The following is a 123,056-nucleotide window of genomic DNA, read 5'->3' as shown; positions in this document are numbered from 1 at the left end:
AATTCTGTCTCACCCTCAAGTTGTTCCAAACCTGTATGAATTTCATTGTTCTGTTGAATACAAAAGAAGATATTCTAAAGAATGTTGGTAATCAAATAAAAAAAATGATAATAAAAAAACTATGGAAGTCAATGGGGACCAGAAATAAAAATGTTTCAAAAAACTTATTCAGGTTTATAACAACATGAGGGTGAGTAAATGATGACAACATTTTCATTTTTGGGTGAACTATCCATTTAAGTGGAAATTTACATGTTATATATTTTTTCTTATAAATGTTTTTGAAAAATATGTGAACATCTCTCTGTTGTTTCTAATTGTCATTATTATTTCTTGTTGACCATGTAGAGGGTATTCTTTTGAAAATACAGTTTTGCTGGGGGGATTAGTTCACTTTCAAAAAAATGTTTGCTGATAATTTACTCACCCCGATGTCATCCAAGATATCCATGTCTTTCTTTCATCGTACCATCGTGTTTTTTGTTGTTGTTTGTTTGTTTGTTTGTTTATTTTTCATCAGGGCATTGTACTGCACTCTAGCGCCTCCTACTGTCTGTGTGATAGATGCATTGTTTAGGTGATGTGTGTGTGAATGCAGAATATATATTTTTAAAATAGTTGACTTAATGTACAAACCTGATAAGACATGTTTCAAAACCACCATGCAGTCTTGGCTCCATATATAATTCATTTCTCCCATTCAGATCCAGCATGTTGTAAACAGAGTGCATCTCTGTATGCATGTGCAATAAGGTAATAACGCAGAGACGATGATTCAGAACATATGGCTATGGAGAAGATGATAGTGCTACATAAAAGAGCAGTCGCTTCAAAAGCAAAGCAAGTGCATGATTTGATTTGCATTCTATTGTAGAGCATAGAGGCGGCCGAGCAGTGAGTGGCCTTATGAAATCTATCCTGAAGCTCTTGAACTCCTGATAATAGTTTTACTGAGTTATGGCGGCATTGTGTCCAGAGAGATGACCTGACCTGGTATACATAATTTAAAATCCTTTGTTCTCGACTCTACTCAAGATTCATGAGCAACACATTATTACGAAGGTCTAAACTTGCATTTTGTTGCAATCTATGCATAGAAGTTCATTTATCCAGTGCTATGGAAATGGGTGAATAATATACATTTTTATTCCAGTGAAATAATTTGGCTGTATATATAATGTTTTAATTCAACGTTTATTTTGCATCATATTCATTTGAAATTGACCCTTGACCTAGTTTCAAACTGTGTATTGGTTCTCAAATCTCGGTTTAACTGCAGTATAAATATAACAGAGTCCCTGAGGCTTTCGTCTTCCCAATTTAAGCTACAAGAAAATAGCCAAATACCATTCACTCTTTTGCATGTCTGAACACATCAGGTTCTTCATTTTGACAATGTAAAATGTAAGAAATGAGAATCGTTGGTTTGCCAGCACACTTGCCAAATCTAGATCCAGATAAATCTCAGAACGTCAAGAAGTCTCAGAAACAAACAACAATATGACAATTAGAGGCCTTTTCTGGCGTTAATTTGTTTTAATTCCTTTGGCACATTGAATCAGTGCTGGTTAGTAACTGATTACATGTAATCTGGATTAGTTAATCAGATTCCAAAGATTAAGTACTTGTAAAAAGATTCTATTACATTTTAAAATATTTGTAATCAGACTACAGTTACTTTTTCATTGATTACATAATTGCATGTTATTCTCCCAATAACAGCAAATTATTCATAATTAATTTATTCTACTTATTTTTTATATTTAAAGTCTACTTTCTATAAAAGTCTACTGCTTATATACGAATGTCAACAATAATAATAAATAATAATAAAATGAAGTTCACAGTTCTCTGTTAATGTCACATGACATGCATGTAAACAAATACTTTTTTAATAAATGTTTTATTTAGATTTTTTTATTTTAATATTATTTATTATTATTATTATTTAATTCTTAATTTTGATGATTTATTTACTAGCAGCTTTTCATTAAACTCACGAACCCCCTGCAGTTCCATCACACACCCCAGTCTGTGAAACCCTGACGTATTATAACGTTTAATGCACTTCATGTTGCTGATAACAAAGAATGGAATACATTTTCTTTCCCTTTTTTATAGCAATGTTACAAGATTATCCTAATCAAATCAATGTGATTAACGAGTTAGGTCAAAAGTAATCTAAAAAGTATTCAAATGTAGTCAGAATCATAGGGTCAGAATACATTACCTAAAATGCAATCTAGATTACAGTAGTAACTACAATTTTTGTCATGCAGTTTGGAATTTGTAAAATGTCTGATTATAATTAACCAGTTTTATTGCGATCCTCTGGAACATTTCCTCGTCGCTCTACTTCTCTTGAGTAAACAACTTTATTGATGCATGCGTTCATTTGGCTGTTGACATCTAACAGGGCATGATCCAATAATTTATTTTTTTTAATTTTTTTTTGCAAGTGTTTGCTGGTTATTTTTCTCAAGATGGCAGCTAAGATAAGACAAATTATGCAACGCAGATGCAAATGAATTCACACCTGGCATACAGACAGAGTGAGGACACTGAAAAACTTCCTGATGGCACAAGAAATACATATTTGCGCTCACATTCTTACTCTCTAAGATAAACTGTGCTGTTTCATTTTAATCTTTAATGTATTCAAATGGGCTGTAAGGTACTTTGCCAGTTCTAGTTTTGCATAATATTTAAAGGCAGCTGTATTGTGGGTTTTGCATACAAAATGTATTTAATGCACAAGATGGCTCAAAATGTTTGAGGATATTTTTGATTTAGGAAGCTCATAACTAAGGTCTCTCTAGCTGAAATAACATATTCAGAAAGGCATGTTATGTTTGAAGGGAGATGGTATGCAGTTGTATACTGTGCAGAGTACTGTATGTGCATGGATTGTCCAATGCGCAGCATACAAACCCACCACGCACTGAATACTGATTCCCACAATGCAATGTGCTCAGCTTGACGTTATATTTCCAGAATGAAAAAAGAACTGTAACTCACCATTACATAATAGCTAGTGAGCACAGTGTCTCCTAAAGAATTCTTCTTATTATTTTTTTCAACAGGGAAGCCTGGAACACAAAATGAAACTGACATCACTAACATCACCTCATGGGGGTGAGGGAACATTTGGCAACAGCTGGAGTGCTCGCCATCGGATTCTGTTTTTTTAACCATATTTTATTTATTATTTAGCACTAAAATGATTGTATTGTTATTGCTACACTTCTTATGCCAATAAATAATGAACATTTTTAATTGAAATTGAAATAGAGAAAAATACACACACACACACACACACACACACACACACACACACACACACACACACACACACACACACACACACACACACACACACACACACACACACACACACACACACACACACACACACACACACACACACACACACAAGGTTCGAAGAATCAAATTGATTTAGTCTCATTTTACATACTTAGCACAATCACCAAAGCCCTTCAAAGCTTCACATCTATCCTTTGATCAGTGTGCTGTATTTGTTTGTGCTTTTGCATGCAGCCCTCAGGAACAAATGAGCAGAAAGAGTGTTACCATTGTAATTTGGTACGTGGTTGTGTTATCCCATCACAATCAATTCAGATTGAAAGCTCACAAATTGGGTAAAGTATTCTTTCACCATGACACTGTAGATTCAAGCAAGGAAATGCTGTCTGAGTAACAATGCACATGCGCGAGAACTGGGAAGGGAGAGAAAGGGATTTCTGCGGAATCATTTTTGTTAACTTTTACAGCTGCCTTATTTTCTGGTCAATAACGAGAGAAGTATTAAAAAAGTATTCTCACAACATTTTATAAAGTAAACTAATCATATTATAGGTCCTTAAAAAAACTAAACAAGGTTCAACTAGCCTACTTTTACAACCCAACCATGTTCATGACTTGTTATTTGATTGGATTTGTTTTTTTTTACAGGATTGGATCCAAAATGCAAAAAAGTCCCATTTATTTAAGGATTGATAACTTGATAGTGCTTACTAAAATAAAAATGCAACAGTGAGGTCATAAGACAACACTATTCTTATATATTGTGCAGTATGCAATATACAGGTACTCTGATGGTAGCTCCTGTCAAAACATTCAAAATTATAGATAATAATACATTTTATACTGCCTATATAGTATATTGCCTACTACACCCATTATGGACTAAGTTGTCATTTGGCTACACTTTCCTTATTGCAACTTGAGGAGTGCCTCAGTACACAAAGAATGCTCACAATGGCGATAGCTCATAAATCTGCAGTGTTTGAACCATATGCTGTATATTAGACTATACTGTATGCTGCCTGCTACACCAAACAAGAGACCCACTGCATTGTGAGAAAGACTATGCTAGCTAATGAACTCTGTATGTTGGGTATTTATGCACATGGAATATTATCAATCCTACTAACATACTAAACATACTATTAACACACCACATGCAAAATTTCTTTCAAATGAAGCAGTGTAAATTTGTGTGTGCATGTTCAACTGGCATTATGTCACTCAGAACTGCCATTAAGATTTTCCTGCAGTCCAGTGGTTATTCTGCCCACAGCCGCTCCATGGCTCCTGCAGTCTGCTGCTTGTTTCACACCCACACACACCTCCCACTGATTGTCCAACACATGCACGCATGGGTGTGTGTGATGTAGTGTGGGTGGGAGGCGGGCGGACATCCTCTTGAATAGTCTCTGTGTGTGAGAAGATCGGGAGGGAGGCACATTGTCAGTTACTCAAGAAATAATAAAGTGAGCATATAAGACTATTGAATGTATTTGTGCGTGTATACGGGTGCTGGGTTTTAATTGTGGCATGTCTTAATGTAATGTGCACCTCTGCAATGTAATGTGTCAGTATGAGTCATCTTCCCATGATGCTTGAGCGTGATCCAGACAGGGACTCCCTGGGGTCTTTGAGGGTGAAGTGATTCAGCTCTTCAGCTTGAAATCAGATCACAGCACCAAGCACACACACACTCACCCACGGAGGAAGTGCAGGTTATTCCTAGGCAGGCTTTTTAAGGTCAAATAAATGCTATACATAACAGTGCAGGTTGTAAAATCACTGCACCAAATAGTATCAAAGCTTTTGCTTAAGCATTGAGGACACAAATTTATAATGTTTAAAGGGGTCATGAGATTTTGGTGGATGGATTTTTTCATTATTTTAATATGTTCCTTGTTTTTAAAATATGAAATACATATATACTCACTATTACACGTACTATAAGTATTTTAAAATGGAACATTATCCAATACCGTCATTTACAGACAAAGCATCATGAAATAATTTACTTGCGGTTTATTATACCTTTATTCTGCTGTCTGATCCAATACAGTTGGCTGCTTCTTGATGTTCCGAACAAACATATAATCGCTGGACGTGATCCGGGACACCACCATCCACTTGTTTCCGATGCTGGGATCCTTCTGAAGTCAGTACAGAGACACAAATGAGCGGTTTAAACAGGCTGTGTCAACGCAAACATTCGTTCACTCTTCTATTTGTCCTGTTGTCGACAGACTCAAGTGCGTGGATTATATCAGAAACTGAACGTGCATCTGTATATTGTATCCAGTGTAGACAGCGTCAGTTATTATAATGGTTTCTATTTGCTTTTGACACAACGCACGCTCACATCCAGTGCAGGCAAATGTCAGCTGTTAAGCCAGTGGGCGAGGGCTATGCAGTGATGATATATAACTATTCGTCGATGTCTAGCTCACAGGTAGTCATATGCAAATGTATTTGTCCATGTGACATAAAAAATCCCACAATATCCAAACAAGCCGTTTTTGGAGCTTGATTAAATAAATGCTTCATTTACAATGAGGAGGATGTTTTGAGGAAGCTATGAAACTTGCAAGATGTTTTAATAGTGCAAGGGACCCCAAGGAAGTGCTAGGGGGTCCGTGGAAATGTTTAAAGAAAAAGTGTTTAAAAAAAGATGAAATAGATTTTTTTTTTATAAAATAAAATCAATGTTTGATTAATATAAATAATTAATTAATATTAGATTAAAATTAATAAACTAATACAACATTTAAAATATTAAAAACAATAAGTAGACGAGTAAATAAATAAAAAAAATTAAAAATAAAATAACAGTTCAGAACTAATGGAGGGAAAAGAAGAATATAACTTAATAGAAACGTAATATTTTCTACCTAACTTAGACAGGATTGACAGTTGGATAAGTATTTATTTATATTTAAAAAGCTGATCTGAATTTCAGATTGCTTTTTGCTTCATAATTGATTTGATACATTCCAGAGCCACAAATGTGATTATTTAAACCATTGGTAATAAAACCAACAATCATCTAGACTAGAGGATTCTGGCTGGCCATGATTTTTTGCAAGGCTTTGCATCAACATCAATTGCAGACCAGACCAAATAAGCTATGCTATACTAAATACCTGCAGTATGTGATAGCCTATATCACCGGCCTCTAGGTGGCATTATTGAGCACTAATCCACTAATACCATTAGTAATAAAAAAAACACAGAGCTATGGAGCTGAAAAACCTTTTGTTCTAAATGTTCAGTGTTCAGACAAAGTCTCTCACATTTCTTCTTATGATTTTTTTTCAATCTGGAAATTTTATGTTTATATAAATGTTATGTAATGTACTACATTTTGTATAAGTGTATTATTAAAAAAATCTGCCTCTGATTCAGCTCTTACTGTCTGTATGCGTCTAGTATTTCAGTAATGCTCAGAATTTATTTCAATCTTTCTTTCCTGCACTTCATTCTGTTTTCAAGGTCAAACAGGCGGATTTTCAAAAGACTTGACGTTGTAAAACGCAGGTAGCCTAACCGCTTTGGTAAGGACCTTGGAATCCCAATAAAACCAAATAAAAAGTACATCCTGCATTACCAATGTCACAGATTAGCCTGACATAGTCCAACATTATCATTAGTGTATTTGAGTGCCATTAAAAACATTTTGTGCTTTGTGCCAACATTTGACTCAATGAAACATGGTCCTCTGCCATGCACACTCCATATCCACCCACTACCATCTCATAAAGACAACCATTCATACTCTGTTTTACTCTGGCAACAGATTCACGGCACGCTGGCAGATGGTCTGTGGTTGCCAGTGGTAACCACTCTCAGCGAGAAGCAACAGTTGCTCTTCTCTGCTCCCTTTGAGAGAATAAAAAGTCAAGAGGTATTGGCATATCACTGCCTTGCCACAAAATGGGCAAGCCTACAAGACAATTATGGGAAAGGAAATTTTGCCAGGGAAATACTTTGTTACATCGATCTCTACTTTTCTTGATTGTATTTTAGTAAAAAATAAATAAATAAAAAAATCTATATGTACTGTGATTATTTGGCAAGTCAAATGCAACTGAATGCACAAACATATAACAGATGTGTTGTGTCTGTGTTGGACAGAAGAGGTTGGTACAGCAAAGTTAGGTGGTAATGCCATTTTTTAAGAAGCAAAACTGTTTTATTGATGGAAAAACTACATTACCATTTCCCAGACATATTTGAAGCAATCAAACTGTCGGCTGTTTTTAGAACCAGCAAAAATCAATTCATTATTAGGCCCGTTAAAAAAGTAGCCTATATTCTACATGTGTGTAGTATGAAAGTTTGTGAAGATTGAGAAAGTATGTAGCCCATTAGATATTTGCAGAATGAAAGGAGAGGAAAAAGAGAAGAAGCAGCAGAAGAAGAAGCCCTGAGTCATCTCAAACTAAACATTGTGTATGCTGTGACTACACAGGAAGGGACTAGGGGAAGTACCTATTTAAATTCTTTTTACTTCTCTTGCAACATTTAATGATGCACTCAGGATAAAATAAACCTTGACAGGTCTTATTAGGTCATCATGTTCCTTGTAAGGCACACGGAATAAGCTAATGAGCAATTTTGGTTTTAACACCTTTAAGACCTTTACAAGAATATCGCAGATCTTGCATTATCTCATGTATGAGAGATGGAAACATATTTTGATAGTACATTACATAATTAATTCTGAAGGAAAATATCCACTCGATCTTACAGAACAGAAGAGACAAAATATCTTACATTTGAAAATGATCAAACATATCAGATATAGTAGAATATATGTAAAAGATAAAAATCTCCACACACATATTTTTTTACCTACGTTATAGTAGGGAAGTATGCATATTTGATTTGAATGCAGCCTAACAGTAATCGAAAGCCCTTGAACTACCAAACGCACAATTGCATTGGATTACCTATACCATGTATTTTGGAAATTAACTAGTATGGTATTCTTTGAAGTATATGTAAATACCATTTTACATGAATATGGTATTCATTAGCTAATCTGTATACTATACTAGGTATTATGATGTGTCAATGTTAATACCATCACTCAATGTAAAGGCTACTTTTTTTGAAAGGTAGAAGACAGGCCTGGTTTCACAGACAGGGCTTAGATTAAAGGAACACTCCACCGTTTTTTGAAATGGGGCTTATTCACGGTCTTTCCTACATTTAGATAGGTGGGCAAATGCATTTTTGTGTCAGTGCATGCATTGTTTTAGTTTGACAGGGTCGGCGCTAGCTTAGCTTAGCACAATGAATGGAATCCTTTGTTGCCAGCTAGCATGTCCTGAGTAAAAGTGATAAAAAAAAACCCCACCTAATTACTTCTTGTGGCCTGCGTATTCACAACGAGTTGCACGCCAATATGTTGACGGAAGTCGTGGGATTTCATGTGTTGCGTGATATCCCTGCGCCCAAGTAGCAGTGCTTCGCCTGTGCTTCCCCCTAATATAGCCCCAAGTCAATATCTGCCTATAGGAAATCGCCTAGTGTTAATCTGCATCGCTATTTGTACTCGTTGTGAATACGCAGGCCACAAGAAGTAATTAAGTGTTTTTTTTTGGATCACTTTTACTCAGGACATGCTAGCTGGCAACAAAGGATTCCATTCATTGTGCTAAGCTAGCGCCGACCCTGTCAAACTAAAACAATGCATGCACTGAGACAAAAATGCATTTTCCCACCTATCTAAATGTGGGAAAGAAAGTGAATAAGCCCTATTTAAAAAAAACAGTGGAGTGTTCCTTTAAGCCAGGATTAGACATTTGATCAATTAAGACATTTAAGTAGCTTTTGAAAATGTAGGCTACCTTTGAAAAAAAAACAAAAAACAAAACATTACTGGTGTCCATTTTGAGACAAAACAATGGCACTGACATATTTTTAAGATATGTCAGACCAAGTTGCTTTCAGTTAAACAGCTAGGACTAGCTTTAGCTTTGTCTGTGAAACCGGGGGAATTGTCATGTATTTGGGTGAAGTAAAGATGGATTTTTCTTTGCACCTTTTCAGTAATAACATTTTGTTGTTGGTATAAAAATAAAAAAAATTACATGAGCTTTAAATGTAGCAAAATACGTTTCACTGACCCTGTGTCAAGATATCCTTGCTGCTGAAAGCTTGTAGTGTCAGTAAGTGTCCAGAGAGGGGCGTCAGTAGAGGAGTAGTAGGAGAAAGGGGCTGGACGAGAACTGTCTTGATCGGCTGAAGCTCGTGCGCTTTTACACTGTGGATCCCGTAAAGAGCGGAACACACTTACAGCATCGGCTCCTCTTTCTGCGTCTGTGTGCACACCGATAGTCAGTGTCAGCAGACACTTTCCACCGCATTGCAAAAACATATTTAATCTCATTTCCTCGGAGGAGACGCGTTCCATCGCTGCAGACGCACAGCGCATGTCCCTCTAAACCCGAGTCCACCTGTGTGTATGTGTGAGGGGGAGAGATTTCATTTCCAGGAACGGGGCTGTGCAAGTCTTCCTCCTCACAGGACCGCGAGGAGAATCCGTCCAAGTCATATACGGGAATAACGGCTTTGGTTTTTCGACGGAGTGATTATTATGCGCGTCCTGTGCGGATTGTAAGAGAGGAACTTAGTCGCACGTTTGTTCCTGATCCAAAGAGACTGGTCTGCTCGTTCCAGCAGGGAATACACGGGTTCAGAAGAAATTCCCGTATTTGAGTAGCCTACTTGGGGAAAGACAGAAGAAGCGCAAAATGCCACTTGCTCAACTGGCAGAACCATGGCCCAAAATGGAGCTGGTGCAGTTGGAGACGGAGGTGAGAGGTGGTGAAATCACAGCACTAAAATTAACTGATTTAATGTGTCCCTAAGGTTCCTCTATCCGTGCCAGAGGTCCACGTGTTTGTCATGTGGAGTCCACGAGAATTATTGCAGTCGTATACAAATTTGAAAGTTTTTAATTAAATGGAAAAAAGAAATCACTAAACACTGGTTCAGACAGAGTTCTGCAGGTATTCGCAGACTTGGCTCAATGTTCTTGTGGAGCGCGAGCATGACGCGCCGCGCTGAAGTAGCGCTGGTGAGATGTTTTGTAACGCTGAAGGGTCATTCCACGAAAAGGTGTCTAGATCAATGTTTTTAACAATAAAAAGCTGTCACTAACTTTTACTATAACTTATAATAGACATTTTTCAATAGACAATCCATTATTTATGGATGCATGTTTTGGCCTGTCCCTAGCACTGTTTCCAACTTCTGCTTGCTTAATGCATAGTACATATGCACATTTTGATTAAAAAAAATACAGTCCCAAAATATAAAATAATATATTAAGAAAATAAAGGCTCTTTTTAGCTTTGACGTAGTTATATGCAGCCAGCCATGTTATCATCATAACTGTCATTAAAATAATGTACAATTTAATTAAAAACGTAATTCTTTCAAGATTCAAGGACAAGTGTCTCTGTATTTTGTTTATCATTTTACTTTAAAATGTTGTTTGATTTGGATGATTTTATGTAATCATCCCTTTTACAATGAGTTTGCACAGTGAACCACATGATATGTACAGAAATATCAACATTAAAGAGATAGTTCACTTAAAAATGAAAATTCTGTCATCATTTACTCACCCTCAAGTTGTTTCAAACCTGTATGAATTTCTGTCTTCTGCTGAACACAAAGGAAGATCTTATGAAGAATGTCAGTAACTAAACAGTTGATGGACCCCATTGACTTCCATAGTATTTTTTTTTCCTACCATGGAAGTCAATGGGGTCCATCAACTGTCTGGTTACCAACATTCTTCAAAATATTTTCCTTTATGTTCAGCAGAAGAAAGACATTCATACAGGTTTGAAACAACTTGAGGGTGTGTAGGCCTACATGATGACAGAATTTTCATTTTTAAGTGAACTATTCCTTTAAATTCTCTTCTAATTACCATCTTGTAGTGTCTTGACCTTGGTCAATAGACTAGAAATGGATAAATGAATTGCAAAATTGTCAAGCCTATCAACCCTGTTATTATAACCCCTGGTTTCACAGACAAGGCTTAAGCCAGTCCCAGACTAAAATGCATGTTTGAGCTGTTTTAACTGAAAGCACCGTGCACTGCAGACATCTTAAAATATATCACGTTTATAAAAAAATTCTTAAGCTTCTTAATTAAACTAAGGCCTAGTCCTGGCTTAATCTAAACCCTGTCTGTGAAACCGGGCCTATGAGACATAGCTTTAAAACACGCATGCATTTTTTAAAGTTAGTCGGAGGTTATATAATGAAATTGATTAACTCTAAAGAATTTTTTTAAATCAGAAAATTACATAAAAATCTTGCTGCCTTTTCAAAATGGAATAGGCTCCAGTTTCATGGAATGACTCTGCAGCTTGTACCTTTAAACTCTAGTGGAAAAACATTGGATTTCTTATGTTCATCTCAGTGAACTGACTGTTTCCCTCTGTTTCTTGCTGTGCCATTTGTGTTCACTGGGGTACATGTGAAATGTCAAAAAATCGAATGTATAATACAGCAGTCTAACATCATTAGAAGCACTAGGAAATAGTCATATTTGAATTATCAAGCACTCTTGAAATTGTGTAGCCAGACTGTTTAATTGTGGCGTATGGGACAAAATTGTTGATTTATTTGCATTTATTTTTTTGCTTTAAAATACATCATAGTGAATCCCAATGACAGTTACATGTTTGTAATAATCCGCTGGTATCTGTAGGATAAGCTGATCTCCTGTTTTGCTTAGCTTTCATACAGTGAGCTGTTTTCATTTCCTTTTCGTTTGCACGTTACATTCAGATACGTTGGTTTGGGGGATCATATCTTTTGATCATAGACCACAGTGTGCTAAAAAACCCTAGTTTATGTCAGTGTTGTACTACAGTACACTTTCAGGCCTTTGCATTGTACAGCACTGGAATTTGCTCCACCAGCTTTGGCTGGAGACCAATCTTATAACCACAGGGCAAGCAGAGACAATATGGTCTGTGAAGTCCATGATTAATGAGAATGGAAGGAAGATTTCGTTTCTTATCTTGCTCTCAGACTAATGCTGATTTCTTTTGAGAATAGCAATATGAGACGTGTTATTTAGTCTTTTGTTCCTGTCATTATAATCTGTGCAATTTAGATCTTAAATTAACTTTCCTTTTTCCTTGCCTTCTGGTCGCTCACCACTGTAATAGGTTCACCAATCAGGCGACAGCCGGTTCACTGCAGAAACATTCTCAATTCTTCTCAGTACTTTGAATGAAACTCTTTCTGCAGATGAAAAAGAGAGGAGAAATAAATCTAAATTTTTGCAGATTAGAATCTTACAGCGTATCAGCAAGTACCACAAGACCTTAAAGTGCTTCCTGATGCAGACTAGACCAAAAAATGCACAGGATGTCAAACTAGTCATTTTCAACGTCATGCTTCATCCTTGACAGTTTTCACTGGCAGTTTTTACATGCTTACAGTGATTAAAGTCAAAAGCCTCCAAACACGCATTGTGTGGTGATACAAGATGCCGGATAAATGTGCAGGCTGAGTCCAAATGTAACTTTTGCACACCTGCCATTAGTGAGTAAATGGGGCTTGATTCTTACCAGCCATGTAAATGTTTTTTTGCATTATTTAAAATGAATAAATAAATAAACTCCAGATAAACAGAAGTTGCATTAGTTGCAAAAGAAGCGTTCTTTAGTATATGACTTATGCACACAGAATCATCAGCAAGTATCAGATGGTTACAGTTCATTTTAAAGGGGGTACTTAACCACTGGAAAAATGGGCTTTCAGTAAAACTTGTTTTGTCTCTTTTTTGAATTCGGTGCTACCTGACTAGAGAAAACTGTCTTCCCTTTTGTTACATATAATATTCTTTCTCAGTCCTGAAACTCAAACCATTTTCCCATGCCACCCCCAGACAGTAGCAGCTATATATATTTAAGTAGCCTAACTGAATTAATATCATAATCATGCGACCAGCTGACTAGTGCTTAAATGAAAAATCTTTTGTTGGGGCTGTCCTAATATTTTGTTGAGGTTTTGCTCAGAGCACCTGCTGTTCACGTCTTTGGTGGCTGTGTGCTCTCTGGGTTTCAGCAGTGATGTGTGTGTGTTTGTAATCATACCTACTGCATAATGAATGGGATTATTATTTCAAAACCCTGCAGCTATGGAACCTGGAGCCTGTTCAACAAGGACTTCCTCCAAAGTTTGGAGGTTAGATGGTGGAGAACAACGGAAAATATTTGAGGCTGTATTCTTCCATTAAAGGACAGGCGTTCTGTGAGCTCCAGGAGTCACGAGTTCTGTTCTCACTCCATCACCGGAAATGTATTCCTGTGAACCCGGTAGCCTCCCAGAGTTGCTGGAAGCTGTTTGACGGTATATCACAGTGTATGAGGCCCTATCTGTCCCACAGGGAGGGTTTATGTTTCACTTGGAAGAGCCAGTTTGACTGTGTTTTACGAGGTTATCTTTGAACTGAGATGGATCCACAACAGAATTCAAACATTCGTACGTTGATCAGATATTCTCTGCTCTAGATGCTCTCACTTTCAGTTCTGAAAGAATATTCTAATAGAATATGAATTAAATTCAGTCGGATTTCTTCCATCTGCTTTCTTGTTCTTGCATCTTCTTTGTAAAGACCACACACACACAACGCTTTCAACATATGTTCCGTCGGGAATATCAGATGTTTAAGTTGTGTGTTTCCGGTCTCGGCTGTCAGTGTGTGCAGCGGTCTGAAACGTGAGAAGGCATAGCAGCGCATGATGGCTGGGAATATGGAGATGATGTGATCCGGAACTTCGAATTTCTTCCTGTCATCTATTTTTTTTTAAATCCCACTCTTCTAAAGTCTCACTCTTTGAAAGTATTGAACGTTTATCTTTAATTCATCAGAGAGCTTTAATGATTAATTTGTGGTTTCATTCAGGATTGGATTCATCTGTCATTTCTTTGTCTTCCTTTCCACTTATCTCTCTCTCTGTCTAACTTTTTTTTTATCCCCATCACTCCTGCTTTCTGTTTCCTTTCTTTTAACCGGGCCACACGCATTCTGTCAGACCTTCATCTTTGTGCCACATCCATTGTCTTTCAGTCTTGTATAACTACTTACAATGCAGTCTTGCACGCCTGTCAGGTTTGACACCGAATTAGACACAAATGTTTTGTGTGTCAAATGCCTAAATCATCTGCATGTTGACAATTCTGACTCAATTTATTTATTTACAGTACTTTATTTTCTTCCTTCCTTTACTTGCCCTATATTACTTGCTTTCACATTTCACAGGTTTTCACATTGGAGCTGTGAGTGTAAATGTTCACGTACAAGTACGAATATTTATTGTACAAGTTCTCAATTTCACATCTACGTGCTCTCGAGTTTTGCTACTTTTTTACCTTCATAGTCAGTGCTCAGTGAGTGAAAATATATCTATGCTAAACTTCTACTTGGCATCTAACACACACACTGGCTAGTAAAATATAAGAATTTATTAGCCAATGGCTAATGATAGACATTATTTAGTTGCCCAGAGTGAAATTCACTTGCATGTGTGAGTGATTTACTCGCATTGTAGAGGGTGGCCTACTCAGGGACTTTAGAAAGATCTAGAAATCTTCAACTCCCACTTTCACCTGTCAGTCACATTTGTGAGGAAGTCAGTCACACGTAAAGACAGTTCTGGCTTTTGATATTGGTTCCTTCAGGGCATGGAGAAATACGATTTGTCTCTTCACTCCAGATGAGTTTTCTTCAGTCTAGGGGTGCTGGAGAGTTGATATTTGACTGGACTATACTATAGTGAAAAATCCAGCATTTCTTGTGCAAATACAGGAAGTATGTGATTTATTCAGGCATTTTCTAGTTAGTGGTTCTGTAAGTAACTTCCCTGTCAGCGTTTACTAAAAGTTGCCAGCCAGCATTTTTGATGATATTCACAAAACTTTGTTTTGATTAAATGTTTGATGATCACATCAGCTTACTTCTGGCGACCCAACTGACAAAGGTAAAAAAAAAAAAAAAAAAATAATAATTTAAATCAAACACTGAAATGCATTAATAGTACCCCGGACCATTAACATGACAGACTGAATAGGAAAATTGCCATTTCTAAAGGTCTCTTTGAAAGCCAGTAATTAACCCACAAAACACATTGTGCTGAACAAAAAACATATTTATCCTTTCAAGGGAACTTGTATTCAAATGTAGTTTTGTTCAGGGTTTTTGGGTCTCAGTGAATTTCCATGTTAGCATTTGTTTGATTTGACTAGCTTCTTCCAAGTGGCTGATGAATTTGCAATAAAATAGTATTAGAGTTTGGTTGGACATTCAATTTTTGATCTCAACAACAAATGGCATTTCCCTTTCCTTTTTTTTATTATTATTATAAATTTTTTTTTGCAACTGTCTGTTCTCTCCTGCCATGCACTTGTTTCATGAATGCCTAGGCACTCGAAATTCAAGCTTTTTAATTCCTTTCACTCTTTCAGACCCTTTTTCCTTTATCACTCACGCACACGCGCACGCGCACACACACACGCACACACACACACACACGTGTTGTGTTTTCATGTTTTATGGAGACATCCCATAGACATAATGATTTTTATACAACAAATTATTTTAATTCTATCCCCTAAACATACCCATCACAGAAAACCTTTGGCATTTTTACATTTTAAAATTTCTTAGGATTTGGGATATTGCCATCTTTGTGGGGACATTTTGTCCCCATAGCATAGGGTATATCAGAAACACACACACACACACACACACACACACACACACACACACACACACACACACACACACACACACACACACACACACACACACACACACACACACACACACACACACACACACACACACACACACACACACACACACACACACACACACACACACACACAAACACTTTCTTCCTCTCACCTCTCCGAGGAACAGTTTGGTCCCAATTACTCACATACTATTTCTGTAACAGGGTCACATTAGGAGAGAGATGATGTTAATTTTTTGCATACAGCTCTTTTATCACTTCCATTTGCATTGTGTTTTCAGGAAAAGAGTTTCAGGGTCATGTGTGATCAGCGGCCCTGATCAAGAGGCTGTTGTGTTTTTACTTTAGTGCATTTTACATACACTCAAACTCCTTGCTCTCTGTGTGTGTGTTTTATTGTTTATTATGTTAATAATAGTTTGTTCTAGAAAACCAGAAGTCGCACTGAAGCTCTATTCCGTTTGTCCTTTTAACCTCATGAGACAATATCCTGAAAGGAAAAACAAAGGCTACTTTAGACATGCTTAGCTGATATTTTATGTTTCCGTTTCGAGATATGAAAGGTCAGAGAGATGGACAAAAAAGTAAAACAAATTGATAAGTAAATTATACGAATTTCTCTTTCATTCTCTTTGTAAATCTATCAAATGTACTTCTTGTATTGTATAAAGATTTCAATAAGCTGGATTGATCAAAATGTTGAATGCGTTAAATGTGTGCATTAATTAAGCACAGCTCATATCATATTCCCTTATCAGTTTTCATTAGTACCTGGTGTTCACAGATCACTTTGACACAGTCCGTCAATGATTTACTAAGCAACATATCAGTTATTGTATGAACCGAGTTATATAAGCACACGTGTTATTTCTGTGCTGCTAGCATAATGAAACAAAATTGCAAAAATAATGGCTGTCTTTAAACCCGTCTTCTATTGTTTGGTAGATAGTCTCGCCCCAAACTCACGCCATTGGTCAAGGTGCTCAGTGTTTTGATAAGGCCACGTTTTTAAACTTTTTCCTGAGTAAGCCTTGGGGACTGATTATTTATATTGTTTTTGCATTTAAGCTCAAGTACTTTAACATAATCTTTAAAGGGATAGCTCACTCAAAAATGAAAATTCTGTCATCATTTACTCACCCTAAAGTTGTTCCAAGCCTTTATGAATTTCTTTCTTCTGTTGGACACAAAAGAAGATATTTTGAAGAATGTTGGTAACCAAACAGTTGATACGCCCATTGACTTCCACAGCATGTACATTTTTTCATACTATGGAAGTCAATAGGGACCATCAACTGTTTGGTTACCCATATTCTTCAAAATATAATATTTTGTGTTCAGTTGAAGAAAGAAATTCCCATTGAATTATATTTATTGTTTTGTTATTTGTTCTTTTTGTCACATTATTGTCACCATAATGACATTGACGGTAAACTGGAGTTTTTCTAAGACGAGTCACCTTAACTTCCAGAGCACTTGAGTGAATCGATCTGAAGTCAGCATAAATAAACTAAGCTCCGACTTTGCATGTGACGACTGCTTGATATTTGTCTGTTTTTTGTTTTTCTCTGAGCAGGCAGAATTGTTTTCTTCCTTCCTCCAATTCTTTTATTTTTGTCTCTTTCATTTCCCTCTCTTCTCGCTCAAGGTTCTGTATTGAATGAAATTGAAAGCAATCGCCTGTGCAGGATGTGATTGTGTTTTTCTGATGGTTCTTGAGAGAATTCAACGTTAGGACTGCTGAAATCAGTTGGCATGCTGGTAATTCTGCAGAAAATGAATAAACATGACACACATTCTCTCTTTGTCTTTACATATATAAATAGTTTGTTTGTGAGGTAGAGACTAAATAAATGAAGAAACTGTTCAAGTTTAGCCGAGATCAACTATAGTCAGGTAAATTCTTCTCCTAGGAGAGAATATGCCCACGAGGAAAGCTTGTCTACATGTTTTACAGTATTTGTATGTATTTTTTGTGTTTGGATTCTTAGTGGGTTGTGGTTTGCTCTCATCTCATCTGAATTTTTATTATTGGGCCTCAATGTTGGTCGTCTAACATTAGATACAGTTCCCAGATTTAGACATGTGCTTAGTCTTTTTACTGGTCCTCTGTAAGCCTTTTTACACTGTTCTTAACTCTGGACCTATTTAAACCCTTGGTTAAAGCCTGTTTTAGTCCTGGCATCAATTGTGCAGTTCAAAATATGCAATGCAATATTTGTAATGCATGTTGTTTATCATCAGTCAACCAATCTGAATAAATGTAAATGTCCTTTATTAATGTTGTACAGTGAAATCTGTGTTATAGAATTACATCTGAAGATTCAGCTTGTGGGCAGAACAGATGCTCAAGCACATTGACTGAAAGAGAGTGTGTTTGGGAGTCTATATAAGCAGCCAAGCCTGTATAAATGCCCCGGGAGCCATTGATTATGTCATCTAGACATAACATGCATTTATGATTTTGACATTACAGCTGTGAGCCTGCAAGTACATGCATGCACACATGCGCACACTCGTGTTTTGATAGCTAGTGCTATTATTCTAATATATGGAAAGTATTAAAAGAAGAGTTAATAAATCTCTTTCTGTTTCTCTTTTAGAATGGACAGAGCACCACTGAGGATGGAGTCACCGCAGATGTTAAGGTAGGACCCAGCTGACCAAGTACACAAATGCAGTTGAACTGGACAGTTATAACACTTATTCTTTTCCTCAAAAACATCTAGAAGAACTTCATGTTCTCCAGCAATTCCAAAATCAGTTTCAGATGCTACTCTTGTTTATCCATCTTTAATTTCTTAACAATAGATACTTTTTTTTTCTTCTGCCAGTCGAGTCGGTAGTTCCGATTTTTACTTGCTCTACCAGCAATATCTTCACCTGCACTAGTACTTTTATCATATTTAACATATTTTAGGTGTGGCATAAAAAAAAAAAAATTGTCCGTCATTAGAACAGCCACATCTGAGGGACTAAGTGCATCGCATTTCATTTTCATCAACTTAACAGGTTATAAAGTTTATACCTATGTGGAAACTATTTGGCCAAAATCTCATGGTACAAAAAATGAAGTGCTACTAAGAGCCTTATTGCCAAGTGTGCTTGCACACACAAGGAATAGACTAGACTAAATGCTAGACTAAAGGCCCCGATATACTTACGACAAAGTTCTTTTTGTTCTTCGTTTAGGGTTGAAAAGATTTTGTGAGAAGTGGTATTCTGTTATCGAACATCCTTATGTTGCCCATGCTGTGATGATTTGATGAATATGTAAATATGTGCTGCGCACTTTCCTTTCAATAACAAAATAAACACAACAAAAATGACAGTGGTGAGAACTTGTATTCACAGTGTCTCTTTCAATTAGAATGACAAAGTTCTACTATAAAGCGACTTTCCAGTGTGTTCATGTTTTTACTTACTAAACAGAAGAAATGAACCAGAGAAAATGTCCATGTTAAAGAAGGCAGAACCTCAGAGCACACTTACCTATTATGTCAATGCCACTAATGGTAATTTGAAGGCGTTTATTGGCAAGCTGTTTCGAACTCCAGAAATGAACACCAGAAATGAACACCAAACGATCTTTGCTTTGGCCTGGTTTTGTTAGAAATGATGTTACACAAGTTAATTTTTTTATTTCACTTGAAGTATATTGGGGCCTTAAGACTCTTCTCCGCTTCTCAAATACATAAAACGTTAGCCTTGTATTTTATAGTGTTTCTTGACCAAAGAAAACACTGTACTTATTCAAACAACCAGTTCTTTATTTACCCTTGCATTGCAAACAAGCAGAGACAGTCCAAAATGTGTGCAGCACTTCATTCGCTATTGAGGCATGGTGGAGTTAGGAGGTTTTACAGACAGTTTGAGGATTCAATGGAGTTACGAGCTTTAGTCACAAGCTTTTTTTAAATGCTTTTCATTGGTTAAATATTTGCAAGACCCACAGACATATGTAAAGCGTAACCAATAGTAATGAGAAAAAAAATTGACATGAAATGAAAATGAGATTCGAGGTTTCTGCCCGACAGTGACAATTTTTATAAAAATCACTTTTTCACAAATCAATTTGTCTCTTGTTCTGATGAAATGAGGACATTTGTAGGTAAAAATAGATTTGATTTGTGATCTCATGTTTCAGCCAATTGTTGATTGCCATGTTTAAGAGACCTCAGAGCCGCTTCTGTCTCACAGGAGAGTCTAGGGTATATTGGCAGCTTTCTGAATCAATCAATGGAACAAGTGCTAAAAGAATTCAGTCTGGAGTTCTGGCTCAGAGACTCAGAGGCCTCTTTGTGTGACTTAAGGGATTGAATTACTCAACCTATCTGTTCCAGGGTTCATCTTGACTTTTTGCAGCCTGTCTGTCTTACTGCATGGGGAAAGCCTCTCTCTCTCCCTCATGAATCCCTGCATTTGTTGTGTTTTTATGTGTAACATGAGCCTGATGTGATGGACAGAGAAGACAGTCTGTCTCCTCCTTCAGAATGTGCTTTTCTCTGGCTTTTCTTCCTTTCTGAATGGTGAGCTCACCTCATAACTGTAGTGAAACCCAGTCGATCTTTCCAAAATGTAATATCACGATCTTATAACGAACAATCACGATCTGAATCGCGGACATAAAAAAATCACAATCTCTACGATTTGCTTGGAAAAGTAGATCGAGGACGTCTTCAAGATCGATCACGATATAAATTGTCAGATCGCCCACCCTTATTTAGCATAAAATGTATACAAATTTTGGACCATTGAGATTTTTTTTACATTTGTTAAATTTTTTCATTTTTTTTTCTAAGCACTGGTAAATTCTTATTACGTGTCCTGGCATTTGCTTTTGAGTATCTATTTAGTAATTCTCATTATTGTGAGTGGTGATTGGCATTAGATTTTCATGACTGTAATACACTGAATTAAAATATCAGTTTTAATAAAAACTGAAATAAAATATTTATAAATATATTAAAAAATTACCATGATGTTTAATCACTGTACAAAGTTAACTATCTGCCACAACTGCAAATGACTGGTGAACTAAATATAAGGATATTTCTTATTTGCCATTTTTTAAAAAGTATTTCATTAAAATATACATATTTTGTTGTTCCATCTTTTATTTGATCATTTTCACATTACAGTAATGAGAATAAGATATTTTTGTTATTATGGTGATGAGAATTTGGGGTTGTCTGTAACTGTCAAGAAAATATTTTCACAGTTTAATGTTCAAAATATGTCTTATTTCTTTTGATTTAGGGGTGACATTTGACCTGGACATGTTTTCAAATGCTGAAACATATGAGCAGAACTAGCGCGGCACATAGCAGACACAGTGATAACAGGCTGAGCCTGTGATTCATGAGGCCATTACTGCTGGCCGATCCACCAGCTCACGATCTGTCACTGGTCCCTTTGATATACATGCTGATTGGTTGTTGTTGTGGGGAACACTTAACATGAATCACACAAGTTTTTATTTTATTTTATGTCAGCAAGGAGTCTTTGGTGAGGGTCGTTTAACTGCTGATGAACTTAGATGTGATCTATGGTCATCATAAATACAGAGAAGTCAATCTGTTTGGAAGGACATAGTTGGCAAAACAATCCAGCTATGGATTGCAGCTAATCTGAAGCAAAACAAGGCCACACACACACAAAAGCAGACATAGTAGGACAGATTTACTGTGAATACTTCAAAGCCCCTTGGCTAATTTCACTTGTCACTGTTTTGCTAAATGTGAGTTGAGATGTGTTGATAAATGGATGGATTTTTGCCTTGACTTTAGTCTCTCTGTGCACTGTGTGCAGATATTTTGAAGCATCCTCTCCATCTTTGTTAAGGGAACATCATGTCTAGGTCTAATAGAATGGTTATTGCGTGGGAACGAGTGTCCCCAGTGCTTTGATATTATTTGGCCTTGATAAACCTGAAGTGTTAAAATACTTTCTCCTCCTTTCCCAGTTTAATATGTGTAGACGTATATCAAACAATAAAAAACGGTTGCTCTGTTTGTTTGAGCTTCCCGACCAGCCTGACACGGCAACAGTGGCTCAACCAATAGTATGCGTTTGGGGACGGGGCTATCTGGAGTGTTTGGAGAAACCCGTTTGGAAACATCATTGTTTTTTTGAGGATGGTAGTGGTGCAAACATAATGCACTTCCGCCTTTAAATGTTAATTTCTCAATGTAAAATTATAAAAAGCAGTTTAATCATTGTAATTTATAATAAATATGTTCAGACAGAGTTTTTCAAGAGGCCCATCTTGACACGGATCTAGACTAGAGCGCTATTTTGTCTTCAGCTGTAGGACCCAGGCTTAAGGATCAATATTGTGCATGAACGCTGCTAATAATACTCCTCCCCGGAGAGAGCAGACAGGAATAAATAGCAGCTTGTCCAGGAATCTCTGTCAGCCTGGGTCTTTAGTTGAGCAGAGTCAAGAAGAGTAACATGTCAGAGCCACAAGAGACAGTCTTAGGTGATAAGAACAGAGAATTTAATGAGACCTTATCATCTCTATTTCATGTAATTTTTCAACTTCTCACTTTCATCCCACTTTCTTGCCTTGTTTAGTTTCTCATCATCTCTTGCTTCCTCTCTTTTTAAATGTCCATCTTTTTGTTCATGTTTTCAAACAGTGTCAGAAATTAAGATGCACATCCTGGCTGATATGGCAGTCATCTCGGACATTTAAAAATGTTGTTAGAAAGATCCTTATTTTTAATACTTTTTTAATGAGAGAAACATTACTTGCACCTGTAACTTTTATTTATTTAGTGGCATCGTTTGGCAGGGCAATATTATTATTTTTTAAATTATTTTATGAGGATATTTTTCCCTAACAATATAAAAACTGAATCAGTTAACTGAAATCATAGTTTTCATTCAGAACAATAATGGCTGTTATCCATAAAATCAAACCAACATCAAATACAAGTAGTTTATATACAATGCACAAGATATAATAAAGTCATAAAAGCTTTTCTGAAATATTTAGATATTTTTCCAATCCCTGTGATAAATTATGCAGTTTTTAGGAACTGTACAACACTCATAATATATCTCCTAATAATATATTTGTATATAATAACTTGAAACATAAATAATAAATAATTTAAAGCTTAGCTTTAAAGAGAGTCGGAGTCTTTAATGCTATAATTTAATGTGTGTATTATTATTTTTATGAATTAAGTTGTCTTTTTTGTTAGCCCAAGTTAATTTCTGTCCCTGGTTTGCCATTTTGTGAAACATACATCAGATATAAAAAACAAATTGGTTAAAGCTCTTTTCCTTTGAACCAAGTTCACATGGATCTTGAAATCTTGCGTCAGTTTCCAGTGTGAGCCTTGGTATAAATTGGCTGTGGTGACTGTCAGATCTCATCTTCACATAAGGTGAGCCTCCTCTGTCCCAAGGATTTTTTTTCTTCATTTTCCCAAGTTAAAGTTAGGCAGTTCCTGAAATTACATCTAACAGAATTTGCAATAGTTTTGAGTTTTACTCAAGCCATTTGATTTAGTCATTTCTATTGCCAAATCTTATTTGTGTAAAAGCAATTTTATTACTCTTAGTATTTCTATTAAATTAATTTTACATTTAAATTAGTAATTTTACTAACAGAATGAAAAGCCTTCACCTAAAGTGTAAAATATCTGATCTGAGAATATATAACAAAATGAAACACTATACGATAAACGGTTTAAAAGATTGATTCAGACTGACAAAAAAAATCTGTCCATGTAAACATAGATGAGTCATTTCAATAAATTATTTAAGGTTATGACACCTGCGTCATTTCCCCAAGCACATGCTGTACATATTGGCTCCATTAAATCGTCATTCTGCAGTAAAGTGGAAGATTATGGTCATCTTCCATTAGTTTGAAAGTGGACAGACAATTAATGGCAATGACTCTGACTGTTGCTGTGTATACAATTGTGATCATTTGAGCAGAAGGTTTATATATAGGATTTTAATCAGCTAATCTGACGAATCTTTAACTCATTTCTTGTAATTAGTGAATTATGCTGGGAGTGCTGAATATTTTCCATTATTTGTGCCCTCGCCCTGTGGTCAAAACATGCTCCAACTTCTGTGATCATTTTGTTTAAGGGTGGTTCCTCGTGCCTGGATTAAGTTGATCATGTCCTCCCCCGTTTCTTCTCTTTTTCTGGCCCAATATAATCATGCTGATGGCACCAAATATCTAGCATGAGCTCCAAAAACTGCTTAGATTCAGATTTCCCAGGATTCGTTTAACAAGGTGCAAAGCAGGGCTTCACAATAAGGACTGCCCAGTGGTCCAGGCCAGCGTGAATGACTCTCAGGCCAGTTGACGGAAATGTCAATTGCCCGATTGTGCCAGTGCTGCATTGTCACAAAAGTTTATCATTTGCACGTTTTTAAGGCTTGCCAGTTAAAATATTCAAGCGTAAGAAGACGTGAAAGAGAACTCAGTTTGGTTCTCGCGCGCTGTATGAGAAGTGAACGCAACACGCATCTGAAACGCGTGCTAAGAAAGCCGCCTCTCAGACAGCACCCAAATGCTGAATTGAGTTCTCTTTCTCGTTGTCTTTACCTTTTAATTGACAAATTAACACAGAATTATGTCAAAATGGCTGTCTTGGCGAGTATCCTACGTTAAGCGAACGTAAACGTTACGAAATAAATCGCATATGTAACTACATTTGGTCATTTTAGTGACCACAGCCTAATATTCCTGCAGCTGTCTGTGTCATAAAGTTAACCTAACACAACAAAGGACAAAGAAAAAATCACTCACTGCTCTCTTCTATATACAATTTAAAGTGAAGACTATGCAGTGTTATTTTACATTTGATTACTTTATTCAATTTCTGCACCTGATAGACCTACCTGAAAATCCCGACCGGGCCTGTCGGAAAAATCTGTAGCGTAGAGCCCTGCAAAGTATCTCATTTTTTCTGTTTTCATCTTCACTTCTCCGGTGATGAAAGTAGACCTCTTCTCAGTCATCACTCCGATTTCTGCTTGTGACTTTGGCCAATTTAAGGAGTCATTTACAAAGCCATTGCAGAGATTGGAACAAAATCAAAGGCTTGTGTGAAAATGAAAGCGAGAAATTGGTCCTGGACGAGACAGTTCAGCTCTAGAGAGCAGCAGAAGTACTAAACTATGAGTCAATTCCATATGATGGATGTATCTGGCCTTGTGGTACAGTTCAGTCCTCTTGGCTCCACTTTCTGTGAGTGTATTTGCTGAAGATCCAAGCTGTTCTGTCTTCTGTTCTGTTTCTCTCAGAGCTGAGGTTTCCAAGTGCAGGAACGCCCCTCTGGGAGAAGTCGAATCATTTCTTCTGTTTATAAAGCACTGTCATAACTTCTGCTCATTCTTTAGAGAGCCAGGAGAAAACTAATATAAACTATGATAAACTAATTATAACACAGATGTGGTTTGACGCATAAAAGCTGGAAATTGGAATATATCCGAAATATAATTTTGAAACAACTTTTTTTCAGATCTGTTCCATCATGATGATCCAATTGTTGTAAAATCTCTTTTCAAGTAATTCAGGAATTAAGTGAGAAATATCACCTGTTGTCTTCATTTTTAATTATGCTTCGATGTAATGCAAAATTTACATCTATTCTTTTGTTGACTAGCCTGCAGGGACTTTAAAATTGAGCTGAGAATGTTATGTATTTATTGGAATTTTTTTGGCCAATTTGTTTAACTATAGTAAAATATGAGTGTTATTATTATTAATAATAATAATAATAATAATAATAATAAAAGATTATGCCAACCTACTTATCAGCCAACAATTTCATTATTTTAATGTGGCTTTTTTCTGTATGATGATGATGATGTCAGGACAGTTGTATCAACCTGGCATTTTTAACTTTATACCCCTAAAAAATATATACAAATTAATTTTAATTTAAAAACAAGCCATTGTTTGTGTAACTGGAATTTTTTTTTTTTTTTTTTTTAAGCACATCATTGGTCCACATAGTAATAGTCTATTTAGACTCTTGTTAATTCCTGCTGAAATTCCTTCACATATAGTCCTACTTTTGCTATTTCACTGGATATTAAAATCCCTCGACACATTCATGCGGTTGTTTGCTTCCTCCATAATTGATGTTCAAATGATGTGTTGTCCTGTTTGTTAGAAAATGTTGTTAAATTGATGAATGTTGCCCCTGTTGTGTTTTTGCTGTGTGCCGCTTTGCTGACTATATTGACCTTGTTGTCATGGTGTTTTATAATCGGCATGGCAACAGCATGAGGTTTCGATGCATTAAAAAGAGATGGAGAGAGAAACAAGCATGATGAAACATTGTGGCTCATTGTCAGTTGTCAGAGTTAGAGTAAAAGGTTTTTAATGAACGCTTGTTCATAAATACTGACTATTGGCACTGAGCAAATGGAGTCTTGCCATATAAAAATGCTGTGAGAGAGAGGTGTTTGTGTTAACGTGAGAGAAGTTGATGGATGTAGAAGCGCTCTGTTATAATAAACATGCACAATGTGCACCATAATATCAACAATCATTTACAGTATAATCGTTTTCAAACTCTTACAATATGTTTGCCAGCTAAAGGCAAAAAATCCAATGTAATGCAATACAGCCTCAGTGAAGTGAAATATGTTTGTTGAAAATATATGTGGTGTGGTTTTTGTTTTTCTACCGAACCTTGCCTAAACTCTGTGCCTGTTTGAAGACTCTTTAATATTTGATAGAAGCTCTTTTGCTTACACAGCAGAAGAGACTTTGGGCTCTTAATTACGCACCACTAACTGTCACCTACACTTACACAAATACTCTAAGCAGATCTTAAGTCACTGTCAATACATTCATTATTTATTTGTCCATGTTTATTTGTGCATAAACTCAAAAGTTTGGTTTTGGTATTACATTTTTGAAAGAAGTCTCCTGCTCACCAATGCTGCATTTCTTTGATAAAAAATTCAGTCAAAACAGTAATATGGTGAAATATTACAAATTAAATTATTCCTGTGATGGTAAAGCTGAATATTCAGGAGCCATTACTCCAGTCCTCAGTGTCACGTGTTCCTTCAGAAATTATTTTAATATGCTCAAGAAACATTTATCAATAATACTAAAAACAGTTCCATTTCGAGAACGGTCACTTCGTATTGCGTAGCTACAGTATACGCAGTGGGGAAACTCCTTTTCCTCGATTTACTGAAGCCTAAAATGTAAAACGTATTTGCAGCTGCACAGCTAGCAGAGTGAGTGTCTGGCTCACTCATTGGCTGTGCTGCGGCAACTGCACATCCAATGGCGCGGGCGCACATCCAATGGTGCGCCATTACATGTCAGAGCCCGCCAATGGGGCGTGGCCTTAGCCTATATTAGTCCCCAAAAACGCCATTTTAGCAGATTTTACTCCTTCAGCGACAACTTCACGTCTCTGAATCCTCTGAAAGCCTTCGGCGTTGTAACAAACGTACAAACCCTTATTAGCCTGAGCGAGCAGCATACAGCAGACTACGCAGAGAAGTCGTTTTCCTCCTGTTGCCGTTCTCCTGTGCTCATCCGGCGTCGACGCATATCCTTTCAATTATTATTGTGATTTATAAAGAGCGCGAGCGTTGTTACAAATGCCTCGCTCCTCTATTGCCACGTGCGGATGCCATCTGCACGAGGCCTACGGGCACACAAAGTGCGTCACATGCCTGGGAATCCCCCATGCTTAAACTGCACTCTATGCCTGAGGCTGCTCTCTCTGTGAGAGTATGCCTGTTCTGTGACTGCGCATGCGGCTAGCTCTCTGCAAGATGGCGACACCGCTTCTCCTGCTGCTCTTGTTTCCGGAGGAAAAAGAAGCGCTGCAGCCCGAAAGAATGGTGGTGAGCGAGCCCACGCCGGCCTAGTCCCCGCGTGTCTCGTTCTCCCCATCTCAGTCTCACTCGCCGGTCCTGTTCACTCAGGCAGACCTGGCCCCCTCCCTTCGAGCGGCGGGTCTCGTCTCACTCGGCGGATCGGCTTATTACATCATGCGCTCGCGGCTAGCTCTCCTTTGGGATGGCAAACCGCCTCTCGCGCTCCCCCCGTTTCTTCCCTCGTCGAGCCTCGACGGAAGAAGCGCGCGGGTAGATGTTCGCGCGGCTAGCTCTCTTTACGACACGAGAGCTACCCCGCCCTCCATTTTGCACGTCACACAGAAGCGTGTTTTCTCTGAAAATGTTCTCTCTCATGCGCTTGCCCGCTTCCTTCCCTCATTGGGCAGGGATGGAAGAAGCACGCGGTCAGATGTGCACGCGGCTATCTCTCTTTACGAGACAAGAGAGCTACCGCTCCCTTACATTCTGTTCATCACGCAGAACCTTCTCCGTGATTCAGACTCAACAGCGTGGTTTTCATGCCTGGAATCAACCACGCTGAAACTGTTCTCTCTCACTGCAAGAGCAAGCCGCAATTCTAAGTACTATAAGAGCTCTTCTCTGTCAATCCCCCCTGTGGCTCAGTGGTGGATTCTAAGACCCTCGCGCCAGAGACTCGCGTTCGTATCTCGGCGCGTGACTCACCCTCTTTGGCAACGTCCGAAAAAGGGGTTGGTCGGGCTCAACGTTTGACCCCGCCCCCCCCATCTAAACCCAGCATGAGTGCAATTGGACGAAGCATGGCCAGCTAGTCATGTTAAATCACGATTCTAACAGAGCTATAGCTGCAGTCTAGGGGCCCGCTGTAAACCGTGCACCGCTGCAAACTATCGCTGTTCTCACAGCAGCTCAAACAGAGTGAGAAATAAATGTTCCCCCACAGCCCCCGCTCACAGGTTGCTGGGAACGTTCTCAAACCAGTCATTAGACCCGTTACAAGTGCGCACCACTCATGCCGCACACTATCACTGCAGTCAGTGCGCCCGCTACGAAGCGTGCGCCGCAACAGATAGTTACTGCTCAAAATCCCATGACACTTCTCACAGCTCCCTGTCTAACTCAGGCGGCTGGAGATTTTATTATTGTAAACAGGCCCGCTGCACTGCCCGCGCCTCTACAAACAAATGCCGTTCTTACGTCGACCCACATAAAGCACAAAAAGAGTATGTTCACAAACACAACACACGGGTTCACGGTCCCCCTTCATTAGGTGGCCCCCTCCCAGTTGTTTCTCTGACTTTTCCCCAGGCGAAAGCCTTTATAGTCAGCCCAACACTCAGTATGTGCACAAATCACAATATAAGGGTATCAGGTCCCCCTGTGTTAGGCGGCCCGTCCCAAAATATGTGTCAAACCCTAGCCACAGGAGCCCTGGCCTGGCAAGCCATTCCCATTGTGTCGAGTTGGGTTATAAACGCAATAAAGCGAGGCTACTCGCTCCAATTCGCTCGCAGACCCCCAAAGTTTCAGGCGGTTGTCGATACTTCGGTGAGAAGCAGCGTGGGTCACGTGCTTCGCTCCGAAATACAGAATCTGTCAGCAAAAGGGGCGATAGAATTAGTCCCCCCCCCCCGCGCCTCTACAAAAGAGTGTTTCACAAACACAACACACGGGTTCACAGTCCCCCTTCATTAGGTGGCCCCCTCCCAGTTGTTTCTCTGACTTTGCCACCAATTCACTCGCAGACCCCCAAAGTTTCAGGCGGTCATCGAGACTTCAGTGAGAAGTAGCATGGGTCACGTGCTTCGCTCCGAAATACAGAATCTATCAGCAAAAGGGGCGATACAATTAGTCCCCCCTGCGCTAAAACACTCAGGGTTTTACAGCCGCTATTTTCTAGTCCAGAAAAAAGACGGCGGTCTCAGACCCATACTAGATTTGAGACATGGCTCTCATGAGACGGCCTTTCAAAATGTTGACTACCAAACATATCCTCGCGCAAGTTTGCCCGGGGGATTGGTTTTTTACGGTGGATCTGAAAGATGCATACTTTCACATTCAGATAACCCCTCGTCACAGGCCACTCTTGAGATTCGCCTTCGAGGGGCAGACTTATCAGTACACCGTTCTGCAGTTTGGTCTGTCCCTAGCACCCCGTACATTACGAAGTGCATCGATGCTGCGCTTTCTCCTCTGAGGCATCAGGGAGTGCACGTGCTAAATTATCTCGACGACTGGCTGGTCCTGGCACAGTCGAGAACCGAACTGCTGACACACAGGGATTTGATTCTCGGCCATTTGAAATGTCTGGGTCTCAAAATCAATGTAACCAAGAGCAAACTGAACCCCAGCCAGAGTGTGATCTTTTTGGGCACAGTTATCGACACTATAACGATGACAGCGCGGCTTACACAAGAGCGCGCACTCTCTGTACAAAAGCTAGTAGCCTCATTCAAGGCAGGTGAGCGCACACCTCTAAAGAAGTTTGAGAAACTTCTCGGTCTCATGGCAACGGCATCGTCAGTACTCCGTATGGATTACTGCGCATGCGCCCGCTGCAGCACTACTCAAACGCCGTGTGCCAACCCATGCATGGCAGTCAGGCAGCCTGTGCATCATGGTGAATCACGGTTGTTTACGGACCCTAATTCCCTGGCGGGCTCAGGACTGGTACCACGAGGGTGTCACCATGGGGGTATTTTCCAGGAGGAAAGTGTTTTTTACAGACGCATCCAACCTAGGTTGGGGAGCCCTGCACGAGGGCAAGCCTGCCTCCGGCCTCTGGTCGAGCATGGAGCAGAGCTTACATATCAACTGTCTGGAAATGAAAGCAGTTTGATTGGCCCTCAAAGCGTTTCTGTCAAACCTCAATGGACATCACGTCTTAGTCCGCACGGACAACACGTCAGTGGTGGCCTACATAAATCGCCAGGGCAGCGTCAGGTAGGGCAACCTGTACGCCATGGCGAGAGACCTCCTCTTGTGGGTACAGACCAATCTGAGCTCTCTGAGGGCAGCACATATCCCTGGCATTCAGAATCTGGGTGCGGATATGCTCTCACGCGGCAACACTCTAGGCGAGTGGTCCCTGAACTCACAGACGGTCAGTCTGATATGGAGTGTGTTCGGCGAGGCCGAAGTCGACCTTTTCGCCTCGAGAACCAACACCAACTGTGCAGTGTTCTTCTCGAAGAACAGGGACCCTGGGTCATCTCTGGCCCAGCCCGCTCCTTTTATGCGTTTCCCCCCGTTTCAATTATCCCCCAGGTCATCAAACGGGTCAGGGAGAGCGGTTTTTCCCTCTGGAAATCCAGGCCGTGGTTTCCAGACCTGGTTCAGTTGATGAACAGAGTCCCCTGGCCTGTTCCGCTGAGGAAATACCTCCTCACACAGGCCAACGGGACGATATGGCATCTGCGACCCGACTCATGGGCCCTCCATGACAATCACTGAGGCTAGGGCCCCGTCTACCAGGCGCCTTATGCTCTGAAGTGGTCAGTGTTCTCCAGCTGGTGCTCGGAAAACTCTTTGAACCAGGGTCATGCGAAGTATCTGTGGTACTCTCCTTCCTACAGGAGTTGTTGTACGTGGGCCGTTCCCCGTCCACGCTCAAAGTTTATGTGGCAGCCATTGCAGCTCATCATGCTCCGGTGGCTGGCCAATCATTAGGAAGAAACGACCTGGTGGTACGGTTTCTAAAAGGAGCCAGGAGGATGAACCCCTCCAGACCTCCGTCTGTGCCGTCTTGGGACCTCTCCACGGTCCTTGGGGCCCTGAAGAGACCACCTTTTGAACCGCTCCAGTTGGTTGATCTTAACCCTCTGAGGTCTGAGCTGTTTTCTGGGCCTGGAGGTGTTCTGACATGCTCTGACATTTGTGTTTTTTTCTGTTACTAGTGACATTTTCATGGCTAAAGTCTAATTACACTGTATTCAGCACAAACTCTGCTACAATAATATATCAGCAGCATGTATGTAAAAGTTTGTAGTTTTGAGATAATGACATTTATGCGTGGTTTGTGAAAATACAAAAAAAAATTGTCACTGAAATAAGGCCATGAAACCCATACTGATTATTTCTTCACAAGACTTTTGAAAATTGTATGACGTAGCCTAGAATATTTGCTCCAAAACTATGTGAAAATCACCCTGACTGCTCATTCAGATAAGACAATATATTGATTTAAAATTTCTAAGACGTGTTTTGTGTGACAAAGCCATATTCGAAGAGGCGTGATCATCTCATGAATATGTAAGCTTTTAACACCTGAGAAAGACAAAGACACCCCCCTAACTGCCCTATTAGGAGCGATCAGGCCCTGTCATTCAGAGCAACCTTGCACAAAGAATGAGGAGATTTAAAAAAGAATGGCTTTTAGATTGTTTGGATATATTTACAACACAACATAATCCAAAAATACACAACAAATGACAAAAGAGCACATTGAAAACAATGATCCAAAGACAGAGACCTTTGTGCCATTCCTAAAAACATTGTACATACCATTTCCAAGGTGTTTGATTTTCACTTTACCATGTTCATATACAGAGACTCATGTGAATGTTGAAGTCAGCAGGACTCAGTTGCATCTGGTCCCTGAAAGAAAAGAAAAAAGTGAACATACTGGTATCAAGAGAAACTAGGCCTGCACGATTTTGGGAATACATTTTAGATTTTTCTGGTTAAAATTGCTTTTTAAAATTCACAGAATACACACACACACACACACACACACACACACACACACACACACACACAAATGTTTCCAACAATATATAATATAAAGAACACCATATTTGTTGTGCCTTGTAGGTATAAGCTATGTGCAGTACTGCATAAAAAAAAATTATTTTACAAAGCAGCCTATAAATCTTCCAAAAGATTTCAGTAACAATGCTAGAGAAAAATATATTGATTATCTTATGTTACTTCAAATGTTTCCATTCGTTATGATGATATGAAATGAGATAATAGTAAAAACATAAAGCCTAATGTTTGGTGCATTTTTCCTTTCAAACGCAATCGCTCCAAAATATGATACATTCAAACCCACAGCGCGCTCCAAAATATGATACATTCAAACCCACAGCGCGCTCCAAAATATGATACATTCAAACGCCATCGCGCTCCAAAATATTAAACATTATGGTTATACATATCTATGCTTGAGCAGATATCCACAAACAGTATTTAACAGTAAACACGGGTCTAAATAGTATAATATTCACCATATATCTAGCAACAGTTCAACTGCAATGTGAAGTTTATGCAACAATACCATAAACTAATAAGTAAGAATTTCTTACCTTACATCTTTCTTGTCTTCAAATCGCGTTCTTCTTCTTCTGATGTAAATCCAATGTAAGCTCAGACGTGTCTTCCAAACTCGACGAAAAGCAGAGACTTGTGAAGTGTTTTGGTGTTTTGTGTTTGAGGTAACGAGGGCGTTCGCGTTCCATGTGGAGATTTGCATGTGAATCTCTTTCGCGCGAGTGGGCGTGGCCGAATTAAAAGTAATTAGCAAGCGTTTGAGATACTGGACATCCTGTTGGTTTTTTACAAATTACTTAAACAGAGAATATTTGTTTTCAGTTTGAATCCGATCATTTAAAAGTACACACTTAAATGTGTATAAAAGTGTATGGCTCATAAATGTGTGAGAAGGATTCGCTGAGTTTTGTTTCAGTTTATAGACGTGCTCAAGAAAAAAAAGTTCACCGCGACGGAGAGGCAGAACGCACACCCTGTTTATTTTCTTTATTTTACAAAAGCACAATGTTTTGATTTGATTGTAAGTGGACACATACAAAAGTAGAAATATCACAGATTCTTTTTTTATATTTCTTTTTTCTGTATAACCATAAATGACGGAGTAATTTAAGTTTATTGTACTACAATGTGAAGAAAATCCAGCAAAACGCGGGGCGCGTTTTCCGACCTCAGAGGGTTAAACCTCTCTCGCTAAAGACTGCTCTCCTGCTGGCATTGGCATCTATCAAGCGAGTGGGGGAACTGCAGGCCCTCTCCGTGAGGCCTTCCTGTTTGGAGTTTGGATTGGATGACTCCAGTACCCACTTTGGCTATGTACCCAAAGTGTTCTCAACGCCGTTTAGAGCACAGTTTATCACATTATTAGCTCTTCCCCCTTCTGCTGAGGATGGGGAGGCTAATCTACTCTGCCCTGTCAGAGCACTGAGAACCTATCTGGAGCGTTCTGCGTCTTTAGACGATCAGAACAGCTCTTTGTCTGCTTTGGTGGCTGATCTAAGGGTTATCCAGTCACGAAGCAAAGACTATCTAGATGGATAGTGGATGCCATATCTATGGCATTTATCTCAGTGGGTCAGGTTTGCCCTATAGGTATTAGAGCTCATTCGACGAGAGGCATGGCTTCGTCTTGGGCTTGGTCCTCTGGTTTTCCTATTCAGGATATTTGTGCGGCGGCCGGTTGGTCCTCGCCTTCCACATTTATGAGTTCTATAACATGGAGGTACCTTCCCTACAGGCGAAGGTACTTTCGGTATGATTAAGGCCCGACGGTGTCTGGTCTTGTCTACAAGTTATGTCACTGTGCACAAACACATATCCATTTTATTATAAAACCCGCCTTTGGCCGGTTATATATTCCCCATACTAACAGACCCGACAGTGTCCGGTCTTATTGGTACATTATGTTGGTTAAAGGTTGTATCAGCGATTTAAGGCCCAAACATAAATTATCACATTCATCTAATCTTTCCTAACGATCCGCTAGCTGCCCGCCCCATAAACAGGCTGTCAAAAAAACGTGTCTCTGTAGGCAGCCTAGGCTCTTTGCGCTCGTGACTCCAACTTTGCGTGCAGCCGTGCATGAGCGCAAAACCACACAAAACCTGTTGGTGATTGGTTGGAACACTATTTATTTTGGTTCTGAGTGGTTGGTGAAACCAATTGTTTTTGTGTGCAGATCTCAGAGCCTAGGCTGCCTACAGAGACGTGGTTTTTTTGACGGCCTGCTTATGGGGCGGGCTGCTAGCGGATCGTTATGAAAGATTAGATGAATGTGATCATTAATGTTTGGGCCTGAAATCGCTGATACAACCTTTAAGTTACTGATATATATATATCTGGTCTGTTCAGTATATATACTTGGGTTCTGGCTTGTTTCTGTGAGCTCAGGGGTCCTGAGCTGCAGTAGACAACCAGTTACTTATAGTGTGGCACTGTGGCGTTTTGCATGGCGTCCCCACTGCGTATAGCTACGCAATACGAAGTGACCGTTCTCGGTTACTATCGTAACCTCGGTTCCCTGAGAGTAGGGAACGAGTATTCGGTTGTGAAGTCGTGACGTAACCACTCTCCGATAATACTCTTTCCGGGTCCAAAGTCCAGGTCCTCTCTACCTACCTACCGCTTTCGCTAGTGTTTTGGTTATTATTGAGTGTTTTTACAATGCCGCAGTGCTGTGTCCCGTGTCCCGAGCTAACTCACTTCAACCTCGTAAATCTTCTTTTTCATTGATGCCTGGACTCTACCCTTAATTATGCCACCTGAGTGATGAGCTACACTAACCACTCTGTTGGTGTTAAAGGAATTTAAACCCTTTTTGACCGCCAAGGGTGCCTCACTAAGAAGGACGTGATCGTAAATAAATGTACAGGTTCCACCATTGTTATTTCTGGACGAGAGGAGCGCTTGGACCCGGAAAAGGCTAAACGTCACGCGTGACGTCAGACTTAACAATCGGATTGCATTGCCGGCCGCACTATGGTAACCTGGCAAGTTGTCGCTTCAGTCGTTTAAACCTGCTAAAATGGTGTTTTCGGGGACTAATATGAACTTCGTATTTTGAGCACTTCTTGCGTTGTTGTTGCTTTTGCCTCTTTATGATGACTCGCTGAATTTTGTCCTAATTTGTAAGTCGCTTTGGACAAAGGCGTCTGCTAAATGACTAAATGTAAATGTAAATGTAAATGTAATATAGGCTAAGGCCACGCCCCCTCTGACGTGTAATGGCAGTTGCCACAGCACAGCCAGTGAGTGAGCCAGACACTCACTGTGCTAGCTGTGCAGCTGCAAATGCGTTTTACATTTTAGGCTTCAGTAAATCGAGGAAAAGGACATCCCCACTGCGTATAGCTACGCAATACTCGTTCCCTACTCTCAGGGAACCGAGGTTACGAAAGTAACCGAGTAGTTGTGCTGCTTAATATTTGTGTGGAAACCATGACCAATATTTTTCAGTTTTTTTTTCTTCTTCAGATTTTAATTAAACGGCTTCATGAAAAGCCTGAATAAATGCAGAGAATAAAATAAATTTTAACTGTGGAGAGGAATATTCTCAATGAATAATGACTTACATTAAATATTTTAATGTAATATTTTGATGTTGCTTGTTCATAATTTTTAGAGATTTACACCCACTGTCTATTTTCTTTGTATTCCATGTAAGCAACTTGGACTTTTCTACCAAACAACCCGTTTTGCATTCAACTGAAGAAAGTCATGTGGGTTTGAGACAACATGAGGTTGAGTAAATGATGCCAGAATATACATTTTTGGGCGAACTATCTCCTAGCGTTGTGAAATTTCTAATGTAGGTGGGATTTAACTTGGGACCTTTTAAATGCAACACTTCTGTGTGAAAAGAGGGGAGGGGGAGGGGGATTTTAGTCTGAAACTGAGTCTGTGTGTGTGTGTGTGTGTGTGTGTGTGTGTTAGTGTATTCCCAACGGAAAAGGGAGGGTTGGGTAATAATGTCTTTTCCATTGGTGTGAATTTGATTAGTATGCACTCTTATGTTAGATAATGGCCTTTTAGGTTCGATCAGCACAGATGGGGTGCCTTACCATATCGTGGGTGTGTATGTGTCTGTGTTTAAGTCTTGCGCACATTGAGTTAGTGTTATAGAAGTCTGTGTGTTTTTGAAAACTGTTTGTGTGTTTAAAGAGAGGTTTTGATATCACTTTCAGCATCTGAGTGAAATCTCTTTGAGGTCATCCTCCCTGAAGAGGAACTCTTGTGCTTGCTCATCAATTTTTCAGCAGTCTCGGCCGCTTTGTGGCGCTCCCCGGCACTGATGTTATCTGATGCCCTTAGCCTGAAGCGTGTTTGAACCCTGGTCTGTGGATGAGAGCGTGTTTCTCGGGATCTGTCTAATTTCTTGCAAATCACAGGCTTAAAGGGTTAGTTCTCCCAAAAATGAAAAATCTGTCATTAATTACTCACCCTCATGTCATTCCAAACCTAAGACCTTCGTTCATCTTCGGAACACAAATGAAGATATTTTTGATGAAATCCTAGAGTTTTCTGAACCAGCCATAGACTGCAACGTTATTACCACTTTCAAGGCCCAGAAAGGTAGTAAAGACATTGTTAAAATAGTCCATGTGACTACTAGTTCAACCTTAATGTTATGAAGCGACAAAAATACTTTTTGTGTGCAAAAAAAACCCAAATAACGACAATTTATTCAAAAAAAAATTTCTCTTCCGTGTCAGTCTCTGATGCGGTTCACATCATAAACACAGTTCAACGCTTCCGGGTTCTACATCAGAACACCGGCTCATTATTGGCCGGCTCCTGCGTCAGCACCACACATGCGTCGTGGTGCTCATGTGAACAGTGTCAGCGACTGACACGGATGAGAAGAAATTGTTGAATAAAGTCGTTATTTTTTTGTCTTTTTTTTGGACACAAAAAATATTCTCATCTAGAGATCAACCAATATTGATTTTATTGAATTATTTTTATGTTTATGTGCCCGATAACCGATATACAGAACCAATATTTATTGTTTTATTTATGTTTTTGACTATTATAACAGTGTTTTATTTGACACTTTTAAAATTCTGTAATTTTTGCAATATCATTCCCTACTTGCATACAAAACAAAACGCACTTCTACATCAATAAATAGAGTCTGAAAGAGTGCAAAATTGTTTTTAAAATATAATGCACTATTTAAAAAGTGTATTTTTTAAAATAAAATATTTGACCAGGTACAGGTAAACAAACAGGTAACAAATATAGCATGTAAAAAAATAATTCTAACAAATGTAAAAAAATTAAATAAAATAAAAACATTCTAAACTGCCTGAATGAAAAAACATTACTACTTTAGTGTATCTTAATAATCCCAGTTGCCTCTTTTTATTTATAACAACAGTATTAATATTAACAACAGACAAAGTCAATTTACAAAATCGAATGTTTTCAAATGGTGTACAGAAATAAATGACCGGGGTCTATCAACTCCCCATAAATATAATAATTTTAAACAACAATTTTAAAAGTTTTAGGCTTATGTGTTGTTTGATAAGCTAAAGACTGAAGAGAATGGAACAAGCTGGAATATTCGTTGGAATACGCAAACGTTGTCAGAAAAATAAACAAAACAATGAATACGTCATCGCAATTACCGAGTCCATCTCATCTGGCATGTTATCATACATTTTTAATCATGTTTTTGTCGGTCTAGATATTGAAATTTTCATAGATATTTCCATAGACCTGCAATTATTTAGATGTTTATTAGCGAAATAAAGGTTATATGGTAGATGAGCGCTTACACAGGTACACACAGGAGCTTTGAAAACTGGCGTCTATCAGTGGATATATTAGGGATCCGCTGCTAGATGTCTGCTTTCAAATGCTCCTGTGTGTATCTGTGCCAGAGTCCTGCACGGGTCAATTTTTGGAGACCCGCCCCCGCCCGTACCCGCAAAGTTCAGCACCAGATCCGACCCGTCACTCGTGATAATATCAAAATTAAATCCGCACCCGCCCAGACTCGTTAATATTTGGCCCGTTACACGACCCGTGCCCGCGATAAACCACACAGGTGACGCGTTCATGTAACATAAGGGTGCGCTGCCAATAATGCACCTAAAAGCTGTCACAAAGAACTGGGAAAAGTAATGATTATTAATAAGCCTGTCAAATATATCAATGAGACATTTCAATTGTTTATTAATAAGCAAGTGTTTTCTGTGTCAAAGATGACGATGCTGACTCGCGATCTTCACAGTAGTGAACACGCCAGAGAGAAATGCACATTTCATACGGATTATAAGCAGAGAACAGTCTGTTTTATTTCGTTTTGAATTGTTTTGTTTAAAAGTACACATTTCATGCTTTCTATTTCTCAGGTCTGTGAGGCAAGTAGCTTATACGATGAGTTTCGGTTCATTTAAGAGACGATCAGTTCACGCGCGGGCGCCTCCGGCCGTGTCCTGATTATATTGCCTGCCTGCTATATTTACTTCTTATTTATTAAATCCATGAATTTGGTAGATGAAACATTGATTAAAATTAAGATACAATTAATACAAAACGAAATTCACTTTAAAGAAAGGCTTAACAAACTTAATGAAGTGGTCAAAATCATGTCTGCCCACTCCATTTGTCTCACGATATTCGGGATCATCTTATCTTATTCATGCTTTTCACTTTTCATATAATCAAAAAAAAAAAGAAAAAAAAAAGAAGTATATTATTTTATTTAAACATGAATATGAAACTAAATCGTTTTTTAATGACTGGGCTACAACACATAGGCCTATTACCCTACAGTACAGAGACATTTAATGTCGCAACTTGGTCGGACTAAAAGGGGAGAAAAAAATAAAATTGGGTCGGTCCTAAATTGACGGTCGGTCGGGTTACGGCAAACAAGAATATTTTTAAGGATGGCCTGACTAAAACACATATTTGCGTATGTGTAATGCTGGTAATTTAGACATACAAAATATTGCACATATTTTTCATCCGCTACCCGCCTCCAAGGAGTTCATTATCCGACCGCGTCCCCGCCCGTGAATTTTAGGAATGTCACAATCCACCCGTTTTAGCCACTTTTATGCGACCCGTTGCAGGACTCTGATCTGTGCAAGCGCTCAGTGAGGACATGTTTTTGAAGCATTGATCATTGTAGCCAATTACATACATATATGTTGAGCGCGTGAACACAATGACCAATCACAGACATATATGTTGAGCGCGTGAACACAATGGCCAATCACAGACATATATGTTGAGCGCGTTCATTCAAACATTCCCTCATTTAACCATACCATAGTACATACCCAAAAAACATTGTTTTACCCTGGTGCATTTAAACCCATATTGGTCAACCACTTATATTGGGAATATTGGGGGTGAAGGTTGTTTTGGCCCCGTGTAAGATATTGCTGTTGTATGTGTTTAGTCTTTTCTTCTATTTGCTGTCGAGATATGCTCTTGCTGTCCTCCTCTCTGGTAATTCTGCATTTATTCAAGCTCTTCTGTTGATTCATGGTGAGGATTACATGGCTTTGCTCTCTGACCTCCTGCCCTCTCCATACAATCCTTCAGTTAACCAAACCTATCACACTCAACATGAGTGTCCATGTTTGAGCGTGTGTGTGTGTTTGGGCTCTTTAACCAGTCTCCTTTCACTTGGAATGACCCTTGTAAAACCCTGCTGGCTTATAGTAGAGCATTAAAGAACAGCATTGGAGGGCTGAGGTCATTGCACTTTATGGGGAAAATGTGCCATGTGTAAAGTTGCCTCTTTGAATTAATTTTTTTATTGTTGTGACATTACTAATACACATAAACTGTAACATGTTTATTTTAAATGTAATTAATTTAAATGTATGTCTCAGGAAAAAGAATGGATTTAATCACCTATAAGTACATTTAATAATTGAGGAATATAAGCTTGAAATGCCACCTAAATGCAAATTGTGTGTTTGACATTCAGTCATTTCTTCTGATTTTCAAAACTAAGACACAGCACAAATTATTCTTGTAAGGTCAGCTTACTTATAATCAACATTTAACCAGCTACTATGGAATACAACTTTGTTCAAATGTTCAGGTGCCAGAGCAATGTCTTCTTCCACGCTGTGTCCTGTGAGTGAAAATAGTCTCTCACACGGCCCATTGAAGCAGGAGTTGCTTCTGTAGATATTTCTGTGCTAGAGATGAAACGGTATGAAAATTTCAGTTGACAAAAAAAGTTGTATAAAATGATAAACCGCTCTCTGACAGTAGGTGGTGCTTATGGAGCTGTTTCCTTGCGCTTACAAACACTACTTTATTAGGCATTACACGGACTTCTTAAAAACAGTCGGTTTCCTTCAGAGATACATTCATATAATTAATTTAATATTTTTTTCTAAACATTTGTTACAAAAGCTCTTCTGACATATGTCAGCTTTCATTTAGGATGTGTCATCATTGCAAAAACAGCAGTTATGCTTGCAGTATCTCTGGTGACGACATCGCGTGGCTTTCTCTGGGTTGAACACTGCGAATGTGCACTGCGCATACACTGAAGTTTTGTTAATAATAGCCTATATGTAATGCACATGTAAACAATTATATGAATTGGCCTGCAACATTTAGGCTTAATGTAGTCAGACCTTATAGAATCTAAAGTCGGTTTGAATTCATTTCGATTGATGGAAATTATAGTGCATGTAAACACTCTACAAGAGCGATAGGTGAACTGACCCATCTTTTGTTTTCTGTTGATACCGTACAAGTAAATGAACACAAGCACCTGTGGTAACTGCCTCCACTTAAAGTTTAGTGAGTGTATTTGTGAGATTACTCTGTGATTTAACGACCCCACATGTCACAGTTCTGTGGATTAAGATGTCTGTATGGCATATTAGGGGGAAAATCTGTTATTTCTTGAACTAAGGTTACTCTATAAACAGAGTGCAGAGTGCGGTTTCCACAAACATGTTAGTCTGAGTAGCAAAGAAACAGAAACACACAGGATTTCAAACATCCATATATAATATGATCTGCATGACCGATGTCCGAGGGCTTTGCCAGGAATTTCAGGTTTCACCCCATCTAACACGATGAGCATTTTGTCTGTCCTGACGGAAAGCAAGTATTAAATGTGATGCAACATCACAGCCAAGTACCTTGAAAGTACTTTCTTTTTAACTTCCTTGGCCCCGTCCACACAAACTCAGGTATTTTTTGGCCGTCCGTCCACACGCAGTATCCGGTCGCTGAAACCAAACTTTTTTGAAAACTCCTGTCAGAGTGAAGGTTTTTAGAAACTGGATGTAGTTGTTGTTGTGTAGAGGATGAAACCGGAGATTTTGGCTTGTGACGTCAGAGTGCGCGCTGTTATCTCCTTTGTTTGACGTCAGACTGTGCGCCGCTATCTCCTTTGTTTACATGAGGCGAGTCTGTGCAGTGTGGCGGACGTAGCCAAAATATAGCTGCTAATAACCATGCTAACAGGGTTATAATAACAGTTCACCCATTATATTGCGGAACAGAGGCGTCAGAATGCAATACTACGCAGATCACTGCTTATGACAACATGTTGTAAGCCTAGTACCAAAACCGGTAATAACCTTTTTTTCAGGCTTCTGATTGGCCAACGTGACTTTACGGTTAGGGTTATATCGACACCTGTTGGTTTGGCATGCTCTTGACAGCGCTTCATAGCGTGTTTTTGCGTTTTCATGTGGACGGACATTTTTTTTAAACTGCGCTTGTGTGGACGTGATTTTTATTTATTTATTTTTCTTAAAATGAAGGAGGAAAAACTGTGTACGTGTGGACTAGGAGGGGGGTTCAAACTGGAGTTCAAGGAGCCCAGGGAGGTATTTGGGGATAATAAAGTTCTCAGAGAACTTAATTTTCACTTTTAACCTAAAGGTTAGGTTCTGCATTATAGGTACAGTAAGCAATTTTTGAAAAATGCGTTTGAAAAGTGGATCAGACCAATTACCAAAACACACAAGGCGCATTCGTTTTGGTGATTTCAAATATCAGCATTTACCAGAAATCGCTTACTGCACATTTAATGTGAAATTTATTTTGTACATGTTTTTTTCTTTTTCATATAAAGGCTATGAAAACAAATATAGTGAATATGTCTATGTAGGCTATGCTATTCAAAAAAAGAGTTAAAATATTCTAAACCAAAAAAGCAACAACAGATTGCTTAGCACTTTAAAGCAGTAGTTAAAATGACTAAACTACTGTAAAGGGACATGACTGGTGGATGGTTTCCATGCACAGCACACAGTTGTGACTAATCGATAATCGATATTCATTGATTATTATTTTTATTGATTGTAATCTATTTTATTGATTAGTTGTTACAGCCCTAGACTTTTTAATGTCATATTTCGTAACATTTGCATTGTTTTATTTTTGTACTGTGGATTGTTTTTCCATCAAATTTTTTTCCTCCTTAGGGGAAAAAGCCCATGGTTATGGTAATCATATAATGTAGCATGGTATATTTTCATGGTATTACAATTTGATACAATCATTTCATTATGGGATAATTCTGTTCTTTCTCAAATACTCAAGAAGCACTGCAGGAACATTACAGAACAATAGACCCTACATATTAGAGTCAAGCTGGTATGTAAGCAGAGCATTTTATGTATTTGTGGTTTGGATCTGACACGATGTATGTATATGTTGTGTAAGCATGGTGATGTGTAACCATGGTGACAAGGCAGGCAAGCCGGGGTTCAGTAGAGTAAGTTAATGCTCTGTGTGTTTGAATGTTCACTGTGAGCACAGGTCATACTCGCTCACTCAGTCTTAGTAATCGCTCCCTTGAAAATGACAAATCGCCTGCCATCCTAACAACAGAGCGTGTGTGTCTGTGTGTGCAAGTGTGTGTGTGTGTGTTCCTGCTGCAATTATGATCCACTTTGAAAGGACCTCCAAGCAGTCTGTGTTCATATCCTGAGCTGTGACTCCAGGACAGTCTGTGTGTGTATGTGATCATGCTCTGTTTAACAGAATCTGAGCGTGTATCCTGCTCGGACTTGCCTTTGGGAGGAGATATTTTACATTCCAGCATCATCAGCTGCCTCCAAGGACAGCGAACACACAGGTCCCACTCCAAAAGACAATTTGAGACAAGGAAAGACATGAACTGAACTGGATTTGGTCTTTAATGGGATTTAAAGATGAAAATAAAGGATTTGATCAGTAGAGAGATGTCATCAGGTACAGATTTCCAGCTTTTAGACAGGGCGGCAACCTCTTAACCAGTCGAGTTTAAGTCGTTTTTTCATGTTTTATTTCTACCTTCTAATCTATAGACAACTAAAATGTAACTGTGTGTCTAATGTCATTTTTACACTGCAAATACAGTGATACAGCACACATATAGCATCAAATTTACTCAGACCTCTTAATGTTGCACGAGGTGGCATACATGCATTTAGATGGTAATTACTGCTATTAATTAACTAGGCTATTATGCAATTATTAATCATTTTTAATGTTTTGAAAGAAGTGTATGTTCACCAAGGCTGCATTTATATTCAAAAATCCAGGCCAATCCCTTCAGAGCGCTTTCCAAAGCCACGCCTCCTTCAAAACACATGAACACACACACAGAAGAGTGTAGAAATGTTTGCTTAAACTTAAAATTGCGCCAAGTACACAGGTCTAAAAGGGACTGTAGTTGAGGAAATACCCATCTAGTATATACTTGCACTAGCTTGTTTTCTTGTCTTGTGCGGCTTGGCTCGGTGTCCATTCATATTGTTGCTGATCCAGGACGCCAGAAGTGCTGTGCTGACACCTGCACATGTGAGTCATTTCAGACATGTTTCAGCACAAGAGACTTCTGTGGTGTTACTCAGCATTGCAAACACAGGGAAAATATGACCTGCTCTTTACTCTTATGTATGTTTTTTTCCTGTTCTTTCTCAGTCTGTCAGGTTATTTGAACCATCCGTGTCTCACTCTTTAGAGTTGGTTCTTTTAATAGACTGGCGTCTTTTCCCCTCTTGTGCACTGCAGCAAATTGCTGCCACATTTTGCCCATGTCGTCAGCGTAGAGCGAGGATTTCTCCCTTTCTCCCAGCAGGATGACATCATCTTGTGTGACATCACGCCAGTGTTCTGTGCTGCGTGAGCTTCAGTTAATGTGTCTGACTGCAGTGCAGAATACTTGAGTGAACTAATACGATGCCTGTTCAAACAGATTTCTTACTCTTGCTATCATTAACACTTTTTTTCTCATTTTAGCACATTTTCTTCGTGTTTTTTAACAGTTGATATGTTGAGAGGGAAGGAGTTGGAGACAGATGGCTGGAGGGAAAAGGAGCTACATCTAGTTTGTGGCATAATATGTTACAGTAATCTGGTTGTTTAGGGTGGTATGTTATTGTGTATGAATGTTTTGTAAAAAAAAAAAAAAAATACAAATAAATAATATATCTATATACTTTCAAAATACACAATTTTTCAAAGGTTTTGGGTTGGTATTTTTATTATTTTTGAAAGAAGTCTCTTATGCTCGCAGAGGCTGCATTTATTTGATCAAAAGTAAACTAAAAACAGCATATAATATTTCCAATTTCCTTTCATATATTTTAAAATGTAGTTTATTCCTGTGATGCAAAGCTGAATTTTCAGCATCATTACTCCAGTCTTCAGTCACATGATCCTTCAGAAATCATTCTAATGTGCTGATTTGCTGATAAGAAACATTTCTTATTATTATAAGAAAGGTTATAACCTGGTGGTTGAGGAGATTCCCCGCTTCCATGTAAAGCGCTTTGAGTACCTAGAAATGCGCTATATAAATGTAACAACTTATTATTAATTATTATTATCAATGTTGAAAACAGTGCTGCTTAATATTTTTGCGGATTTGCTGGGACATTTTTTCCAAGATTCTTTGATGAATATGAATTTCAAACGAACAGCATTTATTTGTAATAAAGGTTTTTGGTAACAATGTAAAGTGTTTAAAAAAAAAAAAACGGTTACTTTTGTTGAATTTGATGCGTTCTTGCCGAATAAAAGTATTCATTTCCTTAAAAATAAATAAATTGGCTGACCCCAAACTTTTGAACAGAAGTTTAAATCACTGTAGATAAAACAGCTGTCTACTGAATACAAAAGAAACCTTGCAGGTGTCTGCTTTTAATGCTTTGAGTACTCATTCTTTAGAAGTTCAACATCACTTGCATGACTCATGAGATCACTAACAGGAAACCTCTAGTGTTCGATGCTTCATTTACCAGCATCTCATAATAAATTATTTTTCTACATTTGAATAAAAATGGGGGTAATTCAATCTCTTTCAAATGTGTGAAGGAGAGAAAAGTGTTTGTGTGTACCTTTTTGCAGTGACTATTGTTCACCATTTGTGGTGATTCACTGTAAAATAAAGAGAATCTTCCAGCTATTGATGTCCACATAGAAAAAGTAAGTCCACCCCCCTCCCCCACCCCGCGCTCTTTCTCCAGTAGCCTAGTTATATATTTTTCCCTCGCACAGCCTCTTGCACTGTTTAAATATTCTCTTTCAGGTTTATTCTGTTATTAGTTTTACATTACTCAATGTCACAGCTGTGGATATATATTCTTGATAAAATATTAATTTGTTTATGCTAAGATTTCTTGTATAAATTTGTCTCCAACTGGACTACTGCAGGGGGAGAAACACTTGCAGCCTCATCAGCTTATGATGGCTCAGCTTGTTGCAGTGGTTTTAAACTAATAGACCTTAAATAGATTTCATGTTGATTATCCATTTAATCTGTCTGATCTGCCATAACTGCTGATGGTCTGGTCAAGTTTGCAGGCCAGGGATTGAAACCATCTGGTCATGATCTATGACTCCCGTTAAAGGAAGTCAGCTTCAGCCAGAAATAATGAAGTAAATACTGTATATGTGCTACTGCTACTGGTTTCAGAGTGAAGCTTGTCATTTACACGTGTATTTTTGAATACAGTATTTCAAGCCGTTCCAGATGCTGTGAGCTGCAGGCGTGTAAGTGAACATACAGTGCCTTCACTCTGATACCGCAGTGCATTTATTTATTTGCCAGCAACCCGTCAAAATAAAAGCTTAATGGGATAGCGTTTGAAAATGAAGATTATGTAAATATTCAGTCGTATCCGAGTCCAACCCTCGCCGACCTAATGGACAAGCATTCTCGATGCTATCCTGTTGAGCACTGCCTCTTTCAACTGTTTAATGTTCATATTGGTATCCATTTTGATGGTGTGGCATCAGTGAGTTATTTGCCATTCCCTTCTTCTGATTCCACTGACCATTCCCAAAATTACTGACTTCTCTAGTGAGTTTCCACACATAACATGGCCAGAATAAGTCAGCTGTAGTCTAGTGATTTCCGTTTCTAGTGACATCCCTGTTTGTATTCGATCCAGTACTTCTCTATTTGTTTTCCTGGCTATATCCATGGTGTTTATAACGGTTTCTGCCAGCACCACATTTCTAATGCATCAATTTTCCTTCTATCTACCTTTCTTAAAGGGATAGTTCACTTTGAAATTAATTTTTGGTATGTTTTAGCTTACCTCAAGGGCATCCAAGATGTAGGTGTCTTTTTTTCCGCAGTAGTTTCAATTTTTATATTTTTAGGTCAAACCGTTCTTGTCTGTCAGTCATATAATGCAGGTCTATGGTCATTATCTCAAAACACAAGCACAGAGTCCAAATTAAAACAATTCCCCATCGTCCAAATTAAACAATTCCCCATCGTAAGTACACATTGATGGCCTAAGACACGAAACGAGCGGTTTGTGTGAGAAAACGAACAGTATTTATATTGTTTTTACCACTTATACGCAGCCATGTCGAAGTGATCTGATCTGACGTGTGCGCAGACTGGTGCATAGATATATACACACTAGATGTCGCCTTGTCTACGGCAGTTCATTGGAACGAATGTCTTTAAGGTGACATCTAGTGTATATATCTATGCACCAGTCTGCGTACACGTCAGATCAGATCACTCGGACATGGCTGCGTATAAGTGGTAAAAACAATATAAATACTGTTCGTTTTCTCACACAAACCGCTCGTTTCGTGTCTTAGGCCATCAATGTGTACTTACGATGGGGAATTGTTTAATTTGGACGATGGGGAATTGTTTTAATTTGGACTCTGTGCTTGTGTTTTGAGATAATGACCATAGACCTGCATTATATGACTGACAGACAAGAACGGTTTGACCTAAAAATATAAAAATTGAAACTACTGCGGAAAAAAAGACACCTACATCTTGGATGCCCTTGAGGTAAGCTAAAACATACCAAAAATGTATTTAAAAGTGAACTATCCCTTTAATGTCTAAAGCAACGTCGTGGGAAATGTGATGGTTCTGACTAATATGCTTTTGGTAGTTGGAGTGATATCTTTGCTCTTCCAGATATTATTCATATTAACCACTGCAGTATGGCCCAATGCGACTCTGCGCTTGATTTCAGCTGTGGATTTTCCATCTCTGTCAATTTTTTATCCAAGGAAGATGAAATCCTGAACTGGTGCAATTTCTTCGCCATTGATTTAAAATTTAACTTCTCCACTACTTGCTGTCGAATGTTCTCTGTTTTTTTTTATACGGTGCAGCCCCATTTTTTTACTTTCTTGATTTTCAAGATTAAATGTATCAGGTCCTCTTCCCTTTCGTCTCAGACTGTTGGTGGTTCTTTCCCCGATCCTCACACCACGACCTTGCCGATCCTGAACCAATCTGTTTCACCATGAAGTGTGCCCGCACTGTTGCTTCCTGATTGGTGTACAGTCAAGTCAAGTCAAGTCAAGTTTATTTGTATAGCGCTTTTCACAATACAGATTGTATCAAAGCAGCTTCACAGTATTAAATTAAAATAATACAACAAAGTTTGTTTCAAGAGGAATTTATTGATTGATAAAATTAAATTAAATATCCCCAAAATATCCCCAACTTGCCATTCACACATTGTACAGCAATCTAATTAACTTGATCAGATGAATTGGGCTGCCAAGGTCAAGCAGAGCCACCCAGAGCTTGTCATATTCAACACTGTCAAAAGCTTTGCTGTAGTCAATAAAACACACATACAGATCTTTCTGGTATTCACAGGTCTTTTCGTTGATCCATCTGATATTGGCAAGCACTTTGAAAACTTGCCATTAGGTATTCTGGTATTTTTAAAATATTTTTAACAGGGTAGTTCACCATTGCTTTCCCCAACCCTCCCCATTTATCCGTGCTTGGGACCGGCATTTAGCTGACGAATCAACTATGGCTGAGTTATGATGTACATATTACATAACTATTAGTATTTTAATTTTACAGTAAAATAACTTTCATTTTTCTTCTTCATTGAATTTGAGTCCTGAGGCCAGATTTATAAAACATTCTTAAGAATAAAACTTTTCTTAACTTCTATTTTCTTCTTATTTTCTAACTTAAGAAATGTTTTTGGGAATAAAAAATATTCTTGACTTTATTCTGAAGTGTTTTATCTTTTTTTCTTCAGATTGACAAAACTTTTGAATTTGAATTCCTAAAAAAAAATGATGTTAAAAACTATTGTAAATAACTTTTTAGTTAAAGTTAGATTAAGTTAGGATTTAAGTCAGTATAACCTCCAACGTCTCTTAAATCCTCAAAAGTAAGATGTTTAATGAATTTATTGGTTTGAATTTATTGGTTGAATCTGCCGTCTGATTAGTTATTCTGTTATAATCCCAATTGGCTCATCACATGGCTTTGTTAGCAACTGTCATTGTTTTGTTACTCTGTAGAAAATAAACATGCAGATTTTTAATGCGAGAGGCTTGTTTTGTTCATTTGGTTGTGCTGTTAGATATTAGATGACTGTTTATATCTCTTTTTGGCTGCAGCGCTCCATGTGATCAGAAGATTCATGCAGGACAGATGGTGTGTGGAGGCAGAAATAGATTCAGACATCTGTAGGAGTTGAAGCTATATTTATTTTTTCCACAGCTGTCTGGCCCGAAGGTTGAACTTTCTTGTGACCCTGCTGTCATTACTGGACAAAAACAGCAAACCGATCTCTACTTAGAGGCTACTACCAAAAGAGTAGTATGTCTGAATACATAGTATTTGATAAAAAATGCCTTTTGATTCATTATTTTTGTTCGTTATTTTAGCTATTACTTATGCAACATTAAATATAACGCTGTGACAATGTTTCTGGTATTACAGTATACAGTATACATTAAAATTTACTGACATTCACTATAATAATACAGGTGGCACAATCAAATGCTACATGGAGTTCATCATAAGTGGCCTGTCCATAAAACATATTCTCATTCATACACACAGATAAAACACAAGGGTGTAACCAAACACATGACATACAATAAAATAATGCAATAAACATTAACTAAATAACAGAAAATGTAACGCAAAACCCCCTAATGGACAAATTACAGGTTTTTATTGTAGCATTTTTACTGAATATTTCTGTAAAAATTACAAACAAGTGTTTTTAAAGTAATCACCTCATTCATAGACGCAGCATGTTTTTTTTGTGTGTGAAGGAAGTATTGTTGCACTGGCACTGGCACATACCAGGCTCCTCTATAGAAAATGGCATTACAAATGCAAGGTCTCACAAAATGTCCACTTGCATCAACAACGACCCATGTCAATCCAACCCTGTATGACTTTCTTTCTTCTGTGAAACACAAAACGACTTGAGGCTGAGTAAATGATGACATTTAATTTTTGGGTGAACTGTTCCTTTAAGACTTCCTCTCAGGCTCTGCCGCTCACTGTTTACTTGTCATTTTAAAGTGACAAACACACTGTACTGCGGCAGTGTTTTAAATTACACACAACTCTGTTCCATTTATCATCAGCCCTGGAGAAATGACAAAAGTCAGCCAGGCTTGAAGGTGCCCGTCTGTAGTTCACATCCATCAGTTGTTTAACTGCTCAAGACGCTGCTGCTCCTGGCTGACCTTCAGACACTCCTTTCAGGTGTGAGCATGTAGCAGTTTAACTCTACCTGAGCTCTTATACTACTGCCCTTTTCGTGAACAGAATACTGTGCCTCTGCTTTACAATGTCTTATTCATCTTCCCTTCCGCTTTCAGTTTTTCTACTCTCAGATTACCCTGGTCAAAGCTGAAGATTGAGTGGATTAATCATTACCCTTTATTGCTGCTATCTGTGCTGAGGTGTGTTCCACATGCTGAAAGTGTAATCACACCAGATATTGTTTGAATTATTGGTGATTACTTTAAGGTTGTGCCTAGGTTAACAATGACTTGCTGTGCTAGCTGTGTTGATTCAACTAAAGTCAATATAGCAGTGAGTCACAGAATCAACACTGATCTGTCTGTATGCCATCACACATGCATAAATCTCATACACTCATAAAAGTTTGAAATGACTTGAGGGTTAAGTAAATGATGACAGAATTTCCATCCTTTTAAGCAGTGTTTCTCAACCTTTTTGACTCCAAGGCTTCCGTTATCCACAACAGTATTCGAAGGCTCCCTAGCTCTAGTTTTGCGATTTGAAACCATGGACACTCATAGTTAGCCTGGTAATACCAGACTCTGCTACTTCACTTTGCTTCGTATACAGAGTCTGGAAGGGCATAATAGAGAAGTGTTTTCTCTCTCGCGGGGGGGCGCTTGTCTGAAGTTTAAAATCATTGGTTACCCGTAAGCCAATCACATAACGTTTGGTTATGGCGTGTGTTATGCGCATGCTCAGCCGCATCTAACTTTCACTGTAAACGCATGTATGATGCAAAAACTAAACCATCGAGCGAAATATCGGAGTGAACATGGCTGTGAATGACTTTTGGAGATTATGTGAAGTAAATCTACGCTTCCACGGTACCATCAGCGTCTACGTCACGGCTCTCAGCCCGCCCTCTGTTCGTTGATTGGCCCGGCTGTTTTCAGGCCGGTGGAAAACTGAAAGATAGGCTGCTATCTCAGACTGACTACAGGAGCGAAATGAAATTAGCGGAAGTAGGAAGTCTGACGTAGTCAGGCTAACTCATAGTAGCTAGTAACATCAAATAATTATTACTACAATTAAATTCATTACATTTCATGATTCCAGAAGTTTGCAGTGATTTCAGGGATCCCACTGGGATGGTATAGGGTTACATTTCAGTCTATTTTAAGGCATGAAGAATTTTCTTTTCACAAGAAAAAACGTTTAAATATGTCATTTTGGTGATCAAATATGAGTTTTAAGGGATACAATTATTGACTACAGGGGGAGTTTTTATGTTTAAGATTAGCCGATGGGCTGTCAATTCATTAGATAAGCCGTTTTCCCACAAGAGCAGTTTATTCAGTGTAGTGAAGCCTCTCCTCCATTGACATCCATTTAAAATAAAAGTCCATGGTCTCCTTCTCTGTGTACCACTGGGTTCATGATTAATGAGCCCTGGTCTTCTTTTATTGTTTAATTGTCCAGCCAGCTGGGGCAGACAGTTGTTTGGTACCCTGAAGAAAAACATGTAACTGTATAAAGGAGAGATTGACACGTGGTGTAAGGTGTCCTGGGTTGAACAGGCCTCCACAGAACATGCTTTATGAATTAATCAACTGTGCTCTTGTGCTGATGGACATCAATAATCTCAGTGTGTGTGCGCGTTTATCAGTTTTTTCTGGGTTTTGTATGCACATAAAACATGTCACATCTTTAAACGTGTCCAGAGTCCGTGTGTGACGCAAGTATTAAGGTCATCTGGTTTTTTCTTTTGCACAGGTGTACGGACACCAGTTACGTGTATTCTTATAAAAGAAGTCTAACCAGCCTTACTAAGTCCAGCTTGTTCTGGTTCTGTGTTCCGTTGGAAACAGACTGAATGTGTACGTGTGTAATTCATGTAAATTACTATACATGCATATCGTTTTATAGAGCCTGAGATCTGATGCTCCCATGGCTCTAGTCTTCAAACCGGTCTTCATCCTGACAGCAGTTTCCATGGTTACTCTGCTTGTCCTCATCTCTACGATGACTCCCATTATTCTCTGACACCCCCCACAACCCTAATCTTCCATTCACACCTGACCGTGTGTAACTTTCTTATTCACAAATCTCAGACACTAGACCCTACAAATGGGCTTCTGTCATTGCCAGCAGTGGTGCAATACTGATTCACTAATTAAACACGGGTTGAAACCCTTTGCACCTCCTCTCAATGAAATGAACCATGTCTCAAAGAGAAAATGAAAAATGATTCTGGACTTTGTTGCTTGAAGCAATAGTTTGTGAAGAAAAATTCTGTTTTCTTATATTGTCCATTTCTTTCAGTCTCTGTTCTTCAAGTACTTGAAATGAGTCTAAAGGGTGTGTCACCTTAAATAGCTAGATACTAATATTAAAATGTGATGTAAATTATACTAGCCCTCATTTAGTGCACATTATTCCAATGATTCATATTGAAACTAAAAGATTATTATATAATATTAAATACTATGTACTTAAGTACTTGATATGTACTTGAAGTACATATATGTACCTTTGAGGGACTAATATGTACTCTTTAGGTACAAAATTGTACCTTTTGAAAAGGTACCACCACAGTGACAGCTTTTGTACCTTTTTTTCTGAGAGTGAATATTGGAAGAAAAATATAAATACGGTATTGAATTTGGGGTGGGGATTTATATGTATATCTCTGAAGGGAGCTGACTGTCTTCAGAAAAGTTTAAATGGCATTTTCTTTTCCTCTTACCTCCGTATAAAGTAGTGTTTATAAGCGCTGCTTTGTGTACAGCGATAATGCAGTAGTTGTCTCTTATTTCAAATGGCTACAGATATTTTTGTCTAAGGCCAGTTTGCCTGTTATAGAGCAAATAAATTTACTTAAAGGAGAAAAAATTGGCAAACAGAATCGGCTAATTTGCTTGTAAAAAAAAATTGGAATCAGATTTGGCCATGAAAAATCATAATTATTAGTTTATTATATTAACGATGCAATAATGTATGCAAATATATTTAACTGTAAGTTTAGCTATTTTTCTTTTACATATTTATATATCTTTCCATATTTGTCATTGGCACAGCTTAAAATAGGAAAAAAACGGTAGCGTTTGTAAAAAGTGTCAGCGTCCCACCTGCCCATATATATTTAGAACAATAATATCTTAAGTAACCAAAGTAATATTGACAAACTATATATCATTTGAAAGCTTACAATCTCTAGTTTTCATATTTGGTGGCTGTTTTTTAAAATAAATTACAGAGGAGCAGTAATTTATCAATTTGCAACAAGAATATTTCATATTCATTAGATGTGTTTAAGCCTTTATTTTGAAATAGAAATAAACATGAAAAATCATGAAAGATTGGTAGAAACCTCAGTTTGTTTTCATGCCAAGAGTTCAAAAGATAACACCAATTAAATTTTATGAGGAAAAAAAGGTCTGAAAAGGTTTTGAATATATAGAAAAATATTATGGATTCTGGATTTGTGATGCGGCAGCGTGACAGTTAAGGGGTTAAAAGAACTGAAAGTCTTTCCTGATCATTTTAGTTTTTAGGCATAATTTTTGTTTTTGCATTTTAACAAAGCAATATCTAAGTCTTTGGAACCTGTACAGTATTTGTGGTAGGCATAGGCCGATTAACCATGTGGGCAATTGGGCAAGGGGTGCCCCACGCAAATATTTTCTTCGCTTTTTTAAAACAAGCGATTCATTCTCAAACGTATTTCTCGCCCTAGGCCTATATACCCTTTCATCAGAACGGTCTAAATTCACTGAATGTTTTGTTGAAAGTTTATTATTTTCATAATATTATATTATAATTATTAATTTGTTTTTGTTCTTGTGGAAGCGTGATCTACTGCCAGACATCGTGTCCTAATCAGACGCGATGCGATAAGATTCCAGCGATTCCACTCTAGGTGTCAGTCTTAATCCCCCACTGGTGGTATGTGTGTACCCCTTGATGGGAATCACTGTTTTAATAGACCCTTTCTCTCTAAGTGTAACTGACAGAAGAATTCATTATAGTTTATTTGTTCTCTGTCTTTTCCTGAAAAGCTATTTGACTTTGAACAGCTCACAGGGGTCGTGATCTCACCTTTGACTCATAGAAATATAATGAATAATGGGATGCTAGTCAAGGCTGGAAGTTAGATTTTATTTCAATTAGAAAGTAGTGCATAAATGAATGAGGTTAAACAAAGGGCATCTGAAATGTGACCCAGTTACAGAACTGTCCGAATATTTTGATCTGATAGTCTGGCACAATTTTTCGCCAGAATGAATATAATTTACAGAGTATGTACAGGTGCTGGTCATAAAATTAGAATATCATCAAAAAGTTGATTTATTTCAAGAATTCAACTTAACAGGTGAAACTAATATATTATATTAGACTCATTACATGCAAAGTGAGAGATTTCAAGCCTTTATTTGTTATAATTTTGATAATTATGGCTTACAGCTTATGAAACCCATGAAATCAAAATCCCAGAAAATTTTTATATTACATGAAATCACACAGTAATTACACAGTAATACCATGGTCATTGAACCAGGTTTTGGTTCTTTTGGCAGTGTGGGCAGGTGCAAACGCAGCCGTCTACCAGGGCATTTTCAGAGCACTTCATGCTTCCTTCAGCAGACAAGCTTTATGGAGATGCTGACTTCATTTTCCAGCAGGATTTGCACCTGCCCACACTGCCAAAAGAACCAAAACCTGGTTCAATTACTGTGTAATTACTGTGTGATTTCATGTAATATTCTAATTTTCTGGGATTTTGATTTCGTGGGTTTCATAAGCTGTAAGCCATAATCATCAAAATTATAACAAATAAAGGCTTGAAATCTCTCACTTTGCATGTAATGAGTCTATATAATATATTAGTTTCACCTGTTAATTCTTGAAATAAATCAACTTTTTGATGATATTCTAATTTTATGACCAGCACCTGTATATAGCTAAATGAAACCCAATGTGTAGCAGACTCGCAACCACTGTAGACATTGAGGCAGACGCATCCCCAACAATATTTTGATCATTGGTTGACCAATATGATAATTCAATGGCAAATTCAGTCTCCATTCAATCTTGAAAATTTTTAACCTTTTTAGGTACACAGTTCATAAAAAGCAAAAACAATATTTGGAGGAAGATAACCTAATTGAGGAATCTCCTCTCTACTTCTGTTAGAAACAGCATATATTTAGCCCCTCCAGACTTGCCATGACTCACTCCAAACTCTCTGAATTTATTTGCATTTTAACAGCCTATTGTGTTTCAGTTTCTGTGTCAGACAAGCCTGTTCACTTAAGCAGGGAGGTTAGCTTCATCCAAGTACTTGGAGTTAAAAGGATGACTTACGGTGTTACGGTTTGCATTGTTACCTTTTTAAAGCTACACTGTGTAGGATTTTCTCCCATCTAGCGCTGAAATTGTATATGACTACCAACTGAATATTACTTTCAAGCCCCTCCCATTTCAAGGGCGTTTTAACTCCTACGGTGGCCGTATTATTTCAAATCTGCCGGCAGTCATGAGTAATCTCCCCCTCGCATTCGTCACGGTGCCACTGAGTGTAAAAACGCGAAAGGCGACGCTTGAATTTCCAGGTATGTCCCTCTTTGTCTAATGTATTTTCAAGATGGATGCGCAACATGGCTTCCGCCATTCGAGCGACTCGCTCGTATGTATTCTAAATTGCAGATTATACACTTACGAGAATACTTAATTAGTTGGTTGAAGTGATTACACATTAATGAGAATGTATAATTTTGAAAGAACAAAGTGTTTTTTGCTAAAAATCCACTTAAAATATTACACAGTGTAGCTTTAAGGCTTCTGAAATCAGTGTGCATGCCATGTGTTATCTGTGTTTGGACTGGTTTTGTATTGTGCTGCTGTGACATTTCTGAGGTAGTTAAAAAAAATGCTTCTTTAACTATTTTTTTTTTTACAGAAGCTCTTTTTTTTTATGTATGACTCTTATGTATTAAACATGTTGAAACATATACAAATGATGCTTAAACTACACAGCCTTTTGAATTTAATTGAACAGACCCGCGCTGCCCTTTAGTGGCCAGTAACCTTACTGCAGTATTCGCTCGTTCAATAGAGAGACACGACTAGAACAATGCGTGCCTCTCAGAGACTCTCAAACTATGAAGTGCTCGGCCACTTACCACTGACTCAACCAGACTATTAGAAGCTCATGTTTATTCGCTCAGTTAATGAGTGTGGCATACATATTCATAAACACCTTTCACTTATCAAAGAGGCTCAAACAAGTCTCACTTCATGTCTGCCAATTATTTTTTAAAGCCTCTCCGAGCCCTTTTGCCAGATTTATTGGCGTGACCAGTGCGTCTCATTTCCGCTCACACACACCAGCTGCACGCGCGTCTTTTTTGTTAGAAATGAGCAGTTCTGTAAATCCAGTGCAACAGGTGGCCACACAAAGAGACGAGACGAGTCGCGCGCGGCTCTCGAGCAGAGACTCCGCAGCGCTCGCTGCTTAGCAACACTCGGAGCTGTGACTGTTGCATTCAGATGGTTTTGATTGAAGACTCGGTTGTCGAGTTTGTCCGGGCGTGTTGTTGGGCAGTGCGGACTGCTTGAGCATGGGCGTTATTTTGTTTTTGTTTTTTAAACTTGCGGGTGAGTAGGGAAGGTGTAGACGTGGTGGTTGGGAGGTCACGATATTCTCAGTTTGCCGGTAAAGGCTCATGAATATTAATTAGGTTGAGAGCATCTTTTTGTAAATATAAATATATTTTGAACTGCTTATTCATCGAAGAAACATGGAAAAAAAAGTGTTTTCAGAATTTCTAAGCAGCACGACCGCTTTCAACTGTGATAATAAATATTTCTTGAGCAGCATATTACCAATAGCCTATATTATAATGATTTTTGAAGGATCATGTGATTGAAGACTGGAGTAATGATGCTTAACGTTTAATTGGCTAGGTAGCCTATATAGTAAAATAGAAAACAGTTATTTTAGATTGCAATAATATTTCACAATATTACTGTTTTACTTTCAAAAACATAAAAAAATCTTACTTTGCCTAAACTTTTGAATGTTGATTCATAACTAGGCTCGTTTTAATAACGTCATCTGTAGAAAGTAAAAACTTTTCCATTTATAGAACATCGTTGTCATGTAAACGTACCTTCAGAAATTAAATGAAAACCCTTCAACAATTGGAGATGCTCGTAGATTGCACAAGTGGTGGTTGTACAATATTGGTTATGGCAAAAGTTGGTGGGGTGATATGCCCGACTACTTCCTCAGCTAAAGCCGTCGGTGGAAACATGTCTGTGTCAATACGAAGAAAGGAATCGAGTGAGGTTGACGTGTCTAAATACACATGACCCTTGCGTTTTTTGACATTTCCCCATTTCTCAAGACTCAAGAGGTCTGTGTGTGAGAGCAAGAGAGAGAGACAGAGAGCTTTGTGACGGACAGCCTCTGTCCTCAGTGACATGGGTCAGGGTGGAGATGTGGAGGCATATTTTTCGCACCAAGCCACGCATGCAACAGGCAAGTGTACTCTTCATTTACCTGAGGGGACTGAGAGATGTAGAGTAGAGGGGTTTGTTTGGCATGAGATGAGAGGGACAGGAAACATAATCTCGCCTGTTACCCGCTCCTTTCGGATGTGGTTGGGAACGTGAGAGGGTCTGTTGTGTTTGTGTTTTCAAGAAGTTTTCTTGTTTAAAATTCTACAGATGTTTTTTTTTTTTAACAGTTTTTTTCTTTTTCTTTGTGGGCACATCCCTCATTTGTAAGCTGTTTCAGTATGAGTTTTCTGTGTGACCAAACTCTGGTTTGAAAATTTCTGTAACAGGAAATGTCGGCTTTACGAAGCAAAAAGCTGCAGCCTGAAACCTCGTGGGTTGTTCAGTGTTGCGAGAAATATATTGGGTGTTAAATCCTGTGTGGTTTCACTTTAATATTAATCTTTTAGTTCAAAAATCTTGTCGAAAACTTGAATCTTTTTTGCACGCACTGGAGAGCTTACAGAGATGGATGTGCTCACTGCTATTACAAAATAAGATGTTGGTCTAATGACAGCAGCGGAAGTGCTTTTTGTGCATCTGTTTTCCCTTTCGCCATTTGTGTTGTGGGTATTGGTCATTTTGAAGCAGAGTGAAAGTAAAGTGAAAGATCAAATACGTTTCAGAGTGCATAGCTGTAAGCTGTTAAAGGTGTTAAAGGTCATTGTTGACTATAGAAAAAGATTATTAGAGAAGTTTCTCCCTCTCTCTCTCAACCTCAGCTGAAACAGGAAGTTTCGACTGATACAATTTGTTTCAACACTGAACGACCATATTCAGTTCTTCAGTGCAGCATTTTTAAGAGATAGTTAACACAAAAATTCGTATTTGGCCATTTATTTACCGTTAAGTTGTTCCAAATCTGTTTTGACTGACTTTTTTCTATTAGGTCCATAAGACTTACTCTTCATTCTCATTTACTATATTACTATTTATAAGTCTTCTAAAGTCATATGATAGCTTTATGGGGCTGTTTACAACTGGCCACTTCATGCATATTCTGTTATCGGATAGCTATCCGATCGTGAAAAGACCAGGTGTAAATGCCCTCCGAAACGCATTCAAGACTGATTTGAGTCCAATCACTCAAATCAGGAGGTGGTCTGGGCCAAGTGTAAATGCATCTGGTTGTTCAAACCACATTATGTAAATTTTACTTCTCCCAACAATGCTAAAAAATAAATGTGTGAGAGCGTGTTATTGGCTATATGTAATGTTATAGCCAGAAATGACGGCGCTACTGCAACACGCATCACCGCAGATGAGAAGCTGAGCTTCTCATCCTGACTGATCTAGTTCTCGAGTTCAACTCACTGACACTCTTAAACCCACTGGTGCGGAAGGTAAATTAGACAATCTTTATTCATTAAGCCAACGTGCAAAATATCGCAAATCAAAGTGAAAGTAAGTCGCAGACACTGAACACACAATCATCATCATTAAAAGTAAAGAAACAAAATGATCTTACCAGGGCTGTTGCTGCTCTCTCTTATTGCGGTCTTTGATTTTGAAATTTTAGCTGATGATCATAAAATGCAGCTCATTATCTGTTGCTTTCGGTGACGTGCACTCCGTTAAATCTGCATATAGCGTGGGAATTGAAGATCGGATTTAAATCCGTTTTGCAAAAACACATTTATGTGACCAGGTGTAAATGGAATCGTTTTGATAAATCAGATAGCTAGATCCGATCTGAGAAAACTCATGAAGTGGTCAGGCGTAAACAGCCCCCGTGTGAGAAACAGGCCAAATTGAAATCTGAATCTGAACTTTAACTGTAAACGAATCTTTCTTTTTATTGGGAACTGTTAAATCAATCCATTTCACAAATTGGTCTGAACAATTAATTTGCTAACCTGACTGATCTAGTTCTCGAGTTCAACTCACTGACACTCTTAAACCCACTGGTGCGGAAGGTAAATTAGACAATCTTTATTTTCGTGTCACAGAAAGCTTTCATAATTATGACATGATCCCTTTGAGTCCACTATCAAAACTTTGGTGGGGAGAAGTGTCTTGAATGTTTAGCTGGTTCATCAGTGCACAGGAGTGTAAGTGTAAAGAAAAGATTCATTTTGTTCTCAGTTTGATTTACTGTTCACTTCTTCCTCCCAACCCCACACACAGTTCAAGTCACAGATCACCTGGGTAGAGAGAGAGTTTGCTGATATTAGCGTGAAGGTAAGATCCCTGATTTTTTCCTCTGAGCTCTACTATCCCTGTCTGTCTGCTGGGATCTAACAGGATTTACAGTAAAGGAAGAGGAGCGTGGGGGCCTGCCACAAACTCTGTGCTGTCCGCCAGTCGGTTGTTGTTTCTTCTGATTATAACTTCCTCTTGTATATCAGGCTGAAGTGTTCAGGGCCAGAGGAAGAACCTGTGTGTTTTAAAGCACCACTGTATTTTTAGCTCAGTTGATGGTGAGGGAGGAGAACACTGAGAGGGGAAATCAGCAAAGCATAATGGGACAGGATGAGCATTTAAGTGTCCACCCGACGGAAACAGACATTCTTTTTCTGGCTCTGTGTAGTTTTTTTTTTTTGTTCTTTTTCTCATTTGTTTGTTGTTTTTTGTCCAATATTGTATTTGTATCCTTGTTGTATTTGTTGCAGTTTTCATATTATTCTTATATTTTCTTAGTAGAGACACCAAACTTGGTGGGATGGTCTGAAATCCTTTCCTAATCCTTTCCAAACTTCTCCTATTGGCTGTTCTTCTGATCTTCACCAAACTTTGTACAAAGCAGCTATAGACTATGCTGGCAACAAGTTTCCATTCGTAGATGCCTTGCAAAGTTAAGAGTGTTTTTGCGTAAAAGACTGTTTGAAATCCGATTCGAGCAGCCAGAGCGTCCAGACTGAGCTGTATAAATCGGATTGGAATTGCGTTTCAAATATGTGGTTTGAATCAGATTTTTTTTTTAAATCTGATTTCATGTGTTTTTTTGCTGTCCAGACTTTCAAAAACCCATCTGGATAAAATTTGGATAAAATCTGCCTGTCTGAATATAGCCATAGACAGCATGAGGACACGTGCCAAATGACGGCAAATTCTACCCATAGAGGGTATGACTAACTCGTAACTCTGAAGCTGTACAATCAATTAAGATGAAAATCGGTATAGGTATATTTAATTTGTTATTTCTTTTTTCTTTTTTTCAATCATTGGCAGAATGGCCAGAAGCACTTGCTAGAGAAAAACATATACAGAATAGAGTATCAGGAGAAGGTTTTAACGCAGTCCCAGACAGGTGTTTTTTCTTTTCTTTCTTTTTTAAAATTGTGAATTCTTTTTGTGAATTTATTTTAAAAAAATATTTTTCCTTTTTCTTTAATACACGCACACAAAGATAAAATGAATGTGTTAGTAAGGTAAACAATAGAACTTCTGAATGATGAAATATAATTGTTAAAAAAAAATAATATATAATAAAAAGGGTTAAAATATTTTCTTTCCTCTATCTATCTATCTATCTTTGTCATTACCACTTATGACACGCATTACTTTGTCACATCCTCTCTCTCTCTCTCTCTCTCTCTCTCTCTCTCTTGTTCTCTCCATCTCTATCTCTCTCGCTCTTTTTTTTCTCTCACCAGTTCTGTTTTCAGGTTTCTGTGTCTTCCTCTTCCTGCCTACTTCACTTTAGTTATTGAGCAGGGCAGAGCACACACCCTCAGTCCCATACACACATTCACACGCACGGCCAGACCCTGCTCGCTCCCTCTCTGGGAGTTTTATTGTCTATGGCTGCCCCGACTTCAGGCGGATGGGGGTAACGGTGGAATGCCCTGGCTAGAGGAGGGATGAAGAGATGGAGAAAGAAAAGAGGAAGTTTAAAGTCAGTCAGTTATTGACTCTCTACCTGTTCAAGCGGCAGCACAGTAAGACTTTAGCGAATGCCACTCAGTCTAGAGAGGAGACGAACAGCACCACGAACTCGACTCCGTCTAGTGCAGCTTTAACCGATGAACATACAACATGGATGCCGGTCAGTGTGCACACAGTATTATAATCACATTGCTTTGTAGAGGAGTTGTTGTATTTGTTGTTGTATTTGTTGTTAGGGTGGTTTCTTGTTGAGAGGAAATGTTACTTTTGTTTTGTTGAATTGGGCCACACAGGTTGTCAGATAAACACAAGTTTATGTAATCATACTCTTCTGAAATCAATTGCTTATAATATCATTTAACACAGCTAGAAGTCAAATACTCAGATAAGATGTTAGACAAGACATCAAGTGCGTCTTTCCTATGAATTGTGTTTCAGAGCTTTGTGACACTTGGCTGCTCTCTCTCTCTCTCTCTCTCTCTCTCTCTCTCTCTCCATGTTGCAAGTGTCAGCAACACCCTAAAACCTATCAAAGGCAAAATTCCTTGTTTGACTTTTATTTTTCTTCTTTTTTACAAATTATTGAGAATAATAACAATAATGTGATAGTACTTCAAACCACAAAGAAATGAACAAATTAATCTGACTGAACCAGGACTAGCAATCAGAGCCTTGTTGATTCATGCACCTAAACTGAATTCCTAGCATCCACCTAGACTAGCATTTATTACACACATTGTAGACTTACATTTTGTCTGGTTGTCTTCAGATAAATATGAATTTAGCTTAATATTTAGAGATAATGTGTATATAAACCATAAAACTGTACATATCAAGTAGTGATCGACCGATGTATCGGTTTACCGATATTTTTACCGATATTTAAGCATTTTCCCATAATCGGGTATCGGTTTTGTAATATCGGATTCGCCGATAAACGGCGCCATCTTGTGGCCGTTTTGAGAATTCCGCCATTGCAGCCCGCGTCTGAGGAGATCAGTCAACAACAACTCTGTGCACAGGTAAAACATATGTTCTGCTTGCTTTGCTTTAATTTTTCAACTTTATTTAACATAACAGACATGCAGAAATGAGATTTGAGACATGAATGCCTGATATAGCCTAGTTTATTTATGCAGCTTGGTTCTAAAAAATTGAGACGAACTCATGGAGTCACGTAGCGTAATCCGTCATGTCCTGCCCCAATAAAGACGTAACTTTACATGAATTAAATAAAACAGACATGAATGAGTGCATGTTGAAAATAAAAGCACTGAATTTAATTCTCTATCAGTTGTATTTGCTCACCATTAGTCTCGAGAAAAAAGTTCGTTCATATTGCTGAGCACTCACTGGGTTGATGATCAGGATGCTCACGGCCACTGAATGAAACTTTTGACAAGATTATCTTGTTTAAACATCCTAGATTATATTATTTACTACATAGCAATTATTTCGCTAATAACGTTACACATCTAAATATACCGCTTTGTGGAAATTAATTATTTATTATCTCCACGCGCGATCGCGGTTGAGTTCTGTGTAAAATAAATGCATAGATAAACAGCACTTTGTCAGTTGACATTTCATGATCTATTAGTCTCGAAAAAAAAAAGTTTGTTCATATTGCTGCGCACTCACTGGGTTGATGACAAGGAATGCTCAAGCACGGCTACTGCATGAAACTTTTGACAAGATTATCTCGTTTAAACAACCTAAATTATATTATCATTTACTGCATAACCATTATTTCGCTAATACAAATCTAAATAAATACCGCTCTGTGGAAATTAATTATTTATTATCTCCACGCGCGATCGCGGTTGAGTAAGTTATATAGTTCTGTGTAAACGCATAGGCCTAGATAAACAGCACTTTGTCAGAAAGGATTTCATGATCTAGACCGACAAAAACATTATTAATAATTAATAACATAAACATACTAGTTGGAAAATGCAAATATGCTGTTTTGTTTGTTACTTTCCTGATAATGTTATATTCCAGCTAATATTATTCAGTGAATTAATATTACCCAGTGAATTATTCCTCACTCTTTAAACCTATTAAATGGCACATATAAACCTTCTAAAACTGTTTAAAATGAATTACATTTCAATACAAAATACAATACAAAAAATACCTCCAACATGTGGAACCACTTAAAGATACATCACTCAACTATCTTTGAATATATGTTAGAATAATTTTTGTGCTTTATTTTTTACCTCATCAAAGCTTTTATTTTTAAACAAAGACACTTAGTAACAATGCACTTTATTTTTTGGACTCAGACCCCTCTATTTATTTGTGTATAAATATAAAGTTTTTTATGTATGCAAGGAGGGAGTGATTGTTATAAATAAAATTGTTTGTTCAGTTCATTTGTGTTGTAATAATTGTGTCAAAAACAGAAGTATAACAGTGAATAAATATCGGTTCTGCATATCGGTAATCGGCACATAAACATGCAAATAATCGGTATCGGTATCGGTTATAAAAAATCAATATCGGTCGATCACTAATATCAAGCATATCATCTGCTGTATCTGGCACAAGGATAAAGGGACAGGTCACCCAAAAATTAAAATTGTCACCATCACTTACTTTCTTCTGTGGAACAAAAAGATGATGTTTTGAAGAATGTTAACCAAACCATTTGGATGACCATTGACTTCCATTGTAACAAAACAATGAGACATTTTGTTAAAAATCTTCTTTTGTATTCCACAAAAAAAAGTGTCATACTGGTTTAGAATGGCATGATGGTGAGTAAATAATGAATTTTAATATTTGGTTGAACTATTCTTTTAAATTATTTATACATTGATTCCATTCCAGTGATTTTAACAGTGAATTAGTTAGCATTGTGGGTTGTGTACAAGCAGCTGTTTTTCGGATATAAGTCTAATTGGGTTTGATGCTACTGTTTGTGTGTTTTTAATTCTACCAGGTTCTCAGAATGCAGTTACATTTTATTTAATCTATTAACCATTTCCTCTCAAACATGTTCCCCCTTTTCTCTTGCTCTCTTGTCACTGGGGAAATGTGACATACAGCACTCTATTTCCAGCAGAGCCTACATTTCTATCATATACTAACTTTAAGAATAATAAACTGACTACACATTCTGATCTAAGTGTTTTTCTTTGTGGCTTTAAATTGCTTGAGCTTCTCACCTGCATCCCTGCTGCTGAAACGTGCAAAATAAGTATTGAAAAAAAAGTGGTGTTGATACCTTAATGTTCTTGGATGATAACATAAAAGTTGCAGTTTCAATTCAAAGTATGTACAACTGATCCCTGACATAAAAATTATATATACATTTTTAATACACTTTATCTCCTATCGGGGGCGCTTTGTGGTAAGTGGAATCCCCCTCTGAGCCTCACTCAGATCTCATAATGTTGTTTTGGCCACTGGATATATTTGTCATTAACAATGGTATTGATGAAATGTTGAAATAGCGTGCATTGGTCTGTGACATATACATGATAATCCACTCAAGCAGTTGCTGTGAAACGATTAAAGCAAATTGCTCATCGTTCAGTGTCCTCCTGCATGGGATATTATGTCCACTTAACCCAGCTTTAAGCTTTAATAATCAAGCTTGTCTTCCTGACCAATCGGATGGTCTGATATCATGGCCTTGAAATTGCACATTTTACTACCCTGATATTTCAGTGGTGGATATCCATTTCTGTCTCTTGTGTTGTAGGACGATGGTGACATCAAGGAGATCAACATCACACATGTGGTTAAGGAGGGGGCAGAGAAAGCAGACCCCTCGCAGTTTGAGCTGCTCAAAGTGCTGGGGCAGGGCTCCTTTGGAAAGGTAAAGATACTCTCATATGCACATACTGCATCTGTTCATATATGTCTTGTGTTTTAGCTTTGATGTGTGTTCCTGTTATTTAGCTTATGAGATGCTGCTAAAACATTGATCGTACTTTCCAGAAGCAAAGACAAGTTAATGGTGATTTTGTAAATATGTTTAGAGGGTTGACCATGGTTTCACTGCTGTAGACCAGAGCATAATTTTCTCAAATTTTATAAGCCAGGTTAGAAGAACGAATCATTTCCCAAAGTGCTCCAATTGATCTGGAAAGATATTCCAACTTGTGGTCATCGTTAGCCAGCTGTACTCGCAAAATCCATCATAACCAACAAACATTATGACGTGGATTCGAATAGGTCATGTGTTTTAGCAAAATAAGCAATCTAACATGCAGTACGATCTATAGGCCTATTTTTCATTCCATATGTTCAAAATTCATTTTGTCTTTTAGTTTGTCAAGACAAGAGAATGCCATTTTTTAAGACTGCGTATTTGCTCTTGTACCCCGAGCCAAACAAAAATAGCGAAGTAGCCCTCAGATGCCAATCATGCCATTCTTATTATTTAAAGCAATAATCTGACATTCATTTGGTCTCAAACTAATTAACCGTTAAATTGACTAGTTAGGTCATTTCTTCATAGATGCATCGTACTATGGTAGTAACAAGTTATGTAATTGTTCAGTACTGAATGGTACTCAAATCTCAATGACAAGACATTTAAGGACCTTTTTGATAATTAAATGTAACAGCATCTAGCAATGACTTGTTGAATATGTAAATTATTACATTTACCTAGGTTGATTTGTTTATTTAAATATCACTTCCTGTCATTCAATTCAAATTCAACTTCCTATGGGAAGTTTTTTAACTCGTGAATTAGAAAAGAGAGGTTTTTTGTGTTATTAGCAACACTGCTACTAAGTGAAACGTTTTTTTTGTTGTTTTTTTTTGCACAGGTGTTTTTGGTACGGAAGGTAACCCCTCCTGACAGTAACCAACTGTATGCCATGAAGGTCCTGAGAAAGGCTACGCTCAAAGGTACAGCATCAGTGTAAACACACAGACCACAAACCACACAAGCTTCCTTTGCTAACATAAACAGTGCTTCAACAACAGCTACTTTCATTTTGCATTGTTCTCCCGGGCTCCTAGTTTCTGTTGTAACCACAGTTACAAACACCAAACATGCGTTTAATAGTTCTCAATAGTGACAATTCTTCTTGAATTTACTAGTTTTATATCTACTCTGTCAAACCTATCAGACAGTATTTGCAATATCTATACTACAAACTGCAAACTTGAATTCATGCCACTCTGAGTGAGGTTGCAGGTTAACAGTAACTCTTCTGTGGGTACACTCACTTCCTGTTTTTTTTTCTGTGTACCCCAATGACAAAAAATCCCACCATACAGTACTTACAAACCAGAAGTTTTAGATTCAGATATCTGTTCACTGAAATCTCAGGTATCTGTTCACTTAAATCTCGGTTGTGCCCTCTTTCTATCTCCCAAGTATGAGAATTGGACGCACCTTATGTTTTCATGAGAGCTGATAACATCACTTCCTACAAACAAATGCTATCTGGTAAACTTCTGCTTCAGACATCCGTTAAGCTGAATCTACTGATTCATTGGTCACTTAAAGTAGAAAATGTTTTCATGCTTGGCTTTTATTATCATTCTTGAATATATGAATTGCATAGTTGTAATTTGCTAAGTTGTTTTATCGATGTGTTGGCAAATATTACAATCCATGAAGTAAAACTACTCAATAACGTTTGACTTCATGTTGGTTGTGGCCAGATATTTCACCTCAAAACATGTTTGAAATTGTTCTTGTCACAGTGAGAGATCGTGTGAGGACTAAAATGGAGAGAGACATCCTGGCAGACGTCAACCATCCATTTGTGGTTAAACTCCATTATGGTGAGTAAGTGTGATGTTTGTTTCATGGTACATTGTAATATTTTGTCATTCAATTTCCCCTTCTTTAAAGGAAAAGTTTACCCCAAAATTGTAATTATATCTTTTTTTCACTGTCATGTCATTCCAAATCCATATGACTCAATGGAACATAAAAGGAGATATTCTGAGGGCTGAACTGGTCCCTTCTTTCCCATGTAATTTCAATTAATTTGGACTGCAGAAGCACCATTAAAGAATCCCAAAAGCAGCCCATTCCAAGACTCTAGAAGTCACTCTATAGCTTTGTGTGGCGAGCATAACAAAAAATTTATTATTCACTAAAAACCTTGCTATCCACCCTTACTCTCCTTGGCAAGTTTATGAAAGAATTAGTGAAGTCTGATTAAGCTGGATCATTTCACTTAATCAATTGAATCATTGATTCAATGATTCAGTGATTCAATGATTCAGTCAAAAATCATACTACTCTGATTCAACTTACTGACTCAACAATTTGGTTGCAGTAGTTAACAGCTCACTGAATGGGAAGACAATTAGTGAATAACAACTTAAAGTTTGGTCTTTTGGATTTTGCATCCTTTTTGAAGCTTCAATGACTTGATGGGGAGTAAATTATGACAAGATTATCATTTTTGGATGAACTGTCCCTTTAAATGTCGCAAAAGGAACTTTGAGTGAAAGTGGAAGTCAGTGATAATACAGATGGTTGTTGAATTGCTGCTCTGTATGTGATCTTGTTTAGCAGGAATTATTAAATTACTTCACTTCAGTGTTCCTGTATGATTCTGGTCCCCTAATTAATTTGAAGAGTAAAGCTGTTGTTTTTACAGTTCAGAGGTTATTACATTCGTATGGAGTAATTTAACGTTACAGTCATGCTATTAACCAGCTTGTTGAAGGCCTTATATTGTACAGGAAGCTGTGGGAGATTATCATTAATGACTAACAGATCACATAAACTTAAATGTTAATACATTGGTCATAAGCGCACTCTGTGTGTGTATGTGTTCAGCCTTTCAGACAGAGGGTAAACTCTATCTGATTCTGGACTTTCTCAGAGGGGGCGATCTATTCACCAGGCTGTCAAAAGAGGTATATAATACTCAATAACTCAATAGCTCAATAACAATGAGCGCAATATCCTCTCCTTTTACTCCTTTGTATTCACTCAGTTTCTTTGGTGTTCAGGTGATGTTCACAGAAGAAGATGTAAAGTTTTATCTGGCTGAGCTGGCACTGGGTCTAGATCATCTACATGGTCTCGGCATCATCTACAGAGATCTCAAACCTGAGAAGTACTTAATATACACACACAGACACATTCAACATAAACTCATTGAGGAGATACTTGACCTTAAGGCCGGGACACATCAAGCCGACGGTCGGCCGTCGGACCATTTTTGTATCAGATGCCCATCGGGTTTTTTGGGCCAATTCAGCATGTTAAATCAGTGTCAAACCATCGGTGAGAGAGAGAGCTCTGGCTGTTCAGCTTAGCGAATGAGTCAGTGCATGAGAATAAAAGCAAAAGTGATGAAAGCGAGCAAAAAGTCAAGACGGTACAGACAGAAGGCTTTTCATATAGACAGATATTACTTGCACGCAGACGCAGAATGCACATTCTAGTTGACAGTCGCCTTTAGGCAGTCGCCTTTTTGGCCGAGACGCAGCCAACGAGAGGCGACAACGCAGTCTGCTTTTATCGCAGATAGTTCTTTGACGTCGGCTTGTTGTGTCCCTGTCTTAACAAACACATGTACACACCATGAATTCTGCAACCTGTACTGGATTAGACCTCAGTTACTGTTGAGTATGAGTGTGATATTGTTTGGAACGTTTTAATATGATTTTCAGCTGACTGCCAGTAAATGGCATAACAAATACATTTCTATGTTCTAGCATCCTCCTGGATGAAGAGGGCCATATCAAACTCACAGGTACAATAAAGGCACTGTGGTTTACCGAAGAATAGAGATTAAATGTTTGATTTAATTGGTGTAATTGGTCTTGTTATTTCTCTCAGATTTTGGACTGTGTAAGGAAGCTATCGATAATGAGAAGAAGGCTTACTCCTTCTGCGGGACGGTGGAGTACATGGCTCCAGAGGTGGTTAACCGGCAGGGACACACCCACAGCGCTGACTGGTGGTCATTTGGGGTACTGATGGTACGTCCAGATTCACGTAGAAATTGAGAAAAATCTGCTTTGACGTCACTTAGATTGTCTAATTTATTTAGCTTTAACATTTGCTTTCTGCTTCTCTTTCATACAGTTTGAAATGCTTACCGGGTCACTGCCATTCCAGGGAAAAGACAGAAAAGAAACAATGAATCTCATCCTGAAGTGAGAATCCATTGAGTTTTGGATCTTTTTATAGAAATGAAGCCTAGTCTTAAACTAAATAATATTGTGAAATTGTTATTTTAAATGAAGCATTTAGGATAAATGTGTTTTACGTTACGATTTGGACTTATTTTTTGTGCTAGGAAATAGTTCAGTTAATCAGACACTTTCCATTTCACTGGTTTGCTTCATTTGCTACTAGAAAGCTGTTAAAAGAACAGCAATTTATACTGTTAAACAACAATTATGTATTATTGTTGACTTTGCCTACACTAAATTAACTTTTATTCAGCAAGGATGCATTAAATTGATCAAAAGTGGCAGTAAAGACATTTGCAATGTTACAAAAATTTATATTTCGAATAACTACATTTTCAAATAAAATCAGTTTCCTTGCAAATATTAAGCAGAAAACAACATCGTGTCAAGATTGATAATAATAAGAAATGTATCTTGAGCATCAAATCAGCATATTAGAATGATTTCTGAAGGATTATGTTAGACTAATGGCTAATGAAAATTCAGCTTTGCCATCACAGGAATAAATCATATTTTAAAATATTAAAACAGAAAACAGGTACTTTAAATTGTAATAATATTCACTCCAAACTTGTGAATGGTAGTGTATGTGTTGAGAGCATTATTTAGTGTCTGAGTCGTGATCATTGTTTGGTTATCTCTTTAGAGCAAGGCTGGGGATGCCTCAGTTCCTGAGCACGGAAGCTCAGAGTTTACTGAGAGCTCTGTTCAAGAGGAACCCCACTAACAGACTGGGTAATGTATACACACACAGATGTTTTATACATTCTTTGTGATTTATTGTAACCTCTTCAAACAGAATTAATAGCCTGTTAATCTTGTGTTAATCTCAAATTAAGTCAATTATATTGATATATTTGACATTAAATTAAAGTCATTGAAAGGAACATTTTATTTAAATGTGCTATATTTTCATAATAAGAAGTGTTTTATTTATACTTGAACTATTACCAGCATCTGGATCAGATGGAGCCGAGGAAATCAAACGCCATTCATTCTTCATGACAATTGACTGGAATGTAAGATCATACTTCAAATTACTGCAAATCTAAAGAAGTTATCCATTACAGACTCGTCCTCCCCACCAGTAAAAGCTGAATGCAAAAAAAAAAAAATGTATAATCATTTTCAGAAACTCTTCAGGCGAGAGATAAAACCCCCATTCCAGCCAGCAGTGGCCAGACCTGATGACACCTTTTACTTTGACTCGGAGTTCACTTCTCGTACCCCTAAAGGTGAGAGGTCATATCTATGATCTGTGAATAGTCTCAGTAGGTCTTGTGGTCAGTTTTCTTTTTGGACCATGGCGAGAGTAGTTTGAGCACTCAAACTGGCATTTAAAACAAACTATAGGGGGAATTTTAAAGGGGTAGTTCATCTTAGGGATAGTTTACTTCTGTAAAAGACAAAAGGACGAGTTAAAAAGAATGTTCGGCATAAAGTTGCTCTTTTACATATAATACATGTGGATGTAGACTAGGGCTGTCAAACTCCCAAAATGACTAAACAAAAATATGTCATAAAAGCACTAGAAGCTATTCTTATGAATCTGCACAATAGCTCTGAGTATAGGACGGACCAAATTGTAAATAATTATTCACAAATAGTCCTGCAAGATTTATATACAGTAAAAAATGTGCTAATTAGACATGGTCTCCATTCACTTACATTTTATGAAAAAGAGCAGAATGAAGATTCTTACACAGAAGAAAAAAAAAATGCATCTTTGGATATGACATAAGGATAACTGTTTTCATTTTTGGGTGAACTGTCCTTTTTATAATTTCCATGGTCTTTTCATGAATAAGCTAGACATAGAACAGATGTCTGTGTTCTCTTTCTGATCTTCAAGCTGAGCTCACTGCCGTAGATTTGGAGCTTTGGGTGGATTTTTCAAATGTCATCAGCAGCTAAAATGGAAAATGATTGTGGGCTTCAAGGTTTCTCTGTTCTTGTCCTGTCTCAGATTCCCCAGGCGTTCCTCCCAGCGCAGGGGCTCATCAGCTCTTCCGGGGCTTCAGCTTTGTTGCCACAGCAATGCTAGAGGAGGAGGGCAAAGAGGAGCCCTCTCAACCCCCTCCACACCCTGTGGTACAGGTAAAACAGCTCTTTGTATTTCGCTGTGGTGGTAAATTGGACATTCAGCTTTTAGATACTATATGACAATATTAAAGGTTAGGTTTGAGTTAATCCGTGGCATGCTGTCAATTACCACATAATTTTTTTTTTTTTAATTGTGCCAATAAATACTGTAACTTTCATGTGATGCTCTTAAAGATAACAGAAAAAAGATGTGATTATATGCAAGGACAGTTTACATCCTATGAGTTATGATTAAGTGAATTTATCTGACCACTAGATTGCAGTATTTCTACTCTTTTCCAATTGATTTATGCAAGAGTGAGTAATAGTGTTTAATGGAGATGATAACAGGGTTGCGGGAAGATGTTTTAGGTTGTGGGTGCTGTGTGCAAATCACCACATTTGAATATGAAACAATATTGAGTCTATAAAACACGTAAAAACTCGTGAACATGAAGTCATGAAAACATGAAGCACAACTAATGTATTGGTGAGAACATTCGTTTAAACAGCAAACACACCAGGACATTTTAGACATTTATTTTTGACAATGTTTGACAGCTGTTTACACTGTCATATTAATTTTTTTTTTAAAGTCTACACGGTGACAGGGAATAAAAATGACACTAAAAACACTAAAAACTTGCCTGCCTTACACAACACCGAAGGTGGACTTGCCCTCAGGAGTAGAGCAGACAAATTATTTCTACACACACAAACACACACACACTGACTTCTGGGAAATTTTTTCTTCAATCATAAGTGCAGTGTAGTTGTTCTGTAAAAAGTAAATGGCTTTATTCCGTTTTAGTGATTATCATTCTGTGTTATCCAGCATTCTCTGTACTGAGTTCAATCTAATGATGAGACTCTATTGTTTGTGTCTGTGTGTGAAAGAATGTAATTATTGTGTCTTCTTTGTAATTATTAGATTTTACTATTGGTGCAGTTTGTGTGTGTGCGCATGCATTTGTATTGCTGTTCTAATATACTCTTCTCTGTTGTGTACCTGTCTCCAAGCAGCAGCTTCACGGTAAGAACATCTTGTTCAGTGACGGTTACATGCTGAAAGAGGACATTGGCATGGGATCTTTCTCCGTCTGCAAACGCTGCATACACAAAGCAACCAACACAGAGTATGCAGTGAAGGTTAGAGCCTCACTCCCTTAACTTGTCTTAATATTGTACTCCAGTCATACAAGTGTTTTTGAATGATCATTTCTTTCTTTGACATCAGCATTTTTGGTTTGGTTAGATTAGGTTACCTAACCATTTGTGACTTAGTTTTTGAGGATACTGCATTTTACAGTAAATTCCTTTGGTTTTTCCAAATATATTCAGATGCTTTGTGTAAAATAATTGATTAATCTGAAGATCTGTATTTCAGATAATATAAATCCATATTTTGTTTTTTAATGCTTTTTAACTAAATGTCATTTAAAAAGATGGTTACATTCACTAAAAGGGTTTTTAGATGCATGTTGTCCACGGGTGACATCATTTACTGTATAATGTTGATAGGTGATTGATAAAACAAGCACCGACCCATCCGAAGAGATTGAGATCCTGCTCAGATACGGCCAGCACCCCAACATCATCACTCTCAAAGATGTAAGTACAACAACTTAAAAAAATAAATAATCACAATTAACTAGGAGTGTAACGGTACACAAACATGACAGTTCGGTACGTTCCTCGGTATTGAAATCACGGTTCGACACAGCAGGGGGGAATAAATTAAACACAAAATTACTTCTATTTTTATTAAACTGTTTTAGTTCGGGACAAATACATGTACCGTTACACCCCTACAATTAACTAATCTGCAGGAATCATCTGCATTATAAAATTTTATAAATCTACAATACACAGAGCAACAAATTGAATTGAATGAAATAAAACTGCTGTACTGCAGGTCTATGATAACGGGAAGCAGGTGTACCTGGTCACTGAGCTGATGCGAGGAGGTGAACTGCTGGACAGAATCCTTAAGCAGAAGTTTTTCTCTGAGAGAGAGGCTAGTGCTGTGCTGCACACTATCACAAAGACCGTGGAATACCTGCACTCTCAAGGGGTGAGAAAACATGCATGGACAAACTTATCTCATTTATCTTGTAGATAAAAACTTGCCACTAACACATAATCTGTCATTATGATTCATAGTAGCGTGTGACAGAGCCTAGCTTTCCCCCTCCTCTTCCTTTGGCCCTCTTCTGTTCCACTCCCCACCACTGTTGTCAACATTTAATAGTTTTTATGTTGATGTCTTGCCCAGAAGAACCACAATAGATAGTGTTCTTAGGACTAATATTATAGTGTAGCTTTTTAAAGCATGCAATATAGCAGCGCATGAAGACTGAGAATGAACAAATTGACTCAAATAAATTCAGTTAAACCACTCTTCCTTAAAATCTTACCCCAGTATAACAGAAATAGGAAATTGGGGACAATTGTAACACTAAATGTCTTTTATCACAGTATTTCATAAAATTATAATATAGAACCCACATAGTTAAATTTTTTGCCAATGTGTTATTTAAACACATTGCCAACAGCTAAAAGATTTATTACCATATAAACTATTGAGTAATATTAAAACAACATTATTACTTTAAATGTGATATTATAATGTAGACTTTTCATAACTACTGTACTATTAATAGTACAGTTACTATTTGGCGCATATAAATGCATTTTGCACCTAAAGATGGCAGGTAGATTTGTAGTTGTCTGCGAGTTATGCAGGAAAATGTAAGTATTTTATCCCCTATGTTTTCTGGTTTTCCTACAGGTTGTGCACAGAGACCTGAAGCCCAGTAATATTCTGTATGTCGATGAGTCTGGAAATCCAGAATCTCTGCGCATCTGTGATTTCGGCTTTGCCAAGCAGCTAAGGGCAGACAACGGTCTCCTCATGACACCCTGCTATACTGCCAACTTTGTAGCACCTGAGGTGAGTGGTTGTACTTGCAACAGAATGGGGAATGCTGTATAGACCAATAAATCGTAAACTTTACCTGGTTCTTTGAAATTTCTCACACACACACACACACACACACACACACACACACACACACACACACACACACACACACACACACACACACACACACCTACTCCTAAGGGAATACAGAATCCCCACTGGTCATGCCCCTCAAACTTCATCAGCCAATCACCTCCCTTTACTACTTAAGTCTGCCCAATGTTTTGAACTTCAGTGTTATTGAAAAACATTGAATTGAACAATGTGAGCTTCGGAATTATTGGTAGCAAACGGCAGTTTGTAATATGTGATTTTAAATGATCTGGGATCAGTGTAATGTCTTTATGATATGGAGTTTTTAATATTTTTTCTCAATAACTCAAAGTTCTGACATTGTTTTGTGTTGCAGGTACTGAAGAGGCAAGGCTATGATGAGGGCTGTGACATTTGGAGTCTTGGAGTATTGCTTTACACTATGCTTGCTGGGTAAGAACATGCACACATTATCTTTCATTATTAATAAATATTGCACTCTCAATGTCAACACATAAAAACTGAAAACACACCCACAATAATTTTTCCTTTGATTCTGAATTGTTCCAGTTTTACGCCATTTGCCAACGGACCAGAAGACACTCCAGAAGATATTCTGAGTCGGATAGGGAGTGGCCGCTTTACTCTGACGGGAGGCAACTGGGATGCGGTGTCTGATGCTGCCAAAGTAGGCCATGATCCCACCCTCATCAATACAGTCATTCAAACCTCTCTGACAGGATTTTATTTTCTCACACACATGCTTTTCCATGCAGGACTTGGTCTCTAAGATGCTCCATGTTGACCCTCACCAGCGGCTCACAGCCAAGCAGGTCCTGAAGCATCCGTGGATTGTTCAGAGAGACAAACTTCCCAACAGCCAGCTACAACACCAAGATGCCAAGCTTGTCAAGGTACCGCTGCCATGAGGCTCTTACACTTATTATATATAACATAAATGTTGGTCTATTACTTCACCAACTCTCTCCTCACAGGGGGCGATGGCCGCCACATACTCAGCGCTGAAGAGTTCCCAACCACCCCCTGAGCTGAAGCCCATCGAGTCCTCATTCCTGGCGCAGAGACGGGTGAAAAAGCTCCCTTCCACCTCTCTGTAGAGAACGAGGAGAGGAGAAATGGAGAAGCACTCCTGACTGAATGCAGTTGTGGAAAGGATGGATGGATGGATGGATGGATGAAAGAACCACACTGAAGCTCTACAGACTAAAGACGGTCTCTTGAACCTGCCCATGACATCAGCACTGGAGTGAAGCTGTCAAGCGTGCTAGGCAAGGCAGGTGATTGGCTGATGAAATTTGAGGGGCGTGGCCAGTGAGGGTTCTGTACTCCATAAGGAGTTAGGGGTGTGTGTTTGTTTGTGTGTGTCTGAGATTTCAAAACCGGGTAAAGGATACTGTTATAAAAAAGATGATATCCCCAGTGCATTTGTGTCTTGGTACTGTAATTCCTAAATATCAACACTTGAGTTTTGGATTTTCTTTTTTATTTCTCAGTTTTTGTTTGTTTTGCCTTTTGTTTATTTTTTATCTTTGTAGTTTGTTCAATGAATTTTCATGTTGATTTGTCTGTTCTTGGAAGCTTTTCAGCAGTAGTTTTCTTAGCCCGTCTCTTCCTGAAGGCTCAAAGTGGCCATCAGCAGAAAGCGAGATGTTCCAGTATAATATTTCACCCAGATGAATGAGTAAAGGTTAAATGTATCTTCCATAATGATCCGGTGAGCATGTTCACACGACTATCAACCTAAACCCAGTGACGAATGGAAGTGCTTTCTGCATGGATTTGTACAATGCTGTCTTGTTTGTTTCTTGTTTTCCTCAACTCGGCACTTTTGCTTGGTGAACCTGTCAGCACTGGTAAAGACTGTTCAGAAAATGTCTCCTTGTGTTTATTAAACAAAGAAAAGAATGAAAAAGTCTGAATGTGAGATGACATCTGAAGCTTGTGGCATGGAAAAATGTTGCTCTTGTTAGACCCGTGCTTTTTTCTGGTTATTGACTGCTGTCTCCTGTGTTTGATTTTGTTGTTGATGTTGCTTAAAGAGAAGTTATTTTATAAAGGCACGTTGAGCACAAAATGTATAAATATGACAGCTGAGAAAACGATTTAATGATTGTGTATATTTTTTATCTTGTCTGTCCTATTCCTTGTTCTCTGTGCGTTCAGAAGCAGAGCGTGGTGGAACTATCTACTGTATTGTGCTCAGGCTGTTACTTGCGATGCCTTGCAAATTCCTCAAACTTCGCTCAAGTATTGCACCCTTTACCAATCAAACGTCTTTTCAGTTTTAAGACGTGCTTGCAGTATTGTTTTGCATTGATTCAGAATTTTTGAATTAAGAATTATAAAAATCACATAAAGAATCAGAAAAGGATCTAGTTCCGATATTCGTTTTACGAGGGATAGTTCACTCCAAAATGAAAATTGTAACATTTACTCACCCTAATGTCTTTCCAAACATGTATGACCTTCTATATTCCACAAAAGAACAGGGATCCACTTTCACCCAATTGAAAAAAGCATGGGCATTCTGCTATAAACATAAAGTGATACCGGTGTGGAATGATTCAAGGCTGAATAAATGCTGACAGAATATTCATTATTGGGTGAATTATTCCTTTAAATCTTTAAAGTCACTTTAAAAAGTAAGTGGAACAGAATTTGGAATTGTACCCAAAGTGCTTAAAAAACATAGAGTTTGTCTCTGTAAGTGTGCATTCTGTTTCTCCCAAACTTTATTTGCTCTTTGTGTGGTATTTGGGGTTATTCTTGCTTAATCTTTAAAAAAAAAAAAATCAATTGTGATTTATTTGTCTTTACTTGAAGAAAAAAAAAAAACCCGCTTAATTTAATGGGAGTCACAGCATTCGGTCGTATTACTGTGTAAATGTGTTTGTTTCTCCTGCCTGGTGTTGGGGTGGATGGGCTGGGTGCTGTTTGTGGTAAAGGGGTTTAAATGATCACCCTTTGCTTGTACAGTTAAGGGCCTGAATTCTAAAACCTTCATCCTGATGCCTTTCTATTAAAAGAAAATTAAAAAATAAAATAAACCGACTTGTCCTGTCTCTCTTTCCCATCTTTCTTTTTTGTCCTGACTTTTTACTTTTTCAGTGACTTAATCATTGGGACCATGTGCGGTCTCCACCTCATTGTATTTGTCAGTCTTGGCATATTATATATTTTTAATCTGCTCGTTGGATTAATGTAGTACAAGTGAAAGAACATGAAAGCTTTGTAAATCAGAATTTAGGCCATGAAAAGTGGGATTATTTGAGTCTAAATCCACAATGAGTGAATGAATGAATGACACAGCTCTTATCACATACAGTATCTCTGTGTTCACCTGTCTGTCTGTTTTAATACTGTCCTCGTTCTCTCTCTCTCTCCAACATATTTCTCTCCTCTCCATCTGTTTTCCCTTTTCTCCCCAGTAATCTCTCAAGTCCATCCAATACACAGACATTATTTGGACAAAATTGAAGGATCTGTGAACCCCTGGAGGAAAGGTATCTATATATATTCCACCTATTTTTGCCTGCTTAAATGTATAGGAGGTTAGTGTCTTGTATATTTATCAATAACTCCAAAACTCCTACCGAGTGATAGCTCTTTTTTTTAAGGCAAATTTGCAACCCTGTTACCCATTTTTTTTCTTTTTAATCATTTAATTTTGAATACATTGATTCAGGTGGTTTATGCTAAACTTTAGGCCTGTTTATAGTCTTGTCCCAGATTTTAGTTGCAAAAATTGCAAATCTCAAATAAAGTTAAACTAAAATGTGTCATTTACTTGACTTACATGATTTCTATTCCAAGAAAATTTCGTAAAGCAAGACAAGCTTATTCTTTCCAGACCTAAAGCATCATTTTCAATACACTTTCATGCTTTCTCTCTCTTTGTCCTCTCATTGTATGTAATCACTAAAGTAACATCTGTAGCACTTCTCTGAACATTACTGATGGAATACTTGAAATAAATCCATTATTAATCCAACATTGAGAGCCCCCGTCCCTCCCTCTCCTACCAGTAACTGCTCTAATCTCAGATGGATGGGGCTTTTAAAAAGTTATTTAAAGCATTGCTGAGTGATTCTCACTTTGTACTGTCCCAGCTTATTTTTCACTGGCTAGACCACAAAAGGGGGCTCATCATGTCACTATTGCTGCTTATTTATCACAGCTTCTATCTGTTCTGCAGACTAGCACATTTTTACATTATCTCCTGCTCAGATAAAAATAATATCTTTCAGTGATTTTCTCTTGTATTTGAAACAAGGAAGTATGCAAATAAATTAAAAATGCACAATGTCAGTTATTGCTCCTTATAAATCCATCCTTGAATTTTTGAATTATTAATTTACAGTGGTTTTTGAAGCATGTTATTGAGCCGGAGATGTTGGATTTTCCCATTTCCTCTAGTGTCCTTGAGATCTGAGCCACCACTGCAGTCTCTTCCCAGCATCACCGTAATGATTTGGGCTGGTTTCACATTAAGCTTGGTTAGAATGATGTGGTGTCAGATTGAGGGTGGTCTGAGTAAATGGATAGAGAGTTTTTCTGATGAACAGTCTACAAACGTTTGCCTGCCTCTATTCGGTCCGATAGTGATGCATGATAATCAGGTGTTAATATAGTATTAAGCATCTTTCACACATCAAAATACAGAAATATAACATGGCTATTTACACTGGCTTGGTTCTTACAGTAGATAAACTTTTGTCTTTTTGAGACAAATGGCTTAAGTAGAAAGTCATGTCATCAGTGTATGTGGCTAGGAATTGCAATTCCACACATGATTTCCATAAACTCCAGATTAAAAGGTGGATAACTTTAATCAATATTACATATTGGAAAAGCTTTTTCCTTTCAGTGATTCTGAGATGCAACTCTGTTAAAGAGTTCCTGCCTAAAAGGGAAAGGAAAGACATCAACAACACAGTAAACCTGTATTTCCACAGTTTGTTTGATTTCATAATGAAGTCATTACTTTTTTTTAAGCACATTAAAGTTTTAGTTCACCAAAAATGAATATTCTGTCATTAAGGACCCTTTTATCGTTCCATACCGTAAGACTTTAGTTCATCTTCGGAACACAAATGAAGATATGTTTCATGAAATCTGAGAGATTTCTGTCCCTCCATAGACAGTCTACGCAACTACTTTGACGCTTTAAAAGTTTATAAAGAAATTGTAAAACGAATCCATATGAATTGAGCGGTTTAGTTAAAATTTTCTGAAGAGACACGAACGCTTGATGATGAACAGATTCAATTTAGGCTTTAGCAGAAAATTGTCCCGCTATCAGAAAATATAACTGAAATATCATGCCGATATCTGTGACAACTCGGGTCTACACACTACACAGTAAAAAAAAATAAAAAATTCAGTTTAGCAGAAAACTTTTCATCAGTTTTCTGCTCGTCAATCATTTTGACCATTCAAAACAGACATACGGAAAGCCGGAAGCGGATGGCGTGATAGATGAACTTGTTGCAGTTTTCATGCGAAATGTTCACGATTTTTCATCTTGGCTTCCACAACAAAAAGGGAAAACAAAAGAAAACAGGCTACGTTACCAAAAGGAGGAGAGCAAACATCGGTGAAGCTTTTCAATTTTTTGAACACAGATGCCGAGCTTGCTTTGCTTCTGCTTGACAGGTAGGATACCATGGTTACGCCAAAGCGATGTGGTTGTAGAAAGTGGGGGCGTGTCTAATTCGATGAATAAATATGGCGGAATCTCTCGGGTAGCTCTAGTCAAGAGAAAAACATTAGCCCCTTTCACATCCCGGTAAATTACCGTCAATTACCAAAACGACTTTTCCAGTAAATAGCCTATAGGCCTACACAAATCTGCTGTTTACAGAAGCAGCTTTGTTCCGTCTTTTTACCGGTAAGATACCATTCGATCAGTATCAAACTAACGTTACCCATGACGTTACCGGTTGACTCTGTGATGTCAATCATCGGAAATTAATTTGATTATTAGTTTTCACATTTTTAAACATATTTTGATAAGTTTAGCATGCTGTATATAATGTCGTATATCTCTTGTATATCTCATCTTACCCCAAGAGTCTAATTTTATCTTTTTACTTTAAAATAAAAATGAGGCCTATAACTTTTACTCCACACATCCCAAAACAATGATGTGTCCACAAATTCTTCATTAACAAATAGACTCAAACAACTTTGATATACATAATACAATGTCATATATCACTATTTTACAGAGACACAAACTTATATCAACTAACCCTCAAAACCGTTTCGGCTGACTAAATCTCACAAATGTTGATAAAGATGAAATGGCCAAATTAAAAATATCATAGGCATTCATCAGAAGTGCTGAGATGAGATTGTGTGCCATTTATGGTCAGGAGAAAATCTTCCCCCATGTTGGTAACCTACTTAAGTTTATATAGGCTATGCAACTGCAGAGCCGCAACGCTGATAAATGGAAAAGAAGGCAGGGTCTCGAGCGGAGCCTACCGTAATTAGCTCAGACAGAGCCTTATGTTTGGCACAAAGCAAACATTCCATCAGAACTTTCTGACTTCGAGCTTATGCTGCGTTCATGCCATGTACAGTAGTAACCATAATAATAATGAGATGGCAACCCGTGACATTCTACTCTGAGCTTTTCACATCCTCAGACTCGGATTTATGCATTTCTATGTCAACATTATCAACGCTGTCAGCAGCAGTCAGGTGGCACAATTAGAGCTTGGTAAGTTGTTTACATTCATTATTATTGTAATGTTATGAGTTTTGAGACATGAGGTAATTTAACACCGCCAGCTGTGTGTGTCCATGTGTTTTGAAGGAGTGGCTTTGGAGACTGCTGTGAAGGGAGGGTGGGATCTTATGCTTATCAAAGTTAGCTTGCTATTGCTAGCCTCTCCGAAATTGCCTACCCTACCTTTAAGATGGCATCACATTTTAAAAAATAAATATATACATTTCTGTACCCTAACCCTGTACCCCCTTAAAGAATCAGCAAGGTTTATAATGTTAAAAAGTTTTTTAAAATGTATATTATTGAAAAGTAATGTGATTTAAATGTACGTGATCACTCCTAGTTAAAAAAAAAAATCTAAACATCATACTGATTCTTCATGGGAAATGTCAAAGTCATAATTCTATTATTTAAACTAAAGTAATAATGTATTTAAACTGAGCAGTATTGTATGAATTTTTTAAATTACATTTACTCTCTGTTTTAGTTTCACCTTAGTAAAGGTAAATAAATCTCTTGAGTGTTTTGCATGCAAAACAACCTCAGTATCAACATATTTTTAATCCTAACTGGAGCAGGTGTTTTAGCATTAGCTCGAACACGTGAGATCTTGTGAATTAGGCCTACTTCCCTCATAAATAACACATTTATTGTGTATTATTTGAAATACATAAAACTCATGATTCATGAGTGCCAAAATCTGTTGCTTGGCAACAGCAGCTCATGGAATGTTGCATTTGCGAAGGATCTTGCATTTCTGGCTTTTTATGACCTCAGCAGGGGAGGAAAAGTGTGACAGAGATGCAGAAAGATAGAACAAGAGAGGGAAATGTGTATGAGTGTGTGTGGAGCAGGCAGTCAATTCTGCTTTCCTGCAAACTATCTGATGGATCAGGCTGTGTTGCTACAGGCAACACACAGAGGGAGGGAACAGGGTATGATTAAGCAGTGATGGTAAAAAAAACAAAAACACTTTGGCTTTTTTTTTTTGTTCATTGCCTGAGCTGACATAGACATCTGTTGGGACGTCACGACAGAGAGTGAAAAAGAGAGAAAGAGAGGATGCTGAGTGGGCAGGAATACAGAGGGCGAGTATCCAATCAGCTGCGGCAAAGTCAGCGTGTCTTTGTCCAATAGAGTGTGACGAGGCTCCTCCAGTGTGAGCTAACAGCGCTGGTGGCTGGTGTCTTATTAATGAATGGAGCGTTTCACTGGCAGCAAAACGGTGCTTGAGCTATCTCTCCCTCGACGGAGAAGGCAGCACAAACAGAATAGTAAGAGCACTTCGCACCTCGACAGAAAACAACTGCAGCAGCCGTGCGCAGATATGAACAAGCACCAGCATGAGGATGAGAACTCTGACAGCGATGCGGAGCAGGATTCTTCTCTACCTTCTGCGATGGATGTCCACCCCTCTTCTTCCTCATCCAACCTCCTCCTGCCCTCATCTTCTCAGCGGAGATCCATCTCCATGGGGGACTTTCGGAGAGTCCCTGCTGGACAGACAGGCTCCGAGCCGCCCTCTGCAAGTGCCACGGCACCCTCGTCCAAGCTGGTTACCCCCAGCTCGAGTATGGAGTTTGAGGCAGCTCGTCGACGCCTCCTGGAGGTGGAGGAGCGCCAGCGTGTCATCAGAGAGATGGAGAGACGACTGGAGGAGCTGAGGGAGGTGTTCGTGCGCTCCGAGCAGGAGGCGGTGGAACACGGGGAGCTGGTGGCGCGCATCACTGCTGCCGCCCAGCAGGGCGAACTATACGTGGCGGAAAACGGACAGCGGCTGAAAAAAGGATTGCGGTTTAAACGGCACAAACCCACCATTGTCTTTTCCTCCATGCTGGGGCTGAGAACGTGCCTCCCTTGGCCTGTCAAACTCAAATAGCGAAACAGCCGCTGCTTACTTGCAAGATGGCCCTTCACTGCTGTCACACGTCACAACTCAATCGCTATCTTCAGATCCAAGGATGTCCAAGGCTCATTTTCTACTCGCTGTTAGTCAGGAAATGCTGAAACTTCTGCTCTGTCTGTATATATTGTTAACTGGGATCTTTGGTGGTTCTTCATTTGAGCCCATCGAAATGGCGCTGGCCTCATATATGCTGCTTGAACCACCCAAGACGCTGGGGATTTGCTTTAATGTGTGTGAACTTTCCTGATGTTTAGAGCTCTGTGCATGCGTTACACTTCATGTCGCTTGGTGTGCGTGAGAATGTCAGAGAGGAGACACAAATTCATCCAGAAGAACTCACTTCGTCCGAAAGGAAAAGCATTCTTCCATCTGCAGTAAGGTGAAACAGAGCGTTTAGGCTAAAGGCCTGTTCACACCAAGAACAATACCTACAACAATAACTATATGTGTCTGTCCACACCAATGGATGTTAAAGGTGCAGTAAGCAATTTCTGAGAAGTGCTGTTGAAAGTGGACCGAGCAACTTGCAGCCAATCAGCAGTAAGGGGCGTATACACTCATTAGGGGGGAGGAGCCTGTGTTGCATAACATGTTCAGGGATTTGGGGTTGAAGCTATCAAGATAGGGGTGCGTCCTTTTGGGTAAGGGTGTGTTTGTTTTGGTGATTTCAAATATCAGCGTTTCTCAGAAATCGCTTACTGAAACTTTAACATTCTGTTTATGATAAGCACGTATAGCATTTGCATTATTGCCTGACACTTTAAATGTTCAAGCTCTTTTAAGTCAGATGGATTCTGATTAGCAGACAATGTTTTCGAGGAAAACAATTATTAACAATTATTAACTCCAATTATATTGTTCCTGCGTGATGTTATCATTTTAGCTGTGGTGTGGACTTTCCATAGAATTTTACAGCTAAATAACTTTATAGCTATTTTTTTATCATCCTTGGTGTGAACAGTCCTTAAAGTCCCAAGGGACGGATGAATTGTACGATTTGTGCACACATGCTGGGGACATGCGCTTTGGTCCTCTAGTGTTCTCGTCTTGTACGTCTAGGGTGCCCATTGGGCTTGTGTGGATGGAGAAGAGGAGCAGCGATTTCTCTCTCTCTTCTCTGTCAGCATTGCATCTGTGGCCTCTCTGGTCCCTTTGTCGCCTAGCAACCAGGACCTGACTTTAATTTCCTTCAGAATGTATTTGACATCAACAGATCATCCAAAACTACAGCTCATGAATGACTGGCGGAGGACATTTTGAGATTTTTGCTGTGTGATTACATTCGCTGCAGATCGCTAGTTCGTTTGAGCATACACTACTAAGAATGCGTTCAAATATGTGAGCAGAAAGATTATGGCTGTGTCCGAAATCAGTGACCTCACAGGCAGTGTTTTTTTATAATGGGACATGCCAAGGGTTTCAGACTGGCTTCTAAAGCATCATGTCATGTGAAATGATCAAGAACAAATTCTTGTGAACTTGTGAGAGAAAACCAAACAAATATTTAATGACTACAAATGCTTATTCCTTGCCAGAAAAGTCATATGTTATGAATGTACCTTCATACATTATTAACCACTCCATCAGAGACCATTTTCAGTCTTTCCACCAATCCCCGAACCAAACACGTAGAACAGTGGAATATCATATGAAGCGAAGACCTTCAAAAACCAACCAGATGAAGGCATCTTATTAGATAGACAGGATGTTATGCTAACATTGGATTCAGATTTGATTTGATGCCTTCCTACCTCCGTATGCTGCATGCAAATGCTGCTTTTTTCAGGTTTCAGACACAGCCAATATCACTCATTTAATAATGAAATACAAACTAAAAGCAGTTTCACATGTAGGTTGTTATAATCTCTTTGGTTAGTTATTTGGTGCAACTGCCCTCATGGAAACTTCCTGTCTCCTTTGCGTTTCATCTCTCTCTCTCTCTCTCTCTGAGCAAATGGCTCTTGCTCAGCCTTGTTTGAGTGAAGTGCGTTCAGGGACTTCAGCAAAACACAGGAGACTGCTATTCTTGGCTTGAACCAGTTAAGGCTGGAAGATTCTGGGCTATATAGAGAGAAAAATGATGTGATTCTGGCTAACCTTGTAGGTCTTTTGTGAGTGGAATAACCTTTCCTTCGGCAGAGAGATTTATGCTATACTGCAGGGTAAGCCAGCGGGACTGTACATCACCACTGAGAATGTAGTCTGCACCTGGCATCTTGCCTCATTGTGTAAGCAGACACTCGCTCTACTCGCTGCATCATATCAGGAAAAAAACATGGCATTATTGCATCTTAATATATCATTATATAATTATTTTTAATAATAATAATAATTAAATAAACATAAGTTATTATTAATCGTGTTCATTAAATAGTCACAATATTGTACATTAAATTTACTCTGTATTATGAGATTCTGTTCTGCCAAAATCTAAACGTAAGATTTGAAGCATTTATTTACTCTTATGTAACATTAATTATTCAATTGAAAAGCTGTGATTACAATCATTACATACACATAGAATGTCTTTTAACAGGGTCCCTTTGCAATACACTCTTGTCTTCTATAAATACTACTGCATGCATGGTGCTTTTTGTCTCTCTGCGTGACCCCTACGCATCTGTGTGTGATGCAGTTCGATTTAGCCTACGTCATTTGACGGGGCAGGATGCCTGCAGTCAGACCACAGTCTTTATTCAGTTATATCGATCAGGCGTGAAGCAAACATAATAGAGGTGACTGAATCTCAGTTCAAGGGCTACTTACACTACTTTAAGTAAAGAACATCTGGGTGTCCTTAATGGTTGCGCTGATCTCCCTCATTTTAGGAGGGAACTGATTTAGGCAGAGCTGTAGATTATACTAGATTTAGGACACGCGGTTGGCTGCTGTGGATTATGAACATGCATGTAATGTTCTTCAGCGACATATCAACTGCTAACCAAGTTGTTGTGATGAAAGCCTCTGTTGTGAGGACATGTTATTAGCGATCACTGTTGGAAATATGTTATGAACCCTGCTTAATAAGTTCCCCTACAAACATTTACCATGGTAACCAGTGTTACTACTTTAAAACCGCAAAAAAATTATGGAATCTGTTTTTGAACAGTGTAGTAAGGTTTCAAAAGCTGATATTTTAAATTTATTACAAGGATCTCTGGAATGATTGAGGTATTCAGCGGTCTGATATTTCCTTATTTATCATTTAAAGTCTTCATTTAAGAGTTATAAGCCATAAACCATACCAGCGTATTGAGGTAAATCACAATTTTACAAACTTTAATTTGAAGCAAAAAAAGTATTTGAAATTTTGACAAAAAGACAATAAAAAAAAACCTGTGTACTTAAAGACTTAAAATCCCATAAAGCATTGCGAATTAAATCATTAAATTAAAAACGATGACGAAATATAAATGATTGACGGTTTTGGCTATTTTATATAGAGAAACAATACATTATATGGATCTTAAGCACACAAATTAAGTAGTTTGAAAACATTGGGAAACTGACCATACGTCATTCCAACCCGATCTCATGAAAAAACTTAAGTAGCCTATTTAACGAAGTGGCGATTTGTATGAATTCGTACGATTAGATTTGTACAAAAACTTAAGATTTTTAAACGAATCTCATTATGAAGGACCACCCCTAATCTCGCCCCTAAACCTACTGTCATTGGGGTTCAAACAGATCAGGATAAACTTGATAGTGCAGTCAACAATATATGTAATAGGCCTATATGAAGCTGTGCCATGCTAGAGCCTTGATAGGTGCGTTCACGCCATATCGTAATTACCATAATGATAATAACCATAATATTCTCGTAGCTCACAGTAAGTCTGTCTGATCGTTCATAATCAATTCCCTTATGGAGAAAATGAATGGGATTTTACTTCCGTAAATCATCTGTTGCACTCTATAACATAACTCTAAATATAACCACTGTCAGATACCCTGGTCAATTTTTGTAAGGGTTTCTAGTTTGTAGAAATCCAGCAATGCTACCAGATGACCGGTTGAATGGTTTATCACGGGTATTCGTGAGTTGTAGGCTGTATGTTCTCAAAATCTATATAGAGTTAAACATTCATCAAATGCCTTATCTAGTTGACTGTACATATTAATTTCATTTACGCTGTGTGGTTAAAAGACACCTCAGCCGAAGTCTCTCTCACATGCTGATTTTTGCACTGCATCTTTTATGAGTTTTGCTATTACAGATGTTAAAAGAAAAGCTTTCCCAAAGATCTTGACCCACTTGCAGAATGAATGTAAAGTCTGTCCTTGTGTCCATGTCTATGGTTATGATGCCATCCTTATAGGCTTTCATCAGGTAACACACTTTGTAAAAAAAACTGTTTTGTTGAATATCCAGCTTTTGTTGTCAAATCTACTGTACTTATTTAGATAAGCCGATTCATTATTTCTTCTCTCAGCTGTAAAATAACTTAAAGCTAATGTAATCTTAATGCTCCCAGGCGGCCTTTGCAGTTAAGAGACCCGTTTCAAAGGAACAGTTGGAGGCCCGCCCAGTCCCATGAGGAAAAAAAGTTAAAAAAATTACTTCATTATCTCTGTTATATTTAATAATGCTATCTCATATTTCACACTGAATAGTCTATAAACGCATTCTATCTACGCATTCTATCTTTTTAACCAGGGTCCGGCTGCACAAACTGCTAAGACTAATCTTACAAGTTAGCCAATTTGTAACTTTTACAATTTTAAGTCAGTTACATAAAAACTTAGATTGGAATAACTTGATACTGAAAAGTAAGACTGATTATGCTTAACTAACTGCTAGTTGGTCTTACTAGTTCTTAACGACACAGTCTGAACTCAATGGCTATGTTTATGCAACTGGCCCCAGAATCGCGCAAACAATCATGACAGCGTTCAATCTTCGTAACTCACAGCCCCTCAGCGAGCACCTTGGTTTGATTTTATCAGCTGCAGGTTCGCAATATAAATATCGAAAAATTTTATTAAATGTGAAATCTTGGCCCACGAGGGGTAAATAGTAACAAAAATGAAACTAAAACCATCAATAGGTGGCGGCATATCATTGTCTTAACAAATGAGTCATTGAATCATTCAGTCAAACAATTCATTCAAAATGGCGGATTCATTCAGAGACAAAGCGGAAAAAGTGACCGAATGCGTCCGAAATCGTATCTTCTCTTGAGTAGGAACTTATTTTGAATAAGTAGCTAATTTCTTCATGGCCACTTAAAAACGTATGTATGTTCTATATAATATGAATGTAATCTGGGCGTAGCCTTCTACATTCGCCATGTTGTAATTAGTATGTGACCTACCAGCGTCAGTTACAGCGCTTCACTGACATTCATAAATCCTCTCCCGTGGCCTCATGGGATAGTAAAGTGTTCATCGTATGCAACACTTTTTCGAGTTGCGAGGTCAGTTCCAAGTGAAACATAGCAAAGGCCGTTACTGACTATTTACAGTAGCTTTTATGTTTAGTCACAGTATAAGTGAAGCTTCTCTGGTTTAAGTAGGGTTCACAAATTTAACCTTTGACTGTATTCTTTTGAACATTATAAGAATGTATCACGCTTTGAATTTATGTATTTAATGTGCTTTGCAAAGTTCTATTGCAATCTTTAAAGATAGCCTATTCTGTAATTACTGTTATTTACTGTTTTATTTCACAAAACAAGTTCCAACATTTCTAAAACCCTTGTCTCTTGTCTAACAGGATAGCCTACTTCTATTGTCACTGTATGCTCATTGGATTTTTGCTGAAAAAAGATTTTTGCTGATTTTTGAAGAAAAAATGAATGGAAATGGAAACTATTCCACATGCTTCTGTACATTTGTTGATAATACATTGAATATTAAAAAATGTTTTTGCTGACTGATTTAATGAGTCCATTTGCCTATGAAAATGCTGATCTTACACCAAAAGGAGAGAAACTAATATGCCTGTGTCTATTTTAAACGCTCAGTCTCTCAGCAGAATTTGATAGGACAGCAGTACAGGAAGAAACACTTGATCCAGCACAGCTTCGAATGATTTCTGCTGAAATCAGTGCCAACAGCCTCATTTCTTTCCATGAGCCATTTGGCAATCTGACATAGACATCTATTATGTAAAGGTCCAATACTTATTTCGATTTTAAATCGATTGCCTCTGTGTAAAAAATACTTATGATTGTCATGAAATTAGAGGCTCACTGACCCATTAAAAACACATTGAGTTTTCATACTGTTTGTTTTTCTCAGTGTGACCAGATTCAGAATCTAAATCCCACGCTTCAGATCTCTGCAATAATGATTTATAATTTACAAGTTGTATTCTTGTTTTTAAGTAAAAATATCTTTAAAACAAGGTCAGTTCAGTTTTCAGATAAAAAAATTGCATAAGAGATTCTAGAACTTGTATGTAGTTCTATTTAAACATACAACATTAGTGATTAAGATTAAAGCTCTGAAAAGCAAAAGAGCATCCATTTGTACCTAATTTGCAGTTTATGAAAAGATTAGTAAAGCACTCATAATGTTGCATAACATCAGGCCTTGCATAATGTTTTTTAACATATAATGCCAAAAGCTATGACTTTATAATAGCCCTGATCCAATGGCTGGGTTTAGTTGAATAAAAAGCTTACCCTGGTGATTCTATACACATATTGAGTGGGGTTGTGCTTTCAGAGATTATAAAATCATGTAGCCTAGCCTATCAGTAAAAAAAAAAAAAAAGGCAAACAAATCTGCTTTTAGAATATTACTGAATTAATTTTAAGTTAGGTTAAAATGTATGTAAAGGACAAGCTATATTTTAGTCCTGTAACTGGTCACCAGTTTTTCCACTATATTTCTAAGAATTATTTTTTTAAATAGATTTGTAGTGTGACCATTTTTTTTTTTTTTAAGAACAAATAATTATTGAGGTCATACAACCTGCACATGTAATAATGAGCAAAATCATGTATGCTTTCTTAAAGTGAATATATTATGGAAAGAACAATCCAAATGAATGTAGACCAGAGCAAAGGGCAGATGTGCACGAACTAGATAGGAGCACTAGTCAATAAATGTGATTGAAGGACTGAGAATGGAAATCTTGTGGGATTGAACATCTGCTTCATGCTGACCTGAAATCTTTCTGCATCACTCCACACCGACCAGTGACGTAACACCTGTCAATTATGCAGAACAAACAAATTATAACAGTTTAGTCAGATGCTACCTAATGATTTTCAATCTGTAAAGAAGTTGAGTGCTGGCAACCATCCATTAGGCCCATCCAGGATGGAAAGCTGACTGTTGAAAAAAGTAGAAGGTACTAATATGGATCTACATGCACACACTTAATGTGTTTGCATGATCCTTTTGCAAAAAGATGCCACATTCTTAATCCAGGATTTTTTTTAAACGCAGAGGAGTAAGTCTCCATGTGTTTGATGATTATAGAGGGCTTATAAATTCTAGAAAAGGTTATGCCATCTCCCCTTCAGGTTTTGCAATCCATTGTATGTTTAACCCAGAGACAACACGTGTTTACAGTTTGCAAACATTTAATTGTCATTTTCGATCCTTGAAACAGATGCTAAACATCTCAGAGAAAAAACGAATTTGTCCTGAAAAGACTGGACGTGACATTTATCAATAAAATACAGTTACAGTGATACAATAACGGTCGAGTTAAAGAAGTGTAATTTACACAGCGTTACCTTTTGCTTTCCTAAAACACAAAGTGAGCTGAACCGTTTCGGACCTCCAACATACGTACGTTCATCTCTGCCTGAAAAATGCTTCACAGAAGTCAATGAGATGGCAGAAGGGAAAACATCTGTTGTGTGCTCTCAGCTTATCAAACATTTATACAGTCTGCCGGTTCGAGACACGTCCCAAATCTGCCATAAACCACCTCGGTCTGGAGGGAGATCCCATTAAAATAATAATAACAATAATAATGCTGTTCGATAACAATACAAACACAGAAAAGACATTAAATGTGGGTGACAAGTACAGCTTTTGTTCCCGTTTTGTATAGACAAAGCTAACAGAGCATGATTTTTGAACATTAGCATAAAATATGGAAACTCGAAAAGCACAAGAATGATATACAATACACATTTTATGCGTGCTGGGATTGAAAAATAAGAAATTTAAACTTATTGAACATTTGTTGTCGTTTAACACTCAGATAATATCCTGATCTTCTATCTGAGGGTTCTATCGGTTTTCAACTGATGTTACTGTTTGCTTTATCTTCCAGTGCAGGGCTGGATGTCCAGGAATCAGCAGCAATAGGAGACGTCGGTGCAGAGGAGACAGATGAAACCAAATACATCATCCTTTAACTCGCTGTCTGGTGGACCTGGTGTCTGGGCAAAACTAATGGCATGTCATGACGCCTGATGGTATACATTCATATCCAGAGAGCACCAACCACAGGATGAGCATCAGCAAATGAGTCCAGTCCCTCCGAGTCTGGGCGACAATCTCTTAGAGACCTCAAACGCCAAAAACACGTTCAATGCCTCAATATCAATAAGAACAAGTGCTGTTGTTAGTTTAAACAACTAAAGCCAAGAGGAGTTTCAAAAGCTGGATGGCTTTCATCCCTTTTCTGCCATTCATTCATGAGTCATGACGTACCTACCAAACCTTCAGTCCAGATAAACAGCTCAGATATGTTATGAGCAGCACTGAAATGATCAGTGGATCATCTTACAGCACTCCACACTAACGCTGTTCTCCAGTCTTTCATCTTCTAAGTGCATTTCAGGCCTCCACAGTTTCTAGGTCTAGCGCTTCTGAAGATAAAAGCAACAGTCTAGACTAGTTCCACATGGCGTAATGTGAGTGTTCATGGAGGTTCACCTCATTCTCCTAATTTATGTACATAGTTGACTGGAAAGGAGCCACTTCTAGAAGGTTCTCCCTCTATATGGCCCACCTGGGAGGAAAAGAGTGCAAGATGTTGAGGTCTCGACATCAGTTTGAACCATTTATGGAAAATATATTCATTTACTGTAAAGCCTGTTAAAAGCAAGCCAGGTAAACACATGGTGTGTGTGTGTATGTGTGTCAGTGTGAGAGAGTATGTATACTTACCCACCAGTGTGGGTCATCAGTTGCTGTCACTATGATGACCTCGTTCTTAAAGAAAGCCAGCTGATTGGCACCAACTGATCTGCAGTCAACCAACGCTCTGACCTTCTTTGGCCTCTCCCTTAATGAGATCTAACACACAGAGAAAATCTCAGCATCATACACTTTCTGACTTTGAAAAGGGTTACACAGAAAAACCGGGCATCATATACTACCTGGCTTTCAAACTTTACAAACACAACCATCTCATGCAGAAACATACACCTCGTTACTAGAAGATGCATGACAAAAGACTGGATGGAATCATAGTCTGAAGCTAAAAGAAAAATGGAGTCTACACGCTATGCAATTTTCTGTGAAATCAATCAACTCGGGGTGGGGAATCTGGGCAAAAGTCGTGTGGTGTATTCCAGCTTTTACATATACAAATTCGTGTTCACAAATGAAGGAATAACAAACAAATAAAAATATATATAAACATTATCATTTCTCAAAATAAAGATCATTGCATGACATTTTACCATGGCATTTTTGCGTGAGCGAGGTGGCGGCAGTATGACTGGCACGCTGTTGTTAGCATTAGCATTAGCTGGTGGAGGTGTATGGTTGGGAGCTCCGCCCACTGGACTGCAGTAGAGTTCCTCCTGACTGCCAGCACACCCTGGAGATGGAGCCGAACTCTTCCCTTGACTCCCGCTGCTCGTGCGGCGATACGAGGTCGTCTTCTCTGAGCTGCAGATACACATTTGAATTATATTTGACAAATCATAAACAAATACAGATTTTAATGGATTCTACACTGAATTTAGTAGATGTTCACATGGAAATCATATGAATTTTCACAATTTGATGACATAATGAATACATATTTTTCCAGCAGCTACTAACTAGTGTTTAAGTTTTTATATGTAATTGCAAACAAAGAATGTAATACAATAATGAGGAAACTTCTGGCCATGTAAGATAAATGTAGTATAGGATTACAGTTGCTGCGTCTGAAATCGAATACTTCCTTACTATATATTATGCAAAAAACAGTACGCCAAAAGAGTAGTATGTCCAAACTGGTAGGTCACGCGAAAGTAACAACATGGAGGATGTAGTACGTCCAAATTTCATTCATACTACCTGTATTCATATTATATAGAGCGTACTTTTTTTAACAGTCGCATGGTAAATTCAAATTCATATGTAATACCTTCTCAGACAATACGCGATTTCGGACACAGCGAGTGACTAACCTGACGGGTCCTCTCTGACACTGTGGTGAAGTGGAGTAATTTTTGCCCTCTGCCCCAGAGGAAGGTCCCTCCCAGAACACCGTCTGTCTCGGTCCTTTTGACGGTCCAATGGTGTGAGCGCGTGCTGATGTCAGTCCAGAGGACTCGGTCCCAGGGGACGGGGTGCTGATTCTCTGAAAGCAGCCAGTGGGGTGGGAACTCTGGCGGTAGGGGGCGTGAGTCTCTGGAATGGAAACCGAGATCTGAGGATCTGAACGACCTGTGGGGACACAATTTATCTTTGACCTTTCTGTGGTTGTCTGGAATAAACTTGCATTTCTACACATTTCTCATATGCAAAGGAGGCACAATTCAGCTTCTCAGAGTACATCTAATTGCAAAATTCCAGACTTCAGGTTTCAAAAGTCAATTAAAGATAAACACTATCTCACCTCTCTGTATTGCTTTAGCTGGCAGGGGAGGTGGCATGGAGCCACCAGTGGGGGCGCTGTTGTTGGGTGGATTTTCATATAGGAAGTCAATGTTCTCATAGGTCCGGGCTGGACTGCTTTTATTTAAACTCCATGCAGACGAGCAGTGCCCATTGCTGCCAGTAGGAGGCAGCGGAGACCGTGAGCCCTTGGGATGGGGACTCACCTAAACAAATTTAATGAACATTGTTATAAAACACAACGAAGACATCTACTTTAATTTATTATCATCTACTGATTCACTCATATATTAATAATGTAATTTTTTTTTTCCATATTGCTGAACCTGAACATGGCTTTTTCATTAGGATTCTGTACATTTTAAATCAAAGAAATATCATGACTTCAATTATTTTATTATTAAATTTGAAAAATGCAAAATAGAAAATTTTTCACTCGTTTTTGCTCAGATACCACGGTACAAATTATAGTGAAAAATGCATATTGTTTGAAATAGTTAATGTCATTACAGACCCTTTCGTCCAGATCATCTTCACTGTCATACATGTCCTGTGGTGTCTCCCATGGGTACTCAACATGGATCTGAGAGTTAAACTTCCCATTGTGGGCCAATTCCAGCTAAACATACACAGAAAAAATTTGAGAAATTCCAGAGACTCACTTTTGACAAGAATAATATTTCACACTAGTGTCCTATTAGAGAGAGCAAATCCAAAAATTCAAATACAGCTCTCTATTTATTGTCAGTTTTCTGAACCTGGTTCTTCATTTGTCAACATTGTATTCGCTTTATGTGATGATACTATTATTTGCAGGGAAGGTGAGGGGAAGTTCCTTATGAAAACATTGTCATATGAGACTTCAGGATATTAAACAGGATAAAAATCAACCTAGAGGTAATATCTCTACAAACACATGCTCACATACACAAACACAAAGCAATTCAGCTGTTTTTTGTGCAATATATGATACTCACCAGTTCGATACACTGCATGTGCTGCAGTCTCTTGGCGATGTCAAGAGCCGTCTCACCCGCTGAGTTCACTACAGGACAATCAGAACAATGGAAGGGTCCAATCAAATGTCTGTTGGTCTATCAACCTCTCTATCTGTCTATTTATCTATCCATCCAACTCCCCAATCCATCCATCCATCCATCATGTTTATAGTTGAGTTTGTGTGTATGTATTATTGTATACCTGTGTGCAAAGCAGCCTTTGCTTTGAGCAGAAGTTTCAAACACTCAGTTTTGTTATATAATGTACAGTAATGAAGAGCTGTGTTTCCTTCAGCAGTCTTCTTTTCCAGACAGCCACTGAGAAACACACACACACAGAGTGGTCAGCTGATGGAAATCCTACTGGGTGCTGACAGATCTGTGACACTAGCAGATTTCTCTCACCAGTTCTGAGCTAGAAAATCCACCAGAGCCAGAGAAGTCTTCTCAGACATGCGCACAGCTAAGTGAAGACCGGTCTCCTTCAAGTCCTGTGAGACACAGAAGAGAACCAGATAAAGTTACTGGCTGCTGTCAAGCGGCCACCATCTCTGCGAAACGTGCTGTTGGATGAGGAGCGATAGAGAAGATTAATGAATTAGACGGTGAGTTGGTGTACTACAATTTTCGAATTGTGAGTGAGTACATATGTGTGCTAAATTAAAACGTTGGTTATTCAGTCACTGAATCATTCAAGTAAAATTTGCCAAACAACACACACAAAACAAACTCAAACACAAGTACAGCAGTCATTACACAGCTTGTGCTCACTTCCTGAGTGGGCCGAGGAGAGGGGAAATCTGATTAGAGACGGAAAAAGGAGATGAAATACAGAATTACAGAGAGAGAGAGAAAGAGAGAGAGTGAATGATGTGTGATTAATGACATCTAACCACACAGATGTCTTGTTTCTGTTTATACAGTTCAAACTGATTAAGAAATGAACATCTATTTAACTTAATCACAGGGAGTCTCATATGACAGATGGACTTTTCTGAAAGCTCAAAACATCTCAAGAGCATGTTTCTAAACCTGATCATTTTGTTATCACTGTGGATGCGGTGTATGTGTGTGTATGGTGGGATTGAGTGGTCTCACCTGTCCGTCAGGTGTGGCCACTGGTTTAGACAGGTCCTCTCCCTCTGCATAGAGCTGCAGCAGTGATGTGAGGTCTTTGCTCCTCACAGTGTCATACACATGGTACACTTCAGAGTGTTCTTTTGGGAGGACGTAGCGGCGCTCTGCGTACTTCGCTACAATGTACTCCTTCCTCGCTGTCCTGAGATGCACAAACAAAAGTGAAATATGTTTAAGACAAGGTTGAGCTACTGGTAAAGTGACAAAATGTTTTTTATTAATAATATGAAGCAATATATCTGAACTGCACACTAGGACTCACATGTCACTTTTTGGGAGGGGCTTGATTGCATCATTGGGTAGGTTGACTTCCATGATGTCATTAAACTTGGCATTTCCAATACTCACTGCCAACTGTGAACCAAAGCACAACTAATAAACAGATGTTTGCAGCAAACATACAAAACTAATAAACAGAAATTTGAACACTGCATTCATGCATCCAGCTTGATGTTTGGTAGTGTGCATTATCTGTAATCTAAATAATTACCTAATAAATAACACTCATGCCATGTGTGCAGAAGCACTTGCATTATTTTGCTTTACTGTCAAAGGTAAAAAGTTCATACTGTACAAATGCGCAGATGAGAACGAGTCACTTGTGAGTAACTGCTGACTCAGTCCCAGAGGATTATGGGTAAAAAATGTGATTTTTAGCACACAAAAAAAAAACAACAACAGTAAAAGTGCAGCTAGTAAGACAAAAATGGACTCAAAGAGAAAACTGAGCTAAATAATGTCGATGGATGGATGGATGGATGGATGGATGGATGGATGGATGGATGGGTGGGTGGGTGGATGGATGGATGGATGGATGGGTGGGTGGGTGGGTGGATGGATGGATGGATGGGTGGGTGGGTGGGTGGGTGGGTGGATGGATGGATGGGTGTGTGGGGTTGGGTGTGTGGGTGTGTGGATGGGCGGGTGTGTTTACCAGGAGCTCAGAGGTGCTCAGCACGTCGAGAGTGAGAGACTGAATTCGTGAGTGATGTACTCCGAGCTCCCGATGGATTCCTGAACACTCGATACAGGTGAGGATGCCCAGGTTAGTGGAGAGCCAGGTGGGATCTAAACAGCACATTACACTTTATTCAAAACATGTCTTTGTCAATCTTTAACACCTTTTGCAGACTAATAAAATGTTTTTCAAGAGTTCTTCATAATGATGATGCAGTAATTCTGATGAAAAGAATTATGCATTGCTTAAATAATTAATTCATCTAATAAATAAAATAAGAAATACATATGCAAACATAAATACGGCTTAAATGTCTCTCTAATCATCACTTTTATTTGATTTAGAACATAACACATAGGATTTCTATATTTGTAACACTGTAAGCGGCCATACATCTCATGTTTAAAAACGTGAGGCACAGGGCAGTGGAATGAAAAAACACAAGGTATAGATTAGAACATATTTTAACTTGAGTGCCGCATCTTTAAAATGCTGTGTCAAGCGCAAGATGCTACAAAAGACGAGTGCAACGATCAACCATGCCCGTCTAGCATGTTTACATAGAAAAACAATGGAAATGCTGCGCAATGGAATGCAAAAAATTTAGTGTGAATGGCCACAATCAAGCCGTATATAAATGCATTAGGATCCTATAGTCGAGACCTGGGGCTCCGCAGTCGCAGCAGGCCTCATTGCCGGGCAGGTTTCTCAGGCCTGAGATGACAGCTCGGACGAGTTCCTGCAAACCGCTGTCCTGAAACTGGAGCTGATCTCCACCTAGAGCCGTGTTCAAGGCCTCCTCCTTACTGTTCTGCAGCACAGACACCCATCTGGAGGAAGTCAAGTCACCTTTATTTATATAGTGCTTTATACAATACAGCTTATTTCAAAGCAGCTTTACAGTGATAAAAGGAAGACGGATAGAGAGGTTACAAAAAATATATTCAGATGTCTGCCTAACAAATAGTGACCTTTCAGATACATCCGTCGTGTCTTTAACCTTTCATTGTCTTTATCTTTCTCTTTCCTTTTTTATTCTATCTCTCATCTTGAGGAGCAGGTTTTGATCCAGCATGTCTGTACATGCTGCTCTGCAGTATGCTGTATTTCTCTGTGCAAGGATAAGTGTATGTGTGTCTGCACTTACATCATGCATTCTTGCTCGTCTTCAGCCTGGAAATGGTATGTACGATTGTCTGTAAGAAAAATGAAAGAGAAGAGATAAAAGAGATAAATAGAGTTTATGCATTAGGTGGGCCTCTGACGCAGTAAGGAAAACATGGAAAAACATCCTTATCTACAGGAAATAAACAAGAGAAAAAACGGTCAGGACTAGCCACTCAATACACCTGCTTTCTACACACACCTACACACCTAATTCTCAAAACTTTATTTACATACTTCTGAACACCTACATGCATGAAACGCCTCGTCTGGTTTAACGAACTATATTTCACATCAGATTTCCGTGAATGCATCACATCCAGGTCAGTTAAGCCATACTGGATTTTTTCCAGCCATGCATGTTCAATTCATCCCTGGCTAGTCCTTGGATATCTTCAGAACAGCATACTATTCTTATTATTCCTACAGTATATAGAGTGTCAATACTGTACATATTAAGCAAACACATTTGTCAAAATGTGCATTATAAAACACACTGCACATCCCACAATGCAATGTGCTTTCCAGTGAAGTGAATAAAGCAGATGTAATTGTACCTGCAATTAAGGCAGAGGATTTTTGAGTGCAAAAAGTGAAAGATGATATTTACACTAAGTGAAAATAGCTGTAATTTCTTTGCAGTGTAAATAGTAGTTAGATGCTATTTAGTCTATTTACTCTTTGCCAGCAAGGCGGGCTATTTGCACTCAGCAGTGTTGGGGAAAGTTACTTTTTAAAACTAACTGCGATAGTTACTTTTTATGGAAAGTAACACGTTAATTGTTCATATCTCGGCTGGGCTTACTTGTTTGTTTTTTAACAAAAATATGTATTAATTTAGATGACTACTGAATCTGTTTTAGTACAAGTAAGATGAGTAAACTAAACGCATGCTCACATTTAGTCTAGAACTACAATAACCATCATGTTCACACAGCGCTCCGATTTCTCTCAGCATTGGGACGGAAGAGATGACAGTCAATAAATAAGAAAACAAAGTAACTTGTGTTACTTGTTTGAAAAAACTCAGATATTTTGTTGTAAATCTAAAAGTAATGTGTTACTTTACTAGTTACTTGAAAAAGTAATCCGATTAATGCAACTCGCATTACTTGTAATGTGTTACCCCCAACACTGGCACTTAGTGTAAATAGACACTCAGAATTGTTCAAAAATAAGTAATTTTACAATTATTTAAACTTAAATTAAAATTAAAATAAATTTTTTGATTTACTAATATATCCGATAAAGTTGTGTGAGAGCAACGTCACATACTATTGCTTAAAATGTATCATGGAACAATGCCTACTGCTTCATTTACTATTTTCAGTGTATACATTGTATACTGCACACTACTTATTAAATAGTAAGCTAGTTTTCCATTCCCTTGTTTTCCAGTCCTTACCATACTATAGCTGAGAGGAAAAGGGTCAAAGGTCAGAGATCAACTTACGTGTAACTAAATCAAACGTTCTTTTTTCCTCAGGGTTGGGTCGCACCTGACATGTCAGGAGGTTGAGCTTTGCGGGTGGTCTATTGATCTGAGAAAGAAAGAAGAGTTATAATAACATGCTCGAAATGCATTCTCACTACATAGTGCATTCTTTATGTGGTCACTCACTAAATCAAATGCAAACAAATCTCACTTGCAATTATGGTGTGTGCAGGATTAATGCTAGAGATGCGAGTTTATGGTTGCTAAATCACTGAAGCTGGAAACACACACACAGACAAAAGTTTTGGTTTTTGACAATGTGGATGATTCCAGATGAAACTCCTTTATGTGTTTTGGCCTGTAGTTTGTGGTTCTGAAAGGAAATCACTAATACATGAGCGATGACTCTCTCTCATACAGCATGGGAAAATTTGATTGCATGTCCTGAATCTCAAATAATCGTTCTCTTGGAGACTCTTGGAACAGAGAGTGTTTTATAACTAATGTTGGTGTACTATTTGTGTTAATGAAACAATAATCACATAAGCAAGAGTACTGTTGCCATGATTACTGTTTAGAAAGATTCAGCCATATGATTTTATAGAGAAGGTTACAAACAAAAAGTTAAATCAAGAGTACTTTGTAATGCCCCGCAGCCAATCACATTCAAAGATTGATATATTATAAAAAGAAGTATGTATAACTGGAAGGTGTTGAGCTGTGCGTTTGTCTCTCATAAATCTCACCGTGCTGTGAGAAATGGTGAGGCAGCCATATTTAACCCCACACTTCCTCTTCTGCCAAACCTTTCTGATCCTGAAACACAACGATCATGAAAACCTTTAACAATCCACATTTAACATTCATCAATATTACCTTCATACCTCCATACCAAAGGTGTATTACAAAGAAACATTAAAAATATGCTTTGAAATAACAATGGGGTGATTGGGTTCAACAGAAAATGTATTCATGTGAATTTTCAATATTTATACCAATATAAAAGCAAATTACTTTTAACTATTTTTTTCCTCGCACAGAAGAAATCATCTAATTTGGGGGTCCATGGCATCGAAAAAAATTGAAAATGTATAGGGTAGATTACCATAAAAATCATGAAAGCAGAGATAACTAGTAGTAAATTAGTTCTATTGGCTCAGCAGCCCACTAGTAAAGTTACAATTAAATGACAACAAAAATGGTGATGATATTTATTCTCACACTGATCAAAACCTAAGTATTCTGGGTGGATGTGGGCATGTGTGTGTTGTGAGCTGTAGTTTTAAAAGAGTGCAAGTAAGACTGTAGAGCAGCAAGAAACTAACCCACATTTAATAGACAACATCTGTGTGAGAGGAACACTGAGACAAACACACACACACAGCTGTGGGCCTGAAGTCAAAAAGCTCAAACTGATGCTTTATGCTACTAACTATCTGTGCTCCATGACTCTCTCAGGATATTATAAGTCATTCCTTCATTTATTTTGCTCTCAGCTTAAAAATAGGGGCATATATATCATTACACACACTGAAAGCTGTGTGGAGACTGTTTCCTGAGGAACATACACTCAACCCCATGTGACTAAATGCAAACAGGAGCTGAATACTACATCATGTCTGGAAAACCTTGAATAAGTTCAGGTAATAAAAATAAATAGTTCCGACTGTTGTTGTTTTTGGGGAGGGTTTGTGACCTTCTTAACTTTGGGAAGTAGACAGTGACGTTTTACTCACCCATCGCTCTTCTTAAGAAGGAATCCAGATTTCTCTGTGCCATATTTCTTATTGCCTTGAGGCTGGTGGATGCTATATCCATGGCCAGAGTTCTTCCTATTTAGAAAATCCTGGAATGACACAGAACAACATAATCATCATCATCAACAACATCATCATCAACTTGCTGAAATATAGTCTTTAAAACAAGACTATAAGTGGTGAATTCAGGGAGTGAAAGTTACCTCTTTGCCGTCCACCTGTAGTTGTGTTCTAAGTGAGTCGCGCAATTGAGAGAGCTGCTTTACTTCTTCATCCTGCTCATGTCGAACCTGTGAACCAATAAAAGAAAAGTGACATGGGGCTTGCTTTTGTGTAATGCAATGTAACCAGTCTTGGTATTGGTTAACATAAGTTATACACATAAACAAAAACACATTTGATAACAGAGATGTTATAGATGACACAGACTAAAGGCTTACACTGGAATACATCCCTCCACCATTTTGTAATGAAGTCCAGGACCAAACCAACACAGCCAGAAATCCTGCATTGCTTAAAGCCTGTTGAAATTATGGCTTTGGCTCCCAGAACACAATTCCAGCAATTTCTTCTACCAATTTCCATTAAATACTTCTTTTTTTTAAGGAAATAATTCCTCTCGGAAAGCTGGCTTGTGGTGGTTTCATTTTTGAGTTTCACTTCCTTTCATGTGCTTAATGCTGATTTGTTATGATCAAAGGAGGACAAGTTGAAACGGGAGAAATGACACTTCAGAAAAGTTACCCAAACCAGATCTGTTATAAAACACGATCATCTCAACATAATTTCTACATGCCCCATCCTGCCTTCTCCTCATAGTAACAACAAAACGAAAAACTTTAATACAGGAAATATAATTTAATGAACACTGTTATTGTTGGGTGATATTCACTCTAGACCAGATCATATCTCTTTACAACCATGACCAGACAAGACTTGCAGAACACCCTGTTTGCACCATGATGCAGCTTGGAAACATCAACTGATAAATACTGAATATAATGTTTGTTTTAAAACAGATTTTGGTTTATTCTTAAGGGAGATTAAAATGAGACAAATCTAAAGAGTCTGGATGCAATTATTATAATAGCTGGTCTTCAAAACTTTGTGACTTTCCTTACCATCTACTGTCTGCATAGGCAGCTGGTTTCTAAGGGAGTATCCAAACTGTCATGAAACCACACTTTTCAGAACTCTTTGTGTCATACTTCTGTGTAGTGAAAAGTCACTCATGAAAGCAACATAGCTTGCTAAGTTAGTGCTATAGTCTAATTAGCATAAAATGGTAACACTTTAATTTAAGGTGACGTAGTTAAAAGTTGTACTTTCTATAGTAATAACAGTAAATTGTGCATAATTAAAAGTAACTAACCCTAAACCAAACCCTAACCATAACTTGAGTAAGTACAATGTAACTATGTCACCTTAAAATAAAGTGTAACCCATAAAAACACATAGCACACATAATGTAAAGGGAAAATAATCAACTTTTAATGTTTTTATCAACATTTTTCAGTACTCATCGAAATGCATTTTGGGATTGCTTTCTCTGCAGAAGATACATGCAATGATAGTTTTTAAAGAAGAAAAATGTTGCTTACTTTTTTAAACAGTTTATGATGTATTAAAATACTGTTGAGATGGGCTGCTTACTAGATTTTTTAACAAAGCTAACGTGTTTGCACTAAAAAAAAAAGTTACCTGATATTAAGTAGAAAAATTCATGAAACGTAACAAAGAAAGTTTCAAACTCACTGTACATGCCAGACTAGACATGTAATATCAAATGATAAAGTGATAATCTTCCTTGAAAGGAATTTAAAGATTCTTATTTTATGCTACGACTATATGATTCATTGGTCATGACTAACATGAGAAGTGAGATCTGTTTAAAAACAGGTGTGTATGTGTCTGAGCAAATTATCTGGCTTTCTGCATCATCCAAAAAAACAAACAAGATAAGCCATTTTATCTACTCATCGCCTCTCTAAATCAAAGAGGAAAACAAAACAAACACCCTAGTTAGAGCTGCTCTTCATGATCCAAAGTCAAAATGTATGAAATTTACTAACATTTTAAAAAACATTGAGATATTCCTGAAACACACATTGTAAATATTTAGGTGTGGGAATCTGAATCTGTCAGATAATGGGTTTGACAAGTCTATTACCGTATGTACGGAGGCTGCTAACTTCTCCACAAATGGACCAAGATTCTCTGCAGCCTTCAGTCCATCCTGGAAAAAACTGAGAACACACAACAGCAGTGTTTAGCCATCTCAAATGTCAATGACATCAATGCACACACCCACAAAGCCACAGCAATTCAATCCTTACAGAGTACTGTTGAGTGAGGAGCAGGATTAAATCGTCACAGTACAGTTATTCATATTAGTCTGTGATTCATATACTGAACCCAGTATTACAAGGGGCCTTAAGACATGGTTAAGCGTAGTGTAAAAAGCCTAGTTTTGTACTAAAGCCAATTTAGGTTAAATTTGCATCTGAAAAGGAAGCTGGTGCTTCTGTAGGATGTGAATTAGTTTCAGACGTACTTAATTTGGGCTTGAAAGTACTTGATCAGGCTCTGCAGCAGATCTGGACCCTGACGAACTTTCAGCTCCTGAATCTTCAGTAAATACTGTCAAACAGAGAAAGAGAGGGAAAAAAAGGTCATTTGTCAGCAGTCAAAGGTTAGTCCCACTCTTGTGTCCCAATGTTGTGACTCAGTTAGAGTTGACAAATTTAACAGAAAATCACGTAGTGTATAAACTTTTTAGCTTCAGACTATAATTCCATCCAGTCAGAGATTTTTAAACATATTTGATATGTTGAGCTGGTTTTAGAACACACATTGTAGATGTGGAAAAGGCAATTTTACTCTATGCATATAGATTAATGACGGTCACATGGTCAGTCAGTTTTGGAAGAAATAACGCATGTTTCCATTATAAAGAAAGCAAAGTGGAGACATCTGGAGCTCTGCGGCTGGGAAAGGGACACTGAAAATCCCCCTCTCTTTTATTATTCCTCCACTTCACTCCTTTCCTTATTCTTTCTATTACCACAGCTGGGTTCAAACGGCGTAGCCCAAATTCCCCGCTAACTGCCACGCACACAGTATATGGAACTAGGACATGTTGCCACCGAGACATGTGGAGTGAGGTCATCAATAACCACAGATACACACACATGAACACAATGTGGTCTCAAAAAGGACTGCCTCTCAAAAAAACACCCCAAAGATTCTTGGTTTTAGGTGACTTCAGACACCGCCACACACTTACAAAATTTGCAAAGTATGTGTTTAACACAGCAGAGAGGTTAACAAGCTGAGTTAACCCAGGAATGACCTGCTAAGGCATGCTCATACAGCTGTAGTAACCGCACTTATTCTCCCTGAGACGCGCACACAATGTGGTCTTGGTCAGGTTCATTTTGCACACGTTTCATAGTCTGTTAACTGGCCGCCCTCCAACAGCCTCATATACCTCACACATCTGTAGCTGGAAGTTCCTTCTTTCTCTTTCCATGTCCTCCACTGTGTCTGTCGATTCCAACCGGATCAGCCCATACTGTTTCTGTTTCTCCCTCTTTTCTCTCTCCATCTTCCCCCTGAAAAGCCAAAATGAAAAACGGAAAAATAATATAAAGAAACTCAAGTTTAGCAGGTGGACTTGTCTTTCAAACAAAACCAAGTGGTAGTCTTGTACTAAATGTTATAGGAAGTTGTGTACGAGGAGAACAATCTGACTCTGAAACTCACATTTTAGCATCATAATCCTTCCAGCTTTTCTCCATCTGCTTTTTCAGCTCCTGAAAAGATAAAGTGGAAGGCAGTGTATATATACCCACCACACACAAACACCCAGTGCTTTTGGATATATAATCACACACGATAACGTTTACTTTGTGTCGCACTAAAAACTTCATGCAATAGCAAAGGCCACTCCACCTCATTGTGGAAAATTAATATTGTGAAATCCATAATATGAGGGTGTGTATCAAAACTTGATCTCAGAGCCCTGTGGTACATCTCCACTCATCATACAGGTTAAACGCATAAAGAAAGGTGTGGTGCAGCAGCTACTGCGTATCTAACATTAGAAAACACAATACCCCAAACACAAGCCACATGCCAAAGATAGCTACAACACTTCATCCAATGAACAAAACAACAAAACACATTATTGTGGTCTCTTCAAAGGAATGAATCCATCTTCCTGATCTTTATCTACCTGATCTGTTTAATTGATTTCAATTATACTAAGCTGGGGTATAAGGTGAGGTTTTTGACACATTTAGTCCAGTATGATGTGACGCTGTGACACGCAGGTGTCCGTTTCACTCACCAGCCTGCTGTCTCTCAGCTCTGTCTTCAACACATTCTCCAGAGGGAAGGAAATTATGTTGTTTAGGTTTTGCACCTACAGAACACACAGAAAGAACACATAAAATCAGCCAGTCACACACTCAAGAGCAATCAGGTTTGCAGAAATAATGGAACAGAGACAGAAACCAAAAAGAAAAGTTTTTTTCTTGAAAGTCGATCAGAATGTAGTTCAAATGTTAATGTAAACTCTGACTCCCTTCTCAATAGTGAGTGCTCACATTTTTACCTGGCAAGACATAACCCTCCCTATAAAGTTCAGTCTGGAGGTACAAATGCTCGCAAACCAAAAAATGCAAAAGTTAAACCTCTGTTTGGGATTTCTCCTTGGCCAAGCACATTAAAGTGCTGAGCAAGTATAAATCTTCCTTAGGAAAGAATGTGTGAGAAAACCCACACCAGGACGAGAGAAGAATCAGACTGATTCATTTCAAAACAAGGACAGCCTTTTTGGACATATGAAACATTTTGCACATGTACTTTCAAATACGGTGACCGGGAGGGGACATGTTCGGTTCACTTAGTTTTGTCGTGGCCACAACATATAAACTCGTGGGAACATGATAATTACATTATTACACAACGGTATATTCATAATTTATTGATTCTCCATTATACTTCTTTTTACTCTTAAATCTTCCTTTTAAAAAAGAAGAAGAAATTATTCATTTTAATTTTTAATTTTTTTGATTGAACTAATCATTAGCTTTTCATCAACTCAAAATCCCACTGCAGTTCTTTCATTGACCCCAGTTTGGGAAACCCTGGCATAAATAATGCTTAATGCATTTCATGTTGTTGATAAAGAATGGAAAATATTTGCTTTCCCTTTGTTTTTTTCTATTTTAAACAATATAGTACACAATAATCCCATTCAAATCTAAGTGATAAATGAGTAAGGTCAAAAGTAAACAAAGTAATCAAACAGTACAGAATACATTACCTAAAATTAGCAATCTACATTACATTACCAACTAAATTTTCATCATCTAATTTGTAATCAGACAGACTACAATTTGCAAATAATCTACTAGGATTGTGCATTATATCGGCCACACACTTTTACACTCAACATTAAAGATTAAAGACATATTATGCTACATACATTATGCACCTCATTATGGTGCTGGATATGGATTTATTAACCTTGCAAAATGGATGTTATACATATAAATCTTCATGAATATGAAAAATGGGCTTCACTCTGAAGGAAAGTTATGGCCCCCACACAAGGGCGCTAAATCAAATGGAGTTTATTTTCTTAGCAGAGTTTCTGTTGTATTTTTTAAGCTGAGGTTCCTGTCTCTGGTGATCGTTTGATTGACAGCTCAGTGGTCAGACGCTGTCCACTCATGCTCTCAGGTCTGGTATAAATTACCATCACCATGGAAACTATCAGTGGGAGGGATCCGGGCTCTGTGGTTTGAGAGGCCCTTGCCTGCAGCTGTTGAACCCCTGCTGACACACACACACACACACACGCACAAACTCAAAACTACCTCTCCCAGTCCCCTGTGTACTTTGTACAGCTGGAAGTCTGTTTCTTATTCAGAAATATATCGAGATGACAAGCCGCACAGACACACACAAGGTGCTTTTTGAATAATAATACTGGCAAGTCCAGACAGTACTTCAATATTTCCCACTCAAATAGGGTGGAAACTCTTCTTGTTGGCCTTGAATTATACAGGTGATTACCCATCTACGCTTCACTGAACTTTATGCTGCAACTGGAAGATGTTCCTTAAATAACTAAATTTGTGGTCAACCAATGTGGTTGTCAATGACCAATGTGGTTTTCAATGACCAATATTGATATTTAGAGAGCAGGATGGGTGGTGTTTGGGTGTGGGAATGTTTAGGCACCTCACAATCCGATCTGATTCTGTTTCTGAGAATCAGTTTTAAAACATTTCTTGATCTACATTTATTTCATATTGTTTCGAGTTTACCAGCTTCAAAAAAAATATATATATTTGTGAATTTTTATTAAATTACTTGTATAAATATTGCTTCAAAACTTACAAGCAAATAAAAAGTAATAAAGGGGAACAAATAAACATTACAAGCAATAAACTAAAAGGGATTTCATCTGAGAGTGTTTTGAGTGTCTGAAATAAATCAATAAATCAATAAATATATATATATATATATATATATATATATATTTTTTTTTTATATTTATATATATATATATAAATATATATTAGGGCTGTCAAAAGATTTATCGCGATTAATCGCATCCAAAATAAAAGTTTGTGTTTACATAATATATGTGTGTGTACTGTGTATAATTATTTTGTATATATAAATATACACACATGCATGTATATATTTAAGAAATATTTACATACATATACTGTATATATTTATATATAATTTATATTCTATATAAATATAATTGTTTTATATATAAATAACACATTTTTCTTAAATATATACATGCATGTGTGTGTATTTATATATACAAATTTAATTATACACAGTACACACACATATATTATTTAAACACAAACTTTTATTTTGGATGCGATTAATCGCGATAAATCTTTTGACAGCCCTAATATATGTATATATGAAGAGTTCAGATGCAAAAGCCTCTAAGTGCCATCTGAAATTTTCTCCTAGAATGATAATTTTTATCAAGCTCGTATAAGTTCAGTAATTTCACTTAAATCACAATTAATAGGTCATTTTCTTTGCCATTTAAGTGAAATTACTGAACTTAAATATACAAGCTTTACAAAAATGATCATTCTAGAAGAAAATTTCAGATGGCATTTAGAGGCTTTTGCATCTGAACTCTTCATATATATATATATATATATATATATATATATATATATATGTATGGAGTATAACTGTTTTCTCTGCTGTACAGTACTGGCCTTTAAGAAAATTGGGATCAAAAAAATATTCTTCAGTATTGTGTCCCTTTTATTGTGTTTTTGTAGTTTTAACTCAAGATGGCATCCAGCTCACCAGGTTCTTGAAGAGTGCAGTGATCTCTCGCGTGAACACAGCCAGGTTCAGGAAGCCTGTTGAGATCTCATTATTATCCTGCGTCAGGTGACTGTTCCCTAGATTCTCCAGAACCTCTATGTACTGATCTTTATTCTCCACATGACCTGGGAACACAACATCACACAATCAGCATCAAGTCAATCATGTCACTGACCTTTCTACAGATAACAGAAGTCAATACGAAACTGCGTTTGCAGCCCACTTCTTTTCCGTAGTGTGACATTTCCATGTGAAACAGGATATTGAATAAAAAAACAAATGTAGGGTGGGACTTGATTTTATCCATCAAGAATTGACTGGTGGACACTACCATTCAAAATCTGAGGTCAATACGACCTTTTTGAAAGTCTCTAATTCTCACCAAGGCTGCATTTATTTGAACAAAAATACAGTAAAACCATTAATATTCTGAAATGTTATACTTTAAAGTATAACAGTATATCATTTGTCACTGTCACTTTTTATCAATTTAATGCAAGAACAAACACTAATTTTGATGCTACAACTCTGTAATTTTTTGTAGTGAATTTTGAACCTTTATCAATGTTCTGAAACCGTGTGACCTTAAAAACCTCACCGCATGATCAAATGAATAGAGGAAAACAGGATTTTGAGATACAGAGCAGTGAAAATGATACCAGCTGAAGCACAGTGAGTTCCTGGCAAGAATACTAAAAACACCACAGGCTCCGACTGCACTACAGATCAAGGAGCTCTCAGCTCTACTGCTATTAAATAAACAGGTACACTTAGACAAGAGCCAAAGCAAAGCCAAACCATCTTCACTTATGATGATCACAAGTATTTGTGGGAACACATGCTGTGCTTTCCAAGGGAACGGCCCTGAAATTAGCATACTGCGCTATAGCTAAACATGACATTTTAGCTACACATTTTCCTGAATTGAAATCCTCTGTTGTTGCTGGAACAACATCCTACTTGTGTACATCACATTGTTTCTGTAGGATAATAGAGCAATTTTTTTTACTTTATTTAAATCCTACAGGAGAGGTTTGAGCAATGGCTTTGCAGTTAGTGCACATGACCCAGACACGATGGCTCGATGCTAAAGTGGGAGATGCAGGTTCAATCAGGCCTGCATTGTATCCTGATCCAATTTCATCTGAATAATTTCCTTTCTACTGTAAAAAAGGACACCACAAAAAACAAACAGGACAAATTAGCATGCCAGCCTATTGATTTTTACGTCAGGAAATCAGACTCTGTAAATAGTCTGGGAATGTAATATAATTTCCTTAATAGACTTGCATGATTTGGTTTTGGGTTGGAATAAAAAAAATTTTCAAGACTAGACAGGAGAAGAAAAAACGGATGAATTTATCAAAACTTTCCAAAAAATGACATAAACCAAGGGGATTTTTTTCTGTAGTTAGTTAATCGGATGTCTAGTTGACACTTCCTCTTCTGTGGACTTCAATCAGCACTGTTTTTCCAGTGAATCAGTCTGGCTCAACAATACCGCACTTTACTCGCAGCCGCCAACACTTAGAGGACATGCCTTCCCTGATCTGGAAACAGTTTTATTCTCTCCAGACAGGCATCTGTCAGCACTTTTTGTGAACACAATTTTAATTTGTATTGTTTATTCATTTCTTGTATAAGACCATGATCTGTTCTAGAAACGGTGGGTGAAGCCCAAATTAACCTTGACACAGATCCTGTTCCAGGGGTTTTAGAAAATTGTCCCTTAGATCAACACTTTAAAGCGCCTGCCACATCTGTGTTAGTGTGAGTGTGTTTTAATCAACATATAGCCCACGGCCAACGGCTCTGTTTTAAACTGTGACACTGTTAGGTTACAGACAGACGCACATATAGACTAAATATACAGCTCTCTAAATTACCTGCAGCGAGTCTCCTGTCATTCCTGCAGTGAAATCATTCATAAAAATCACTCAGTTTGGGGGATTTCTGGAGAAAATGCTTAACTTAGGAAAACAAACTAAATTAACTCAAAAATTAAAATCAAAACCTTTACATGCCACCTGAATTAAAAATTTCACACAATAGCAATAACACCACAATGCTGAGAAATTTTACGCCATTAACATTTTTAAATGATACTGTTTAGTGCAATAATGTTGGCAACTCTAAAATACTAAACCTAAAGGAGAAAAAACGGTTACTTGAAAACAAAAAAACAAAAACAAAATTGAAAATGATAGAGTGAAAACTACTGAAAACATTTTATCACACTAAATAAAAAATGTATAACAATGACTTTAATAATAACAAGGAAATTCAAATTAAAACTTTGTTTAAAAGGTTTATCCAAATCTCTCTCCCAAATATAAACAATAATAACAGTGACCTTAGTAACATCACTAATAAAACAGATGTTTTCGGCCCAAAAATCTCAACAGATTCTGGACTCAAACACTGGTTTCTAACCAGGATGAATAAAGAGTAAAACCTGCTTGATGCAGAACCGATAAATGCAGTAACTCTGAATCACTGATATGAAAACAGCATTCACAACTTCTCACACACAAACAACTTTATCCTGGCACAGCGAGAGGGATGGGGTGAATCATCAGGTTCAAGTTAGGACTCACTCCAAAACTAGTAAGTTTAGTTACACCACAAAAACACAGGGGCAGGAAATTGAGGCCCCTCAATAGTAATGTTACCGGAATGAGACATCTGACTTCAGTTAAAAGAAAGAGAGAGAGAGTGAAAGAGACCATGAGGGGGGGGGAGATGATTAAACATGTGGGGTCTACTTTGCGTTTAACTGAACTGTGACTCACAGAATTGAGAAATGGGGCACGCACCCTCAGAAATAAGAAGCAGGCAGATCTGAGACATGCTTCCCAGAAACCATGATCATTCCAGTCAGGACTTTTTTTTATAAGCGCCACACAACATTATAAATTGCGCACTGGCCAGGTTTGTGGAGCAATTTCTTATTTAAGAGAGAAGGCGCAGACGCAAACACAGATATTCCCCTGTTATTTCAGTGTATGGTAAAGACACTGGTCAAATCATGTGATATAGTTTCAGCATACATGCAGCCAAACTGCTTACAGAGGGGTAACCAGTAGCCACATGCGTCATGCTGCAGGATGGACAGAATAAGGCACCGAAACTGTATGTTTAACACAGCGTAGGGTCATTAGGAGACCATAAGAGAACCCTAAGGTTAAATAAAAACAGTGAAGCAAGTTTCAGTGGCTGTTTTCTACACTCTGACTCAGTGTAAAAAACAGGAAATCTGCTCTTTTTATAGATATTAGTAGTTTTGAAGTCAATGCAAGTCTGGGCCCCAACTACTGTCATATTTCATTTGTGTGACAGAGAGGGTGAGAGAGAGACTAAGAATGACCTCACTGTATTTTTTAGGGAAATGTGTTTAATTTTTTTTCCACAAATTCAGCTAGCCTTTAAACATACTTCAACATCTGACGTAATTTAATTAAGCATGTTTATGCCATCATGAGCTGACGGTGATGTAACAGTCTGGGAGGCTTAAATACTGAGTGATAGTGAACCAGACTTCCTAAAGATCTCTAAAAATACATATTTTTGCTTATGTACTAGACCAGTGGTTATCTAGGTGGCCTCAGCAAACTTCTAAGGGGTCCTCAAGATGACTAAAATAAGACAAAACAAGCATTACAAGTCATGTAAATTAATAAAATCGGGCAGAAATTGTGTGTAAAATCATTATCCTTAATCTTTGTCCAGTAAATTATGAACAATAAAATAAATTCATTGGATAAAAAAAGAATGGGAATGACAGAAACTAGGAGTTTTGGGCCTTCACATATTGTTGTGGACAATGGGGGCCTTGGAGTCAAAAGGGTAAAGAATCACTGTACTAGACAAAACAATTAAACAAACTAACAAAAGAAACGGCAAGAATATAAGACCACACTCACTGAGTCCAGAGTTGTGGATGGCCTTCACAATTTTCTTCATCCTCTGTAGAGACATCTGGTCCTGCTCTAGAGACTGGCGTAAGACAACAGAGAAATGAGAATAGACATTAGAATAGAAATTCATCACTGGCCTCAACACCAACTACACTCTTCAAATTAATCATTGACAAAAACACAAACATGTTTATCTTGTTGCGGGGCAACACTTGACTTTTCTTACAGGAAAAACATCAGAATAGTTGTCAAGCAGTCTTTCTATCACACGTCAGGCTACTGTGATGATGTCAGAACCGTGAGCTGTGAAGCACAGGTGAATCAAGCCTTACGAAATACAACAACATCTCCTAATGACTCAGAACAGACACTATTTACAGTAAAGAATTAGTGCAAGAGACAGAAAGAGACACACCTCCGTGGGAATTCAGTTCACTGAGTTCAAATATCACTGGTTTATTGAGTGATTTGGTCTATTAGGATCACATCAGTTGTTTTACCTCTTTGGTCAGAAAGAGTCTGTCCCCAATGTAAACATAAAACTTGAATGTGTATATCATAGGGCTTGTTTACATCTGGTCACTTCATGTGTTTATACTGATGGGATAACTATCTGATTTGTTAAAACGGTTCCATTTACACTTGGCCACATAAATGTGTCTCCGCAAAACGGAGATAAATCAGATCTTCAGAACTAAATGCAAATTTTAGTTTGTGAGTTTACATCAATGAAAGCAACAGATATGAACTGCATTTTATTTATCATCAGCTATGTCAAAGACCGCAATAGGAGAGAGTGTGGCAACAGCACTAGTAAGATTATTTAGTCACACTACTTTTACATTAGATCTTATGATGATTCATATCTGGCTATAACATGTCATATAACCTCTAACATGCTTTCACACATTTATTTTTTTACATTTTGGGAGGAGATCAAAATTTACATATTTGTTTTCAACAACCAGATGCATTTACACTTGTCCAGTTTCGTTTGGAATGAGTCTCAAACATCCTGAAGTGGTTTGAGTGATTTTTTAAAAGTGCTTCGGAGGGCATTTACACCTGGTCATTTCACGATAGGATAGCGATCCGATCAGAGAAAACGCATGAAGTGACCAGGTGTAACCCCATAATGAAGGAGTTTTAAACCATCTTGAGTTTACATACTGACGTCTGCTGCTGTCTGTAAGAGATTGTTTAGTCTGATCAGTGCTTAATTAATCAGTGTCAAGACAAAGCATTCTTTAGTTATGTTCTGTTTTATTTCTCTCTGTAGTTTTTTGGGCAACATCCCAGACACACGGACTTATGGGATACAGTGATGTGTAACAGAATCTCACACGCTAAACACCAGATAGGTTAACGTTTTTAGACACAGACAGAATCAAACACATGACTTCTTGTTTACATTAGTATCAGAATATTTCCTCAATCTACATTCTTCTTTTTTTTTAAGAAAAAGCTTGTTTGTGCATGCCCAAAGATGTCTGAGCATGCAGGTTCTTCCAGAGAAACACATTATATCCTGCTATATGCATTTTTTTACTTCCTTGTGTTATTTCCACAGTTTACTTGTGAATTAGTTTCATTTTCCAGTTTTTCCTAGTATGAGGAAAACCCTGAGCAGTGCTTCTTTTTTCCCTTTTTTTTGGCAAAACTATTTATCAAGTGTTCTTTAAACAACACTGATGAAACAGAGGGAGGACAAAACTCTTCATCAAAAGGACACTTCCCACATACACATCTAGTGCCATCCAAAAAAAAAAAAGGCGTGCATTTTAAGTACGTACTAGTAAACACATTTGAAAGTGCCCTATTGAGCGTGTTTGTGGTCATCTCAGGATAACAGTTTTCTCAAAAAGTTTCATCACTATATCTAGACTTCAAAAGTTATGTGTGGGTTTGGAGAGGACTTAAACCACATGATGGATGTCAAATGAACAGTAGAGGACTTGTTTTTACATATTGTTTCATGAAACTACAATAATTAGCTTTGATTTACCATCCGAACAAACTGATTCACTAAAACGATTCATTGGTTTCTTTAAGGCCCAGTGAAGCATATGACTTTTTTACATATTTAGTGAAACGCTGTTGTACATAACAATTTTTGACTTGGTTACACATTTTAGCAAATTCAGTTTAATCCTGTAACTCCAATCATGCTCCTAACTTTTTGTGCCAGATAAATACCAATAAATTAAAATTAAATCATCTGATTGTAATGTTTTTAAAAAGTTATTGCCTCCTTAGATAACTTCAGAGTACTAGTTTACTGTTCATTAGTGACTTGTAGTGTAGAACCTTATGAGCGCCAGAGAGACAGCAGAATGGCAACATTAGGGCACTTTGTAAGGTTCACAGCCCCTTAAACACAATGCCCTAGCATAGGGGGTGTCTAAACTTGGTCCTGGAGGGCCACTGTCCTGCAGAGTTTAGCTCCAACTTGCTTCAACACACGCCTGGAAGTTTCTAGTATGCCTAGTAAGACCTTGATTAGCTGGTTCAGGTGTGGTTCATTGGGGTTGGAGCTGAACTCAGCAGGACAGTGACCCTCCTGAGTCCTGAAGCAGGATTGGACAGCCCTGCCCTATAGCCAAATAAACTCTCAAGCACCAGTCACTGTAGCCTCAGTAAACTGATGACACTAGATATGTGACCCTGGTAGGATCATACTATGCTCAAAGGGAGGGAGGACAGCCATAAATACATCACATCTGCACACACACACATATAAATACAAACATAAACAAACTAAGTGTTATGTTTTAATTTGAGTATCAAGTATAAATTCAATTTAATTCCAGGGGTTTCATTCTATCTGTGGCCTCCTCCTCCAGATCACTCAACATGCTGCCAGCCTTAGCCAGAGTTTCAGCAAATGGAAACATAAACAAACTTAGTCTCTCAAACCCAAACAAGCCTTCAAACGCTGACCTTCCTAAAAACACACTCAGTTCCACAAACATATGTTGCACGGTGCACCTGGGCATTAAACACCACTTTGAAGCTGTAGAAAAGACTGTAACACACTCACAACTTGATATATTTGCACAAGTAATCTGTACATGTCATATCCGCGCCATCAGGAACTGAGGACTGAATTTATAATACTGAAAAAAAAGAGAGAAAAAAAAAATACTACCACACATCTCTGACTCATTTAAGGAAAGATGAAGTTACTTCCAGTCTTCTCTTATCATAAAGAATTGAACAAAGGATATTTCCACAAATACCAAGTTTCCAAGTGCTGCTTAAAGGGAACTATAGTTTACTCAACCTCATGTCATTCCAAACTGGTTTGACACAATTGGTTAAAGGGGCGGTACAATGCCCCTTTCACAAGATGTAAAATATGTCTTTGATGTCCTCAGAGTCTGTATGTGAAGTTTTAGCTCAAAATGCCCCACAGATATTTTTATATAGCATGTTAAAAGTGTACATTTTTGAGGGTGAGCAAAAACGCACCGTTTAGCGTCTGTCGGACTGTCCCTTTAAATGCAAATGAGCTGCTGCTCCCAGCACAGAGGGCGGAGCTTCAACAGCTTGCACTCACACAGAAATGCACTGAAAATTTCAAAAACTTTTAGCCTTTAATGTTCAAACCGGAGTCAGACAATGATGGAGGAACTCAAGAAGAGGTGACAACATGTAGAATGCAACAGGACGTTTCTGAATGGTTAGTTGATGAATTTATGTAGCTTCTTGTCTTAAATATACATCCATGACTTTTAATATTTTGGCTTTCATCACTATTTATCTTTGTCTTTCTTCAGAAAAAAATATGACCAAAATCAAAAATTTGAGCCGGGGAAGTTTCTGAAATTTGCTTGATTTGACACGGAATGACTCTATATTATTAACAAAGTATAGCCTATACATATAGTTTTAAATCATCCTGTGGCCCATTGGAAGTTTTCTGAGGCCCCCTAGTGGGTCCTGGCCCCCTGGTTGAGAACCACTGCTCTAGAGAACTGCCGTTCCTGAAACCATTTCCCATGAAAAAGGCGGAAATAAATGAAAGGCTTCCACTGTCATGACATGCCCACTGGCATTTTCTCTTTTCTCTATCAATTTCCACACAAATGCCTGTAGATGAGCTGGCAGCTAAAGACCCACATTAGGTTTATAAGACCTGTACTGACTCTGTTATCAAACCTACTTCTCTTTAATTATCTAGGCTATATTAACACTATTCCTCAATGAAATTATGCAGTTGTTAAGAACTGTGGGGTTAATCTGTGTTTGTGCCCATGTAATTTCAGTCTCACTGCAACAAGTCCTAGAAAAGCGCCCTGAGCAAGTTAAGCACTTGAAAACAATCTGTGTTTTCCTTGTTGTTGTGACTCCTATGCCATGCATCCCCTGTCTCCTAACCACAACACGAGCCCATAAATGTGCAATGAGGCATTCGAACCACTAGTGTTTATAAAAAGATTCACTAGCAACAGGTTGCTAAAAGGCAAAAGGTCAGTTCTGTTGTTCACACTGAAGAGACAAGTAGCCTAGTTCACATTACCTATAGCCTACTAGCCTTTGTGTATGGACATAGACCACTAACCTTGACAACCAGATGTGTAAAATTACACTTAGTCTTTCCCCAGATTGTCCTCAGATAAATTATTGTTATGGATTCAAAAGGTCGCCCTGACTGAAAACAATTTAATAATTAAAAGATGGACCATTTTATTGTCCTGCGAAGTAACTGCAGACTGCTAACAAAACTTTCATTAAGTTCGGCTAAATTCTAAATAATACCATCTTTCTCATATTAGAATATCTTGAAATCTGTACAAGTAAAATGTTTCCTGTGTCAAGAGATTTTCACATAGATTGAAGGACAGGGATTCACTCAGGTGTTGTCCTCCTCCACCTGCACACAGGTAAACACCCTTACCTCTTCGAGTGTGGCCACGGTGCTCCGACAGTCGCTCATTTTAGACTGAAATCCAGAGCTTCCCGGGGACGACAGGTCCTCTTTCGCCAAAGAAACGAAATCCGAGATACTTATCTTCTCCGGCATGTTTTTAACTGAACCAACCGAGGAACTTAAAATCCCAGCAAACGTAGTGAAAACAAACACCTCAAGATCAAGCAAAGTGCATCTCCATTAAATCCTTTAAATCCACAAGTAAGCGTGATTGCCAAAGCAGGGGAAATAAACGTTTCATATCTGCAACCAAGCGCGAAAACGTGGATCTTCTCTGTGCTCCGCCGTGTGAGAGAGTCGGTAAAGTTTCACTGCGCCGTCGGTCTACTTTTTTTCCTCTCTTGGTGCCGCGCGAGCGTTCAATAGCGCGTGCCGCGTCCAGATTGTGAGCGGGAGGGGAGGGAGTCATTCCATCATCACGTGGGAATGTTTTTATTCACTGACGAAATGAATAGAGCGCGCAGAGAAAGAATGGTTTTTAGATTCATTTTGTGGCTGGTAGAATGAAACAACATACATCAATGAATGTAATGTTTTTGGACACTTAATTGCATGTTAATTACAATTAAATTAAAATGTATTATAGTTAAAATTTATATTAAATGCAACAAGGCTACTTGAACTTAAGAGTGCTAAATTGACCCACTTTAGTAAGAGGTAAGTAGGCTACACCTCTATATGTAATTTCATAATGAAATATTGTCTTTGAAATATGGTTAGTGTTCTTATTAATACATTATCTTCAAGTATTAATAAGAACATAGGCTACTTTTAAGATTTGACACAATGAGTCCACAGTCAAGTGCACTTCTTTTTCATAGGAGTTCCTAACTTTTCAGGTGACAGGTTTTTGGTAAATTACATAACTCTGGACGTGTTTTAATTGCTTTCCTGTATGTTTTTGTCTTTTGCTTCTTTTTGTAATCTGCAGATGGTTGTATAAAGTTGTTTAGTGCATTGTGCACTTCAATCAGCAGACCTTAAATGGTGTGGCGCCATTGAAAGGGATTGTGCGTGCACTTTCCCTCTTATTCAGGTGACAATGCAGATAAGCCATTTCCTTATACACACTACGTCTTTGTGCATGAATGAACACGCTTCATCTGTTTCAGTCTAAAGTTTAAATGAAACCCACCCCTGAAACAAAATCAAAGATTGCTTCACTAACACAATTGGCACCCTTTCCAATCATTTGCAGCCTGAACAGATTGAATAGTGCATCTTTGTTGCTCCAGAGCAGCAGTGCTTTGTGCTTATGTTCCATGGTGTCCTGAATAACAATCATTGTTTATAAGACAGATATTGAGAAATGTTTCATCCACCTTTACTGCAGGTATCATGGAGGCTTATTGGTTCTTCCCTTAGCCTTTGAAAAGCTGTACACCCCATCAGCCTCTAACAATACAGTATACTATTACATTTGATGTAATGTGCTGGTCAGGTATCATCTCTGACTTTATCCCCCTAGGAATGTACAAGAAGTTCATAGTGCATAATGCATTTTGTTCCTCATAGTTGCAAATAAAAGCATGTAAAGACATTCCAGACCGTTTAAAGAGTCATAAGGCCTGTTACATCAGACTCTGTCAGTGTCTGCATGAAAATAGCATTTGCTTTCTTGTTTTCTGATTTCTTCTTATTTTTCCTTAAGGATTTAGTCAAAATGTATCCATGTCTCTATCTAAAATTTAGTTATTTTTTACAATGAACAAGAGTTTATACTGTGAGGGATAGTACAGATACAGGTACTGGCTAACTTGGTTCAGACATGTAAACATGACATTAATCATTCAAAAAATAACTAAACCCGAATGAACGAAGTTAACTTGGTTTAGTAACCTTAATTTCTGCAAAGTACAGTACACCCCATCCTCCCAAACACAATGCGTTCCCTCACTCACACACAGTGTTTTCTTTATATTCTGTATAGCTTCATGAGTTATTGTTGATGTAATGGTGGTTTTGTGGCCAAACAATGCTCTCTTTCTCCCTCTGGCCCCTCTTTGTGAAAGGGTCTGAGCAAAGATGTTGCGTTTAACTGGGTGGACGTCACTCTGGGGGAGAAGAAGGAAAGTGGGTGAAAGAGAAAAAGGAAGTGAGACAAAGTTTGACAAAGCAATTTATGAAAACTTTCTCAGTATAGCTTCATCAGGCGAGGTCTAGTCTGCCCTCTGGACCACCCTTTCTATTTCTCCCTTTTTTTCCCTCATCTTCTCCACCTCACTACCATTAAAAATTGCTGTGGCCACAATGTGCGGCATGTTTACTGGCCTTTATCTGTCCACCATTGTTATGTTTCTTCAACATCAGCCAATCGCATGTGTCTGGGGGCTGGATCTAGCTGTGAGGCGTGTTCCAGGAAAGGTTACAGCTCAGACCAGAAGGATTCCCAGCAGACAGCAGCCCCTCCCATCCACACTGCCAAGATCTGTTGACTCTAGAACAGGAGAACGATCATTTATCCTGTCTTGTCAGCCTAGGGAGGCCACGTTTACATTAAAACGCTGCAAAAGAGAGAAGATAGCAAATATATCTTTGAGGGAAGATAGTGGGATTCTACACATAACTAGAGCAGGAGTAAAGCTAGCATGGCTAACAGTTCAAACAAAAATGGGATGCAGACATAAAAACAACTATAACACTCCCTACACAGAACTACCACCCAACCTAGTCATAAAATGACATAGATCCTCCCTTAAAGTCTTATTTCATCACAGTGTGTTTATAAACCAGTTTAGTAGCAATTCTTGTGTTTAATGACAGACTGGTGTTACAGACGGTTACTGTTTTACTTCAAGGATATAAATGTGTTTTCTGTGAGGGTGTGACAGTCTGTCTGGGGAAATTCAAAATCCTCCTCTGGAAATCTTCCTGTGTGATGCTTGCTTTTTAATTAAAGTTGTACTGACTTGACATGAATTTTATTATTCTAATTACATAGGTTTGCCCTATAAACAAATAATCACCTAGCAGATTGTTTTGAAAAAGCTTTCACTGAATATTTAAGGGAAATGTCCTTCCTCATGTTTTGAACCACAATATTACAATGTCTTTGAGAAGAGGATCCATTTTTGAGATTATGTATGCAATATTGTACATATTTTAACAGTAAATTAGATTGAAACATTTGATTTTAGTGATATAATCAGTCACTAGTTTATAGTTGGATAAGCTAAAATATTAGATTACACTTTGTTTTTTTAGGCCAAATGAAAAGAGGTCAATATCTAGGTAAAAAGTGAGTACAAAAATCAATTGTGTTAATATAAAATCTCTGTGTGTGGTCTCCCATGATGCAGCTAAAGTGAATTAGAAAAGCAGAGGCAGGTCAGAATGTGCCTGAATGAAACCGACAAGAGATTTGACTCTCATCGCCTCATAACACATATTACACGGCTTCAAACTAATCTGTGCTTAAGCAACAGGCTGTGACACATGAATACTCCCAAATGTGACAATAAAATAAACATTTTCCTCAAGAAGTATATGCTCACCAAGGCTGCATTTATTTTATCAAAAAATAAAGCAAAACAGTAATATTGTTCAATAGTATTACAATTCAAACTGTTTTCCATTTTAAAATGCAATATATTCCTGTGATGGTAAAGCTGAATTTTTCACACGATCCTTCAGTAATGATTCTAATATGCAGATTTTTCAGGATTATTTAGCATACAGTATATAGAGTTAAAACAAAAAGTATCTTTTTGAAAATTAAATCTTTTGTAACATCAAAAAACATTTTCTTGCTGAATAAAAAGTATTAATTTTTTTTTTTAATAAATGTTATATTAAGAAGTATTAATCATACTGCCCCTAAACTTTTGAACGGTAGTATATATTCTAAAAACTATTTATTTACTAACCAGAACCAAGGATTTTAAAACTAATCATGTTTCCTGATGGCACTGGTTGCGTCTGCTAAACTACGTAATGTTTTCAAACTTGGAATGAAGAATTTCTGCTGTCATTTATCATATTTATCTGTCTGTTTTGTGTCAGTCTGGATGTTTGTCATTTTTCACCGACTCATATTTATGGCAGTTCCTCTCTGTGAAGGTGAACCCTGCAGCTGAGCTCACTGACTTGTGAAAAAATGCAGTCCCAACTAAAATAGTGTTACTGCACCTGCATACATCCATGTGGACGTTTGTTTGCACATAACACAAGAGCAAAACTGTAACTTTTAACAGAAAATGCTTGCATACATAAAATACCACTTTGAGCTTTATACCAGAGCTTTATTAATTTAAACACACACACAATATCAAATATTAAGTGCTGCCTGTTAAACAGACGGTCTTTATAAAAATGACACATCCTGAGACAATTACCATTTTCCTTCAAATACAAAACCTATAAATACAAAATTATTATTCTGTACAATTTAAAAACATAATGCTTATTTAAAAACATCCCAAACAATGAGAAAAACCCCACTATAAACTACAATCAAATGCACAAAACTGCAAACTTTAAGTACACACTTCAACACACTCATGCATATACAGACACACATTTTTCAAGTTTGTTAGGACAGGACAGTTGTCCGCATTTGGGACAGTTGCATGAAGCAAAACCCAGATACAACTTTTGTACACACTTCAAAGGGCATGTACAAGGTAATCAAATCTCAA

At 38.0% G+C, this 123,056-nt stretch overlaps 3 protein-coding genes and 1 long non-coding RNA gene across 11 annotated transcripts; 2 read left to right on the top strand and 2 right to left on the bottom strand.

Moving 5' to 3' along the window:
* Window positions 1–3,415: 3,415 nt before the first annotated feature.
* On the bottom strand, window positions 3,416–9,583 carry LOC309478798. The gene is made up of 3 exons (XR_014199105.1): window positions 9,456–9,583; window positions 5,356–5,474; window positions 3,416–4,736 (listed from the first exon to the last, which is right to left on the bottom strand). It is a non-coding gene; the product is annotated as an uncharacterized lncRNA (long non-coding RNA).
* Window positions 9,584–9,926: 343 nt separating this feature from the next.
* On the top strand, window positions 9,927–78,378 carry rps6ka1 (ribosomal protein S6 kinase a, polypeptide 1). Of its 7 annotated transcripts, none has more exons than XM_082142531.1 (23): window positions 9,927–10,145; window positions 18,725–18,769; window positions 60,367–60,420; window positions 65,783–65,899; window positions 66,861–66,942; window positions 67,750–67,830; window positions 68,843–68,922; window positions 69,019–69,125; window positions 69,730–69,767; window positions 69,854–69,996; window positions 70,103–70,173; window positions 70,859–70,947; window positions 71,167–71,231; window positions 71,345–71,447; window positions 72,179–72,309; window positions 73,318–73,443; window positions 73,816–73,905; window positions 74,210–74,368; window positions 75,086–75,247; window positions 75,687–75,763; window positions 75,881–75,998; window positions 76,087–76,224; window positions 76,306–78,378. In XM_082142531.1, exons 1-23 carry the CDS (start codon window positions 10,083–10,085, stop codon window positions 76,426–76,428), a joined length of 2,262 nt encoding a protein of 753 aa, XP_081998657.1. In that variant the 5' UTR covers window positions 9,927–10,082; the 3' UTR covers window positions 76,429–78,378. The 7 variants fall into 7 exon arrangements, with proteins under 7 accessions (XP_081998657.1, XP_081998658.1, XP_081998653.1 ...); XM_082142527.1 differs by lacking the exons at window positions 9,927–10,145; window positions 18,725–18,769 and adding exons at window positions 43,907–43,931; window positions 58,089–58,222; XM_082142528.1 differs by lacking the exons at window positions 9,927–10,145; window positions 18,725–18,769 and adding exons at window positions 57,285–57,336; window positions 58,089–58,222.
* A 1,766-nt stretch (window positions 78,379–80,144) lies between these two features.
* LOC309478792 (uncharacterized protein) lies at window positions 80,145–92,368 on the top strand. The gene is made up of 2 exons (XM_082142546.1): window positions 80,145–84,352; window positions 85,033–92,368. Exon 1 carries the CDS (start codon window positions 83,266–83,268, stop codon window positions 83,944–83,946), a length of 681 nt encoding a protein of 226 aa, XP_081998672.1. The 5' UTR covers window positions 80,145–83,265; the 3' UTR covers window positions 83,947–84,352; window positions 85,033–92,368.
* asap3 (ArfGAP with SH3 domain, ankyrin repeat and PH domain 3) lies at window positions 91,497–118,801 on the bottom strand. Of its 2 annotated transcripts, none has more exons than XM_082142514.1 (26): window positions 118,387–118,801; window positions 113,493–113,565; window positions 109,549–109,694; window positions 106,529–106,603; window positions 105,943–105,992; window positions 105,668–105,791; window positions 104,732–104,817; window positions 104,348–104,423; window positions 102,381–102,467; window positions 102,157–102,266; window positions 101,167–101,236; window positions 100,439–100,526; window positions 98,969–99,017; window positions 98,485–98,651; window positions 97,798–97,931; window positions 97,126–97,217; window positions 96,825–97,005; window positions 96,132–96,217; window positions 95,929–96,044; window positions 95,706–95,773; window positions 95,243–95,347; window positions 94,730–94,934; window positions 94,299–94,521; window positions 93,579–93,789; window positions 93,061–93,189; window positions 91,497–92,902 (listed from the first exon to the last, which is right to left on the bottom strand). In XM_082142514.1, the coding sequence occupies exons 1-26, from the start codon at window positions 118,510–118,512 to the stop codon at window positions 92,828–92,830; spliced, it is 2,952 nt and encodes a 983-aa protein (XP_081998640.1). In that variant the 5' UTR covers window positions 118,513–118,801; the 3' UTR covers window positions 91,497–92,827. The 2 variants fall into 2 exon arrangements, with proteins under 2 accessions (XP_081998640.1, XP_081998639.1); XM_082142513.1 differs by having other exon boundaries at window positions 94,299–94,557; window positions 118,387–118,800.
* Window positions 118,802–123,056: the final 4,255 nt, after the last annotated feature.

This window comes from Leuciscus leuciscus, assembly GCF_965113295.1.
Source record: "Leuciscus leuciscus genome assembly, chromosome: 17".
NCBI lineage: Eukaryota > Metazoa > Chordata > Actinopteri > Cypriniformes > Leuciscidae > Leuciscus > Leuciscus leuciscus.
This window is presented reverse-complemented; position numbering and strand designations above follow the sequence as displayed.

Coding starts and splice junctions, on each gene's coding strand:
- asap3 (XM_082142513.1), bottom strand. CDS start 118,512: ATGCCGGAGAAGATAAGTATCTCGGATTTCGTTTCTTTGGCGAAAGAG. Junction 102,468..104,347: donor TAGCAGCCTCCGTACATACG/GTAATAGACTTG, acceptor ATTGGTTCACAG/GTTCGACATGAGCAGGATGA. Junction 92,903..93,060: donor CTGATGACCCACACTGGTGG/GTAAGTATACAT, acceptor TTTTCCTCCCAG/GTGGGCCATATAGAGGGAGA.
- rps6ka1 (XM_082142528.1), top strand. CDS start 57,300: ATGGGCGTTATTTTGTTTTTGTTTTTTAAACTTGCGG. Junction 67,831..68,842: donor TGTGGTTAAACTCCATTATG/GTGAGTAAGTGT, acceptor GTATGTGTTCAG/CCTTTCAGACAGAGGGTAAA. Junction 73,444..73,815: donor ACACAGAGTATGCAGTGAAG/GTTAGAGCCTCA, acceptor TAATGTTGATAG/GTGATTGATAAAACAAGCAC.
- LOC309478792 (XM_082142546.1), top strand. CDS start 83,266: ATGGAGCGTTTCACTGGCAGCAAAACGGTGCTTGAGCTATCTCTCCCT.